Source organism: Callorhinchus milii, unplaced genomic scaffold (genome assembly GCF_018977255.1).
Source record: "Callorhinchus milii isolate IMCB2004 unplaced genomic scaffold, IMCB_Cmil_1.0 Scaffold2, whole genome shotgun sequence".
NCBI classification, from domain to species: domain Eukaryota; kingdom Metazoa; phylum Chordata; class Chondrichthyes; order Chimaeriformes; family Callorhinchidae; genus Callorhinchus; species Callorhinchus milii.
Genome location: NW_024704743.1, coordinates 52,711,446 through 52,831,832, shown reverse-complemented (window position 1 = coordinate 52,831,832; position 120,387 = coordinate 52,711,446). Strand labels below are relative to the sequence as shown.

Here is a 120,387-nt window from a genome sequence, read left to right as displayed (position 1 = left end):
TAGCAGTGTAAAGTTATGACTATCTNAAAAAAACACATTATGGAAAACTGGTTATTACAATTCAGGTTTGCGATTCACTCACCTACAGTATATGTTTCATTATGCAAACTCAATGTGAAGAAAACTGTGACATTTCTAATTGAACACTGTACACCACCACTTGAGAATTGGGATTCCAACCAATGTATTGCTCAAAGGGAGAAAGGCCACTTTCAGGAATGCTACAGAGTGGAGTGAAGCGATGCAAGTGTGGAAGCTAGAATAGCCTTACTTTCTTTTAATAGAGAGTGAGAAGAGGAGAGGAAATAATGCCAAATCCCAAGGCTGTAATATAAATACCACTACTCTACACAAAACAATGTGAGTCTGAAATGTCATTTAATTTGCAGGGAGACTCTACCTTGTTCATGTACTCTAAAAATAATAGGCTGTTATTCTGGTTATGTGAAGCTTGAGACACATATAATTAGCACCATCTGCACAACTAGAACTGCAACTTCTGCAGTCCCTAGAAATTGTACTTGGAAATATAGCCATTGGTATTCCAGTGATTAATCTCGGAGTAAACAGAAATGCATAATGCACTCTGGTTTTACAAAGCAGTATTTGAGGCACCAAAGATAAAGATACTTTCATAAGTTACAGAAATCTGAGCACAGTATTACAATTGTTGTAAGCACGGATTTTTTGTTTTTTTATGGATCTGCAGAAATAGAAACAACAAATGGACACCTTGGAGAATGGAGATGCCATTAGGGTAGCAACTTGTAGAGGCGGAGACTGAACTCCAACATCAGACATTTGACAGCAGAGAGAAGGGTGACTGAATCACCATGCAATATAGAAATACTTAGTGTGATTCTACACATACAAGATATCCTTTGTTTTGCTTGGATATTGCAAACATTACAGGTAACCTGAATAAAATATTTGTGTGGATCAACAGATGTTAATAAGTGGAAACCCTGACATGGGCATGATTATCAAGAATCTGATGAATGCCACAACTGGGATTCAATTGGATATGTTCCTCACACATTTCACTTTTTTATATTTTCATTCCATCCTTTTTTCTGTTGCCTTCCGTACATCTGTCCATCCAACTGTCCATCTATCCACTGACTTAATTCCTACCTGCCTACTTTCATTTTCATCTTTTCACAATGATGTGACACTGGTACTAAGGGGCTACAAGGGGGGAGAAAACTACTGCATTTCCTACATAAAAAATAAATGTCCCATAAACACAACTGAGGCACGATGCTTGTGAGAAGACCAAACCAAAAATAAAATGCTAACAAAGCTCATTGTTCTATTTACAGATACAGCATCATCTAAAAGCGTTTCTGGATTCATTGCAATCAAGCAATGGTACTATACACACATGTCGCTAGTTTTTTTTAAAAAAAACTGCATGCATTTATTTACCTACTTGAAGTAGTAGAAACTTCGGTTGAATACAAATGTCTATAAAACAGTTTTGATTGAAACTGATCCCCTTTGATTTGTTTTTTTTATATACAATATTTTTTATTCAGTTGAGTGATTGGTGTTTACTTGCTCTGAGGTGAGCTCAACTCGTTAACTCATAGCTCCGTTCTAATACACTTTTAAATGGACACGTTCGTGATCAGCATTTTATTCAATTGCTTTTCACCTGTCACTATAATCCCTAGGACAACATTTCTAAATGTCTCTTGCAACATTATTTCGATTTATCATGCTTGTTAAACTAACTTTCTTTACCTGTAATAAATCATCTATTTTAATGCACTTCTTTTTTTAAACCACTTTCTAGTTTTGTAAACTGCAACGTTTCAATATATGACCAGTCCCATAAATTCCCTTACACCTTTTTGATTTCCATTCATTGAAACCTTAGGGTAGTCTGTCTTTAGCATAGATACAAATATTAGTTACAGTACTATGTCTGAGCAATAATTTCTTAAATCTACTCGGTAACACTCATACCCAAATTTCTATCCAAAATACAAGCACTTTATGAATACAATCTGTGTAATATGATTTGAGTCATCTGAAGCAAATGATTACCATTCATAGTACATAAGCTACAGTACTATTTTCAAGGAAGATACCAATGTGTTTTGGATTACGTCATTTTATCAGGTCCATATCACATCACTACGGTTCAGCTGTAAAGGGGGTGTTTATCTGATCATTTTCAACCCTACTGTTTGAGTGGCATGACTGATTAATAATACATAAATGAAGAGTTTTGCAAGTGCATGGTTGTATGGGTCTAAGTGCTGGATATGAGGAGCATTTAAGGGAGATTTACGAAGCATTAATCGGTGCTATGGACCGAACAATAATGTGATCCATATAGTACCTTCCCAACATAGCATTTCAAAATATTGATCTGCATTAACTTTGACAATAATTCAAAAGATATATTTTCCAAATTTTCTAAAGCCCTGCTTTCTGCTCTGTCGCAGCATATATAAAAATACCATCTAAAACAACAAGCAACAACTTCTATAAAAGCAAAGAAACATGCCCGACTTTCTTTTCTTCAATGATTTTTTTTTCGTAGGCACATTTTACAGCTGTTCTTTAAATCCTGATTTTTTTTCTGACAGAAAAAAAAACATATTTTGATTTTAGTTGCGTGAAAGCACTCAAGCCATTTTTTTCCGAAAAGTCAAACTGGTTTGTTCCGTGACATCTCAATGGGTTGTTTGTAAGTGAAAAGCTCATAGTTCCCATGGGGCGTGTCTGAAGTAAAAAGGTTGCACTTTTTCAGACGTATTATATGAAGAACACTTGATAACTTTTTGTCAGTTAGGAGATTCAGTACATTTTATTTTCCTTTTCAATATATTTGTTTTGCAATCCTGGCTTTAGCAGCTGTACAGAGAAAACTCTGGCAAGTTTGGCAGTGACTGTGGGTTTTTGTGTTCCAAATTCTTCACATTTGCAGCATTCCACATTCAGGTAACAAGATTTGCAGCATTGGTGAACAGACAGCAGCTAATCCAGTCCAGAGTTTTCCCAGGGAAAAAAAAAAGCTGCAGCAGTTTTTTTTTTGCATTGTTTCAATAAACAGTAAACCTCCGTTGGGGTATCACGCCAAAAAAAAAATGGAACATCTGTTTCAAAAGCAGCAAATGGATGGTATTGCAAATTGTAAAAATGTTACTCCATCTGTCAAGTAATCCTTTTACCAGCGTAAAGTTTGACCAATCATTCAACGGTAGAGACACAAAACCTTGTGAGAAAGAAACGTCCAACAGATCGCACAGGCTTGTCCATTCCTTGCAAATACTAAGCTGTGTTCTCTTCGGTAGAAGAGTGGTTCGGAGATAGACATGAGTTCTGATTCTCTGTATGTTTCTCATGGTCCATAAAATATGCATGGGACAGGGCACTAAATGCAGATATTCTTTTTTCTGGGTTGAATGTCAGAAATTTCTGTTGGAAAATTATTACCAATTGGTTAGTTTGGTACCATACAAGTCACAACTATCTAAAGATCTTTCAATGATCCCCTACCTCCCACACCAATCTCTCCTGATCATATTGCTGCAAAAAGTAATACAAATATTGATTGGCACCAAATACAGTGATGTTAAAGGCATAAATATTCATTCATGTTTAGAATTAAGCCAACCTGGTAATTATAGGACCATTCTACCCATCATGGGTTTGGCTTGTAAGGTGTTGAGAACATTACAAAACAAATCTGAGCTGGATGCTATTTTATAACTGATATAGACTGAATATGAATATACTGTAGCAACAATATCATACCAGCAGCAGATCTTTTCCTAGTTCATTTATCTCTGGTACGATTTCTTGTATGGGTTGTGCAGATCTTAACGAAAATGCATCCCTTGGAAGGGCCACGTCGCAAGGCCAGTCATCCTCACTTGGAAGACCAAGGACACTGCGTAAGAGAAGAACCAATGAATTTAAAAATAAAACTTTGAATGTAAACATGTATATAAAGAAAACATATTCAATAGCAATACACATGTACTATTAGAGCATAGTAATAATAATCCTTCCATTTGAAATAGAACCTTATCTCATCTTACAGACGTCTCAAAGCGCTTCACAGAATATAGTGTAAAGTGAACTGACTGTACTTTTGTGGGCGAAACAGTAGGAGGCTGTTTGTCTCATTGAGCCATATCTAGTGCCATCTTCCCCACTGAAACCAACTACTCTAAGTTCATTTCCCTGTTCTTTTCTCATATAATTTTGCAAGGTTCTTTTCCAAACATTTATCCAATTCCCTTATAAATGTTGCTATTGCCTTAGTGGAATGGCCATATATGCTAACAAATTCCACATTTTGTTGAATTTGTTAGCATAAATAACATTTGTTAGCATAATTTTAGAAGCTTGGGTCATCCTCCCAACGTGAAAGGCGCTATATAAATGCAGTTTGTTGTTGTTATCTATTCCCACCCTGGCTTTGGATGTTACACTTTTCCTGCAGTGTCAAGGGATCATTTTTTTCTGGGGTCCATCAATACCGCTTTACAGCCAGTTGCTTGGGTGATACATTAAAGTAACTCGTACTAACTTCCAGCTGTGTTTCTGCCCACCCCCACATCTCTCAACCTCACTGTGGGAAATACTCAGCCTTTGCTTGATCATCCCCCTCATGTCATGCCCAAGATCAGCAGCTGGGGAGGTGCAGATGTGAATGTGCCATGCTGTCACGTATCTAATAATAATAGTAAAAATAATAACTAATCCTTGCAGTTGATCCAGCGCCTTTCAATTTGGGAGGATATACCAAAGCTCTTCACAGGATTTACTATAGCAATGCGGCAACAATGAATGCACTAGAGTGCAGCAAGACGTAGCGTAGTAATTGAGGAGAAAAAGCCTGACCAATGGGTGAGATTATTATTCAAATCAATATTTGTTTAAATTAATTGTTTTGATATTTTCCTCTCTCGGGTGTGTGAGCACACTTAGTGAATGTTCTCAGAATAGTGAACCAAGGGAGGAACTATAAATGGATCTCTTGCTGGCATCTATACACACACACACCACACTGATTGCTAAATAGCTGTATCAGCGCAGATCAGGGATTGAACCTCACTCATATCTTCTGGCACTGCATTTCTCGGATCTAAACTGAGAACATTCAATTTACAAGTCAAAAATAAGGAAGGGAGCTCACAAGACTACTCAAGAATTTTATTTGCCTACAAATTATTGATCAGTCACTTACTTGATCAATAATTACTGTAGGGTGCTTTGAGATACTTAAGACATATAAGAGGTTATAGGAATACAGGTTCATTCTTACTCAAATGACCAACCTCGTAGAATCTTGTTTAATTTGGCAATATTTTAAAACACCACTAGAGGGCAATACTTTTCTCTGTGGAATTGTAGGAAAATTACTCAGTGAGCAGTCAAGCAGATTGTCTTAAAGTAACTGGAATGGAAAAACAACTTCTTCTAATTTCCTACATCGAAAATCATACATAAGAACTAAAACATTTAACAATTTGGGATGAAACATTTTATTGCCGCATGAACAGCTGCACAGCAAAAATGAGATGGCTGTGTGTGAGCGTATACCTGTATATACGTGTGTGTGCGTGTGTATCTATATATATATGTGTGTGCGTGCGATTTCAAGATCCTCACTCTTGTCTTCAAATCCCTCCGCTCCTCTGCACCCCCCTACCTTTCTGACCTCCTCTCTCCTCACCAGTGCCCGTTGGCCCGTTGGAGGTCTGGCCTCCTCCTTGTCCCCTGAATCCTCCGCTCCACCCTCGGCGGTTGTGCCTTCAGCCACTATGCCCTGAGGCTCTGGAATTCCCTTCCTCACTCCCTTCGCCTCGCCCCCTCTCTTCCTATTTTCAGGTGTTGGCTAAATACCTTTCTTTTCGACTGCACCTTTGGTCACCTTCCTCCCCCTTCCCCTGGCTCAGCCCCGGGATCCGTTATTGTGAAGCGCTCTGAGACACCGTCCGCTATATAAATCCAAGTTGTATATATGTGTGTGTGTGTGTATATGCCTATATATATATGTGTGTGTGTTTGTGTATACCTATATATATATATATGAGTGTGTGGGTGTATACCTGTATGTATGTGTGTGTGGGGGTGTGCAGTTGTACTGAGGATGACCTAGTCATTAGTCAGTGTGATGATAAAATATATGAGTCATTTTGGTAACCTATGATGAATATGGCTTTTATGAAGCAAATTTTAAAAAATGCTGAAATGTTAATGCTATGATTAATCAGAGAATCATGTGTCCATAGGGCACCTGCTGGTAATGTACTGATATCACTTTTGTGACAGAGAGAGCAGCCAGTGTGAAATTGCATTCACAGAGGAAGGGGAAAGCGATTTGCAGGGCTCTGCATGTACATCTTCAAACCTTCACATGCAGCGTAGCAGTTTTCTGCACTGCTTCGAGAGTTTTGATATGACTAGGAAGAGCTATCAGGACAGCCTGCTTTTCTCTCTCTGTGGTAGACAGAATGGGTGTACACTATTTGCCCCAAATCGTAAATAAATAAAAACTGATTGTATCTCCAGCACAAACTCAAAAGTTGCTGTAAGTGTCTCAGAAGCCATGTATAAAATTGTCTTCCAGTGAGCAAGGCACCAAGAAATCATAGTTTGTGCTTAAATGTAGAATCATCACCCAACTATCTCCTATATGTAAATACATGCCACCAGTCAAAATGACTTATCACGCTTAAGAGGCCTGCAGGCTGCTGAAATATTTCCATATTTCTCCTGTTGCTAGGCCACACCATCTAGTGAAATGACATGAGAGGCTTTATCAACTTATTCTCCTGGGAATAGTGTCAGCCTGGCTCAGTTGGTAGCACTCTCGCCTCTCTGTCAGAAGTTTGCGATTTCAAGCCCCATTTTGGTACTTTGAGCTCATTGCCTCGACTGCCACTCCAATGCCTGATAGGGGTGTGTGCATGATGGCATGATACATGATGCATCATCCTGGTTCACCAGGGGTAAGTCTGCTTCTGGAATTTGTGGGTACCACTAAAAAGGCCAAGGGAGAATATATCTTAAAAGGGGCGCAGAGCACACTCACGAATAAACTCATGAACTAGGGAGCATTGTAGATGTATAAATATCTGGCACAGTGCAATGATAAAACCAAGCGCTATATGAAGCAACAACAACAATAACAACTTGCACTTAAACAGCGCCCTCTACGCAGGGTAGCATGTCAGAGCTCTTAATAGAGGCAGAGCCTGATTCCGAGCCGGGGAGGGGAGAGGTGGCTGCAATCACTGTTGAACAGGAAAGTCTTCAGGCGGGACTTGAAAGAGGAGAGAGGGGGGGCAAGGCAGATTGAAGGAGATTGTTCCAGAGTTTTGGGGCGTAGTGGCTGAAAGCATGACTTCTGATAGTGGGGCGGAGGGTGCGAGGGACAAGCAGGAGGCCAGTGCCAGTCGAGCGGAGGTGTCGGATGGTGGATTGGGGAGTGAGGAGGTCGGAGAGGGAGGGAGGTGCCAGAGAGTGAATGAATTTGAACACGGGTGTGAGGATCTTGAGGTCGATCCATTCGGTGATGGGAAGCCATTGGAGCCTGGCCAGAACTGGTGAGATGTGGGTACGGAGTTTTGAATGAGCTGGATCTTGTGAATGGTGGAGCTGAGGACACCGGCGAGAAGTGCGTTGGAGTAATCCAAGTGGGAGGTGACAAACGCATGCACGAGGGTTTCGGCTGGATTTGGGGTAAGGTATGATCGGAAGTGGGCAATGTGACAGAAGAGGAAAAAGGTGGTCCTGGTCAGTGACCGGATGTGGGGGAGGAAGGACAGCTGAGGTTTGAACCGGATGCCTAGGTTGCGCACTGGTTCGGTGAGTCTGAAGGAGAGTCCAGGGAGATCGAGGAGTTTAGATTTGCAGGAATGAAGACATTGACGTGAGCCAAGGCTTCCGTCTTGTCTATGTTCAGCCTCAGGAAGTTTACACTCATGCCAGAAAAGCTGATGGAACATCGGCGCACCTAAGGAGCGTTCGGTGGGATGTTTATAGCCACAATTCACCACACTGTCAGTTGCAATCATTGCTGCCTGCTACAGGCTTTATTTGATGCATGTACTAGTGCTAATGTTAATGTGCCACACAATGTAGCTGCAGTCTGTGGTAGCAATAGCTTCCCAGACACAGAGCAATTACCTGGTGGAAGTTGAGTAATGCACTAACTGTTACTGCTTTTCGAAATAGCCCCAGGTTTTGCCATATTCAATCATTCCCAGTGTCTGACTAGAGGATAATATTATTTATTTGGTTATTTATTGAAAGGATCCATCCAACCTGAGCAAAACATTTAAATAAACTGTATTGTGATAGTATTTTTTTAAACAAAGGGCAGAAACTATTATTGGCTTGTGATCGCCACACAAACAAAAACTTACTCAAAGATTTTTCCTAATTGATCAACATCTGAATTACCACGGAAAAGGGCCCTAGGAAGAGAAGAAAATAAATTATTAGTTAAAAATCTATTAAAATCAGTTTTCCACATATTGGTACACATGAAGCAAGTGGGAGAGGGAGGTATTGTAAATAATGAATTTAACTCTGTCCTTTAAAAAGGAATAGAGTGTGTTAAGGAATATTGCAATTTTAACCCTATTAATTATTGTGATAGTTCAAACATGCACATCTTTCCCCTAAACATGTACGCAATTATTGCACAGAGATTCTGAAATCTAAAATCAGAAACAACAGTAACTCAATATTGCATGAGGGTAGGTCAGACAGCTGAATCATCAGTAAAACCTGAGACATCTGTTAATTCTGCTTTTGTATAAGAATGAATAACCAACCTCGCATTAATGAAAGCTGAGATTTGCTTTCTGTGCTCAGGGCCAGGCTTACTTTAATTGCCGTTCAACTGTAAAAATAAAGTTTCACGATTAATCCACCCAAGGTCATATTCCCACAGGAATATATATAAAAAAAAGTTCCCTTTCTAGTACGTCTTGTACCTTTGCCACTATTCATATGAAGAAATCAATCATAGGGGTGCAGAATGAAGATAATCATGTTAGATACAGACTGTACATGGGAACTGAAGTGCATCAGGCGGAAACCCAAACATCCTAATAGAGTGTAATGTGATCTGCATAATCTTTCACTTCATCTCCGGGTTCCAAGCTTAATCTTCTGTGAAAGTCAATATGAAGATCAGACAAATTGAAAATCAATTATTTGGAGATCTCTGCCTACCATCTCTTCTTCACTCCCCCAACCCCACTTCTTGTTCTGGGTCCCTCAATTTTCCTGATTCCCAGCATCACATATCACATCAGCTGAGGCCAGGGTTATGACCAGCTACCAAACCCATGCCAATCCACTCTGTGGCAAGCCAATAGGACCTGTGTGACAGCATTTCACATTGGACTGGTCCAATTTTCCCTCACTTTGTGCAGTTAAGTGCCTCCCTCTCTCTCTCTCTCTCTTCGGGAAATCAGCCAAGATCAGGAATTCAGGACAGCGGCAATCCTGACCATTTTGATTTGTGCTAATGCCCCAAGGCACATTCTAACATGCTCAGATCTAATCTGCGAGAATCAGAAATGGATTTGTAACTAGCAAATCTTGCAAATATGGGCGCTGGAATTCTGCTCGGATGTGATCCACTTCTGTAAAACTGGATAGCAGCCAAAAATGTCTCCTGTTGTCCGGCAGGAAACAGTGGAGCTGTGACAAACCTGGACAGCTACATGATTGGCTACTTATAAACCACTTGCGGTTTTCACAAATTAGAAATCAATATGTCCCCAGGCCACTGTACCTTTACTCTTTCCTCGTAAAGAATCATGTGACAGCCTGGCCTAGTCGCTAGCATTCTTGCCTCTGTCTCAGATAGAGCAGCAGATATGAGCCTCACGTCAAGACCATCTATCTGTTCAGGTGGATGTTACAGATCCTGCGGCCCTATTTAAAAAAAGAATGGAGCTTCTCCCAGTGTCCTGGCCAAGAATCCCAAAGATACAACTGATCATTCACTTCATGGCTGTTTGTGGGACGTTGCTTTGTGAAAATCGGCTGCTCTGTTCGAATAGAAATCACACTGTGACTACACTTTACAGGATATCGTTTGAAGCACTTTGAGACATTCTCCTGATGTGAAAGGACCTTTAGCAAATGTAAGGATTATTATTATTGTTATTGTTATTATGATCTATATTTTCTCCACATATTTGGTGTGATATATCTGTCATGGTAGCTGCATTGCAAATGGTGAGGGAGGCAGCAAATCTGTTTCTGTGCCAAAGTGTAATTATTTCTCCCTGGACTTCAAGCAGGGTATTCTGACCGTTTTGCTAATTTTTTTAACAGGAATTTAGCAGACAATAAATCACTATTCAAGCAATAAAAATTGTAAGCACCCTGCTGTGCCCTGTGTGAAGTTCTGCCTCTGGGTACACAACTGTAAATGTTTTCCCTTATTAAATAAATAATTCCAGTCAGGCAGATAGTGACCAGCTTCCAGTTGATCATTTCCCACCAGGTTATCCAGCCAACACTGAGATGTACATTGCTCCTTCTGGTGCTACATACTCTAGGCAGTATCGGTCAGCTATTTCTTCTGAGCTCCTGCTGCAGCTTCTTGTTATTTGGGGAAGGTGGAGGGAGAGGTAACTATATGAGTGAGGGTGGCAGCATTTTCCCATTACTCTTGGTGGAATGCAGCTCAAATAATAATAATAATAATCCTTGCATTTGATATAGTTCCTTATCACGTCTTCAAGATGTTTCAAAGCGCTTCACAAAATATACTGTAAAGTGAATTGACTGTATGTTATTTGGGAGAAACGCGGCAACCAGTTGTGCACAGCAATGTCCCTCAAACAGTCGTAGATTGAGTGATCAAATTGTTATTAATATCATTTTTTTAAGGGATTATATCCCGGAAAAGCAATCCACCAATCAACTAACACCCAGATTCCTACTTACTGCTAGGTAAACAGGAAGTGTAAAACCTTCCTGTTTGATACAAGTGCCCATTAGTAGACCTGACCACTTGCATCAAAATAGTTCATTTGTGAAGGATCTGAGCAGAATCTGAGAATAAAGAAAACACTCCTTACCATCAGATCACATACATTCAGGTGAGGGACCTGAGTTCAAATCCAGGCAGGGCGAAACCTTGGGCAAGTTTCCTTACTCCACACGCCTAATAATAATCCCTCCAAAACCCAAAACAATAATAAATTGGTCATTTTCAATCTACGACTGTTTGTGGGACACTGCTGTGCGCAATTGGCTGCCGCGTTCGCCCACAAATATACAGTCAATTCACTTTACAGTGTGTTCTGTGAAGCGCTTTGGGACATCCTCCTGACGTGAAAAGCGCTATATCAAAATGCAAGGATTATTAATATTATTATTATTCCATTAACTGTGTGATCCATTCCCTTTTTTTTCCAGAAATGAGAGTTTCTGGCAGGTCTTGCAGGTTTCAAATACAACATGGAAATAAACAACAACAAGTTGCATTTATATAGCGCCCTTCAAGTGGGGTAGCATCCCGGAGCGCTTTAAATGCCCTGCCCTGGAATAATTGCAAGGAATGATTTGGGACAATTTTTTCCCTCTCACTTTACTAACTTTTCACATCACTTGATGGACAGTTGACTTGAAGGAACAAGAAGATGGGAATAAAACACAAAGAAGTGACAAATAAGTAAGATCTGCTAAACAGCTGGAACATTAGAAAACAGTGACCATAGATGGAAAGTGACAATTTAAGGGGACGCCATCTATTGTACTGCAAAAAAGGTCTAATATCTGAAGGACAAACTAGTTCTATTCTAAATCACCTTAAGTAGTGTCATGACGAAATAAGTATTTGCCTTGAAATCCCTGAGGAATTTCCCGACCAATGCTACGCAGTCCTTAATTAGTAGCTTGTCGGAGTTTACATTCTTTTAGACCAAAAGTAAACTGTGATTATCTACTGTACTCAAATTCTGACAAAACAGAGTATCAAATGTGATTGAGACATTCAAATAATTTAACCCTTGTAAGATCAGACCCACTTTGCCGTTGCTGAAGTAGCTGAGGTCTATGCCTGGTGTTTGAATGTCTTACAATTTCAGCCCGTGTGGATGCTTAAGCTGGGGTACAATAATCCGAAGTATTTTGACTAGCATTGGGAGTGTGTAAAAATACATTACATGCCCTTTCTCACTCTGTGAGGAGACAAACTGCGATGCCTCAAATCATTTGAGCCAGGTTGACATTATTAATTTGTTTGCTGCCTTTTTAGGATATTGCAGCTCACACAGACTGGCACCAATGCACACTTATAATAAGTATGCTCACATTTCCTTAAGCATATTCTTCTGACTTCACATGTACAATGGAGAGAGCATGTAGCCAAATGTGTTCAAAAGACTGCATTTAGTTCCATTCACCTGGTATAAAATATTGCATTCCCTCTCTTTAGGAACACAATAGAAAGGTTCTGAGACCCAAAATGTTAATGCTGTTGCTCTTTGAACATTTCAAACATACCCTATTTGATCATGGACGACAAGACTTGGTTTTTTGCCTGCCCTCAGAGTGCACTGGAGCTGAAAGTTACGGTGGAAACTAGTGCTTTATAATCAATGGGAAAAAAAAATCTACAGATGGATACAAAGAGTATTATTTTCCCTTGCTGGTAAATTTACTGAATTTTGGCGATGCACACTTATAAAATGGGATTATGATCACACACTTTGAAATGCCAGTAAATTTATCGATATTTTACAGTTTATGTGTATGTCCGCCACTTGCCAGGGAAAAAGGGAGTTTTGTCATGGTGTTCTGGCCAACAATTCCCCAGAGAAAATTGGTCATTCACTTCATACCTGTCTGTGGGACATTGATGTGTGCAAATTGGTTGGCGCACTCAAAATATAGAGTGGAAAGCACTATATTACAGTCAATGATTATTATTGTTACTATTATCATGAATTTAGTCACAAGGGGAGAATAACTCCCAAAGTGTTCCTAACTACGGGTAACCCTGTTGTAACGTGATGGTCCTGGTACAGATGCTCAGACCCCCAAGTTAAAACAAAGCGAAAAAAAAAGCTGCATTTGGGTTGTCAGGAGGCAGTGAGGTTGCTTCTTGTATGTTGATATCAGTTCCTTCACAATATACACAGTACGCAGGAAGTGATCAGTGGTTACCTGACCATCTGGAAGTCGGCTAGTTTTTAGCACAGTCTGCACTGGAAACGGGAAGTTTCCTGCATGTCAAGTAACTGCAGGTGCACAAGGCACCCTGTTAAATGTAAACTTCTGAGGTGCTTCATAACAGGGTCCCTCTATAGAACTGTCTTTTACTCAACTATTACTGAGAAATAAATTTGATCCTGACAGAAGCCAAGTCTGATTGAGTGGCTGGGATTTAACCGAGTAATATCAGCATTGTCATTTGTCTTGTAACACAGTTTAAGAATATGTGTTACATGCCCAGCAATAAGAACATCTGTAGCTTCTCTGGCTTCATGTAAGTAGAAAATTATTATGGGATCTGAGCAGAGTTCCAGAGCGTCAACCTTAGACAAATTCAGGTGGGAAGCTTTGTGGTTTTAGCTGGTTAAACACCAGCTTTGAAACATTCCTCCCAATGTGAAGGGTGATATGCAATTGTTGTTGCTGTTGTTGTCAGGAACCTGGCTGACCAGAAATAAAATTCAGATCCCTGCAGGAAATCCTGTATTACAAATTAGACCTCAATGTCTACGTAGTCTAAAATAGCGCAATCTTAGCATGACCACATTGTGAGAAAGTATATGTACTGTGCATGGAGTACTGAAATATTGTAGACATTACAATATTCTTTAGTATTTTCCTGCAGTCTCTTGGTTCTTTTCTTATATCTCTCCGTGTGTTTGATACCTCAAGGGAATAAATATTGAAAATGAGGCCCCTTAAAGGTATAGTGTTATAAGAGTAATGTGTCTTGTCAAAGTACTGTATACGATATTTGTGAAATAGACCCAAAGCCTCTCCTCTATTTAAAGAGCTTAAGCCATGAGTTTGATGGCATAACCAGCAATCGCCTAGATGGGGACAGCCATAACAATATTCACGAAGATGGTCACCATCCATGAGTGAGCAGATTACTAATTGGAACTAATGTCAACACTCATTCTCCCACTGTAACTAAAGTGTTTATTGTGTACAGAATACCACCACCCAGGCTTTGATGGTACCTCCCAGCCCTGCAACCTCCACTATTCAGAACAGGCGTCTCCAACCAGTCAATTGTGATCGAATAGTCGACCGCGATCGACTTCTTGGAGTGTCAAGAAGTGCATGCCAAGCTCTCGCACCAGTCCAGGCAAGTCCACACGGAAGTTCTAGGAGATACCCATGGTGCGGCCATCAATCAAGAAAAATTCAATAAAAAAAATGTATATGTTGGTGGATCATTACAGTTAGCGACCACTGATCCACACAAGAGCAGCGTCATGAAAACAATCACCACCTCCAAGCTTCCCTTCAAGCCACACACATCATCACTGGATCCAACTTCTGGGACTCCATACCCAAAACCAAAGTACGAGCACCCTCACCACTCGGATTGCAGCAGTTTAAAGAGAAGGCCCCTTTTTTTTGGAAAGCAGTGATTGGGTAATAAACCCCGGGCCTGCCAGGGTTACCCACATCTCAAAGATGAGGAAAAGACAATGAAGAATGATATGATTCAACAGGTTCATTGTGGTGTGGGACGATGACCTTAAAATGTAGCATATTGGGGTTGGATGAAGACCTCCTGATATATGTTTTTTTTAAACTTTCTTGTTATTTAATATAGAATAAATGTATGTATTTGCTATTTATAGTTTATGGGCTACACTCCATTTCCCTGAACAGATCAGATGGTTAGTATTTAACAAACGTTTATATTGACACAATATTGAAGCCATGTGAAACTAAAGGATAATCATCCTCATGGAGAAGAGTAAAGGTCATTCAAACCATTTATTATCTGTTTAAATGAATTGAGCTGTGTGTTAACCCCAAATGATAACAACATGTGCATCACATGATTGTGCTTTATTCTTTCACCATGTCAGTGATACAGAAGAGAAAGCCACAGTGGTCCTAGTTAGGTGAGGCTGAAAATGTTGGTTTATTTGCTGATCTGGTGGATTTGTGTTGTGATTCAATCCGGCTGGGAAGAGAACCACACTTCTGTGGAGATTGCAAGCCTACAAGAGAGATTTGGAATGAAGGCCCTTCAACCCATTTGATCACATTCTACGATCTGAACTGTGGGGCTAGAAGAGAAAACTGCAACTTCTAGACGTCTCAAAGCGTGTCACAGAATATACGGTAAAGTGAATTGACTGCATATTTATGGGCGAAATGCGGCAGCCAATTGCACACAGCAGTGTCCCACAAACAGTCATGGACTGAAAATGACCAATTTATTATTGTTTTGTTTTGGAGGGTTTATTATTAGGTGTGTGGAGTAAGGAAACTTGCCCAAGGTTTCGCCCTCTGCCTGGAATTGAACCCAGGTGTCTCGCTTGCAAGGCGAGTGCTCTGATCACTGAGCTACAGGACTCCCGACGTGAAAGGCGCACTATAAATGTAATTTTGTTGTTGTTGTAGTTGTTGTTGACGACACTGGTAAGTTTTAAGATCCACGCAATATAACATACCTACTTTGTAATTTCCCTGTCATTTAATCAACGTGTTCTCTTACAGAAAAATGTGCCAGGTGACTAACCAGATGACTGCACTTTTCAACAGGGAGCCAAACATTTGAAGCAGGCTTTCGAGGTAGATGCCAAAGTCATGGCTCTGAGAACAAATATCAACACCTGTTGAGCACAAAGGCACTGAAGTAGATTCAGATTCATTATTAAATTGGATTAATCTCTTGATTCAAAGCTTTTAGATAGGAAGTTTGAACTGAAATTTGACAATGGCCTTTCAGAAACACATTGAGCTTGATTTTTTGAGTGGGCGGTAATTTGATGCTCCTATTTTCCTTACTTTCTCCTGGCAGTGACAGTAAACACCAGGTGAAACCTGTTTCCCAGCACCGCGCACGCAGGAGGTATTAACACTAGGGTGAGTGACATAGATTAAACAGCTCCGAGTTGGTAGAATTCATAGAATCATAGAATATTACTGCACAGACCATTTAGTACATCAAGTCTGCGCTGATCGTTATATACATCAACCACCTAGCCTGATAATAACAATAATTCCTACATCTGATATAGTGCCTTTCACATCAGAGGGTTGGCTCCAATCATTTTACAGGATTTACTGTAATGTGTAGTGAGTGATTTGATTGTATATTTTGATTGCGGTGCTAGTTTCCACCTAGCAATGTCCCACAAGCAGACATGAAGTAATAGACTCATTTTATTGAAGGGGGGTGGGGCATGGTTATTGGCCAAGACACTGGAAACTCCCTTAATCCTGCCCTCTTGCTTGTTCCCCATAACTTTAGTCTTTCCTCTTCTTCAAGCATTTAATTCCCTTAGAATTTAAGAATTCTGCTTCAACGGTTTGTGGCAGAGAATTTCACATTCCAAACAGTTCTGTGAAGAACATTTTCTAACTTCCCCTTTAATTTTTTTTGTGGTTATCTTAAATTTGCACTCTCTTGCTACTGGCTCAAACAGCAGGGGAAATAATCTATCGCTATTTACCCTTTATTATCTTGAAGACCTCTCTTGGGTCCCTTTTAACGTTCCCACCTCTAGTGAAAATAGACCTAACTTTTCAAAATTCTTCATAACTGGACTTTCTCATGCCTCGTTATTAGCAGACTATTTGTGTTTATAAAAGAAGCCTCTATGTATAAACTAAAGCTTGAATTTCTTGCCTCCAGCTGAATGCTTACATCTTAAATATACATTTTTAGTTTAAATGTTTTGATGAATTCATGTGTTCATTAAGGTGAGGGATGTCAGTGCTTTGGGAATGGAATAATTTTCCATTTTTGTCAATGAACAAAGAATGCTCTGGGTCACAAGATCTGGATTTGAACCAAGAACCTCATTGGAACAGATTCAAAATCCTCCTCACTTGTAAGTGTCTTCATGCCCCACTCTATCTCTGCAATCTCCTGAGAAACCTCCTGCCAAATGGAAAGTTCCTGTCCCGAACTGTCTCTTGTCTTCAGTCAAAAAATGTTTAATCATGTTTTTAATCTTTTATTTTCTCTCGTTCTAGACCTTCACATGAGGAGAGGGGGATAGAAAGGTATATGGGAGGGAGTGAGGAATGGTGAAGACTCCCACCTCAACTATTCCAAAACCTTCCTCACTGGTCTCCCTAGCTTCACTATCCACAAAGTCCAATTTATTCCAAACCCCGCTGCCCATATACTCACATGCACTAAATTCTGTACCCCCATCACACCAGTTCTCCCCAGGCTCCACCTACTGCCTATCACAGAACGGATCGACTTAAAGATCCTCTCTCTAGTCTACAAATCCCTTCATGCCCTGACAACTCTCTACCAGCCTGCTTACTCCCCACTCCACCACCCACCGTCTCCGCTTGGTTGGCTCCGGCCTCTTCCTTTTCCCTTGTCCTCTCTACTCCACCAACGACGGCCATGCTTTACAGCCTTGAAACTCTGGAATTTTCTCCTTCAATCCCTCTGCCTTGCCTCCTCCTTCCCCGTTTTCAGTTCACACCTGAAGACCTTCCTCTTTGACTGCGCCTACATTTATACCTCCCCACTTCCCCGACTCAGCATGAGACCCTGCAACTGTTAAGCGCTCTGAGATGCTACCCTGAGTGAAGGGCGCTATATAAATTTGCAAGTTGTTATTATTGTTGAGTATAAACATGGACTGGTTGGGCCGAGAGGCCTGTCTCCATGCTGTACATTCTTTATAAATCTTTGTTTCCTCCAAGTGTTGGTATTTCTTATTTCACTTCATATTTTAATTACTCAGTCTATTCTTTCTTCACCTGTCAATTTGTTACTGGCTTACTTTTATTTTTGTTTGCCTTTTGTGACTTGCTTTCCCCCTCTTTAGGCCTCCAACAATATATCGTTCCTTAACTGAACGACAGGCAGGGTTCTACCACCATGAACTCACAGAGCTATCAATAACAGCGAGATGTTAGAATTGGCATTTATGATCAGAAAGAGTGACGCAGATTGTAAACTCACTTAAACACATGGAGCTGTGTTTATTTTTGAAGAAATATACTGCAAAAATAGGTCAGCTTTTTAAAGTGAGCTAAGGAGTGGGTATTTGCCAAATCTAAACTTCCTGATAGCAGGTTCCCAAAAATGGTGGCAGTGTATTTAATCTTATGATTTTCCTTCTTCCTTAGAAGGGCTGGAAATCGTCTGAGGACTTGCAAGAGTCAATCCATGTTACATGTATGATTCGGGCAGTGTGTCACTGGGAGCTCTCCTATTTCTATTTCATTTGCTTCATGGTTGATTGGGTGACCTTGTTAATAATAATCTTAAGCCTTGCATTTGATATAGTACCTTTTCATGTCATTGAGACGTCTCAAAGCGCTTCAGAGGATATATTGTAAAGTGGATTAACTGTGTATTTGGCGGGCGAAATGCAGCAGCCAGTTTCACATAGCAATATCCTACAAACAGCCATGGAGTGAGTGACCAATATAATTTGGGGATTGTTGGCCAAGGCACCGGGAGAAACTCCCTTCTCTTTTCAAATAATGTCATAGGATCTTTAATGTCCACCTAATTAAACTAAAAACAATAATTAAATTGGTCATTTTCAATCTACGACTGTTTGTGGGACATTGCTGTGCGCAATTGGCTGCCGCGTTCGCCCACAAATATACAGTCAATTCACTTTACAGTGTGTTCTGTGAAGCGCTTTGGGACGTCCTCCCGACGTGAAAAGCGCTATATCAAATGCAAGGATTATTATTATTATTAATTAGGCAGATGGGACTCGATTCAACTTGTCATGAGAAGGACGATTATAGGCATGGTGATGCATTGTGCTCTGTGAATTTGTTGGCACAAATGGTGGCTATACTTGCCTAAAAAAACATGTTGACCTGAACAACAATTACCCGTGAAATGCTTTGAGATGTTTGAAGTGATGTCAAATGCAAGCTCTTCCTTTGTGCTTCATTCTTGTCTTTGTCACCCTTTATGGTTCCTCTAACTTCATAAAACTAAAATTCCATTTTTTCCCCTGTTATTTTTCTAGTTTTTATCTTCACCATTTCTCTAGGATTGGCCTTCAAGGGGAAACTTGACAAATACTTTAAACAGTGTAAGTTACAGGGGGATGGGGAAAAGCAGGCAAGTAAGACTGAAAGGATTGCTCTTGAGGGAGCCAGCACAGACATGATGGAGCAAATGACCTTTTTATGCACCACACATGTCTATGTTTTTATTTCAGCCAAATTTCAACAAATTTATCCAATTGTCAAGTATTCAGATAGTTGACATTAGTAATACTTGGCTATATTTGACCTTGGCTTTAACATGTGTATTTTATGTCTAGTCATTTTACTACCTTCTTCCCCCACCTCCACACTTAGGACATTGCTAAGCTGGTCTCGGAGAGAGGCACAGACATATCAGGAATAAACATGAATAAACAGCATCTTACTATTGACAGAGCCACCAGTGTAGGAAAGATGCCTATGATCAATTATGTCAGACTGTCTCAGTTGGTAGCACTCTTGTCTCTGAGTCAGAAGATTGTGGATTCAAGCCCCAGTCGGGAATTTCAATTCATATAGTCATGGCTGACACTCCAGTTCAGTGCAGGATGAGAATATAAACCCATTGCCTATTCAGGTGGCTGTTAAGGGTCCTATTGCACTATTTGAAAAAAGAAGTGAGTTTCATCTGCTGCCCTGGCCAAAAAATCCCCAAATAGAATTGACTATTCACTTCATGGTTGTTTATGGAATAGTGCTGTGTGCAAATTGGCTGGTTGCATTTGCCAACAAAATTTAAGAGTCCCTGCACTTTACAGTGTATCCTGTGAAGCGCTTTGAAACATCCGCCCGACGTGGGAGGACGTGGACACTACATCAAAAGCAAGGATTATTATATCATAATAGATTAACTCCACAATTTTAATACCATTCCTGAAACAGAATGTTTCCTCACTATCTTTATGTTATGAATCAGGTCTGCAAGGGATTAAATTAGTCTCTGAGAAATTTGTAATTGAACTGTTGGTTACCCAGTTCGGGTTCCAGGGTGGGTCCCAATCATTCTAATTTTCTTTGCTTGCGATATGTTGGCTTTGTCTTGTCCCTCAGCATCTCAAAGTCTTGTGTCAACCCATTAACATTGCTGTTAATCAAGATCACAACAACTGTTAAAGAGTTCCCATTTCTCCAGTTACCACTTTACATTTTTCTAAAATTATAACTTCATAATGAATACCCCAAATCATTATTAAAATGTTATTTTGCTTGACCTACGAAGTGCTAACATTTAGTTTTTCTGTAATGTAATACTGTCCACAGGTCATTTCAAGTTAATACAAACAGCGATTACCAGAAAGGCAGGCTGGAGGAATGTTGTACTGTATCTGTCCTTTCATGCCACATTTGAAAATACAAATAAAAAGGAGTTGCCACGACCTCAAACATGACTCTGTGTTAACATTTGGTTCAATACAAACAAAATTCTCTCGCAAGAGACAAGAATTATCTCTCGGCACGTGCGTTATACCAATACAATGTTTGCATTGAGAGCTCATTCCCAGCTTGGCATCACCTCAAAGAGGTACTGTTGTCATGAAAAGTGTTTCGCAATTTTTATTTAATATTTGTTTACAAACACACGCAGCAATGATAATAAAGCACTCTCAACCCATCACTTGCACGTGGCGTCATAGAGGCAAAAATGACGCACGTTTCTTACCTCCACTTAAACAAACAATGGTTTGTCAAATATTATTGTCATTAGGACGGAGCCCGTCAGTCTGTCAGGGGTGTGTGTAAACCTTACTGTCCGATTGGACATTCAGATCTAAACTGTCCTGCCAAATAGGTTGGCAAAAAACATACAATTATGTTACTTCAAAGATCTCAATTTTCAGATCAATACAGTTATAATAATAATATTTGTATTCATTATAGCTTTATAATATTGAAACATGTCAGAGCACTTACAATACAATTTACATTTATATAGCGCCTTTCGTGTCAGCTTCTCATCTCAATACTGTTGACCTATGTTGGATGGGCACCCGAGCTGGGGGGTGGCAGCAAAGGGAAGCAGGAGGAGAAAGATGACTGAAAGCATGGTCACTTCATAGGTAATTGCTGTAACGTGTGGTGATCTTGAATTCAAAGGCATTTTGTGCAAGGTCCATTGAACAGCTGTGAAGTGAATTACTTATCTGGAGGATTCACACAATACTGGGAAATTATCCCACATCTTTTTGAATAGTATCATGGGTTCTTTTAGACTGGGCCTGAGTTTGATGTACCACAGCTTTTGAAAAGAAGATACATCAAATTGAAAATCCAGCCTTTATTATCAGAAGTCTGTGAACGTTGACAAGGGAAACAAAATCTGACAGTAAATTAATTCCCCAACTTCTGACTGAAAGATGTGTACTAGTAGGAGTTAGTCAGGAGTAGAGATGAGGCTTGAAGAGTGACGGAGGGAACTGTCTCAGGGAAAGGTAATCTATTCATAAATCTGTGTTGTGTGGTTTGAGTGGAAAGTTAATTCATTTTCTTCAGAATGGATGGTTGCCTTAAATCCACCAGGACAAGCCTGCTACTGGTCTCAGATTGTTCCAGCTACTTCCCCTGCGTCCTGTGCCACCGAGGGGAAGTCCCATTGACACAGTTTAGCAATCATTGGGCTTGGGGGAGGCTGGGCGGAACAGAGTGGTGGGAATACAGCTTTCATAATTTTCTCATTGGAATATGCATTGCAATGACAGATCAGTTAGTTGGCATGGAAAGGGAATCCGTTGACAATTTCAAAATATTCGTCATTCAGTTTAACTGACAGAAAGTAGTTGTTTGTGTTTACATGGTGTTGAAGTCTCATGGGAACTAGCTGCTAATCTAAATTATCGGATTGTGACAGACACTAGCTGTTAGCTTTCTTGGTTTCATGTGCACACACCAGATATCAAGAAATTCCAAACCAGTCATTATTTCTACAATTGTCGATGCAAAATGATTCAACAAAACTACATGCAACTATACTGAATGAAGGATTCATTTCATTTTACCAAATAGATTCAAGAAATACTTCTGAGTGCCTGTCTGAAACTTGACCTTATAAAATATAATTTCTGTATCCATAAATGGTACTATATAAATGTAAATTGTGTGTGGACAGGTTCGGGCTCTGCCATGTAGCCTCATAGTTAAAAACTTGACAATGCGACACTGATCCACCTCAACCAAGACTAAGAATAATAGCGGAACATGCCCTGCCCTGGCCTCTCACACCTTACCACAAGATCCTTCTGGAAGCAATAGGGGCATAATGCTTAATGATTCATTAATTAATTTGAAAGAAGGGAGGGAGGGATTTAGCAAAGGCAATCACACACTGGTGAATGTTTGCTGACAAATAGTTTAAATGTTTCCTTTGTATCTGCATAAATCAATATTACAACCAACTATACTGTCTTCTCCCTCTACCATTGCTATTTCCAGAAGGGAATAGTGATTTTCACACATAAAGTAACATAGATCTTTCCAGGATTGAAACTTGAAACAAGTCAGTGGAGATGAACAATGTTTTTATAAATTCATTTTTTCATTCAATACACAGAGCAAACAATGTTTTGTTCCAAAATAAAATCCAAAGGAACGCTGGCAATCTATCCATTGCAAAAAATGCTCAGAAGAGATAAGAACTGCACCCTGTTAAGTTTGCTCTCAATATTGTCAGGATGACTTTGATGTTTCGGCTGTGCAACAGCAGACTGTCTGGAGATAACTTACAGGGAACGCAGAGAGCTATAAATCATTCAAAACCTACCACTTACATTGTCGTTAGAGGCTAACCACAGAAACAAGCTAACGGCTATAACTACCTTAATTTCAGTAACAAGTGGCTTCATGTCATTTTGCCCCAAACTATGTGATTTCAGTTTAATGTGGCGACAAATTTTTCCAGTTACTCAATTTTACAGCCTCATTTCACATCTCATCATTAACTTTGTGGAGGGCTTCAGAGATTCGGCTAAGATAACTAGTCATATCTGTTGTGAGTAGTTTCAACTTCACAGTTTAGTATTAATTCTTATGAATCTCTCATTCTTTATATGACTGGTGTCCTGGTAGACAAAAATGGCACCTTGCTGATTGCCCGTACATTAACAGAAAAAAATTAGCACCTTTTTATATGTAAGTAAACATAGTCTTCCCTACCAAGCTGAAAAGGGATAGTCAATACTCAAGGTTGCTAAGTATAATGGCAATGTTGAGGACCCAGGGCACTTGAGGAGTAAAGTGGCAAGTCACAAGTCCATTGTCGGTCTGTGCACTTGGCTTGACGGATCTACTTCAACAGTTCTCACTTGGGGTTTCTTGTGAAGAAAACGGAGTGGAAGAGAACTGCTCTGTTGGGGATGTGAATAAGATCATGGAGGGAGAGAGAGAGGGGGTGGAGGTTGAAGGGAATGAAGATAGAGAAAACATTATTCATATTTTTTTATTTTCCCAGCTGGTGAGGACATTTGGTGGCAAACAACTTCCTCATAGAGAAAACAAATGTTTAAGAATAGAATAAAAAAAGCATCATTTCATTAATTGCTTTGTTTAAGCTCTGTCTGTATTGACTGTAATCCCTGATGCGGTTCACATCTATAATATTTCATTGTTGTTAAAGAACTGTCTATTTATTTTGAAGTGCAGTGGGACATCTCCTGAAAAGCGCTGTATAAATATAAATTTGCATTGTATTCTATTATTTAGCATGCTATTTAGCATGCAATGGTGCCTATTTACCAATGTCAGCAACTTTACCAACCCAAGGAGAATCCAATCTGCTTACTCACCAATGTAGGCAAATTTGCTAGCTAACAATGTCTCTCGTTTCACTGGCACAGCACCTCTTTCAAAACTGCCATCATCGCACCCTCCTCAAGAAGCCCTTTCATGCTCTCCAGCTACTGACCCATCTCCAACCTACCTATCTTTCCTCTCCCTGTGCCAGAATAATGGATCACAACCCAGCTTCACTTCTTTCTCTCCCACCACTCCATCCTCGAGCCCCTCCAGTCCAATTTAAGCCATGCCCATAAGTATCAAGTCTGCCCTAGTGAAAGTCACCAATGACATTCTCTCCATCCTCAACCATTCTACTGCCTTTTCATTCTCTGTTGATTTTGACTTGTTGACTTGTAGAACTGATCATTCTAACTTCTTCAACATCTCTTCTTCCTGCTCCACCTCCATGCTTCTGGGTCTTCCTGGGTTCCTATTATCCCATATTCACTTCATCTTTTGAATGGCTTCTCCTCCTGCCCCAACCCTGTCACTTGCTGCATTCCTCAAGGCATCTGTCCTTGGTCCTCTCCTATTCATCATCTCTCACTTGGTGACCATAGCGATGGAGTCTCTTTCCACTCATTTGGGCTTTCTCTGTCTTGGTAGAAATGTCGCTGGTAGTATTGGTGCTGGCAACCGTCTTGCCTCTTCCCTACCTCTTTTAACCCATCTTCCTCTTACCCGCCCTTATTTTACAGGGCTCGGGCTTCTACTCCTTCTGTACAGGTCTTTGAAAGGCACTGTATAAGTGTAAGTTGTTGTTGTGCTCTATGCTGCCAAACTCAGTGGCAGTGGTTTCAATGGACCTGGATTTAAATTACTGAGCTTGCTGTTATCCAGCATGTTGTGCATGGAATTAGTTTCCATTTTTCCCTTTCTTTATTATTTAAGCAATGGCAAGAAGAGTAATTCAAAAAGAAGGTCCTATTGAAGCTTGGCCTGGACAGACGTGGGAAGGTGCGAGGTAGATAGCAGCCTGGGTTGATTTGTCCATAGGTGAAATACATAGCCCGTTCAGCACCAAAACAGGCCATTCAGACCAACTTGTCCTTGCCATTGTTTGTACTCCGCTGAAACCTCCATCCTCCACATATAAATGTATATGTGGACCATGTGGATTACTGTGACTAAAATTTAAATTAGCAGCCTCAAAATATTGTATGCATTGTTGACCTTTAGAATAAAGTCATTCAAATAAATATTGACTTGAACTCATTTCAGAATTTACAATAAGGTTGAACAGTTGATAAAAGCTTCTCATTCCAGGTTTCACACATGCAGTTGACTGGAAACTGTAGATAATAAAACATCCTGATATGTGCATGTAACTGGCCTGTGAGAAAAGAGTCAACCAGAGTTCCCTGTAATCTCATGGTGTGGCATCACAGTGAAGATATCCACAACAACTAGAGTTGTGTTGTTAGAAAACTCAATGAGAAGGTTACTGGATAGTATCAGGGACTGATTACATTACTGGCTAACTCTTAAAAACCAATTTGCATTAATTTATAGTATTTTCATTTCTCATACAGCCACTATGCCAATTGGAAGAGCATACCAAATCAGAACAATAACAATAATGAAGCAAGTTAAAATCCAAATAAGTATCACTAAAAAAAATCTAAATTATAATAATAATAATCCTTGCATTTGATATAGTGCTTTTCACGTCTTCTAGACATCTCAAAGCGCTTCACCAAATAGACTGTAAAGTGAATTGACTGCATACTTGTGGGCAAAATGCGGCAGGCAATTGCGCAGCAGTCCCACAAACAGTCGTGGATTGAAATGACCAATTTATTATTGCTTTTTTTGAGGGTATTATCAGGTGTGGAGTAAGGAAACTTCCCCGGGAATCGAACCCAGGTCTCTCGCTCTCAAAGCGAATGTTCTAACTACTGAGCTACAGGACTCCACATATTCAAATACACACAAACATACACCAAACATCTTTACGAATGATCGAGCAGAAGACACGCTTAAAACGGGTCCATATTCTCTAAAACAACACTTTAGTTTTCTCCTAAAATAAGGATTAATATGTGTCCCTGAGCAATGATGCAAAGGTTCATTCTTATAGAAGAAATAGAAACTGTACCTTCGACGGAACATTTCTGCAAATATGCATCCAACGCTCCAAAGGTCAACAGGCGTTGCATAGCTAGACTGCAGTAGAACTTCTGGGGCCCGGTACCACAAAGTGACAACCTGCAAATTCAAGGTATCAGGTTAAGAGCACATCAAGGGCTAGAAATTCCGGGAGCAAATCGGTTGAAGAGGAAATGGAAAAGTATAATTTATTTTGTCCCGGTTCGGTAATGCAGGGAAATTCCATAAGGTGCGGCCAGTATTGATAGCACTATCCAACAAATGGAAAGAGTAGCAGCTAATTACAGCCTGACATGCAAGATGGTTAGGGAGCTCAACAAGATGGCCTGTGAAGGGCAGAATGAAAGTGTCTTGGAAAGTCCTTAAATAGTCAGCATGGGAAGGAAAATTTATGGATATGATAAAAAGAAATTCTATTGTTAAAGGTCCTTCTAAGCTTTGTGAATGCTTGCACCAAATCTGCCAGCCATGAAGGAAAGATGGTCTTAACGCAGGTCAAATTTACAGAATAAAGTACTTGGTACACAATTAAGAAGTTACTGGGATTTAATTGAAGTTTTGGCAGTGTTACAAAATATTTTCCAAAAAAGACTCCTGAACTTCTTCCTGTATCAAAAAGGAACACTCTATTTAATTGTACAAATTGCATCATAAATTCCTCTGATAAATTCCAGTTGGAATTTTTACCCCAAAAGAATAGATATATTCATAAGACCACATGTAAACTCAATGTATCTTATTATGTAAGAGGCAATAGCTCCAATGCCTTTGCTGGCAGTTTCAGTGGCATTTAAACTTACGAATCAAACCATCATACCATATATCAATTGATTTGTTCTTATTTATCTTTTTCAAACTTGAATGGGTTTGAGAAATGCGGGGAGTCCCGTACTGAAGGCAATCCATTCATACTGGTAGTGAAGCTTGAATATGCTCATGTCCAGCGAACGCTGAGGCTATGGAAGTCGATGTAAACTGCTTTTGCACAATGAGGATAGGGAAGCTGCCATTTTGCCTTCCAGTTCTTTTTGCAACACTTTACTCTGAACACTAAATTTCCCTCTTAGTGGACAATATCTGGACTGTCAGTGCCTGGAACTGGAGCCCATTAACCTGTACTGGACTGGAAACTTTCCTCTCTAGCTTGTATTCTACAATCAAAAGGGCTTGACTCTGACTGTTTCTTGGCTAAGATATTCTATTGACTGTGCGTATTCTGACAGGCATTAGTTAAGAAAAACAAAAACCTTTTCTTCAGAATATTGTCACGTACAACTGACATAGAGATAATATAATAATAATCCTTGCATTTGATATAGCACTTTTCATATCAGGAGGATGTTTCAAAGCGCTTCACTGGATTTATTGTAAAGTCTGTATTTTGAAGGAGATGGCTTTCAATACAGTTTCCATCCAAATGTGTGTTTGCAAACAAACAGAAAAGGTTTGCCAGGCAGTTTTCTATGAAGCTAGAGCTAATTTGATAGCTACAAAGTAGAATCCAAGTAAAGATGTTCTTTGTCAAATACAATACATTCAAGGCACACATGACGAATCTTAATAAAAATGAAAGAAACAACCATTCTTAGAATCTTAGAAGTGTTACAGAACAGAAACAGGACATTCATCCCACCAAGTCTGTGTTCAGACTGGATTAATGATAAGTGTTGTATCAGGCAACTGTTTCAGCAGAAATATCTATTATTCGCGTTAAGTATTCAGAGCCATGCAGTAATTGTGAGTTTTTGTGATAAGCATGTTTCACAACATAATCAAATCAAAAAAAAGAAACAACGTCGGATTGCAAGATCTACCTGAAACACTAGGCTGTTTGCAGGCAGAGCTATTTTCAAATGTAACACATCTGGATTGAAGAAAGCACTGTTCAAGGAAGTGTTCCTGGCAACTTACCACTAGAATAAGCATCTCTCGGCGAAACAAGCATCTCCAGCAGGGAATATTGTGTACGTCCCGCTGACTCGCAAGGCTTCGGCTTCGGCTCCACCTCTGGGTCTTGTGAGTCAGCATGACGTACCTGGGTTTCCGTGCTGGAGATCCAGTTTACTCCATGAAGCCCTTATTCTAGTGCCAGTAACTCTATTGCTTTCAGTGAAGGACATTTTTTCAAACCCCATTAACCCACATCATAGAACATTCTGAAGAGGATGTAAACACACGATGCTGGTTAATTCAGTTTTTGTCAGTTTCAAATTATGCAATAAATATATCTCATCCTTCTAAAGTTTTAATGAAATAAAAGGATTTCACAGGTTGTCTAAACTGATAAGCATCAATTGAAGCTGTAATACACTGCAAAAACATTTTACACTCTTAGCATGCTGGATAACTGGAACTGTAAAGGAAGCTCTGTTAATTGAGGAAGCCACGGTTATTATTGGCTTACCATTTTCTCAGTGCTGTTGCGGTTAGTGTATGGAAGAATTTCTATGAATTGAAAAAGACGCCTCCATTTGGAGTCTGAGCCTCCTCACACGCAGTTAGAAATCTAACCCAGTTTTAATGCAGCAGATACTGTATTTTATTGCAGATTTGCTGTATTAACCATTCAAAGACTGAATGCCCTTTTCAACTTTGAAAAGCCATTTGAGTTTTCTGCAAGAAAGAAATTAAGGAAGAAACAATTTGTCGCAGCTCAAGAGGGATACGTTTTAAGAATTAAAATTGCCAGAAATTACTGGAATAAAATCTATGGTAGTTGTAATCCAATTATTAATTTAATTAGCACAATGAATTGGTTAATGCATACCCAAAATTATACCACATACAACAATATTGGTTATTTGCTAGCTGCTGAAATACACAAGTTAACATCAACTCAGAAAGCCTGTGGAGAACTGTGACAAGGATAAGCTCTAATTCCCTGATTGAATAGGGTCAAACATTCTGAAACTTTGCTCCTGTTTCCTCTCCGTTGCAATGGTCACTGCTGAATATTATGACAAAGAATTAGAGAAACTTGACTAACTTTAGGGTAGTCTTTAGGGTAGAAATATAGAAATGCAAGCTGTCATCGTTGAAGTTGTTTTCTGAAGCAACTTGAAACTCTGCAAATGATTTAGCTGCTGAATCGTGACAGCAGAGTTCTTACTCTTCTCACAGCCTCGGATTGTTTTCAGTCACAAGCAATCGTTTGACCATATAACCATTTCCCAATTGCTATGCTGCAAGTGTTAGTGATGTAACATAAGTAACATGTGCTGCGTTCTTCAATACAAACTGCTCTTTAAAAGATGAACCTTACTTGGGATGGGGAAAGACCTGGAATAGCTACAAAGCAATTTCTTCAGAATTAGATTTAATGATGAAATAATGTGTTCATACACATTGTGAGTTTGATAACAATAACAACTTGCACTTATATAGCGCCCTCCACGCAGGGTAGTGTCTCAGAGTGCTTGATGCATGAACAATGATTGCTAATGGACTTTTTCATGAAAGCTGTGCTCTGGTAATATTCCTATAGCTGGCAAAGTTTAACAGCTCGCACCTGCGATTATGAAACCATTTTGCTTCCCACCTCATCTCATAACTCCACACTTGAGATTGATTCTCATGTTGCTGACAGCCTTCCAGCATCTTGTTTAAGTGGTCCAATTGTAGTGCCTCAACCACTGCACTGGCTGAGACCAGCTAACCCAGCGCAGAATGGGATCTCAACCCAAACAAACCTGCTCTGTATTGCCTGGCACTGAAACCGATGCAGTTGAACGCAGGATGAAAAAAGGAAAAGCAGTGAAATGCAAGCCTAACTTTAGACTGACCTCAATCCTTCAAGTTGTAAACAAGCGAATGGAGTGGGCCAGTGAAAAGAGACACCTGGCTAGCACACTGATTCTGATCTCGACAGCAGAACATGCGAATACAAGGTGACTTCAGTATTATAGTAGGGACTGGCGATGAGTGAAAAATGAAAATACTTTACGGTAAACATAATGTGCAAAAGCAAAATCATTCTAGAAGATTAGTATATTAAATGAAATGCTGTTGTGTAAACTTTATAGCTGCACTTCTGCCAGAAAGATAAGCTACATGTACTTGCATTAATGATGCAATCTTTCCTTTAGCCAGCCGTGGTCCTTTGCTCGGTATCTCCTGCTATCTTCATTTCTAGGTAGAACCACAGCTTCTAACTAAGTCATATGTGCTGTGTTTCTAGGTACATCCGTTACTTAGATATAAATACCACTGGGAGCTACCACAGACACAGAAGCAGAGGTGTGCTTGTTTCATATAACCTGTGATTCAAAGTTGCGTCACTTCACAGTTTGGAAAGTAAAAGCAAAGGAAGTGACTGACTATGTTTGATTATAATCTGCAATTGCTCCCTCCACATCACTAGTAATGCTTTCAGCAACAGGTTTAACACACAGCAACAAGAAATTGGCTTTTGTCATTCATAGGATGAGTCTTAGAGGGAAGCATCTCTACGTATATAGTTGGACCTGTTATACCGTACTGCAGCATATACAAATTATATACTGGTTTATAGCGCGGCTACATTGTGGATCTGTAGTATGTCGGTGTTCCTCTTCACTTCCAGCTTCTGACACAGATGCACGAAGAAAACATAGGGAGCAGACAAACAAGACAAATACTAAAAACATTCACAAAAAGCAGTTTTTGCACCCATGTGCCCAGCGGGGTTTGGTTACATCATTGGCAATGTTATCTGTTACCTGTCAGCCCAAAGTGCTGACTGCCAGCCATTTTTATAGTTATTAACAATGGGACTAAATTTATAGACCCAAAGCACTGCCTTCCAACGGACTGTTCTAAGATGTGGAAGCATTAGAGAAGTTTGTTTTTCCAAAGAATAGTAAGTTATTGTGAAAATATATTGTTCGTCAGAGAATAATGCACGGCACTGATATTGTTTCAGGTCATATCAATGGCAATTTGCATTTCCAACTTGTATTAGGGGCTGTGTTGGCTCCAAGGTGACTTGCCTGGCGATGGAACATCAAAAATTAGTCAATTGTCTGTGGCAGTAGACTGGGTAGTCCAGATCTTGCCACTCTTATGTCTAAACTGTGTGGAATTAAGGAAACAGGGTGTTCTCTCAGGGATGAGAGTGTGCACTCCATTTTACACAATCAGAAATGTATGTGGAACTACCAATTGTTCGTATCAGATTCTCTTATGCTTACTGATGGGTTTTTGCATGTGTCAGGTACCCAGCAGACAAACAAAATAAGATGATGACCTTATAGCTCCTATTTCACATTGTCTCTTGTCAGTTCCGTTAGGAGAAAATATGTTCATCCCCAAGACTGGTCTGGACGCTGCTCCAGACAAAATAAGACTTGTTTTAAAATTCCCCACAAGGGTATAACATGCAGAGTTTCCTCTTTCATTCCTAGATCACTTCAGTGATGAACTTATAGCTGCTATTTCACATTTTCTGCTGTCAGTTCTGTTAGGAGAAGATATGTTCATCCCCAAGACTGGTCTGGATGCTGCTCCAGAGATGCCTGAGCTCAGGAGAGCACGGCGCAGTTTGGGTGTTCCAGCATGTTTGCCATCTTGCATATTCCAGGGTTAACTGATCCCAACATGATGTAAAGTGCCTGGTTCCATTAAAATGAACACCTTCCTATTTACTTTCCAGATGTTCCAAGCAGGCCTCTGTCACTAAACACTGGATCGATTAGACGTCAGGGGTAGTTGATATGGTTTGGTAGATGCAACGAATATCAAATTCATCATAATTCATAAATCTTTCTGTCAATTAAACCTTGACATATGAGTGTTGAACATACAGCAGTATCTAATAACACAAATAAATAAAACTGGAAACCAATATACAATGTAGTATAGGATTCCATGGAAAGTGCAGCCTGTTGACAATGGGCAGTTTGTGTTCCCATAGGGATTCTATGTATAACTGTGTATTTGCAACGTGGAGCATTGCACAAGTACAATATCATGGCTGGCACAATAAATGTAGCCAGTATAGAAAGGAAAAAAAAAGATAAGGGCCACAAGCCACACAGCCAACAGCTGCAGTATGTGATGTGTTGCAGAAGTGACCACATGGCTATATAAGCGACAAGTGATAGACAAATTGGCTTGGTTCATGACTCGATCAATAGTGGATACTCAATGGGACATTCTTATTTTTACGCAGAATTCCATTTTGATCCAGTAAAGGCTCCACAACTGAGAAACAGATAAAGACCTGAGTGAGTTATAAACATTTTGCTCTTGAAAAGGGCAAGAATAGTTTTCTGAAACCAACTCACTGTATTCTATTTGTAGCAAGAGACAAAAAAACAGAAGTTCTTTAGGATATGTTTACTGTATCCTAAAGTGGATTAAGTGAGGTAAAATTGATCTATTTATACCCAGAACATTTGAACTTGCATCAGCTTGGTTCATTTGGTAGCATTCTTACACTTGGGTCAGAAAGTTGTCGGTTCAAGCCTAAAGCCTGGATATGACACTTTAGTCGAGGCTGGGGTAGAACTACATTATCTGAGGTGACATCCTTTGGATCAGACATTAAACTGAAATCCCGCTTGCCTGATGGGAATGAAATGTCTAAGAACCATTAAAATCTTATTTTTCAATTCAAATTTCATCAATATTTTGAAATTCGTCAAAATTATTTTCTCCCAAATTTGATTAAAAAACAATTTTTCAATGCACACACAACTGTTTTTGGGAATGCACATATACCAGATTGTGAATCCAGTTGTGCTCATGCACAGGGTTGCTAGTGTCCATAGAAACCTTGTGCTCATTCACACAAATCTCTTTTTCTCTGCTTAGTATCTTATTTTAACTTTTATACAATACAGAACTAGAGCTAAGCTAGAAAAAGTCATAGAGGTAGAAAAATAGAGACTCAGAAAGAGAAAGCGAGTGAGAAAAAGGGAGGCTCAAAGTGAGAGAGTCAAAGTGACCGAGAAAAGAGTAGAAAGAAGTATAGAGAGAGGCAAGCAGAGAGAGGAAGATAAGCAAATAGAAAGAGAGAGGGACAAAGAGAAAGAAGCAGAGATAGTGACAGATAGAAACAGAAAGGCAGAGAGAAAGTGAGAGACAGATAGAGAGAGAGAGAAAGAGAAAGAGAGAATGCCTGGCTAAGTGTAGCAATATAATGTCTGATGGAACATTTTTTAAAATTTGAGCTGCTGACAATTTGTATTTACATGACAACAATAACAAGATTACATTTGTATAATGCTTTTCACATCAGGAGGATGTCCCAAGGCACTGGACAATCAATGTTTCGGAACCGAGCTGGGGGTTGGGATTGGGACAGGGAGGGCAGGGGGGGGAAGGAGTGCGACCAAAGGCAAGGTCAAAGAAGAGGGTCTTGAGATGGACGTGAAGGAGGTCGGAGCCCACTGACCTCCGGAGGGAGTGGGCAGGTTGGGAGGGGGTTAGGAGGTCACAGAGATCCATGGGGAGCAAGGCCATGGAGGGCTTTGAAGGTGAGGACCAGGATCTTGAACTGTATCCTCTGTGTGATGGGAAGCCAGTGGAGTTGGGCGAGGATGGGGGTGATAGAATCACGGAGCCTGGTGCGGAAGAGGATACAGGCTGCAGTGTTCTGGATGAACTGCAGCCTGTGGAGGGAGGAGTTGGGGAGGCCGACAAGTAGGGATTTTGCGTGTCAAGCCTCGATGTAATGAAGGTGTGTATGAGGGTTTTGGCAGCCTGCAGTGTGAGACAGTGGTGGAGCCGGGCAATGTTGCGGAGGTGGGGGAAGGCTGAGCGGGACACGGCGCAGATGTGAGGTAGAAAGGATAGTTGAGGGTAAAACAAGACCCCATGGTTCCGGACTGGCTCAGTGAGGTGGAGTGTGTAACCATGGATGGTTACAGTGTGTAATGCTGTCAGTGCCTGAGGTTCGGCAGCGTTGACGGGAGCCAATCAGGAGAGCCTCGGTCTTGTTGACATTCAACTGAAGAAAGTTATCTCTCATCCAGGACTTGATATCTGACAGACATTCTGTCAGCACAGCTGTGGTCCTGGAGTCGAGGGTGGAGGCAGAGAGATACAATTAGGTGTCATCTGCATACATGTGTATTCTTTGTGGAGTCCTGTAGCTCAGTGGTTAGAGCACTCGCTTTGCAAGTGAGAGACCTGAGTTCAATTCCAGGCAGAGGGCGAAACCTTGGGCAAGTTTCCTTACTCCACACAGAGCCTAATAATAATCCCTCCAAAACAATAATAAATTGGTCATTTTCAATCTACGACTGTTTGTGGGACATTGCTGTGCGCAATTGGCTGCCGCGTTCGCCCACAAATATACAGTCAATTCACTTTACAGTGTGTTCTGTGAAGCGCTTTGGGACGTCCTCCCGACGTGAAAAGCGCTATATCAAATGCAAGGATTATTATTATTATGTGGAAGTTGACCACATGTCTGCGGATGATGTCACCAAGAGGGAGCATATAGATGTTGAAGAGGAGAGGACGGAGCCCTGAGGAACTCCACACAGGACTATGTGGGAGCTGGAGGAGAAGCCATTTGTGGAGATGAAGGACAGATTCAAGATCAGAACCATGAAGGCTGAGATGAGAGGAAAGGCAGTGGATGGGATAGAGTGGTCAACGGTATCAAAGGCAGCAGAGAGGACGAGAAGGCAGAGGGAGCCCTGGTCTCAGATGGACAGAATATTGTTTGTCACTTTGACCAAAGCTGTTTCTGTGCTGTAAGCGGCACGGAAACTCGATTGGAGGGGTTCATGAAGGGAGTGGCGATAGAGGAAGGAGTGAAGCTAGGTTAGCAACGACTCATTCTAGGACCTTGGAAAGGAAAGGGAGGTTGGAGATGGGGCGGTAGTTTGAGGGATGGGTCCAGGGAGGGTTTTTTAAGGATAGGAGTATTGATGGCCATTTTTAAAAGGGTTGGGAACGGTGCCAGTGGACAGGGAGAGGTTTGTGATGTCTGTTAGTAGAGGGGCATCTAATTGCTTATCCACAGTGGCGCTAGTCACAATTTATGTGGTTAATCAACTTTCGACTGTATGAATAATTGTGTTCATCAATAAAGTAACTGTTTTGTAAGTATCTTGTTTCTGATTTACATTGAATTTACCTGGCTTTTTGATGTCAAATCCTCTCTCTTCACCACCCCACTCCCCATCAATTTTAATAATAATCCTTGCATTTTAAATAGTGTCTTATCACATCTTCGAGATGCCTCAAAATGCTTCACACAGAATACACTGTAATTTTCAACTGCCATTTAACACAAAAAAGACCCTGAAATAAAACAGCAAACACCCGATTTTATTTTGTGAATTAAAAAAAACCTAGCAATTCTTATAAATATCCCTTGGCATTATTGAAAAAGAGAAGGGAAATTCTCCTGGTTTCTTGGCCAACAATTCTCCAAGTAAAATTAATGATTCACCTCATGACTGTGGGAAGTTGCTGTGTGTGAACTGGCTGCTGCATTTACCTACAAATCAGTCACTACACTTGATCATGAATACAATAGAAATTTACATTTATATAGCACCCTTCACATTGGGAGGACATCCAAAGGTGCTTGAGTTGATTCAATGTGATAACAACAACAACAAAATTACGTTTGTATAGCGCTTTTCACGTCAGGAGAATGTCCCAAGGCACTGGACAGTCAGTGTTTATAATAAGGTGCTATAAGAATGCAAATTATTTCTGATGTTCCCCATCACTATATCCCTTGCCTATTTAACAAAATTAACTTAAAAAGTAACTCATTGCTGGGACTCTTTGAGACGCTGCGACAAATAAGGTCGGGAGAAATTCCACCTGGGTTGTAGATTTACTGTATTTATGCAGCATTTCAGAGGGAGCAGAACTTGGCAACAAATCATTGAATTCAGTCTTAGCTTTGAAGTTGTTTTTCAGTAGTTCTTAAGATAATTTACAGAAATAAGGCTTCAAAATTAAGACTGAATTCAACAATTGCTTGTCAAATTCTGAATGCTCCAAAACTGCATAAATAGAATAAATCTAGATCCAGGTGAAATTTCTCCCCATGAATCACATGCAAATATTGGAGTGAAAATTGTGTCCTGTGATGTTTTAGAACTGCTTCCAAGTTAAGGTTGAATTCAAGAATTTTTCACAATTCTGTGCCATGTTACAGCTTAAGATAAAATCGTCTTACAGGCCAAGCCTCGGTAAAATTGAGGGCCTCAGACCTCATTGGGCATCTGCTACTTGTGCCTTTTACAGCAAGTATCAATCACGAACAATTTCAATGGAAGTAATGTCATGCTGCTCCCTGTGAAGTCCTTCACAATGCTACTACTTCCAAAACCAAGTTTACAATTGCTGTCACGATTCAGGTTGTTCTTTGGCTGCTCTGTGAACAACCTGGACTTTCTGGTTTCTTTGTTTGTCAAAGAAACAAGAAGGAATTCCTTCTTTACAAGTGAAAGGTAACAGCAGATATAGTGCCTTTATCATCTCACAGGCATATACCTGGAAGTTTTGCTCACAAAATCCACAGTCACTGCACTTCATAGTATATCCTGTGAAGCGCTTTGAGACATCTCAACAACATGAAAAGTGCTATATCAAAGGCAAGGATTATTAGTAGTCGTAGTTTTTCTTTTCATAGCTGGTAATCAACAGGTTGCCAAAAAGGTGGTTGGGCCTAAACACTGCAATGATTTTTAAACCAGCTTGATACAGTGATGGCGGAGGAATGGTAGAGTGTTCTGGAGATGTGAGATCGGATGAGCCAAAGGACCTTCTTCATCCAGACTAATCATGTGATCTAGATAATAATAATAATAATAATCCTTACATTTGATATAGCACCTTCGAGAATTCTCAAAGCGCTTCACAGAATATTGGCTATATTTTGTAGGCGAAACGTGGCAGCCAATTGTGCACAGCAGTGTCCCACAAACAGTCGTGGATTAAGTGACAAATTTGTTTAAAAAAAATTAAGGAATTATTTCCCTTCGAAAAGTGATTGACAAACAACCGGATTCCTATTTACCACTAGGTAAACAGAGACATTTTGAGTAATGAAAGTTGCCCAACGTTTTGCTCTGCTGGGAATTGAACCCAGGTCTCTTGCTTGCAAGGGAAGTGCTCTAACCAATGAGCTACAGGACTCCATAGAGACATGGAGAGAATGCAGACTTTCATACATCTTCCAGCTTGCATTTAAATCCATTTTTATTTGTATTAAAAGGTATGGAAATAGGGGAATTAAAAGATGTGCCAACATCTGGTAAACTGGTGCAACAGGTTTGATGGGCTGAATGGCCTCATTCTGTACTGGTTCCCTAAATTCCCACAACCCAGTATCAAAGAATCTGGGGCTGAAATTACTGTTGGCATTAAGAGTAACTATTGACCAAGTTGGCTCCTGGTGGAATTTGATTTGCCCATTATAATCACACATTGTCAAAGTCCATGACATATTAACTGCATATAACACAGACAGGAATTTCAGGCCCCAGAAGTACTCGGATGTCAAGATTGGTAAATTTACTGAAAATCAGAGAATTGCACCATTAAGTTCCTTAAGTTCTTAAGTCGCATTATCAGTGTAATTTAACATTTTGGTACTGATAACTTGCCAGATGAACACATTTCAGGAAATTAAGTTTGGCCTAAGACATAAGTTGTTTGCCAGAATTAGTAACTTTGTACAGAACTTTTCTAAAGGTCTTGAACACCGATACCTGAAACCCTGAGAAAATGCTTTCAGCAACCAAGACTATTGTACAACTGTTGAAATAACTGACTCAAGCATTACATGTGATCTTTTTGCTGCCAAAGCTATGGAGTCACCTGGGAATATCCCAGAGAGGATGAAGATATTCAGATTTAAGTGCTACATTTATATCCTTTATTAACACATCCTGAATAGTGGCTCTTGTGTGACCTCTTTTTATGCAAATTGTATTTTCTCAACCTTTAGGAATCTTGGGGTTGATTTTTCTGGCTGGGGCATACTAATGACCTGCACAGATTTACTTGCTTGGGAAAGTCTTTAATTCTTGCCCACGTGAGAACGTGACATATTCTTCATTTGCTGCCGATCGTAAATCTTCGCATCGAATTTAACACTCAAATGCAAGAAGCACAGTTTAAACATTTACAAGGTCTAACACAGCCTCTTGCCCCTTATGGACTACCAGGTAGTCAGTAATCCAGATGGCTGATTGGAATATTTCCAGCTCATAACACAGGAAAGGAGAAAGCTGTGCTTAGCTAAATTGGGGGTGGCCCGTATTGTCAGTGAGTTATTGTGGAGAGAAGCAGTGATCTTTGGCGGAAAGTGAATCCTTCCAATTCACACAGCAGGAAGCAGGAAAGGGAGGAAATAACAATATGGTTGAATACAGTACTAGCTTGATGAAGAGAAAAACTTGGCAGGAGGTACAAAAAAGGATGTCAAGAAGACAAGATAGGATTCAACAGACAAGCTAGGAGGACCACTTGGTGGTGTGAACTAACAATATCACATTTTATTTCACTGCCTGGGGTAAAATTTGAAGCGTTTCATAATGTGCTTGATCTGATAAGCATCACAATGGAAATTTCATCCACTTGTCTTACAGCACTTTGGGATGTCCTCCTGATGTAAAAGGTACTATGCAAGTGTAATTCGTTGTTGTTATTACAGTTGCTGTCTGTGTTATACACTGTATTGCTCATCTTAGAACTAGGGTACTTTCAGAGAGCCAGGGTGGGGGTGTTGGAGTCATGTACCAACCCTTTGTCCTAACCCACAGAAACATTTTCATGACTCATTTACCTGAATGCTTTGTTATTGGTGAGGAAAAAGAATGATAGCAGTAGTGAAGCATTATTTCACACAGAATTAGCTTGTGGTCAGAATCTTTATGAAGAAAGCAAAATGACTCAGTACCTTTTTGCTGAAGAAAAGAAAATTGAAGGGAGGCGTGACTCAGGTGGTTAGAACAATGAAAAGGTTGAGCGAGGAATGCAGGTTGCTTAATATGAACTGTGAGGCTAGGATTGGAGTACTTCATTCACAAGCTCCCAAACAGGATAGAGATTTGCAATTTCTCCCACCCCCCAAAAACAATAAAAACCCACAATAATATATATATAAAGATTGAGATTGAGAAAAAAATGTTAATTCTTGGAAAGTTGACATATGTAAAGGGGATTGAATGAACAGAAAAGAGAGTGAGGGACACCTAAGAGGTTATGTCTGAAAAGTGAAGGACACTTAAGCGCTCTGGGACGCTACCCTATGTGAGGGGACTATATAAATGTAAGTTGTTGTTATGTAGTTATTGGGAAAGGAACAGCTCTTTTTGATTACCATGAGGCAAGGAAGGAAATATACAATTGTTGAGGTTAGAGGATCAAAAAGGGGAAATAAATGATAGAATAGTCATGTCTGGACTGTGGAAGGAGTGAGTTAGATAGGATGAACAGCCTTTATTTGTAGGTTTCCTTATGTCTTTAACTCTTTTCCATTAGTAGATTTGATCATGATACATTGCTATGTAGTCACTTCCTTTATATCCTTTTAATACGTATCATATCTTATGGGCTAGTTTTATCATTGCCTCAGAATAGGGCTTGGATGGCCTTTCTATGCTACAACTTTACAAGAAATACTATTACTGCATGAAATTTAGTAAGAAAGCAATCCAACATATATTAGTGTTCAAGAGAGTGGATCAAAAACAATCAGGGTGAAAGTGAACCTGGAGTTTAAGTTGATGGACAATGTCATGTAGACACTTTTGTGTAGATGTTTAATACTGCTGTTGAGAAAGTACGAGGCAGCATATATTAGGGAAGTGTTTCACCAGGGGGAAAGGTGAAAATGTTATTTGAATTGGGGGACATAATGTTTATGGCTTGTGAAGCACATAAATGGTCTTCTGCTGATTTTGGAACTTGGCCCAGGCACTAGCAAGATAGCACTGTAGCTCTGTGTGAGAGGGGCAGGGTGCAGCTAAGGTTGGAGCAGGGCAGGAATCGTTTATAAGTGTCACTAGATCATTTCCTTACCACAAATTGTCCAATGTCCAAATAATTTGAGCATTTAAGAACAATGAGATGTATAGCAGTCTACACTCAAAATTGGATCAAATAATAAGGGGGAAGGAAATTCAGTTACAATTTACAAGTATTGACAAAATAAATAAGATGTGTAGAAGGAATATAATTTTGCATAGGGTCCCAAAATACTAGCTTTTTACCTATGCACAGAAATGGAAATGGCCTTTCATGATGAGATAATATTGCTCACACAAGGTCCAACGTTCTCAGTGTTTTTAAGAAACGTGGAAAACCTGCTTCCAATTAAGACTGAATTTTACGATTTTTAAAAAAAAATTCTGCAGAACCTTAAATTTGAAGACAATGGTCTCAAGTTTGAGATCAAGAGACATTTTGGCCCTCAGATTCTTTACATGTCCGTTTCACTCCCCGCTGCACACAAAGAAGCATACCAGCAAATTTCGAGGCACAATATTTAGTGTATTAGTATGAACTAGGAAACCCGGGCTTACTGTTTTATTTCCATTGAGAACATTTCTAAATTGTAGTTTAGATGCAGATGTGCTACTGCAGGAAGAAAGTAGAAAGACAAAAGCTAAGTAGCTTGGCACAACTTGCCAACTTGTTTTAATAGAGGGCATTCTGGTGACCTCATTTTAGAACTTTGTCCAGATGGCTTCAGTGATACACTACACACCCATTTGGTCCAACACTAACAGCATATTCTACAGCAACTCCCCTTTCAGGCTGCTTCTGTCATTCTCCACAAAGCTCTCCTCCAGCTCATTTTAAGTGAGACCAGGTTGAACAATGCAATACTAACATTTAATGTTGCTTTGCAATAACAGGGCTCTTTCATTTAGTCAGTTCCCATGTCTGAGGGCAGTGAAGCAGGCTGAAGGACGGGCAGATAAGAACAATAATGCTAGTTAGTAATAAACGGCAGATAAAAGAGCTTGAGTTGGTTATGATTAAATGACAACATTCTGCACATTCTTTTCTGGTGAGAAAGTTGTCCCACTTAGCTGGAGACAGGCAGCTACAGTATAGAGGCATGCAGCTCCACTGAGGAAGCCTATCCTTACATGTTAAATTACTCACAGAACAGACTTTTATAAATATGAGGTGTTCCCCTCCTCTCTCCTATAAAAAGAAATAAATGTTTTATACTCTGTTTTTTAATTGAAAGCAGGAAAGTGGTGTTGAATGCACATAAAGGTTCTCCAGGACTCTTTTGGCAGTATGCCAATGTTTACATTCCCCCTGGGTGGGAAATGCAGGGTGAAAGGCCTTTGATGGCAGGCCTTTGAGTTCTCAACTGTAGCCGCCTGTGACCCCTTTGCTCTCATACTTTCAGAGGAATTCTCCATTTAACCCCTCAAATACCGTGCTTTGTTGTTTTAAGGAAAAACACCCCCTAAAACAAATAATGCCCCTTTTCAAGTGCTTGTTTTGAAACGGATGCATTTTCTTTCCCTGCACAAGCAAGGTAGAAATCCAATATTAATCAAAAAGTTTAGTGCATGCTGCAAACCCAAATTTTGCTATAACAAAAAGATGGAAAAAAAAACTAACTAAATAGGTGTGGGTTGCTAGCAATGCACAGGGAAAGCACTGTTAATAATTAAAGCAAAGTAGAAAATATGGCCTGCTAAGAAATCTGCAGAACTTCTGCAGTATACAGTAAGCACAGCTTAAGAGGAATGTTATTGGGGGCCCCAGTTTGTGAACAAAGAGAGCTCAGTTTGGCTCTTTTCCCCCCTCAGTGCTACCACATCCGCACATCGTTAGTGGAAAATTCCTGAGATATGCTGTAATTTTTGCTTTTTTCCAGTACAGTCAGGGCTTTAATGTCCAGATGACATTTTTCCAATCTGTCCCTATTAAACTGGCCTACTGCCCATCTCGGTGAATAATTAATGCACCAAAAAAACAAAATCCAGTGCACTCCCTGACAAATAGCAGAGTCTGGCAGGAAATACCAATAAAAACCTTATTATGCATTGTTTAACCATTTTGTTTGCCTGTAGGCCACCCTGCTGTAAGTGTAATTTATATAGACATGTTCCATTTGTATGACACTGAACACAGGCTTGTCATACCCAGAATATATCACAAATAGGCATTTGTCTCCCATTCTGCCTGTGAAAAGGGAAAGTGGCAAGGCTCCAAATCCTTGGTACAGTGTACAGTAGATCAGTGATGACAAGTACAGTATGTTATTTTAGATAAGGCCATTCAAAAATTTAAAGAAAGGAAATTTATGGATCAACTGATATAATTAGCTTCAAAAGCACTTTCGGTTTATATCATCAAAATCTGCTCCCTGTGCAGTAGACCAGTGTGCAAGCTTAATTCAAGGTCACCATTCTTTCAAAACAATTGTGCCTTTAAATGCATGAGATGAGTTGCAGTACTGTATGAGATCTTGTCAACTCAGTGTTGCACCACATCAAGATTGTTCTTAAAAGGGAAACTAAAGACGATAGCTGTGTGTGGGCTGAAAGGTCACTTACTATTAGCTTCAGATTTTGTTTATGTCCAGCTGAGTAATGCTGCTGGCATCAAACTACAATGTAGCCCACCAAGGTTTCTTAAACTGGGCTCTCACCATTATGTTTCATAGTATTTTATGTAATTCTTTAGAGAACGATACACAGTAATGGAGGACAGGATGTTCCTGTTGCAAACACATTGAACACCTGGGACAAACACCCCAAAATGATAGAATTTTCATCTAAAATCACAACTTGTCTTCCCTGGTTAGCTTTATTGACCGATGTACCCATAACTGCACATAACAACAATCCTTATATGTGATATGCCGTTATCAAGATTTCTCAAAGTGCTTCACAGGATTTACAATAAAGTGTAAACTCCCTTCTCTGGACAATTGCTCATATATATATATATATATATATATATATATGCAAGTTGTTGTTGTTATTTGAATTGTGCCCGCGGAATTTTTTTCTACTTGTGACCTCAGTTTAACTTCTCATCCAAAAGGACGTTGCTTCAATCAATGAAGCACACCCCCAGTAATCCTTTGGAATATCAGACTAGACTATGAGTTCATCCAACCCTATACAAGGGGCCCTAACTTTCCAACTCTTCTGCTCCAAAACACATATTACATTAAAAGTTCCCCCAATGTGGACAGGCAGTCAGTCAATTAATTTAAAAGCTGTCACAGAACCAGCACAAACTGAAAGCAAGGAGTTTCCTCAATGCTTCATTTCTAAAGGTTAACGTAAATCTATTTCTCAAAGTAAAAGAAAAGTTACTCTGCCTGGAGAGTTACAAATTATTCCAATGTTATCCTAAGTTAAATTATCCTATACTTAAAAAGTGTTAACGTTTATGTCAGGAAGTCATAATGCAGGACTCAAAACATCTGCAAGCTACAGTTGGAGTACTTATACTCCACAGAGTTAGGATTTTGCCTGGTGGAAAATATAAGGAATAAATGACGTATAGGAACAGAGAAAACGTAGGAAAAATTGGGTCTGTTTTCGGTGGAACAAAGCAGGTTAAGAGAGATCTAATAATGGTCTTCAAAATTCTGAAAGGTTTTCGATAAACATTTGAAAAGGAAGAACATTAAAGGGCACACAGAAAGAGAAGGGGATTGGAGTTAGAATTGTTAACTCCAGTAAATCAGCTGGCATTAGTTTGTCCAACAAACAAGCTAACAGAACATCAGTGGACTTGGAGTCGCAGCTGGAGGAGGAAAACTGCTGGGGGAGTGTTGAATTGTCGGAGGTGCCGTCCTTCAGCTGAGACCTTAAATAGAGATCCTGTTCAGGTGAATGTTAAAAATCCATAGCAATATTTGAAAACAGAAGGAGTTTCTCCCGGTGCTTTGGCCAACAATTACACAAATACAAATGGTCACTCACTCAAGGTCCGCTGATGTGCTGTCAGCTTGTTTGTTAGACATCAAGACCTGGATGAATGCAAACTTCCTGCAGCTGAACATCAATAAGACAGAAGCCATGCTCTTTGCTCCAATCAATGGCTACACTCCTGTAGCTCTGACCTCCTCAACCTCCATAACCTAGGCATCAGGTTTGATCCACAGCTGTCCTTCCTATCCCACATCCGGTCCCTAACCATGACCAAATTCCTCTACCTCGGTCACATTGCCCGCATCTGATTGTATTTCAAACCCCATGCAACTGAAACTCTCGTCCAAGCTTCCATTACCTCCCGCCTCGACTATTCCAATGCCCTCATTGAGAGTCTCCCCAGCTTCACTATCCACACAATCTAAATAAGCCAGAACTCTGTGACCTTATACTCACCCATTCTAAACTCCTTACCCCCATCATACCAGTCTTTGCCAGGCTCCACTGGCCCCTATCACAGAACGGATTGACTTCAAGATCTTCATACTCGACTACAAATCCTTTTACGCGCTGACACCTTCCTATCTCTCTGACCTACTTAATCCACACTCCACCATGTGCCGCCTCAGCTCAGCTAGCTGTGACCTCCTACTTGTCCCTCCTCCCATCCCCTCTTCCAGCAGCAGCTGTGCTTTCAGCCACTATGCCCCAAAACTTTGGAACTCTCTCCCTCAATCCCTCCACTTTGCCCTCTCTTTCCCTTTTACTGAGGCAGATGTGTCCCAAAGAATGAAACAAAACCAAAATTGTCCAACCCTAACTCCTGGTTTGTCCTAGAACGTCATGGAGGACGTAGAGAGGTATGAGAGAAGGAAGAATAGAAATTGGTTATGAACAATTACAGTATGATCAGAAACCATATATGAACATCTCTAGTTAAATGAGGAATCGCCCTGCACGATAACACTTCTTAACTTCATTACAGTTAACTTAGTACTGTGATCTGTCATTCTTACAGATAGATACTGACTGTTTGGTATTAAAACAGACAGACACAACTGTAACATCTACAACTTTTTGAATGAAGGTTTCCACCTAGTTATGTTTTAATCAACGCTCTAATTAATATGTTTTATACAATAAGTACATTAAACACAAGTTCCCAAGAAAGGCTTTGGCACAAACTGGTTTATCAGGAGCAGAACTCATCTCTGTTGAGGGCAGAATGTGTCCTGTTTACTGGGATCAGATTGTTTATCCTTGCTCAGATCTTTTCTCACTCTACAAAGGTGCTATCAAATGCTGCATTCCAGCAATGGTGCCAGAGCAATGAGCCAACGGTGCATATTTCTCTGAAGAATCCACAGGCCATTTGATACCACACCCTGTTACTGTACAGTTTTTATTAAAGACAAATTAATCTTTGAGATAATGTTGATAAGATTCTTTAAGGTTCCCACTGTTAAAAATAGTAGCCACTGATGAGGTTATAAATATCCTTGCATTTGATATAGTGCCTACCAAGACAAAACATCATTGAGTGTATATTGGACCCATATTACACGGTTCTAAAAACAGTACTGATGAAAAAACTTTAAAGTCTCATAATCATAGTATTGGAATGAGTTTTAGAATTAAAATTGTTTTTAGATAAAACAATCAGGTTGCATTTTTTAAAGCTCTCGCCTCATCAAATGTGGATCAATGTATTTCACTCTCACCAACTTGAGAAAGCGAATTCCTGACTATCCAGCGCTTTGAAATGTTCCCCCGAGGTGAAAGGAGCTATACAAATAAAATTTTGTATTGTATTGAAAAGGTTTTTCTCCCATTTCCATGTTGGGCAGATGCAGATTTGCTGCAACTACAAATCCAAGATTCAGAAGAATTTTTTCCTTGAGAAAACACTACACAAGCCAGAATGGGAGAACCACACGCTGGTACATTTTACCTGAGCAATAAGATTTTGCTGCAAACAAACTTAACCATACAGGAAAAGACAAAAATAGTGTGTTTCTCCACTCTCCACTTGAGTACTTCCTACTCTGCCCACCTCCTGTTTGTCCTGAAATATTGAAAAAATTCAGTATTTTTGGGTGCAATTATGCACAAGACTTAATATTGTCATTGAAATGAGTGCCTGAGAGAACAGTTTAATACTGATGTACAGTATACATAAGACTGATCCCCACTGTTTGAGGGATGAGTTTAATGCACAAGTAGATAAGATACTGTGGAGTATCTTCTGTTTTGAAAGTAGATAAGTTGACCTCATAGAAGTGTATAAAATGCTTAATAGGACAGAGAAAACAAACCCAGAGCAATGCTTTTAGATATGCCATAGCTACAGGACAAAAAGGTTTGCAGGTGTAGGTTCTGAAAAACAAACTTAGGGTAGAAACTATTTATTTACACAGAGTGTTCAGGAAGATTGTTGGAAACCAGCACACAAGACTCATTACAAAAAAGTTTGCTGCTGTAATGGGAAGTTGGTAGAGTTAGAATTCTGGATGGATAAGATCAAGTGAAATATTTTTCTTAAATCCAAACCTCTCTTGCAATCTTGTGACTTGGATATTCAGAAGTCATTTGATAAGATTATGTGCGTGAGACTTGTGAAAAAGGCTTACATATTTTATAACAAATTATCTAGCGAGACTCAAAACTGCCTGAATTTTAAGAAGCAGAAGTCAATGACATATACGGTAGACAGATGCTCTGTCATGTTATATTGACCAGTGGAGATCTGAAGAGATAGTTTTACACCCTTTGTTATGTGCAATAGTCATGACAGATATGAAGGTGGGTATTTTATGTAAAATTATACAATTTGATGATGATGCAAGCCAAATGGCCAACTGTTAAGTAAAGATAGCTAACAATAAATGAGATGTGAACCAATTAAGTAGATGGACTAAGGAAGGAAAATGAATTTTACTATAGATAAACATAAATGATTCTAAACTGGAAAGTTTGGTCCACCCCACCTGCAGTCCTGTGTGCAATTGTGGTCATCATATTACAATAAGGATATTTTGGCATTGGAGACAGTACAGAAAACAACAAGTACATTGAAAACTGGTTTAGAGGAAAGGTTTAGAAACTCAAGCAGAGAAAGCTCAGGGAGTTCCGATTCTAAAACCTACAGAGAGACTGAACCTTAATAATAGATTCTGTGCAGGGCATTCAAATGTGATATTTGCACAAATGCATTTGTTGAAACTTCTAGCTTGCGAATATTGGATTGTGAAGTTCACAAGTGGTAAATCACGAATTCCAAGCCTACAACGTCAGGAAAAGGTTGGTGAGAAAAATACCCTTTGTTCCTTTTTCTGGACTTTGGAATTCACAATTTGCTGCCTGTGAATTTCACAATTCAAAATTCGCCAACCGGAAGTTGCATTTATTGCAACTAAATTACGAATATTGTATTTTAATCTCTGTAGTCCACAATTTTTTAAATACAAGGGGCTACAGACTCAACAACAACAGCAATTTACATTTATGTAGAACCTTTCACATTTGGAAGATGTCTCAGAGAGCTTTAAACAGCTGACTGGGAACACGAGGGTGGGAATTTGACAAAGTGTGGTCAAAACCATAGGTCTTCAAGTGGGCTTCAAAGGTGGAGAGAGAACAGACACCAGGATGGAGTTCCAGAGAGCGGGGGCAGAAGGACTGAATGCTTGCCCAACGATGTTGGGGCGGATTGGATGGGGATTATGAAGTTGGCCAGTCTTCCCTCAGCGGAAGGAGCAGCCGGGATGATAGAGTTGTAGGAAGTCACAGAAGTAAGATGGGATGAGACCATGGAAAGACTTGCATAAGAGTTAAGAATTTTGAATCATTTGCTTGGGGTTGGGAGCCAGTGGAGCTGAATGAGGATGGGGGAGATAGGCTTGTAAAGCCTGGTGCAGGAGAGGACATGGGCGACAGAGGGGGAGGTAACAGTGGAGGCGAGTAAGGTTGCAGAGAGGAGGAAAGCTGAGCGAGTGAAAGCTCCGATGTATGGGTCAAACAAGACAAGTTCTGCACCGCCTCCATGAAGTGGAGTGAGCATCCGTACCATCCAGGTTGATACAGTCAGTACATCAGCTCAGATAGAGGAAGATAAACGAACAGCTTTGAATGAACTATTTTGCAAAGATCAATTGTGTGCAATAGACTGACCAGAAAGGCAATGAAGGCAAATTCAGGATGGAATTCAATAGCATTTGGTTAAGAAATCGAAGAAAATGAGTGGGTAGTATTATTTTTTTCTTAATTTAGGACCAGTTAGATGAAATGCAAATGGTCCTTTCCTGTCTTGTACATTCCTACATCTCTAAGGTTGTGTGCAGCAAATTTCTGAAATATGTGTCATGAAAAGGAGTATTCTTTTGGAAAGGTTAAAATAATTTGGATTTGTCAATGATTATTCACTGTTTCATAGAATGTATTCAGTCATTGGGTAGCTGTTCATCAACAACTAATTATGTACTGGGATGTAACTCAAGGACATACAGCTGTAAGTCAAAACAAGTTATTCTACTATCTTGTGTGGATTACTGGTGAGACGACAAATGTAAACTGCAAGCAAATTTGGGCAACCAGTCCTTCGAAAAAAGCAGCATGTGTTGGGATAGCATTCAGAGAAGTACGGCAAGGATAAATCCTGGTATTAGGACTTTGAGTTATGTGGAGTGATCTGAACGTGTTTACATGAAAGACAATTGAAAGGAGTCTAGTAAGAGGAAGAGATACTGTGGAATGAAAGCATTTAGGTTATTTTACTTTGATTTTGAGCGCAAATCTGCAGGGCATGAGTATAAGATTGACAAGCTTCAAAGAAGTTTGGAGATTTGAAAAATAATCTTGCTTATTGAGTTGCAGCTTCAGAGAATAAATCTGCAGATAAAGTAGTATTGATAAAGCAAGTGTTGAGAATGTATGAGCTATTAGTGATATGATAAATAGGTTTTTAGAAGTTCTGCGTAAGTTACAGTTAGAGGGAGAGGCTGGGAGAGACTTTCACAGAACATTTCCTCAGGCGATTCAATAGGCAGAGTGCCATTAATGACAGTCAAATTATCGGTAAGCTTTAGAAGGAACTTGCTTGTTGAGTTGAATGGCTTGTTTTTCTCATGCTTTCTTACATAGCTTAACTTGTTCTGTTCTTAAATATCAACTCCTCTGTTATACGGTGAATCTAACAGGAGTTGATAGCGCTCCCTCTGCCTCCTTGACCTCTCTGCTGCTTTCGACACCGTCGACCACTCTATCCTTATCCACCTCCTCTCCTCTCACCTCAACCTTCACAGCTTTGTCCTTGACTGGCTCAGATTGTACCTCTCACACCGCCTGCACTTCATCTCCACAAACTCCACATCTCCACGAGACGGTGTGGGGGCTTCTCCTCTAGGTCTGATGCGGTGTTCCTCAGGGCTCTGACCTTGGTCCCCTCCTCTTCAATATCTATATGCTCCCGCTCAGTGACATCATCCGCAGACATGGGGTCGACTTTCACATGTATGCGGATGACACACAACTCTATTTCTCTGCCTCCACCCTCGACTCCAGGACCACTGCTGTCCTGACTGAATGACTGTCGGACATCAAGTCCTGGATGAGAGCTAACTTTCTTCAGATGAACGTCAACAAGACCGAGGCTTTCCTGATTGGCTCCCGTTAGTGCCTCCTAACCTCAGGCATCACCATCCATGGTTACACACTTCACCTTACTAAGCCAGTCCAGAACTTTGGGGTCTTGTTTGACCCTCAACTATCCTTTCTACCCTACATCTGCGCCATGATTCGCTCTGACTTCCCCCACCTCCACAACGTCACCCAGCTCTGCCACTGCCTCACACCACAGGCTGCCGAAACCCTCATATACGCCTTCATTACATCGAGACTTGACTATGCAAACTCACTGCTTGTCGGCCTCCCCAACTCCTCCCTCCACAGGCTGCAGATCATCCAGAACACTGCAGCCTGTGTCCTCTCCCGCACCAGTCTCCGTGACCCTATCACCCCCATTCTTGCCAGACTCCACTGGCTTCCCATCACACAGTGGATACAGTTCAAGATCCTGTTCCTCACCTTCAAAACTCTCCACCGTCTTGCTCCCCCCTACCTCTGCGATATCCTAACCCCCAACCATCCTGCTCGTTCCTTCCGCTCAGTGGCTCCGGCCTGCTTCACATCCCCTGCCTTGCTCGCCCCACTATTGGCAGGCAGGCCTTCTGCCACTCTGCTCCCACCCTCTGGAACTCCATCTCGCAGTCCCTCTGCCTTTCCCCCTCTCTTGGCACTTTCAAGACCCATCTCAAGACTCTCCTCTTCAAACATGCTTTCGATCTCCCTGCTTCCACCCTGCCCTCCACCCTCCCCGACCCCAACCTCCAGCTCAGGTCCGGAACTCTGTCTGTCCAATGTCTTGGGACATCCTCCCAACAGGGAAAGGCGCTATACAAATGTCACTTTATTGTTGTTGAATCTAAAACGTAACCAGGTTACAACAATTCACAATGAGGAATATGAAACTTATAACCTGTTTATAGTCTAGTCGAGTGCAGTCTCCTGTACTAGACTAGGCTTTATAGTCCAGTGTAGTACAGGGGGCATGCTGTAATGGCGGAGGTACAGTTATTTGGATGAGATGTTAAACCAAAATCCAGTCTGTCTGTTCAGGTGGACAATATGCATACAGCAATATCACACAAACAGCCAAGGAATGAGTGACCAAATTTATTTAGGGAGTGTTGGCTAGGACACAGGGTAATCTCACTTCTCTTTTCGAATACTTTGGGATTAAAAATGTACAGGTTTGAATGGACTACACTCAACCTTACTGTAACTCAGTTATAAACTTTCTGCCAGTATTGTGGGAATAAACATTAGGCTTAAACCTGATCTTTTACATACGTTAGTTGGTGCTGATTGTGCTCAGTTTCCGATCAACTCCTTTTTCCCTGCAGCTACGAAAGTCATAACTCCATCAACAGAACTTTTCAATTTTAATTTAACAAAAATCCTTTTTGGTTAAATTAATCATCTGAAATCAAATAAAAAATAAAAATGAAACAGCACTGTTGAAAATCTAGGCTGACACCAGACTCACTCATTGATAGGATTTGGAGGGGAAGCCTAAAGGATTCTTCACGCCTTGCTCCTATTAACCCAGCAAGCCAAAGCCCTAGCAATAGGCTGAGCCCAGCTGGACAAGAAGCAAAGCTTGCTGGACAGTGCTCTAAATAGAAAGCGACGGGGTTTTACTTGTTTAAACTCCAGCAGTACGCACCCTGGGGTCCCCAAGCATTGGCTTTCGGTAACCTATGCCTAATGCTTTCTGGAACTCGGTAAGCAGGGACAGAGTGTGCATTCCATTCCAGAAACAAGAAAATTATCACGTGTAGGTGGCATGCATATGTAAACTCTCTGTCTGGCTTGGATATTATTACACATGGTGATTGGTTTCTGCATGTGTCAGATACCCGCTGACCAAAAAAAGTACAATACGTTTTGAGGATAGTGACATTACCAATAACATTGCTAAGAGGTATCTTCTCTGCACCTGTTCTGTAGCCTTTTGTCCCACTGTTTAAAAAGGACTGAGGTCCCCATTACTGGCACCAACCTACACTGCTGAATTGTTAAAATGTGCTTATACTGTATTTGATAGTGGTTCCTCTGGGGTTACAGTAGTTTAGTTTTGTATTTCTTTTTTTGTTTTTTGCCAGTGCTTCTAGAGATAGTGATACCAACAGTAATATTACATGCTAAACACCTTCTGTGGCTGGTGGAAGACTGAATGTCTTTGTGCGCCCATACGGGCGAGTGGAGCTGTTATTTGACTTGTGGCTTATATTTCCCTTCCTTACCCACTGGAGAAGCCACAAATAAAGATGATAATCTCACCATAAAACATTTTGTTCAAACTGCAACGTAACTTGGAAATTTTCTACCACAACTAGGACCTTCATGCAATATTACAAACCACTTTTGAAAGCAATTCTGTAGATTATAGGTAACATAAAAAGGCTTTGTTTTTCTAGGGTGAAATACTGTCATATTTCTTGCACCTCCTGCCTTCATCCCCTCAACTCTATACCAAATATGCATTCATTGTCTCCACCCTTGGTAATCCCCTCAGACTCTAATAAGTCCCTTTTAAGACATCCTTTTAATTTATTTCCTTTTTTTTCTAACATATTTATTTAGTTCTCTTTTAAGGGGTGTGACTTTAAATCAGTTCTTCAATAATATTTTTGTAATTTAATAAACTTCCGCTCTGTGATTTTGATTCTCAAAAGAGCAATGGTAATAGTTGCTCATTTGTTCTGTTTCGATTAGCCCTGAATAGAAGATTTGACTTGTGACGATTCTGAACCTGGCTGAAAATTTGTTGAATCAGCAAATTGGTATTTGGTTGGAGTATCAGTTCTTAAGGAGAGGGAAAGGCTTAAAACTTGAGATATTTGTGGAGTACTGTGTGCACTAATGCAACCTGTTGCCTATCTAGAGAGGAGAGGCTGAGCATGATTCTGAGTGTACTGTGATCTATAGGGTCAATGTCCTTAATTGTTTAGAAAGCACAAGGCAAAGAGTCAGCAGGATGATGAGTGCACAGTATGAGCAAGCTGACAAAGCGTTTCGAAACACCACATTTTTCACATGCTTTGTCAGCAGGGCTACTGGAGAATACTGCAAAACAACAAACATGATTCAGCACCCTTTTAGAAATAGGTTGGGAGCATGCAAGGGAAACCGCTAGCTTCCGCTGGTAATCTTTCATTTGGCATAGGGCAAAAACATTACAAATATAAGGTATTTAAGAAAAAAGACGATACATACTTTTCAAAATAAAGAAGCTATCCGTTTAATTTCCTTCATCTGAAAATCCTGTCAGTATTAATATGGCCCCAATAAGGTTAGTTTGGATTGTATTTCCAATAGGAATGCGCCAAATTGGCAGTCTCTGTGATCTTTTATTATTGATTCAGTTTTCCCACTGTTTTGATTGCCAATATGCTGAATTTTATGAGTACATTTCTAAAAATACACGTTTTATGTGCAGTGTTGTGGTTCCTGTAATGACTTACACTGCATCATAATACCCTGTGAAATCCTAGGATATGCAACACTAATTTGGAATGTCAAAGAAAATGACCATCATCCACATTTTTATAACTTCTCTGGTAACTCAATGAGTAAATGCATCTTGGTGTGCTATGATGCCACACAGTGCAGAAATATTCTCGGAACATATCTTTGTGCTGAGGTGCTGATTTCAGCTTGGGCTAGTAGTGGAAGGGTCAATATTGGCCTCAGTGGCCTAAAGTAAGTTAACAACAACTTGTATATATATTGTTCCCCTCACGCAGGGTAGCATCCCAGAATGCTTGACAGTTGCGGAGCACGACGCCAAGCCAGGGAGAGGTAACTGAATGGACAACATTATATGAGTAATTTACTGCTTCACTGAGTGATACTTTTGCTCTGCAGTAAATTCTGTGGATCACTTTGAGATGTCTCGATATTGCGATAAATCGCTATATCAAGTGCAAGGATTATAAGGTCTGTATCCATTATTTTATAGTGCAGTACATTGGCTGATATTAGTTTGGCATTAAATGCTTTTATAATGAATTTGATGAGTGAAGAAAAAATGATTAGGGACCCGAGGTATGTAATTCATGGAGGCAAACAAAGTGTATCAAGGGATTGGGAGTTAACCATCACAGGCCAGGAATAGAAGCTAGAAGGGGAGAACAGTCAACAGAAAGAATAGCTAGGAATTGGGCAGCACATGGAAATCAAGCAGAACCAGTGACAGGGAGGATATATGGTTCTGGAAAACAAAATCACATTAAGATCAGAAGATGAGAGAATACCAGACTGGAAAGGAAGTGTGTCCAAGAATGCCATTTGATAGGAACAAGGCCAACAAGGGAGTTTAATCAGAAGAAAACTGAGCGAGAAAGGGAGCTTGAACAGAACCAGGATTTATAAGGAAACTGAGCTGAAGTGAAGGGAATACAAAATATTTTATAAATGAATGTTACAGAAGTAGGTGGCAGAACACATAGTTTCCGTGCCTCGTTTGATCATTGGTCTTGTTGCAGCAGAGAACTGGCAAAGCTACAACACTACATGACACACCAGAGTGAACCGGATCAAAGGACATTTTCCGAGGGGTACATTGTTCTTGTGAATATTATACTTGGAAACATGTGATCTGTTTATATTTGGTCTTTGCTGTGTTTTTGGTCAGGCGGATGTCTAATACATGGGGAAAAACATCATTTTGCTTAAAAGCATCCAAACCAAGCTGAGATTTCAACGCATCCCACTTCTACATAGATAATAAATAATCCTTGAATTTGATATAGTGCCTCATCACGTCTTCAAGACGTCTCAAAGAGTTTCTTAGAATATACTGTAAAGTGAATTGACTGTATATTTTGTGGGCAAAATCTCAGAGATAAATTGTTGGAATGGAATGCGCACTCTATTCTTGTGTGGACGCATCCAGCTTACCTAATTCTGGAAAATATTAGGTACAGGTTGGAAAGAGCCAAGGCTTGAGGACCCCAGAGTGTGTGTTGGGGAACTGCTGGAGTCTAACCAGCTAAAACTGCATAGCTTGCCATTGATAGCGCTGAACGACAAGCTTTCCCGCTGCTTGTTCTGCTAGGACCACCCTACCCGTTAAGTGGTTACCTATTCAGATGGATGTTAAAGATCACATGGCATCATTTGAAAAGAGAAGTAAGTTTCTCTGTGTGTCTTGGTGTCTCTTGTCAACAATCCCCCAAATAAAATCAGTCATTCACTTTGTGGCTCTTCATGGAACATTGCTGTGTGTAAATTGGCTGCTGCATTTGTTTTACAAATACAGTCACTACACTTACAGTAAATCCTGTGAAGTACTTTGAAATGTCCTGATGTGAAAGGAATAATATGAAATGCAAGGATTAATATTACGATTGTTCTATGTGAAATGTTAAATCCTTTCCAAACGCCAAGATACATATAAAACCCACTAACTTCTTCCGCCAACTGTTCTATATTTGAAAAATTCCAATGATTTTTCAGACACATAGCTTTCAAAGCAACCTTATTACATTTTTCACAGGGAATGTTCCTAAAACACTTTTTATGGATTTCAATATTACTGATGAGTTAACTGACCTACAACACCGAGAGTTATGCCTGTAGCTTTGCTTTGGATTTTCTTTTAAGTTTCTTTCCATTTCTCTGGAAGGCACAGTTGCATGTGTGTGGATTTCCTTCTACCATATAGCCTGAGCTGTCTTTCTTCACATGTGAACTCAAACAGGGAATATTGGCAGGCTGCGGAGGACATCACATCTGTGCCCGATCGTCTCCTGGCCGGACATGCACTTCCCATCAAGGATCACTGGCAAATGCTGAGGAATAAGCTGGACTTTCCAGTCTCTAGCCCTGAGGTGCTGCAACCAATTTTGAGCACTCAATGCTAGACTGGCTGAGATCAGATACCTCACAACAGACCAGAGACTGAAGCTGGGACTTCCCATAGTGTACGTTTTGAAACTTTCAAAACTGTAATCATGTGTCCATAGAGCTGTGCCAGATACCTGCCAGAATCCCCTCGCTCCACCCTTCATACTCTTGGATCCATTCCATTTGGATCTGATGTTTTATGATCTGTAGAGACTTGTATTTTTAAGCAACATCGTCTGAAAATCTGCTGAGGGTAAGTTACTTTGCCACATTTAGAAAACTACTGGATTCAAGCTTAAACTAGAAACAAGGACATTAAGAATTTTTTTGTTCTAAACAGTGTTGGTGATGGTGTGGGAGTGTGTGGGGGTAACGTCTAACACAGCAGTGTTCACTAATGCGATTGAACTTCTCATTCTGTGCTTATTATGGGTTTCCCTTAGCATTGGTGAATAAGGCTGGACAACTCAAATGCCCTTGCCTGCCAGACTCCCCAGCTCCAGACTATCCACAGCTCTGCAGCCCATGTTCTCTCCCGCTCCAGGCTTCACTAGCCTGTCACCCCCATCTTCACTCGGCTCTACTGGTATCTCAACCCCCAGCAAATTGAATTCAAGATTCTCATCCTGACTTTCAAATGGCTCAATGGCCTCACCCCACCTCTTTGACGTTCTGCCAGTTATTTATTACCCTCTGGATAAAGGTAAACTTCCTGGTGTCTGACCTGGAAATGACATTTGCAACCCTAAACCTGCATCCATTTCAGTGACAACCCTGAGCTTATGCTCCTTTATTCAGATTCACAAAATCTCAGGTTTAATATTTATATAATTAAATGCAAGTTGTTGTTATATCTTCTCAAAACTTTTTGGGATATTGAAGTCTTCTATTAGGACTTTTTATAAAAGTGAATGTCTCCAGTTACTTTTTCTAACTCCCCCCCTACCTGTTCGTATGTTCCTATGACTTCCTCTTGCTGGGATCTGGTTCCACGTGCGCTGTTGGTCTCTAGTACCCTGCCCAAGGGACCTATTGTTTGTGTGTGAGCCTTGGCAGTAAATGTTGGCAGGCCATTCCACTGTGGAAGGTATCACACCACTGAGCCTGAATTTTCCCCATCCGACTGCCACATATCTGCATAACCAGTAGAGGGTGCTGTAGAGGGATCAGGAGCAGGAACCCAAACTATCAACACATCCCTAACGCCAGGAAGGCTGGGGCCAATTTACCCAACTCATTTCAGCCCTGGGTGACACCAGCAAACTCGAACACAGACCAGGATTCAAACCAGGGAGCTCCTAATTACACGATTGGTGCTGTCCCCTTTGAAGACCTATTAACCTCTGTTAAGGGCTCTATCTGCCTCCTTGTCCTCCTCGACCGGTCTGCTGCCTTCGACAGTGTCGACCACTTTATTCTCCTCCATGCCTCTCCTCTCAGCTCAACCTTCAGGGACCTGCCGTCGCCTGGTTCAAATCCTACCTCTCCCATCATCTCCATCACTAGCGGCTTTTCTTCCAGCCCCTGCACAATCATATGTGTCATCCCTCCTGGGCTCTGTCTTTGGTCCTCTCCTTTACACGCTCCCGCTTGATGACAACATCCGTAGACATGGGGTCAACTTCCACATGTATGCGGATGACACCCAAGTCTATCTCTCTACCTCCACCCTCGACTCCAGGACCACTGCTGACCACACAGACTGCCTGTCTACTCAAGTTCTGTCTGAGAGCTAACTTCCTCCAGTTGAATGTCATCAAGACTGGGGCTCTTCTGCTTGGCTCCTGTCAGCGCTTCCATACCTCGGGCGCTGATAGCATCACACTTCATGGATGCTCTCTACATCTTATCAGCCAATACAGAACCTCGGCATCCTGTCCGACTCTCAACTGTCCTTCATACCCCATGTACGTACCTTTCCCCCACCTCGCAACATCACCCGACTCCACCACTGTATTTCACCACAGGACACTGAGACCCTCATCCACGCATTCATCACATCCAGGGTTCACTACACAAACTTCCTGCTTGTCGGCCTCCCCGAACTCCTCCCTCCACAGAATGCGGATCATCCAGAACCTCTCCTGCACCGGGCTCAGCGACCTTATTACCCCCATCCTCGTCCGGCTTCAATGGCTCCTCATCAATCAGAGGATACAGTTCGAGATCTGGTCCTCACCTTCAAAGCTCTCCACGGCCTTGCTCCCCCCTACCTCTGTGACCTCCTAAACCACTACCAAACTGTCCGCTCCCTCCGCTCAGCGCCTCTGGCCTGCTTCATGTCCCCCGCCTTGTCCACCCCACCATTGGCGGGCGGGCCTTCAGGCCCTCTGCCCCCACCTTCCGGAATTCCATCCTACAATCCCTCTGCCTCGCCCCCTTCCTAGCCTCCTTCAAGACCCTCCTCTTTGACTGTGCCTTCGGTCACCCTCCTATCTCTACCCACCCCGCCCGCTACCCCTACCGATCCCAACCACCAGCTCGGGTGCGCATCCCTGACTATCCAGCACTTTGGGACATTCTCCTGACGTGAACGGCGCTGTACAAATGTAACTTTTTGTTGTTGTTAAATACAGTCCCAATTTTACAAGCATATCCTCAGATCTGAAACCCCTCATCCCCGGAATCATTTGTGTGAATCTAAACTGCGTCACCTCCATGGCTCTGATGTCCTTTCTATGATGGGGTATTCATCATCAACAACAACCTGCATTTATATAGCACCCTTCATGCCGAACTGCGGCTCGGAGCACTTAGAATTACATGCAATACTTCAAACCATTCAATTCTTCTTCAATTCCTAATCAATGTTGTACAAATTTAACATCGCTTTAACACATTTATGTTTAACATCGCTAAAACCTGGAATCCCATTTGACTTCTTAATGGAATCTTGCTACTTGCACTCTCACATGTAAAGATCCAGTGGGAGTTACTCCCATGTGCCGGTCAACAATCCCCCAAATAAAATTGATTATTCACCTCATGACTGTTTGCGGGACATTGTGGTGCACAAATTGGCCTATGAAATACACAGTCACTGCACTTTGTGAAATCCTCCCAATGAAAAAGGCGCTATATTAAATAATAATAATGCTTAAATTTGATATTGTGCCTTTCCCAATAAGAGGAAGTTTCAAAGCACTTTACTGAATTTACATATATTGTAGGTCAATGTAAAAATTGTCTATCTGTATATCTATAGTGTATGTACAGATTTCACATCCCTAGATTTCTCTGTTCCTCAATGTCATCACAAATGTAATCATTTAGAATTTACTTCCTTTCTTTGTTTCTCTTCCCAAAATGTGCTGCTTTACATTTCTCAACATTAAACTGTATCATCTGACTGCTAAATGGTCCATGTCACACTGCAGGTTCCAGCAGGAACAAGTGAAAGCAGAAGTCTAGGGTGTGCAGGTCAGCTCAAAACATACAAAGCCTTCAAAAGCCCCCTTTGCAAATGCCATAATTTACCAGGGGCAATTTGGCTTTGTATTACTTTGAACAACCCTTGAGTACATGTTTGGTGCAAGTATAAACTGAAGGTCAACCTTCAAATCAATAACTCCAGCCAGCCTTCCTTCCTTTTATGACCTAATAAAATGCATTATGACAGGGTACAGGGAAAGAACAGGGATCGGGATTTGGGTATGTAACTCCAATGAGTAAATAACACCAGCATAGTTTTAAATTGGGGAATGAATCCTTCTGTACTGTAATTTCTGATATTTTATAATCTTCAGACCTCGCACAATGGCATGAATGGCCATTGCCGTTCATTGGGAAATTTACTATGCACGCATTGAGTTATTTCACTCTATGAAATGTATAGTAACATGGGCATAGAAACTGAGATGACAGAGGGAGACCAGACAGGCTTGCTATTGCTACGTAAGAGTATGTTTTAGTGGCAAAATATTTTCAAAAATTGCAAGCCAATCTTCATCCCTTTTTCATTCACTCAAAAAATATATCTTTGATATTCGCACAGTTGGCCTCTAACAGGCTGTAAACACAGCATTCTCATTAACATTATTGATTCAGAGCAGAAACACACGGAATCCTCTTTTTTCTTCACTCCTTCATGGTATTGCCTCCAAAGTATATTGTGAGAATAAGATACAGCTCACACAACTGATCAAAACAACTTCAATTACATTGTTCATGCTTGTTAATTACACCATTCTTCAGCCATGTGCTCCAGTTCACTCTATTCACTCAATCACATCCCTTAAACTGCAAGAAGACCACTTTTCGCCCTCCACCTCTGCCTCAAGAAGGTGCTTAATATTTAGGACTTATTTTATCAAATTCAAAAGGGTGAAGATCCTAAAACGGATCCGATTTCCTTTTCACAAATAATGGAAGTTGTATAAATATAGGCTAAGTAAAGGAGCTTTTTAACTGCATTTACAGAAAAATGTAGTGTGTAGTTGTTCAAGAGTAAGTAAAACAATGCTGTGCACATACCATTACACGAATATTGCTCTATTTTTGGGGCCACTGCAGGAAATACAGTGTTTTCATATCTCTCCAACCACTGGTATTAGGGAGATACGGTCAAAGCTCAGGCAGGCAATGGGTCAGGTCAGTTAGCCTGGGCTGGGAGTTGCAGTATTATCACTAGCAGGACACTGAGAGAGATAAAGCCAAATAGAAGTTGGCATTGATCTTTCCAGCCATTGTAAACTGTTCCCTGAGTGATTCTATTACTTACCATTAAATAGCTACACTATATCCATTTGGACTAATTTTACCCTAAGTAACATTGCTTTCATTTATTGGATCTATCTTACAATCACTGCTAACAATAGTAATTTTGCACTATATGTATATCTTTATACAGGCCGACCCTATTATAACATGGAACAGTATAATCTGGATCTATTTACAGATTGCACTGTTCTCAGATATCTCAATTTTACATTGAGTCTAAAGATTTGTTTCCACAAAGAAAACTATTAGCATTCAAATTACACTTAAAAAGCATCGGGGTGCCAATTTGACGTATGATATGTTCATTTAAAATCAACTTTGCTAATTAAAACATCGCTGATAGAAGTAAACAGTTGATGTGTGAATTGTTTACTACTCCACAAGAGAGCCAGAGATGTCCCTGTCCCAACACTGTTCGTAATGGTAACCAGCCAAAACAGGGCCTGGATTTCTGGCTCGCAGAATGTGACATTGGTTTGTCATTAGTAAGATAGTGACCAAACTTAAATTTATGTTTAGTTAAGACAGAACTGTCTAACCAGCAGTCCAATGCTGGTCCAGGAACCTGAAGTCCAATGCAGCTGAAAGAGGAGATGGCTCCAACTCTCGCAGACCTGTCAACCCTTCAATGATTAACACACTTGAAATGGTCACTTTTTCCAATATTGCATTAATTTGCACAGCCAGTATTAATAACACATGATGTAGCACACTTTCCACCCTATTATTTAATAAAGATAATCAAATTATGTTCGGAAATTGTTATGACTAATTGAAAACCGACAAGGTAAAATGTCAAGACATTTGCTATTCTAGTTTCTGTCTCTTATCCTCAAGATGCAAAAATGACTACAATTAACAGGAACCATGTCTGACTGACTCATTATGGAGTATCTAACATTCAGTAAAAAATATTGCTTCTATATATTAACGATCACATGCAGCTGTGAGTGGTATTGTTTTTTTTACTCTGTAATCCAACATTATTCAACAATGAAATTCTGCAGGGTGTATGTACCTGTTCATAATACTACTACTAATAATCATAAGTGTTCTAACCACTGAGCTACAGGACTCCACTGCATCTGAGTATCTGAGAGATACTGGCACATTCTTGTCAGCGTTGTAATCCTGATCTAGTGTTGTTAAATGAAAAGGTAATTGCTATTTTTCTGTATGATTTTACAAGAGGAAGCTGTGTCCAACAACTCATGTTTATCTAAAATAATCCAATTGTGTAATTCAACAACAATTTACACTTACGTAGCATAGCGCTTTGCATGTAAGAGGTCTCAAAGCAGGGTGAGAGATGGGAAGATTGGAGGAGGTGGCCAAAGGCAGTCAGAGAGTTAGGTTTTTAGATGTGTTTTGAAATCTGAGAGGGAGCAAGCGGGCTGAGAGATTCGGGAAGAGTTCCCGAGGGTAAAGGCAATGTAGCTGAAAGTTTGTCCACTGATGGTGGGACAGTGTGGCAGGGGACTTGAAGCAGGAAAGAATTGGCAGAGGCCACGGGAGCAGACTGCTGAAGATCTTAGAGGTAGGGAAGGGGAAAGACTGCGGAGACATTTGAAAGTAAGGACTAAGGTACGGATGTGGAATGGGTATTCTAGCTAATGAGCTGGGCCAATAGAAAAGCGGGGAAATATTTGCCCCAATATGGGGGGAGATTTGAAGATTTTGCAGGAAATTGCGGGGAGATTTTTGACAGTTTTTGTACAAAATGATTGGTGCTATTGAGGTACATTTTACTACCAACCTGTATTTTTCACTTTATGGATAACAACTAAACATGAGGAAATAACACATATTAGATTGTTGAAAAAAATATTAATTGTTTTTTAACAAAAATTGTGTGGCTTTTTTGGGGGCGGGGGGAAGGGGAGCGGTTCCAGGAGCTCTCAGGGCCCAGCAATGCACACTGACCCAGAGAGAGACACACACACTCAGAGACATAGAGAGACACGCACACTGAGACACAGAGAGATACACACACTCAGACACAAAGACACACACACTCACAGACAGAGAGAGACACACACTCAGACACAAAGAGATACACAGACACCGAGAGTCACACTCACTCACACACACTCTCTCTCTCACTTTCACACTCACACACTCACTTTCTCACACACTCACTCAATCACACTCACACACTCACTCACACTTACTCTCTCACACACTCGCTCACTCACTCACTCAATCACACTCTCACATACTCATTCACACTCACTCTATCTCACTCATACTCTCTCTCTCTCTCTCTCACTCTCACACTCTCACTCACTCACTCTTTCTCACTCATACTCTCTCTCTCACTCTCACTCACTCACTTTCACACTCTCACTCACTCACACTCTCTCTCACGCTCTCACTCACACTCACTCTCTCTCACTCATACTCTCTCTCTCTCTCTCTCTCACTCACTCTCTCACACTCTCTCACACTCTCTCTCTTTTTCACACTCTCATTCTCTCTCTCTCTCTCTCACTCACACTCTCTCTCACGCTCACACTCTCACTCACTCTCTCTCACACTCTTACTCACTGAAACCCACTCTCTCTCTCACGCTCTCACTCACTCTCTGTCTCTCACTCACACTCACTCTCTCTCACACTCACTCTCTCTCACTCACATTCTCACTCTCTCTCACTCGCTCTCTCTCTCACACTCTCTCGCACTCACTCTCTCTCACACTCTCTCTCTTTCACACTCTCATTCTCTCTCTCACTCTCTCTCACACTCACTCTCTCTCACTCTCTCTCTCTCACTCTCCTCGCTCTCTCTCTCACTCACACTCTCTCTCTCACTCTCTCTCACTCACACTTTCTCTCACTCTCACTCTCTCTCACTCACACTCTCTCTCTCTCACTCACACGCTCTCTCTCTCACTCACTCACAGAGATACACAGACAATCACAGCAGTGGAGCCCCCGAGTGAAGCCCATTTGCCGCTTGCGCTGCACTGCGCATCCGGAGCCGCTCCACCCACCGTGATGTCAGGCAACCAGCCGGGAAGCCCGTGGGCCACAAACTACATTTAAGGCGGGTTTATAGAGGTGGAGGGTGTTTCGTAGAATCATAGAATTATACAGCACGGAAGGAGACGATTCAGCCCATCGTGTCTGTGCTGGCTGCTTGAAAAGAGCTATCCAATTCAATCCCACTCCCACTGCTCTCCCCATAGCCCTGCAGTTTGTAGCGGATTCTGCGGGAAATGTGCGCCTGTACCTTTTCTATCGTCCCAGATAATGAGCAAGAATACACAATGCAGAAGCTGTTAAATGGTGAGGTCTGATGAGCTAATCTGAAAGAATTAGCAAACCCAAAACAGAGGTAGGCAGCACTCAGCAAAATCCACATTCAAAGAAATATTGAAGATTGCGGGAATCATTTAGACTACCATAGGCAATCTGTTCAGACGTGCACGGATGTCACTTTATAAAGGTCCAATAAAAAAAAGTGTCAGTAAAATAAACGCTGCAGCTGTTGGTTTTGCCACACATTATGTTCTTGAAAACTTGTCTTTTACATTTAAATATTACATACATTATTGCACTACAGCTAAGTGTTAGGTTAATTCTGGTATAGTTAATTCATTTGATGTTTTGAATATTAAATTAGTAAGTAACCAAGCAAATAAATAGAAAGTTTCTTCTTAAGTAATTGTTGGGGGAGGTATGATTTTTCTATGCTTATTAAAGTAAAGGATGTCAGTAATGGGGCAAGGAACACTTTCCCACATTTGCAACCCAATGTCTACATCAGGAGCTCCCAGGTCAGGCAAGATACAGGGTAAAGCTGCCTTTACCCATCTTCAATTATGTACCTTGAATCCAATCTTTGAGGAGCACCCTTCTACATGTAAATCTCTTCATTTTTCGAAGTAGGCCTCCCTGTAGCTCTATGAATAAGAAAGCAATTTTATTGCCACATTACAAGCAATTCTGTTATGTGAGCATTACTAACTCCAAACTAGGTAGGACTGCCTAAACTTATTTACGTAAGATCCTTATACTCAGCAGAGTGAGCTTTTGTCGCATGAGTCTGGGCTGGATTCAAATCCAGATCCCGAAGGTTAAAGACCAGTGTTCTAACCCATTCCCCCTTGCCAACTTTTAAAATTAATGATAAGAGGATGTCACATAAATTTGGTTACAACCTAATGAAGTCTTTAACTTATTGAGATCAAACGTGATTGTTCATTTTAAGCAGGATATTGGAAATGCAGGAGTTTTCTGACATGTTTTGGGTCAGATTTGAGTTATACTATTTTAAGCTCAAAGAAGCTCAAACTGTCTAGAACAAACACGTTAATGACAACAATTAATTTTAACATCCTTCTATTTTTTCCTGTTTAGATTTTTTTTAATGCTTTTGTTGAAATAACGTATTCTATATCGAATGACTTATTGCAAAGGTGCTGAAGCTTAAGATTGAGACAGTCCTTAAATCAAAAGGTGCATTAACCAGTGTGCCATTATCAACTACACATCCATCAAGTCTCACGTTCTGTGAACCTCAGTCATTCTACCTCTTCCCACCCGCCCACCCCAACACACACACGCATGTATGCATGCATCCACAGACACACACACACATATAATGTATCAAATATTCAAATGAAAAGATCAATAGAAATATTGCCTAAAATGTTTTAACCTGTTTGTATATTTGTTTAGGATTTGTGAATTTTAAAAGTGGTGCTGATGTTGGAAAGCGCTCTTTAAAATAAAGGGAGGGGAGGAAAAGTCCTGTTTAATGGAAGAGGTTTTCTTTAGAAGTCTTTATGTTTTAACTGTTGGCAACAAATACTGTTTTTTTGGAAGGGGATACCAGCACATGGATCCTTTGAAGTCAAATCACTTTTTTCCATTAGTTATGTAATTAAAAAGTAAGCAGTTCTGTGTACAATTCATTGGCGATTGTTATCTTACTCATACTTAAAGTTGATCTCTCATTAATAGAGGCTATATTGGAGGCCCACTATGGGACATAGAAATTTTTACATAGTGTGGTAGAGAATTAGACTTAAGGAACCTTACTGGAGGAGGTTTCAGGCATCTTTGCTCTGCATTTTACATTGGATATAATGGGAGGACGTCTCAAAGAGGTTTCCAGAATTTACTGTAAAGTGCAGCAATTATGTGTTTTGTGGGTGAACGCCTACTCTAGTGTGATCTGGGAGTGCCTGATACTGAGACCCACATGACAAAACTGATATGCCTTCAGCGAAATAAGCACAAAAATAATCATCAGCCACACTCAAAACAATGTGTCAAGAACAACTGAAGCTTTCTATTTGATCGTTTGGTTGCTAACTTAATATGCTAAATATTACAATGAATTGCCATCATGCCAAAAAATTACGCAACACTTAACAGTGATGTAAAAATGTATATTTCAAAAGTTCGATAGACATAAACATGATGTGTGGCAAAACCAACACCCAAAATATGCAGACAAATAAGTAGTTGCAGCATTCACCGCACAATATAAAAATAATCGTGACAATTAGAACATCATTTCACTTCCGAGCTTTTTAAAGGGAGATATGAAGATCAGTGAAAGAACAGCAACTCCCATTTGAAATAAATACTGAAAATAGGATCAGCTTCCTATAAAAGATTCCTTATTATAATAAAAAAAGTTTCAAAGTCAGTCCTTTTTATTATGTTCAACATAAACATTAAGAGGCCACTTTGACTTTTACATTTCACTTTGACAAAGATTGACCTCCACTGTACTTCGTTTCACAAGCCATGTGACAGTAATCAAACACAGCCGCCACTTAAAACCTGAGCCTTGTTCTGCAAACCTCTGGCAGGCAATAAAGGGCACTCGTTGTGAGCTGCTTTTTTTGTTGTTTGTTCAATTCTCAAAATAAAGTAGAATTTCATGCATCATAAAAGCTAAGAAACCTTGTAGTATTGCAAACTCTGGGAATCAGGGCAAAAGGAGTACAATACTGCCACATTTGGCCTTGGAGACAACATATATGACATGGATGAAAAAAACGTACTCTTCCGTAGCCTTTTATTGAAATAGTGCAGTTTTGTGCAGTGCTACTTTGTTAGTACTCCAGAGTATATATAAGCATACATAATAGCAACACCAAGGGGCATTAGATTAATTTAAAAAAATGCATTTTCACAGTGTCTGATTAATAATAATAATATTCATCCTTGCTTTTGACACATCTTTGAGACGTCTCACAGCGCTTCACAAAATATACTGTATACTGAATTGACTGTATATTTTGTGGGCAAATGTGTGTCAAAATATCTCAAGGTGTTTTACAGTGATTCTCGATTTTGTCGAATCAGTTACTACACTTTACTGTTATTGATTTTGCCTCAATTTAAATAGTGTTATAACAACACATAAATAGGTAGACGGGATCTCTGTTTAATTTCTCAGCCACAGAACAGCATCTCTGACATTACAGTATTCCCCCAGTGTTGCACTGCATTGTCAGCCTAGGCGAAGAGATCAAGTTACACACACTTATGTACGAGCAAGCCATTTTTATTTCCCTCATCCTGTGTTATGCCAGACCTGAAAGACTGGGCAATCCAGTCGCATTGTCTTCTAATGTTGCTTCTTAACTGGTTCAGTTGGACATGAGAGCATCCGACACTGCTCACGATCCAATTTTTTATCTTGGGAAGCACCTCAGCAAGTCGTGTGCAAATAGGAGCTCGCAATGTAGGCGTACACTAATAAACTGACACTTAGCATTACTGCTCCAGCTGTATTAAGATGTCTGATTGATCCAAGTATATAAATGTGTGGCAAAAAAGTTACAAAAAGTTCAGCCACACTTGATGCTCAACTGCTTTGTGTACAGATTGTACACAAGTTGTGCGAAAGATAATATGCTTTCCAGCAGAGTCCAATCTTCCAAGATTCTGACAGAAATGTGAATATTGTAAGAGGCAGTTGAACCTAATTTGCAGGTTGTGCTAACCATTTATAAACCCGGGTATGCAAAGGGGATCACAAGCTCTTACGTAACAACTGTAAGTAACAACTAATGATAATCATTATAAATTTATAGGTTGTTAATGTCATAATTAAGTGAACTTGCATTTGTCCAGACACAGGCTTTTACATATGGGTTATCACAACCTGCAAATTAGACACCAAAGTTGGTCTAACTTTGACTTTTTTTAAAAAGTAATTATATTGGTCAAAATGAATTATAAATAATCAATACAGGGTAACTGTAAGGGAAGGGTGGATTCGATTTCAATTAATGTACTGGGTATGGCATGTATGTGTACCATAAAGTAATTGACTTTTGAAAGACAACTGAGTCAGACACTGTCAGACACTGAAATCCCACAGAATTTGTTCCGGAGAAATTCTAGTAATCGTTTTACCTTTGAGAGCTACAAACTGCACTGAGACAAAAATCATCAGCAGATTGTACATAACGTATGAGAAAGATAATATGTCCAGCAACAGGACTGTGTGATTCCTGTCCTTAGATGAAAGCAGTTCGATCTCAAAATCAGAATACTCAAAAAGGTCAAAATGAGAAAGAATGATGTCCTATATAAAGTCATTTAGCATTTGTTTTATAATGATAGTAATAGTGAATGAAGCGTTATCATGCATTCATGTATTGCTGCTCAACCACGCACTTTTTCTCTATCAGCACAAAGCTTATTCATATCTAGACTCCGGCAGAGTAAAGCATCTGCAAAATAACCCACGTCTGGTTTAATTTGAAAGGAAGCACCGTTTCTGGTCAATGAAAAGGACTGGACTCAGATCTGCTATCTATGTAGGAAAAGGACAGCTCCCCAGCTATTACTGCAGCTGCTGTGGTCGTTCTCACTTTACAGATGCACCATTAGCTTGCATCCTCAGCTGAATATCATGGGAGGCTTTTGGCCCATCCCGAGAGACTAGCTCTTTCACTGCAGCAACCTGCCGCGGTTGTGACCTGCCAGCAGGAATTCTTTGGCATTCAGGACTTTTCAGAAATCGTTTTCCGCCAGAAAGCTTTCGCTTTGATAATCCAGATTTGCAACATCCAGTGGGTGAGATCGGATTTTCAGTGGCAGGCCCTCTGGCAAGGCTCATTGTCCCAAATGAACAGTCTCTTTGTCAGCAGAGAATATGGGTGCAGTAGTTTGTGAATGAATGAAGAGAGCAAGGGGATTCTTTCAAAGGATCCAGTGGCAGCCATACATTTTATGTTATTTTATTTTGGACAGGGGTGACCGGCATCTGCCTTTTCCATTAATGATGTAATGAGCTGTCACTTCAACTTCTGGCTTACTTTGTTTTTGAACAGTATCTAGATTTAGCCTTTTGATTATCAAGAATGAATGTTTCTTTAAAAAAAATTCCCGTTTATAAGTACGACAATGTTCACAGTTATTTCAAGTGTTTAAGCCTCCAAATAATTTGAAAAAAATATAGGTTTTAAATTCTCTCTGCTCCTACTTTTGTTTCCTTCTCTTCTGACTTATGCTGTAGTAATAAAAACATAAATCCTTGCATTTGATATGGCTTTTTTCACATTGGGACATGTCATAAAGCGCTTCACAGGATTTGTAAAGAGTACATTTTCGGACAGTGACCTCCCTCTGTTTTCTCACAGTTTTTCATTTGTGAACCTAGACAGTGAATGTCAGAAACTAATCAACTGTGGGTTGCAATACAGTCCAGCCCATTTGTGTTCTCACCCGACATCTGCAGATATGCATTTTATAGCAGTTGTGAATCGCGGGTGGGATATGGCAATATTGGCTGATTTTTTTCCCCCACGTTGCTAGTTCAAGTGTTGAGACCAATTGAAGTGCACTCACGCAACTAACTCAGCACCAACTACTAATCGAGCATGGGACTGTCCCAATCTGTACAATTCAGTTGGAGAACAGACAGTGAATTTACCAATTGAGTCATTGTGGGAAACACAAATTAATATTCAGTTTGTCATAACCATGACTGACTTAGCACCTTTAATTTGCACTTCTTACAGTTTGTGCTATTTTCCACCGCAAGTGAGAATGTGATAATGCTATTGTTAAGCATTCTACAAAAAGTACCCAAATCATGACTAATTATATTGAATAGGGGGAAAAAAATTTAAAAACTCCTCAACTGACATACAGTATTGTTATTGCAAATGTGTGTGAAAATAATGGCCAGAATGTTCAAAGAGTTGAAGTCAATCAGCATGAGAAATTTTAGATAGAACTGGGAACTCTCCTGATTTTTATGAAGGTATGTAATATTCTTCTGATATAAATTTGAACCAAAGGAATCTTTTCCTCTTGAATATCGATTTATCAAATGTGCTTTAGGTCACTGGGAGTCATGCAATTCAAAGAAAGCCATAAAACCGTAAAATCTTATAAGTCACACCTTCCTGCATGTTTTGCTGACTAGGAAAGTACCTTAACTGAATGGGATTTTATTATGGGTGGGTTTAAAATTATAGGTATGGTTTAAACATCAGAGATTATAATGTATGGATCTTAAACACTAATTTGATTGACTGTCAAAAAGATCACTTGTGATCAGGAAACATATTTTTTTCGAAGCAAACCATTTATAAAATTAAAATGATAACCTGCAAAAGATCATTTTGTGCTGAAAAAGGGCTTCATTTGTCAAACATTTGCTATATAAGACAGAAATTCTTTCAATTATTGAGTCCAAATGGGAAGAGAAGTGGAATGTACTGCAATGGCGACAAATATTTTGGGACGAATATAATTTTTAATCATAATAAGTGTGTATTAAAACCATTTAATATTCATGGTAGAATAACGTTTACCATTTTCCATACCCCTGAATTGGCCTCTGTTTACTTGCTAGGATTCTGGCTTGCAAACCAAGAATTCCAGAAGAAACCATCCCTTTAAAGGAGCAGTTCTGTTGCAGTTTAAAGCTCACGTACGTACTGTTTCAAAGGGAGCGAACTCCAAAAATGAGTCCCTACTTCCAAAAAATTCCTTTACCATATAGCTATCTTCTTCTATGCATTCACAGCTCTCTTTACACATGTTCAACTAACTTCTTAAGCTAAGGACTTAGACTGAGAAACAGAATTGGAGAGCCTAATAAGTGTGATACTATATAAATCACATTGCAGGAACTAAATGTCTTGCCAACCTGAACAGAGGAGATCCTACCAAAGCATGGCAAACAGAAGTGGCTGTCCTCACACTTTTCAAGAGCTGCTTTTTAAATATGGAAACCACAACAATACCTTGAACTTGTCAAATTACTGTGGGTTTAATTCTTGAAAATATAAATGTAACCCTCAGACTGTGCTTTCGGTCATCTTTTTCCTTCCCACCAACAGCCAACCCAACAGTGTCAAGTACTTTGAGTCATCCTCACAACATAAAAGGTGCTATACAATCGTAAATTGTATTGTAGTGTATAATCACTACAAATGCAGTTATAATAAAAAGGAAATATTGTAGCATTTTTCAATGTGATTGTAGTATTATTGTGCATCTGAGTGTAAGATATATTTATTCAACTGTATTGCAGTCAATTAAAGATTCCATACGAGCAAAAGCTAATCTTCATGTTCAGCCATAAAAATCCAGAATATTTTTATTTATCCAGTTTCCAGTTTAAATTGGCTGAAATCCCTTAATTTAAAGGACTTTTCAGTACTGTACACAGTTTTGGCTGAAGTTATATCTTCTAATATTAAACATGATAATGGTTTTCCTTGGATAGGACATGTTTTATTATTCTTTGCAGCAAGATCACCAGATGTTCCATTCCGTGCACTTTGTTAATGAACAATAGGTGGCTACCACAGAGTTGGAGCACAGCACAGATTATTTTTTCACAATGCTGTTTCTAATCCTAAACAGTCTGCAATAACAACAGGTAAAACCTAGCGATTCGCTCGCTTCACAACTCTTCCCTCCACAAGCTGCAGACGGAAGCTTGTGTCCTCTCCTGCACCATCCTTGCTCAACTCCACTGCCTCCCCATCCCCCAGAGAACTGAGTTCAAGATACTCGTCCTCACTTTTAAAGCCCACCACAATCTTGCCACACCCTATCTCTGTGACCTTCAGAAACCTTACCAATCCGCGTTCTCCCTCTGCTTGGGAGACACAAGCTTGCTTCACGTCCCCCCACCTTGCTCGCCTCTCCATAGCGGTTGGACCTTCAGCCTCTCTGCCCCTACGCTCTGGAACTCAATCCCAGAATCCCTTCTCCTCGCCTGCTTCAAGGTCCGATAAAGACATTCCTCTTTGACCTCGTCTTCGGTCATCTTCCCAGCCCCACTCCCCTTTGGTCCCCACACCTCAAGAATTGACCTAGCTTGGGTGCAAACCCTTGACTGTCCTGTGCCTTGGGACCCCTCCTTATGTGAAAGGTATATGAATGCAATTTGTTGTCGTTGTACAAATGAAATTTTTTAGGTCAACTGGGTCACTAACACATGCGGAAACCTATCACTGTGCTTACGAGTATCCAAACCAGACTGAGAGTTCCATGTATCCCACCTACCACATGGAAATTCCTATGTTTGGAATGGGCATTCTCTCCCCAGATGCTCCCTGTTTACCTAATTCCGGAGAGTATCATAATAATAATCCTTACATTTGATATAGTTCCTTACCTCAGCGTTGAGAGATTTCAAAGTGCTTCAGAGTATATATTGTAAAGTGATTTGACTGTGTATTTTGTGGGCAAATTGTTTTATTAGGCACAAATGGGCAAGAACTAAGGCTTCGGGACCCAGGATGTGCGTTGGGGCATTGCTGGAGTTTAACCAGCAAAAATTGCATAGCTTGCAATGGAAAGCACTGTCTGGTAAGCTTCCAGCTACTTCGCCAGCTTAGGACCACTCTACTTGTCTTTATGGTCCTGAGTAAAGGGGTCTGAATAGTTGTCTCGTACAGTATAACGTTTTCTGCCAAAATGTCAACACATGAAAACTGGGCTTCTTCAGTGTTAGTTTTTGGTAGAGTCAAAATCCAGCAGAGAGCCAATTAGAAGCTGCATTCAGAACACATAGTTCTGATCCCAGTGCCACCACAACAAGATGCTAATTGTTGTCCTGATATGGCAGCTGTATGTAAACGCTGGTTTCAATAGGAAATGGATGTGCAAACTTCAGCAGGAGGGTGAGAAGAGGCAGGAGGAGAAGGCTGAGCTCTCAGGGATTACTGTCCCTGCTGACATCAGTGAAATGTTTTTGATGGAGTATTCTTTCACTGATAACATTGTGGGCAGAGGTGGAATATGAGTTGGAGGTAAGGCACTGAATCACTGTTGCACCTGCATCCTGCTTGTCCATCTTGGAGATCAGGATGGCGTTCAATAAGCTCACAGTCAACCCAGTGAAGGTGAGATCAACAGAATGGGATGATGTTTAGTGCATTGTGAAGTTGACTCACTTTCCTTTCTCCATAGATGCTGCCTGACCTGCTGAGTTTTCCCAGCTCTCTCTGTTTTTGTTTCAGATTCTAGCATCTGCAGTATTTTGTGTTTTGCACACAGTGTTAGTTTCAGCAGCCAATTGCTGTACAACATATAGAAAGTAAGATTATGAAACACAAGTAATAATAATAATAATAATCATAATAAGTACTCTGTGGATGAGATAGAACTTGCCAAGGGGGAGCCTGAATGAAATCTAGGGGTGTTGGGGAAATCTAGTGACTTATCGCTCACCGTGTGAAGCAGCAATAAACAAGACAAACAGGATTCTGGGCTACATTGCCAAATCAGTGAGTTCAGATCCCTAGAAGACATTCACAAGCCACAGTGTTCATTACCTCACATCTAGAGTACTGTATACAGTTCTAGTCACCCTAGAGGCAGTGCAGAAAAGAGCAACAAGCATGATCCCCAGTGTTAGAGGAATGAAATATAAGCAACGATTATACATGCAGGGACTCTTCAGTCTTAAAATGACACTTTGCCAAGGGGACCTTACAAAGGTATGTAATATTTTAAATGGGATTGAGAAAGGAAGCCCAGAACAATATTTTCAGGTGTACCAAAAAAGTAGAACAAGAAGATATAGTTTTAGAGTTGTAAAGGGCAATTTCAGGACAGATACCAGGAAATATTTTTTTCTGAACAGTTAATGTTATATTCATGGTTATTGTTTAATTCCCCTTTAACAAGTGTTGCAATGCAACCTGTGTCATACAGTAGAAGCGAGGTAGACTCTTTGTAACTGAAACTTTCCTGTAACGCAAATGTTAATGTCCTTTCATTGGCTTTTGGTGCTTGTTAGGCATTCCCTTATATATAAAAAAATTCATAAACTTACCACTGAAGTAAGTGCCATCTGAAAACTGTAAATGCGAGCCAGACCAAAATCAGCCAGCTTGATTTGGCCACTGCTGGTTACAAGTATATTCTGGGGTTTCAAGTCTCGATGAACCACACGGTGGGAATGAAGAAAGTCTAGTCCACAAAGCAGCTGGAACATCATATCCTGCACAAAGGAATGAAAGACAAAGTTTATATAAAAAAATATTCATACCATTCTGGTTTTAAACATTTTTGAACTAACTACTTGAGTTGCAATGGCTGGGAAAGGGATTCTTCCCACCAGCCTCCTGTTAACCCTGGACCCAAACGTCCTTAGAGACAGAGTGGTCCAACTTGAACATTCCTATTTCTGAGCATTTTCTGATGACCCTGCTGGAAATGCCCATGAGTGGACACCAACTTAGCTGCAATGCCCCTGTGGTTAACTATCTAGGCTCAGATACAAAGAATAAACATGTGGATGAGTTATTGAATGGTTGCTGGTGCTCAAGGAACCATATCCCAAATTTGGTCAACATCTTCAGTAAAGGAAGAGAGAAAACTAGAGAACAACAGAATTGCTGTTATCTGCAGGCCAAAGCTAGTTCCACTGGTAATGTAATGTAGAATAAATGAAGATTTGGCATACATTTCAATTATCATTTCATGTTGCAATCTCAGCATATTACAGAAGGCGAGACATAAATGAATAGCAGAGAAAGCATTTTGTGTTTTTAATGCAGATTTCAACAACCATTGTAAATCCAAAATCATGGCATCTGTTAAAATTCACTCATTTGTTCAGTGCAAGAACTAAAGTATTTGGAAGCCTTTTGACAACATTCNTTTTTTAATTGGGAAAGCCAAGTGAAAAGCCAAGAACCACAGAATAAGACATCAAAAAGACATGGCTAGGCAATGCCAAAAATAGCTTTAAAAAGCTATGCTAGGTTGCATAAGGGAGAGAAGACTGAAGGAGACAAGATTTTAAAAGAGGAGATAACAGCTTCCACATTGAGATCTTGAGAAAGAATGAGATAAGAGTAGAAGACAGTACAATGAGTGTTAATTTCAACACACTGAGGATACAGGGAGGGTCAAGTGTGTTGAAAACAGCATATTTGGTACTTGAACAGAACAAGAGAGGAAAGTTCAAAAGAGCAATGACCAAAACGTGGGAATTAAAAATAAATCTTCTGGATCAGGATATTTGACACAGTGTCAAATAGAATTGGAGAACGTAGGTTTAAAATTAACAAACCTCAAATGAAACAAGAGACGAGAGTGATTTTTTCCCACCGACTAGTGGATGTGTGTAGATCAGATTTCCAAAATAGAAGTTGTTTAACTCTTTCAAATTGATGTTATCCAGTTAAGAATAATCACTGGAATTATAACGATAAAGGCATACAGCACAGAAAGAAGCCATTTGGCCCGTTGTGTCTGTGCTGGCTCTCTGAAATAGCAATCTGTTTAGCCTTTTCCCCATTTAATAAAAAACACCCATTCAATGGGAACCAATAATTTCTGTGTAATTTGAGGCAGGGGGAGCTAATGATAGCAGTCAGGAATTTAACAGAAGACATTAGTGAATGGGCAAATATTCTGCAGGTTTAGCTTCATTAATTTGGGGGATCATGGAATACCTATGAAGAACTTTAGAACTTTTTCTCAGCAGGTCGGCAGATTCAAGGAATAGAGCGGAGTTCATGGTGGAGAAGGTTTTATGTGTGATCTCCGGACGAAACGGGCTTGTTATGCTGAAAGCTTTCTTCTCACTTACAGGCAATGCTTCGGCCCTTCACTGTGCAGTCCTTCAGGACAATGTCCAGGCTCAAGTTGGTGTCGACCACAACAGCAAGATACCGATATGAATCAACAATTGGGACTGATTCCCTTGTATCTTCCAATCAATTCCCTCAATGTCTTGGGCCGTGCAGAATCATGATTCCCCACTGGGACGCCTACCACCATGTCCGAGTGTTCAAGATGGCAGGTGCAGTGCAGAAGATCCCTAGTTGAGTCCGCCAGCAGCACAATATCATCTGCAAACAGAAGCGCCGCAATCCAGCCGATACAATACATAATTGGGTTTCCCCTTATGACATTCTGCGATCTCATACAGAGACAGAATCCTGTCCCACACATTCCTCATGAGAATGGAAGTCAGCCTGCTCCTTCCTGATCAAACCACGATCATCCAATGCATGCAGTACACGTGCGGTGATGACCCGAAGCAGCACTTTAAGAGCCACGAAAATCAGCGAGATCCCTCTGCAGTTATCGGTTTCACTAGGGTCACCCTTCTTGAGGATAGACACCAGAACTGCACTCTGGAACACTGGCAGGGTGCAGGTGTCAGAGAGAATCCTGTTGACTAGTGCTAGGAGGGCAGCTCCAAGGTGAGTCGGAGGTTCCTGGCTTGGACCCGTAAGATCCTCACCGTTCTCCATCTCCTCCTTCAGAGCAGCTTTTAGGAACTCAGTATTGATGCCATCTGTACCAGGTGCCTTGCCATTGGCCAAGCAAATTTGCGGTCTGCACCTCATGTAAAACAATTCAAACAATTTTTTGAAGGCTCTTCTTGGGAAAACAAAACTTGCCTATCAGCCAGTTTTTATCTCCTGATTTTGAATATAATTAATGCACAATTAATCACTGTGAACTCTGTGACCCTACACTAAACAAACAAAATCTGTCCTTGCAAACTCCAGCTACAGAAAAGGTTTTCTATTTTTTCATTGTTCCTTGCTGAACCTCCTCAGGATTTCAGTGATACATTTCACTACATTTATGGTACAGTACTTTTCTGAGCAGCAGAAAAAAAACGCTGCTGTCTGCTCACAAGAGCCTTCATTCTTTGTTTTATACCTGCTGATTTTCCGTACATACATACATACATACCTGCACACACACACGCAGACGTACAAGAGGCGGAATGGGGGGGCACGGATTAGGAGGCTCATGCGGAGTACAATCACCAGCATGAACTAGTTGGGTTGAATGGACAGTTATAGTGTTGCAGAGCTTCTGTAATTCTATGCAATACTGCAGCTTGTGCCACTGGAATCAATGATTAGCTAAATTTATTGATTATTAAAACAATTAACCAGTTATATTAACATCACTGAAATACATTAAAATGAAGAATAACTACAATAAACTCCAAAACGTGATATACCATATTGATATAAACAGAAGTTTTGAAGTTATATTTTCACTCGTTTACTTTAGGATGGTTTCTTCGCTTTTATTTTTATTTTCTCCTCATTGCATTTTATGTGCTAAGAGTTTGTAACTGCACTTTCAATATAAGGGCCTTCCCTTGATCTCAAATTGAAAAGGATTGAGTCTTCGTTTAGGGCCCACTGTCCTCTGCGGACTGCCTGATGCCCTTAAATTCATTTATTTTTGTATTTAATTAATTTCATTCTTTCTTGCTGTGTATTTTTCCTTTTTTGCTTCTCTTTGTTTTTGTTAATTTGCTTTCTCCAATTCAAACTTGTGTGAAAGAACCATTTTGCTCCCATTCCCGTTTTTCTTTCCCATTCTCTTCCCTTTCTGTCTTTCTGTGGTTGTAGGCAGAGGAAGAAGGGTAGAGTATGGAGGCAGAGAGAAGAAGAAGGCATGTGTATCTGACAAAAGTGCGTGGTTGAAATTGGATGCACAAGTTTAATGGTCAACTGAAGCTGTAAACACAGCACATTGCCGGTATAAGTCACTCCTTATCTGGCCCAATATCAATGATTTGCTTCTGAGTAAACCAACAAAACCATCATGTATCCTGTGTATTTCTTTAGTAATTAAAACTAAAATAGCTGAACAAAATAGCATCAGTTTAAATTCAGATAGACCTAAAGTATCAAATAGGAATTTCACACCTTCTCTGACACCATTCACAATATTCACAACTCCAGTGTCTGTGAAGGCAGGTCTCAAATGCGCTTTGTGGATCGTGACTTTTCACTGCTCTATCAGCAGGACAGAGTCTATATACTGAATAAGATACTCACAGGAAGCCCCATATTAGACTCTAACATGAAAATAAAGTGAAAATCCCTTGTGACATAAAGTTTCTCTACCGCTAACAATGCTTGCTGCATAATATGTTAAAGTTTCACCTTGGCTTCTTGGGAAGAGTACAAATTGCACCAGTGTAAAAGGAATTTTAGACACCAACTGGGGCCCCAGAGTGCCTCGATAACCTCGAGTGATACAGGAGTACTCCTGACCTTCGCACGTTGCACCATGTGACTAGGTTTCACACAGCTGCTAATTCTCTCCTCTAAAGTTCATTTGTGGTTGAAAAAAGTGCAATGAAACCATAAAATGCAACCATCTCAACTCAGGATTCCTTTAATAAAGTTAAACATCCACAAATCCATCAAACGATCCATGGGAATATCCAAAAAAAATCTTCATGTGCCCACTACATCAGCACCACATGTCTTTCATGTGAGATTTAAGTCCTCACATGATGTTGGGGCTGAGCGCTTGCAGAATAAGTGAATGAACTTCATCAAAGTATTAGGCTGTAGCACTGAGCTGCTCCAAGCATGTGCCTGACACCTCCAAACCTCCCACTGCTAGTAAACACTGTTTACACTTGTATTATTCTTTCACTCTTCCTCATACAATGATAGCATATACAGTACCTATGGTAGCTTTCAAATAATATTTCTTGTTAAAAGAACTTTCGCAACTCCTATTAGTTTACCATTGCATTAAAAAACACACCGCACAGGTCATTTCTCCAACTATGGCACTAACTGCTCATCTAAACAATATATGCTCAGGGCACTTGCTGTTTACATGTCATGGTTCGTTGTCTTCTTGAAGATATCGAAGAAGTCGGGTGGTCGATGAAAGGTCAAATTGTATATTTTTCAACAAATGAATGATTTGATGGCCTGAGTAACCGTTTCTCACTTCATTCTTTCTTTGTTTTCTCCACAATGATTTTTCAATTCTACTGGAAGACCAACGTATGGCCATCCACACGCATTCCTTTTCTTCTGCTTTGCGGACAGTACCGGCAGTTGTTCAAGAGGAAACATGGTCAGCCTGGCTCAGTTGGTAGCACTCTTGCCTCTGAATCAGAAGGTTGTGGCTTCAAATCCCATATCAGGACTTGGAACTCATATAGTCTAGGATAACACTCCAGTACAAGTGCTGCATTACTGGAGGTGTAGTCCTTCAGATGAGATGTTAAACGGAGGCGCTATTTGCCTCCTCACGTGGATGTTAAAGATCCTATGGCACCATTCAATAAGTAAAAGTGTCCTGGCCAACAATTGCCCAAATAAAATTTCATAGTTGTTTGTGGGACATTGCTGATGCATTCACTTAGAAAATAAACAGCCATTCCACTTCACAGCAGTGGCAGAGCCAGGTTTACCACAAAGGGGGCGATGGGCTGTTATTGGGGCTACCTTCCATCGCTCTCTGCATTGCCTCTCACAAGGTTGTAAAAGCACAAGGCAGCAGGAAGTAAAGGTGCCGTACATACATCTAAATCTGCCGGCGGGAGGGGGCAGTCATCCCTCTATTATCTCCGCCGCTGCTCTACAGTAAATCCTGTGAAAAATTCTGAGATGTCATCCTATTGTTCAATTTGCAAGAATTACTGTTATATTTTGTTTTGAAGCTTAATGTGGATCCAGTGCAAGTGGCAGGTGGGTGAGCAAGCTGTGTTGTGAAATCAGTACCTGACATAAAGGACTATGGGTGAATGAGAACTTCTTTTGGGATAGGGAGAGCAGTCTGTTTTCTACATACCTTTTCTTCTATCTTTTAACAGCATTTTAAAAATGGTGTTTATAGTTTATTTTAGGTATTTATTTCACCACAACAAATTCTTTTGGCATGTGCTCACCCTCCTGACGTTTGCAGTGCCCCAACATTAAGCTTTCCTCCTGAACTACTGATGGCACAGCACCAAACAGAACTGGAGGTCTGCCTGTGCTTACTTTAAGATGGACTTGCTGTATGGTAATATCTCAATATTTTTTCGCGCAGAGCAATGATGGAAACTTAGAAAAGGCCAGAGCAAAAATGTTTTGTGAGCAGTGCTAAAGTGTATTCCTTTTCTTTTATTTTGCATGTTTACACAGGTTTACAGGAGGCTTAGTTATTGCACTTTGGCATGAATGGTCTATAATATGATCTCACACCTGTCCCTGCAGCACTACCAGGTAGATAGTATAACAACATTGAAGGGAGGAGGAATTCTCAAAAGTTCTTAGTGTCTTGCAGATAGGAAATCTAAAGTACAATGGCAACTTACAGGTAGGCATATGTAAGGACTTAAAGGATGAATGGACTGGATGGATTACTCTGTCAGAGTCAACACAAACATGACGGGTTGAATGGCCTTCTTCTGTGCTGTCAATCTTTGTGGTTTTCTGGGCCAGTGTTGTTTCACTGCATAGAGATTCATAGAAAGTGCAGCTCAGAAACAGGGCATTTGCCCAATCCTGTTACCCAGTGTTTATACTCCACACAAATGCCCGGCCTAGATTTTATCCCTAGCGTCATATTCCAACCTTTTCCCCCATATCCTTCAACGTTATTCTCCCTCAACCATGTTTCCGTTTTTTTTTGAATGTGTACATTTCGATTTGAAGGTGGCATATATATGTGGAATTCTCAGTACAGTTTGGAATACTCTTAAGCACGATGATGGGTTTCCGCATGTGTCAGACACTCAGCTGACCAAAAAAAAAGGCTGTCAGTAGCAATGTGGGAAAGGAGGGTAGACGAAACCTCTCAAAATAGACTTTCACAAAGCAGGGTGGCCTGGCAGATGCAGAATGCAGCTGCTGTAAAGGTGGAGGGCTTTCCCAATAAAATGCCAAGAAAACAGAAAAAGACACATTATGTGATTGTCCCTTGTGAAACATATGAGCTGAGGGTGGACCTTACATTCGCAATGCAAAATGCAGATGTTTCGATGTTAATTCACTTCTCTGTCATATCCAGAGAACTCTGAAGAGATACTCAACTATGTAAGTGTTGCTAAAAATGGTGGATTATTAATGGTTCAGTATACCATAAGCATTGTATCAAATCAGTACTGTACTTGCAAACTGGTGGCTACTGTTTGTTGCCGCTATGCATCATGCTCTCCTTAAACAAGGTGAATAGTTGTGCATTTTCAGATCTCTATTCAGACCACTGGTTATGCAGTGTGTGCAAGCTAATTTTAATCCAAGGGGTCAGCATCAATATGAATGTTTTGCCTCAGCTAATGTGGTTCTAGAGTCATACTGGGAAGCAAAAGTGTTGTAACACTGTCTTCTCGAGGAATGCCTCCCACTGCTTCTTTTAAACCAAATTGCACATCTAAATTCCAGTCAAGTTTCAGAGGCTGTTCCATTGTGACAAGAAATGAAATTGATGTAAACCACATGGTATGATTGAACCTGTAAAACCACCGTTCCAATATTCACTACCATAATGAGACAAATGGAAACCAGACTATACTATGTACCAATGCACACATTAGACAGTCAGTTGCTTACGATGGCTCACTGGATACCTGAAATGATATTTGTGTCAGATTCGGGGTTTCTTTTGGTGATCAAACTGCCAATTGTTAACGGGCCTTTTTTTTATATTAAAATATATTGATATAGGATACCACAATTAATCTGAAAAACATGTTACTGATGGGTTTCTGCCCAAGGCTGGCTTACACATAAGACACAACACAAAACAGGAGACAACATAGGTACAAGACTATCAGGAAAATATGTCCTGTGACATTTCCAATTGCTTTCCCAAGCAATTTCTAATCTTATCTGAAATGAGTGAGCTTGTCTGTACTCTGTAGCATCTCCAAACCTTGGTGAGAACAGCTTGGAAACTGAGAGGGCAACACTTCAGCACCTGGCTGAGGAGATGCAGCTTAAAATTCTCAAACATTCTGCTACAATCCACAGAGCTGGCTGTATTAAAGGGCACATACTTCATGGGAAAAGCATTTGGCAAACATCTTCTTTGTTTTGAAATTGCATTCGACGATGACGTAGATAGGGTTCGCCAAACATTTTTTTCTTGAAGATAGGAGTACCATTTTTAAGAGGAAGGTGATAACAGGCTTGGAAACTGGAGCATAATGTGTGACTGTGAAGGGATATAAAAACTTGCATCTTTTCATATTTTAATTAAATTATAGAGTGAGGCTAGGATTTACTCTGATTGTCCTACTTGTGAGCACTATCTGCAACTATGATAGAAATTTATGATACAGGAGAAGGCCAGTCAGTCCATCATGCAGGTGACTCTTTTTAAGGTGTTTGTCCAGTTCCATCTTGAAGCTCAATATGGATTCTACTTCAACCTCTGCTTGCAGCAAGGTATTGCATATCAACAACAACAACAACTTGCACTTATATAGTGCCCTCCACGCAGGGTAGCATCTCAGCGCTTAAGAAATACTCCTAACTACTCTGTGTATAAAAATATTTTCCTCACCTCCCGACTTGCTTGTTTGCTAACTATCTTAAATTAATGCCATCCAGTTCCTGACTCACCGACCAGTGGAAATAATTTGTCCCTATTGGCTCTATCAAAAACGCTCAGAAGCTTAAAGACTTCAAGTCACCTCTCAGCCTTCTTTGTTCTAGCATAAAAAGTCCCAGTTCCTCCAGTCTCTAATCATAGGCCAAACCACTCATCCCCGGTATTTGAAGGTATACAGAGAACATGATACAGAGAAATTGGATTTTAAACAAATAAAATGATTCCAAAAGTAAATTGAAAGGCAGCAATCCAGTCAAACAGGTTAGGAATTGGACTGAACTGACAGAATGAATTCCAAGATTGGATAACATTTGCTTAAATTCACCTGTTATCAATTATAATACACACCAGATACGGTGATATTTGCACTTTTTCCTGAACACATTCCATTACTTAATTGAGGAATGTCTAAAGATAAGTGGCAATGTTGGCAGGTGCAACTACACAGGTTTAGCTGACCTGTTCCTTAATGTGTTTTCGTCACTTCTATTGCAGTTTTGGAACTCAAATTGCAGATTTTCAAAATCATTTCACAGGATAAAAAGACTTAACTAAATTAATATGCTGTAAAGTGGCACCTAAAGGCTGCTCCTGCTCAGCAAACAGAGGCCCCAAAAGGCAGTAATCCAAGATGACGATTGTAAGCATTTTCAGCTGTAGCTGTAGCTCAGTGGTTAAAGCACTCGTCTCGCAAGCGAGAGGACCTGGGTTCGATTCCTGGACAGGGCAAAACATTAGGCGAGTTTCCTTACTCCACATGCCTCTGTTTACCAAGCAATATGTAGAAATCTGGTTGTTTTGATTGGCGGATCACTTTTCCTGGGATAATAATCCCTTCAAAACAAAAATAAATTTAAAAAATGATAATAATTTGGTCATTCAATCCACAGCTGTATGCGGGACACTCCTATGCACAATTGGCTGCCACATTTCTCCCACAAAATATACACTTTGCATTATATTTTGTGAAGCGCTTTGAGACATCTCGATGACATGATAAGGTGCTATATCAAATGCAAGTATTCTTATTATTATTATCATCATCATTCAGAGGTGGAGAATTAGGATATTTATAAGCAAATGTAAATGGTGTTCAATTAAAGAATGAATTTATTCTCTTCCTCACTTTTAAAGCCCTCCATAGTCTTACTCCTCCCTGTGACCTTTTAACACCATACCAACCTGTTCGCTCCCTCCATTCAGCGGGCTCTGGCCTGTTCTATGTCCCCCGCTCTGCCTGCCCCACCATTGGCAGTTGGGCCTTCAATTTTTCTGCCCCCACCCTCTGGAACTCCATCCCGGAATCCTTCCCCTGAATCCCTCGCCCCTCCCATAGCTCCTACAAGGCTTGTCTCAAGACCTCCCTCTTTGACCATGTCTTTGGTCATCTTCCCATCCCTGCGCTCCACTCCTCTTGATTCCAGCCCCTATCTCTGGTGCAATTGTTTAACTGTCCAGCGCCTTGGGGCATCCTTCCAATGTTAAGGCGCTATATAAATGTAACTTGTTGTGGTTGTTGAATTTGTTAGAGCTGAATTGCCTCCAAGGTGATATGCCTTGTAATAGAATGTCGGAATCGAGTCAGCCGTCTGTGGCGGTCTCGATAGTCTGGTTCCTGAGTCAGGCAGGTCCGCAGTATTGCAGGGCACTGCTGGTGACAGCACAGCCAGCCTAAAGACACTTGGTCTTTTTTCGTCTAGCATTTCGTATGTTTTTATGTAAACTGGCTCATTGGCAATACCTGGAAGGGCAGGCCAGTAACTGGGGGAAGAGAGTCATCCCACTCAGCTCCTGTTAACCTTGCAAGCCAAAGCCCTAATGGGTAGCTGGACAAGTCGTGGGAAAGCTTGCCTGCAATATCAATGGCAAACTATGTGATTGTTAGCTAGTGAGCTCCAGCAATACCTCCATTGCACACTCTGGGATCCGCACCTTGGCTCTTGCCTACTTTCCGGAATTAGATAAGCAGGATGCATCTCTCCAGGGAGAGAGTGCTCATTCCATTCCAACAATCTATCTCTGGAATTTTCATGTCTATGTGGGATGCATGGAAACATCAGCTTGGTTTGTATGCTCTTAAGCATGGTAATGGGTTCCTGCATATGTCAGACACCTAGCTGATGAAAAAAATCTTTCTGTCTTCCTATCTATAACCCTACACTGCACTTGTAAAAGAATTGTTCAATGAATCACATATTTATATCACTGTAGGAGAATCAACAGGAAAGGATGTATTTATAAAAAAATGTTCAACATTTTCCTCAATTAAAGGGTGGAATGTTTTTAGGAATACTGAAAATGTGGCTCCCTACCTGGTGATGTGGAGGAGGAGAGAAAGAGAGAGAAAGAGAAATTATGTTATCTTTATAATAATGCAATGTGTTGTGTCTGGCTACCTTAGGTAAGCATACAACCCTATCTTTTTTTTGCCAGCCTTGCACTTCTGCATTCAAGTCCATGCTGATAAAGCAACATGTGGTAGTCAGTGTTGACCTTATGTGTGGTTGAAGAGGTATATTTTTATGCAGGATTTTAAGACAGATAGAGAGGGGAACGCTGGCTGAATTTTTCCCTCCCTATCTCAGAGAGTACAGTGGCCAAATGTAATGTCCATACTGCTGCCCTAGCTGAGATAGCTAAGAGGAACAGACTTTCTTTTTGGTCAATCAGGTAAATGATACATGCGCAAATCCATTACCATGCTTGACTATTTAGACGAGACTGAAAGTTCCATATATGTACTTCACCTACACATGAAATTTCCCTATATCTGGAATGGAATGTGCACTCTCTTCCTGGAAGGACACACCTCACTTACCTAATCCTCCGCCTCCCCCTGGCTTGCCCCCGGGATCCGTTACTGTGAAGCACTTTGAGACGCCGTCCGGCAAGGAGGGCGCTATATAAATCTGTTGTTGTTGTTCTTGTTGTTGTAATTCCAGACAGACATTAGGCACAGAATAGTGAGAGCCAAGGTTTGGGTATGTCCATTGGGGTGTAGCTGGAGTTTAACCAGTTAAAACTGCATACCTTCCCATTGAGAGCACAGTCTGGCAGGCTTTCCTGTTGTTTGTCCAGCAAGGACCACCCTACCTGTTACAGCTTTGGCTTACAGGCTTGACAGCGGTCCAGTGAGAAGAATCACAGTCACTGTTTTGCACCTCCTAGTCCTGCTGGTAGCCAGGCTAATGATTTGTCATCAGCATAATGCTGGAGTACTGTGGACATGCGTGACTCAGGAACCGGACTATTGAGATTATTACGGGGCGTTGACTCGATTAAATCTTCTCATTTTCATTTTTATTCCTATTCCTATTGTGGACGGGAGAGAAGCAGATTCATTCAACACACTGCAATGACTTAATGTGTTAAAAAAACACACTGACTGCCAACATTAAACTTGTCAAAACCTTCCAAACATAGATCCAAAGCCAAAATAATAAACCCAGAAAACTTTCACTGCAAACTGAAATATTATTTTATTATAATGGATAGAAGAAGGTAATTTCAGGTTACCCTGTGTTCTAAGCCCATGCAGTATACTACTCTAACTTTGCTCTTACAGTTTAGATATAATTCCTAGGTAATACCACTTTAGAAGTTTGTGACTAATTCAGCAGAGATTTGGACTGAACTAAGAATTTTCCTGGACTGCATTGTTCAGTATCACATCAGGCAATGCATTTACCCACTAAATCATCAGGAAGCCCCACAAAATGCTAAGTGAGAATCCTGGCTGTCCTTTCCCTCCCTAGTTTGAGAAGTGTGTGCTCCTTTGAAAACTTTATTTATTGTACTCCAGCATTCCCTTTGCTGGGATCAGATAACTATTGAATACCTCCACCTTCACAAGTCCATTGCTACAGTAGCACACGCACAAATGAAGAAGGTAACAGAAGAGATTAATTTTCAGAATATTTTTCATTTGATAAAGATGGCTTATTCGGTGAAAAATACAAGATGCCACTGGTATCTAAAAATATAGGATTCCTCCTGGCTGTCATAACATTAATAATAATTCTTGCATTTGATGTAATGCCTCATCACGTCAGAAGGACATCTCAAAGCGCCTCACAGGATTTACTGTGAAATGGAATGACTACGTATTTGTAAGCAAACATGGCAGCACAATTGCACACAGAAATGTTCCACAAACAGCCATGAAACACATGTCAAAATTATTTGGAGGATTGTTGAGAAACTCCCTTTTTTATTCGAAAAGTGCCATAGGATCTTTAACGTCCACCTGAACAGATGGGACCTCGGTTTAATGTCTCATCCGAAGTATGGCACCTCCAATCCAAACAATGTGAGTTCAGGACCCAACGTGTGTTTTGAACCCACAACCTGCTGACTCAGAGACGAGAGTGCTACCACTGAGCCAGACTGACAAACCTGTATATTGACTTTGGGTGGCACTGTCTGTGTTGAAGGCCATTGCAGCCTAATGTGACTCGGATAATAATAAATAATAATCCTTGGATTTGATAGCCTGTTCCTTTACAATTCTACTTCCCAGTTGTGGAGCAGGCAGTCTGAACACCTTAGTCCACGTAAAGTGGAGCTAATACCCCGAAATATCTGGACAAAATGGATGCACAATGCATATAACGGAAAAGGATGTTGTGCTACACCCTGTATTGCAGACACAATTGAGGTTACCATCCTGCTCACAATAAAGGAGGTGAAAGGGGTGCAAATGTTGCGAAAAAAATTCTTACAGCTATCACCCACCATTCTACCGGCGCCGTTATTCAGTCTTCCTCACCATCCAACATCTGCCACAAAAGCTGACAACAAATGGCTCCAATGATTTATCATTTGGTATCATGCCACTGCTAAGCAGGCAAACCTAGTGATAGTGCATTCCCTGCAATGTATAATGTTGCTATAAACTCTCCAGTTCCCAAGAATAATGTGTGCGGCTCATGCTAATTTCCAGTATAAATTTTCGGGTGATCTCATTAAATGGTGATCTTAACCCACTATCTGTAAAATGAGAGCGGGCCACAGTTTTGCCAGTAAATTGCTCAGTAAATTCAAGGCAGAAGCACTCAGTCACATCACTGAGAAGGCTTGTATGCATTTCCAAACAAAAAAGGCTGAGAGTCTTCAGATAACTGAAACCAGAACCAACTGAAGAAAAATATTGTCAAAATGTTGACAGTAAAGAGCAGTGGTCGTTTATTAATATATGACCCAGCCCTTCAAATTGAATTGTTCACTCGCTTTCTACTGAATTATACAGCGTTTTATGACCAATTAAAGAACTCCATCCTTTTATTATTGCATTATATGGCCCACTCTGTGTTTTAATGTCCAAAATGTTGATTTGTTGTCAGGAACAGCTAATAAAATTGATTTCAGGATTATATGGCGTTTGTAATGTGCTTAAAATATTATCAAACATTTCAGACGTACTATGGCCCCACAATACACTCCTGCCCTTCATTCCTTCTTTGTGGAACTGCTTATAGAACAACAGACAGTCTCAAAAATAGGAAGCGATTGATGGAGAAGAGTTCTAGTTAACCATTTGGGCAGCAATGCTTCTGTCAGGAATTACAGGAGAAAAATGTTAAATAAAGTACAACTGTGAGCCCTCCATTTGGCCTGTCCCTTTTCAAAACCACATTTTAAACAGGAAGTAATTATTATTAGTATTATTTTATTGTGTTTAAAAAAAACTAGAGTCTCTGGTACTGTACAGTACTACGATGTTTTGAACCTCCAAGCAATTACTTTGGAGATAAAAGGAATAAAGACTTGGTGACATTTAGTTAAATGGTATAGCTCAAAGTGAACGTTAATACTCTGACTGTTTCATATAGATAATAGCCAGTTTTCCCATTGACAGATCTCAGGTCAAGGCATCCATGTTCTGGTTCTAAAAATCTGCCTGATCCAATGAAGACTGCCATAATTTTGAATCCGAAACAGTTTATGTTTATCAGTTGGAGCAAAACATTCCATGTTGAAATTCAGCAAAAGCAATCCCTCCCTTCACCTGGAATTTAAATATTGGATGGTGGTGAGATTTAGTTGTAAAATTATAAAAATCTATTCCCCATTTACCTCACAAGGACTTTGGCAGCAATGCTGATACCTCTGCAGGTGACCATCTTAAAAAGGTGGCTTTCCAGAGCTTCGAAAGATCTCAACACCAGTCAGCAAAACTAACACTTGCTGCCAGAACTGCCATTTCTCTGTCCACTATACTGATCTCTAACTCTAATAACTGAAGCATTTTAGTTGCAGACATTTTCTGCACAAAGGGGGACAATTTGGTCCATTATGCCTGTGCCACGACTGTCTAATTTCCAAACTGTCCTTTTTTTTATTAACCCACTTTCCAGCTCTCTCCTGCATCCCTTAATATTTTTTACTGCTCAAGTGCTTATCCAGTTCACTTTTGAATCATAATAAATAATAGTCCTTGAATATGATATAGAGCCTTATCACTTCTTTGAGACGTCTGAAAGCGCTTCACAGAATATACTGTAAAATGAATTGACTGTATACTTTGTGGGCAAACAAAGTATTGAACAAAGGACGGAACAATTCTGTTGAGCAAGCCTCAATAAACACTTGTGGGAATAAATTCCAAAAGCTAACAATCATTTGAGAAAAGAAATTCACATATCTAATTCCTGTTCAAAATTCATTTGCATTTTAAAATCATGAACAGGCAAATGATGTCCTTTGTCACGTACATAGAAATAATATGATGTTTAGACTGAATTTGCAAATTCAATGGATTTAAAAATGAGCCTAGAAAATGGCCCTTTCACCTCTATGAACTGCCTTTGAATCTAATTCATACAAATGAGACAAAATTCTTTTTCTGACAGCTGCTAAGGGTCCTTACTAACAAGTTTGGGCAGTTTCATTCCACTACTCTGTGGATGTGAGCCCATGGGAGAAAACAGCCGTCATTCAGCACTAATTGGGTAAAGTCACTCAGAGGCCACCAGGATATGGTGTGCCAGTGGAACTATCACACTGGTGCAAGAGGGGAGGGCTATGGCTCACTGGAATGAAATATATAACCTTTCATAACACAGGCAATGTGGCTACATCACCTGTATTGTAAAATGCTGCATATTTCACTCTATTGTGTCAGAATACCTTCCTGGCATTACTGATATTTATGGCTAGCAATAATGTTATATTAAACGAGCATTTTAGATACATAATAATAATAATCCTTGTATTTAATATAGTGCTTATGATGCCAAAATGTCTCAAAGAGCTGCAATGGGAATTACTGTTGTCTGTGTCTATTATCCTCTGTATACATGTGTTTATGCATGGTTTAGTAACTTAGGAAATACATTCCACTGATAGTGCAGAGTGATGGCACCATGTTGGGATCAAGTAACAAGATAGGTTTGGGGTAAAGTAAGAATATAGTGTTGGGGTACAGTAATAGTAGATTGCTGGACTAGAGTAACAAAATATAGTTCTGGGATACCCCAAGGTTTGAGGGGGGCCCTGAGGTCTGAGGAGCCTTGGATATGTTTTAAGGCCTTTACCCATCGGCTGCACCTCTCTTCCGTTGCTCTCCACGCTGCCTCATATCTGCTTCATATGAGGCAGTGAGGAGAGCGATGGGAAGAGAGGCACAGCAGGAAGTCAGAGACAGCGTGGAAAGTTGAAGCCATATCTAGCAGCCGTGGAGCTCATCTTAGTGGCGCTGATTTTTTTTATTGCAGACGGTGTTGATGAATTTGTGCACTTTCTGGATTTCATATCAAATATTGAGTGTGAGAAAACTCCCTGAGAAATGCTGAAGTATATGAACCAGAATCATATGGTCAAATCAACATTTCCAAAAGTAGCAGTTGCTCTTCGTATATTCTTAACGCGACCTATTCAGTCTGTGAGGGTAAATGCTCATTCTCAAAGATGAGTCTCATCAAAAACTCACTCATCTGATCCAGGATAGGTTGATTGTACCTACATCATGTCAACCGAGCATGATTTGCCACACACTAAATTTTCATCATGTAGTTGACATATTTGCAACTATGATGTCATGCAAGAAAGTATTTTAAAAAAGGTATTGTTGTATATTTTGTGTGCATAATTCAAAGGTCCCTCAAATATAATCTGGTTATCTGGTTTGGCCTCCCCCATCCCTCCCTGATTCCTTAATCTGGCCCAGGGGAAAGTATTTCATTCCTCAGCAACAAGATTTTTCACCTTAAAAGGATTAAAGAATCCCTCCAAAATATCATGAATTTTACAATCTCCTTTCAAAGCAAATCTTAGGTTTAGCACAGTGCCATTTCCAATGTATTGCGTCTCTGAAGAGCAAAGAGGATGAGTGGTGGGAATCAATTTAACTTGTGGTTAAACGTCTTTAAATACCCGGCCTGACCATGATACAAAGTAAAAAGTACAATACATAAACATTGGATCATACTTAATTGTTTTACAGTGTCCAGGTCTTTCTCCACTCTTATTCTGGAAATATAAGCTCAAAAATTTAGAATGTATTGTTTGGATGATTCCCCATGTTATTTTAATATCATAAAATATACAACATACTAAATAAATACATAGTTTATTTATATGTTTATTTCTCTGACCTGCCAGAGTGCAATACAGTATAACTGTATGGTTCTAAAGATTATGCTGCATCCAACAGGTGTATCTCTCCTTTCTGTTTCCATTTATTTTATTGGAATTAATGTCACCAAAAATATATTTCACAGATCAGCAGTGACAGTAGAATTGTCAAAGGCGGTGCTTCTCCCACTGTCCAAAGCAAGACCCAGCAAATTAATAATGCTCAGTTAATAAAAAAAACTTGCATTTGAATTAGTGCCCCGTCATGTAGAAATGCTTCAAAGAACAATTAATTAATTTGATGTGTAGTTATTGTTGCTTTGTAGGTAAATGCACCAGTTAATCTGCACCAACAATATTCCACAAACAACGACAAGATGAATGATCAAGCCAAACACTGATTTAATATTAATAGACAGACAGGCATGCCAATCCCAGTAGTGTGAAGTGCTTTAAGGCATCCTCCTGATGTGAAAGGCACTATATAAATATAAATTGTGCTGTATTTTATAAATAAATTGTCACATCCCAAACTTTGATGTCTTTGGCTTAATCTTTCTCAAGGATTTTGCAAAGAAATTCAATATAATTTTAATTCAAATAATTTAATTGTCTGGCACTTTACAAGCACTTTACAGCATTGAAAATTATATCTCTCATTGCCACATCCACCCTTTCTTCATACCAGTCTCCTAACATGGAAAGAGAGGTCAAACCTATATTAATTGTCTTGGGCAGGTGAATCTCTGCACTTTTTGAATAGTGCCATGGGATCCTTATCATTAATCTGAACAGGCAAACAAGACCCCAGTTTAAAGCCTCATCCGAAGGATGCTAGCTCCAATCCAAACAATTCAATTTCCCCAATGACGAGTTACATTTATATAGAGTCTTTCATATCGGAGTAGATCTCAAAGTGTGTCACACAGTTGGATTGCTGAGTCAACCTGAATGAATTTAAAGCCCCGACGTGGGGACTGAACCTACAACCTTCTGATCAGAGGCAGTAGTGCTACTATCTGAGCCAGACTGACATCTATTTCACTTCATAATATCGGTAGAGGAAAAAAAACAGCCTGCTGTGAATACAGAAATTGATGTGAACTGATCAGCAGTCGAAAGAGGAAAACCGGTTAAAGTTTGGAGTCATCTCAAGACTGCTCTGATCAGTTCTGGTGCAGAGCCCAAGCCGAAACATTACCCTCATGTTCTCTTTCTGATGCCGATTGACCTGCTGGGTCTTTATTTCAGGTTTGGTCCTCTTTAATTCGCAGAAGGTGCTCAGCTAATTCTACAGCTTTTGAGGATGGGGGGCGCGTGGTGGGTGGGTGGGGGGGGGAAACTACACTTTTCATCAGCACATCACCAAATAATGGATTTTTTTTGGTTTGGCTGAGGAAAAACACGGAGAAACTGCATTATCTTATCTGGTCTACTTCATCAGCATGTGAAGCTCAGAGATAGTAGGACTGTAGAAAAGAACACTTGTGGAATATTTGGGCGGGCAGAGCCTGAGAAACAAAAACATTTTCCCTTGGCCTCAACATTGGAACAATGGAAAAGTTCATATCCTAAACTGTTGCTCGCTAGCCAGATGCAGTTATACTTCAGCTCTTTAGCCTTGTACTGAGAGGCCCCAGCAACAGGCCCTTTTATCCTGCAGCTGTTTGTGGATAGCGGCTAATTGTATCCACTTGTTTAACCTAAGGGAGAACTTCGGGGGGGGGGGGGAGGTCTAAGTGCTGTAGCCATACATTTTAACGGTCATTTCCTCTGGTGTAACTTGCATGACAGCATGCGACGTGCAGAAATTAATGGGGACGCTGTTCTGCCAATTCTTCTTAAATGGCTTTGACAATGGTTGGAGCTGGCCTGTTCAGATGTGCCGCCCAGACTCCACTCTGAAGATTGGCCCATTATTTTGTTCATTAAGATAGTTGCAAGTTGTCTGGGAGGTTCAAATGATGGCCCGAACAATAATCCAGTTATTGCTCACTATTCAGTAAAAGCAAAGGCGGTTACAACATGCAACCACCCCGCTTACATTTAAACGCTTAGCAAAGCAGGCAATAGTGCTAAGCAATTAAAATTGCTGTGTTGAAAATGTCACCTGTATTTCTCTACCGTAATTAGCAAAAGAAGTAACATTATTTCTTTTGGTCAGGCACAATCCAGAGCAGATGTGTATTCGTTTTGTATAATTTGGTAGTCGCTCCCTATGCTTTATTGAACCATTATTATGACCAATAGCAAGGAAATCTGTCTGTTCAGAAAGCAGCAGGTTCTCACACAACCCCCCCCCCCCCCCCAAGCAAGACAAGGGTCTGTGGCTGACTTCAGAGACGTCGTCACCCATTAGCCTCCAGTCAGCGGGCTCAGGTTAATTTTCTCCTTGAATACAATATTATAGTAGGTCTCTGGTACTATCAGAGAGGTCTCACATATTCCTAAAATGGACTATCCAGCCAGTGTAGAAAACAATAATTGGAAACCACAAACTGGATTCTTCATAACGTGAAGCAAGTGTAAAGTCAAACTTTCATATGTTATTACACACTTAAATCTTTCTAGAGGGTCTACTTGCAAGCAGCTGTGGCACGAGGGCTGACAGTTAATTACAAGGTAATTTTGATTTTTTTATGTGTATGTGGAGTACCACAAACAATGGTAAACTTTTCATAATCAACTAGTTCCTTCAACTACAGTAAGCTAAATGTAATTCTGCACTTCTTTCAATTTCTATGTTAATTGCATTTCACAATATTTAAGTTACAGTAATTTTAACCGCAATTTTATGACTATTACATGAATTTATATAATCAACAGATGTTAAAATCTTTTTAAAAATTCAGATGGAGGCTCAAAAAGTTAAATTTCTTATTTCATGGTATCTTTAATGTAACTTGCTGACTGTGTGTGCAATGTACAGCAGACAGAATGATAGAGCTGTGGGTTTTTCTGGGCCTTACATCCTATTACAATATCAACATAAGGATTCCTTTCAGCACAATTTAAGCACCATGATAAATTTTGTTAATTATTGAGGAGTTATACTGAAAGATGATGGTTCAAATAATCAGAAGATATCGGAGCAATGACCATAAGACCATAAGACATAGGAGCAGGAATAGGCCATTCGGCACCTCGAGCTTGCCCCGCCATTTAATAAGATCATGGTTGATCTTCTAATCTAATTCCATTTACCTGCTCTATCCCCATATCCCTTAGTCCCTCTATCCTTTAGAAATCTATCAACCTCAGTCTTGAATATGTTCAAGGACTGAGCATCCACAGCCTTCTGGGGTAGAGAATTCCACAAATTTTTCAACTCAGTTCGAAAAGGCTGACCCTTAATCTTGAGACTATGATCCCTAGTTTTAGATTCTCCAACCAGGGGAAACAGTCTCACGACATCTACCCCGTCAAGACCCTTAAGAATCTTATAGGTTTCCATAAGATCACCTCTAATTCTTCTATATTCTGGAGATTATGGGCCTAGTTTACTCAACCTCTCCTCATAGGTCAACCCCCTCATGCCAGGAACCAACCTAGTAAATCTACACTGCACCCCCTCTAAGGCGAGTATGTCCTTTCTTAAATAAGGAGACCAAAACTTCCCACAATATTCTAGGTGCAGTCTCACCAAGGCCTTATACAACTGCAGCAAGACTTCCCTACTCTTGTACTCTAACCCATTTGCAACGAACGCCAACATGGCATTAGCCTTCCTCGTACCTGGATATTAACTTTTTGTGACTGGTGAACAAGGACACCCAAATCCTTCGGAACACTAACACTATCTAGTCCCTCTAGAAACTAATCCGCTTTTCTATTTTTACTACGAAGGTGAATAACTTCACATTTTCCCACATTGTACTCTATCTGCCACCTTCTTGCCTACTCACCTAGCCTGCCTATTTCCCTTTGCATTCTTTGTGTGTCATCCTCATAAGCTTACTCTCCTACCTATCTTTGTATCGTCCGCAAAGTTAGATATGTTAAGTTCTATTTCCTCATCTAAATCATTGATATAGACTGTAAATAATTGAGGCCCAAGCACTGATCCTTGTGGCACTCCAATGGTCACATCTTGCTAATCTGAGAAGGACCTGTTTATCCCTACTCTCTGTTTTCTTCCTGTTAGCCATTCTCCAATCCATGCTAATATATTACCTTTAATTCCATAGGCTCTAATCTTATGCAACAGCCTTTTATGTGGCACCTTGTCGAAAGCCTTCTGGAAGTCCAAATACACCACATCTACTGATTCCCTCTATCTAACCCGCTAGTTACATCCTCAAAAAACTCTATAAGATTTGTTAAACATGATTTCCCTTTCGTAAAGCCATGTTGACTCTGCCTGATCATGTCATGATTTTCTAAGTATCCCACGACGACGTCTCTAATTAAGGATTCTAGAATTTTCCCGACCACAGATGTCAGACTAACTGGTCTATAGTTCCCCATTTTTTGTCTCCCATCCTTCTTAAATATTGGCGTTACGTTTGCGATCTTCCAATCAATGGGAACCATTCCAGAATCCAGGAAATTTTGGAAGATCAAAAACATAGCATCCACTCTCACTGTAGCACCTCTTTTAAAACCCTAGGATGCAGGCCATTAGGTCCAGGGGATATATCGGTTTTTAATCCTATCAATTTCTCTAGTCCTATTGCTTTACTGATGTTCATTTCTTTAAGTTTTTCATTAACATTAGCCTCCAGGTTCCCCTCTATTTTCGGTAAGTTTTCAGTGTCCTCTAACATAAGACAGAAGCAAAATATTTGGTTAATGAGTCTGCCATTTCTTTAATCCCCATTATAATTTCTCCTGTCTCTGCTTGCAATGGACCCACATTCACTTTTGATAGTCTCTTCCTCTTTATTGTAAACTCTTACCATCTGTCTTTATGTTCCTAGCTCGTTTACCCTCATATTCCATTTTCTCCCTCTTAATCAGTTTCTTGGTTTTCCTTTGCTTTTCTCTAAAGCCCTCCCAATCCTAGGTTTACTGCACTTTTTGGCAGTATTATAGGTCTCTTCTTTTAATTTTATACTTTCCCTAACTTCCCTAGTTAGCCAAGGTTGAACCACTTTTCCCATGTTATTTTTTATTTTTTCAAGGGAATGAAAAACTGATTTAAACAATAATTTGCCTGTTCCCTTAGAGAATTCTAAAGCAGCCTTTGTTTCTAGGTCCTCCACAAAGTCTCTCATTTCTGCAATATTCACATTCATAATGGTGGAGACTTCAGCCACTGTTCTCCTCTATTCTGGAATGACCCCAAATTCCTCTGCCTTGCCCCACTCTATTCGGGAGAAATTCCGCCTATGTCTAGATTTTCTCTATGTATAATAATAATAAAAATCCTTGCATTTGATAAATAAGAACAACAACAAATTGCATTTATATAGTGGGGTATCAAGTAAGAATTAATATCAGCACAATTTAAGGACCATGTGGGTGCGATTTGAAGACTGGCTTCAAACTGAAGATATAGCTTGTCACGTTGTTGAAATGTCTCAAAGCGCTTCACAAGATTTACCTTAAAGTATATTTTGTAGGCGCCCAGCAATGTCCCACAAATATTTATTCTAGTTATATTATATTTTAGAGCATTCAGAATTTGGCAAATTGTTGAATTCAGGCTTAGCTTTGAAGTCAGATTTTTGTACTTCTTAAAAGGAACTATACAGAAAAATACGGCTTCAAAATTAAAGCTATGTTTAAGAAACTGCCAAATTCTGGACACAGAAATGTACACAAACAGAGTAAAGCTAGACCCAGATAGAATTGTGATGATTATTGAAGATAAAATGCTAGCATTCTTGATGTGTTAGTTAATGCAGTCCCATCTGTCTGTCTCCATGTAATCTTGGAATCTGTGACAGTGACTGCAACTGCTATGAGTCTACTGTGTTTGCTTCTGTACAAAAACAATTGTCTGTGAAACTGACTATAGCTTCAGTTTCCAATGTCGATCCTGGAGGCAATACCCGTAATGTGATTTCTCCAATACTTCTGTCATATCTTCAATCTTTAACCATAAGAATTGCCATAAGATCAAGCATTTTTAAAATACATTAAACATAAAAAGCTTTAAGCATATAAATACATATTTGCTTGCACCAGCAAGTTACTATTCAATTTTTTTTTAAAAAAGTTTAGTTACTATTACTTTCCATATACCTGACCGACAATAAATTTTATTCAATGAAACAAACTATTTAAACATTGGCTTTCGATTCCTAAGGTTGCATTGCTGGGGAGTTTTCCATCTTTACATTTCACCCACAATATACACAGTCACACCACTTTTCAGTATATCCTGTCAAGCGCTTTGAGAAATCAACCCATTGTGAAAGGCGTTATAACAAACGTAAAGATTATTATTATTTGTTTATTCTTAACAATAACCCTTACATTTGGTATAGCATCTTTCACATTAGGAAGATCTCTCAAAGCACTTGACAGGATATACTGTAAAGTGGAGTGACTGTGTTTTGTGGCGAATGCAGCGGTCAATTTATGTACTGCAATGTCTTACAAACAGCCACAAAGCGAATGACCAATTTTATTTTTGTAATTCAAACCTAACTACGAGGTACTTATTATCAATAAAATGCAAAAAAAAAATCAAGCCTAACTAGGCAACGATCACTGGAGAAGAAATATTCATGCAGTTATTGGTTGAGAAAGTCTCATGGACGGATAAACCCTAAACTAAATGCTATAAATAATCCAGGTCTTTTTCACATGTTGTGTCAAGACACAGTGATTGATTTCCTCTGAGTTATTTTTTGTATATCCACCCCTCCCTTCTGCTTATCCCTGGTCTGACCACTTTACAGCTAGGAAATTTAATCTCTATCATTATCACATTAAGATTTAACTTTACACTCTTACTTGCCTAAACAGGTCTCTACTTACTTAATTGGGAAGAAAGTAGCTTGAGTATTCTGGAAGGATTAGATTAAATGGTCTGAACCAATTTTGTGATCTGTCTACACTTAAATCACGCATTAATATGGAAAATTGGTGAATAATTTTCTCACTGTATATTTCATTGGAGTGGTGCCTTATTTAATAATACACTTCCTGAACATGTGAACGTGTACATTGAGGACATAATTCTACTGTCTGAACTGGTACCAGGCTGGGCATCCTACATATGAATGATATAACGTTATGAGGTTCCACAAGTGAAATAGTGCCAAAATCAGATTGAACTTTGCAGACAGCAAGGTGAAGAGCTATCAGTCTTAAGTATCACATTTATATACAGAGTGGCTATGTCCTGGAGTAACTGGTGCAGATCTCTGCATATGCTTTAGTGACGGTGAACATTTTGACCAAACAGCACATCTACTCCACAAACTGTGCTCAGCTATGTATTACTCTACACAGCCTAGCTATACAGTAGTGCAGTATGTAGGTGAACCATGCCAGAATGCACACAGGCATGAACATATATAGCTGATGTTGTGGGCATGCCCCATCCACTGCAAATGATCTGAAATGTTAGGGTGTTGTAAGAAACATGGAATCCGCCTCCAGTAGTTGATGTGTCTCCTTGTCTGTCAGTACTCTTCAATATCTCTGATACCTTTGGTCAGGATCTGTGGAGCAACCAATGATGGGTCTTCTCAACACTTAGACACAGTTTGTGACCTCCCCTGTCTAGGTAGATATTTTTGCTATGAGTCCGCTCACTGGGTTGTTGGTCCCCTGTTGTGCCACAGCTCTCTTCAAAGCGATTACGATTCATGAAATGGTTGCAACTGGAAGACGATGGATCATCTGAGGAGATACATAAGAGACAATACTCAGGCTTATTTATTCATATATACTTGTGAAACTAGAGACAGAGAGTTTTTGTTTACAACAAAATTTTCAGTACCACCATAGACTAATGTAACTCTGCATGATATATATAAATTATTGGGTTTAAAGTTTTGGCACTCTGCTTTTATTAGATTTATGCACAGATCTTGACTAACAATTGTACTGGTGGAAAGATAGTATGTGATATAAACTTACCAGACATCTGGGAAATCTGTGGCAGGAGTTTCCATTTCAGATACAATCTTGAAGAATTTCTTGATCGCTGACTTTTAGACCGTTCTTTGGCAGCATGAGTCCTCTAGCTTTTGGAGTATTGTACTTTATTTTTGTTTTCTAAAAGGCACTTTAGTTCATCAATTCTTCTGCGCTGTTTTTTAAATTTGGATCTTCTGTTCACTTCGACTTATTATCTATATGTCCGCCTTTCCTTCTACTATTGGTATGATGTGGTTGTTCTAGGAAAGTCTCTTGATGATTGCCAAAATGTGTGACTGGAATAAAAGGCTTGAAATGACAAATGGAAATTCTCCATTGTACCTCCCACTCACTAGCCGTGCTGCATCCTTGGTGGTTTGAGAATTCAGTGCTGATCAATGCTGACGGGAGGGAAAACCATCTTTCACTTGGATATTTTGTAAACTTGTCAAAGCACATTGGGTCATCGTATGGCAGGAGATCAAGTCCAAGTATTCAAGCACTACTCAACCCACTGCACCGTGACTTGTATTTTCCTGTGCTGGTCTCATTAAACTCTGGAATGGGACATTTGATTATCCTCCTGTTCTTTGAGATGCACCGTTGTTTTCCAATTTCTTGACACAGGCAAAGATGCCATCTTTCTTGACATGGAAAGAGTGATTATGGGTGGCCCTCAATCAGAGAGAAGTATTACCTTCATCTCTCTCAAGCTGAAACTATTTGTAGTGTTGTGCATTGAAGAGGTTGCATTAGCATCATTGCTTTCAATTGTGTTTTTTTTGTCTCTCTTGTTTATGCTAGGGCTTTGGACAGGGGGTCAGTCCACATATCCATAATTCGTTTTGTAGGGTCAATATCCACAAGGATGTTCAGGAAAGAGGTATCTTCCCAGTGTATTCAAACGGTTGGCACTGATGAGGGAGAGAGAACGGGCTGTCATTGGTGAAGGAGGGAAAGGGTTATCACTGGTGAGGGAGAGAAAGGGTTGTCACGAGTGAGGGAGAGAGAAAGGGCTGGAGGACAGGGTAAGGTCTGCAAAGCACTTTGACATATTACAGGTGCTATAACAAATGGTGTATTGGTTATTATTATTAAATATATTTAACGGCAAAACCACTGAAAACGGAAGTGCAGAGAGGATTGTAACCCCATTTGAAAGCCACATGCTTTAATCATGCACGTCCCCTACCCTACCTGCCCTACCATCAGTGGTCGAGCTTTCAGGCTTTCTGCCCCCATCCTTTGGAACTCCATCACGGAGTCCCTTCGACTCAACCCTTTTCTCGCCTCCTTCAAGGACCACCTCAAGACCTTCCGCTTTGACCATACTTTCAACCATCTCCGCCCCTCCCTCCACAGCCCCTACCCTCCAGCTAAGGGTACAAGCCTTAGACTGCATAGACTGTCCAGAGTCCTTGAACATCCTCCCGACGTGAAAAGCGCTATATCAATGTAAATTTGCATTACATTGTTCTGAGACTTTATTTATGAGGCGAGACTAGAGACGAGAGTAGGAGCCAAATCAATTTGCATCATTTGGATTTACACTGCACCAGTACAAATCAATGTTCTGGTGAAATCATCTTCTTGTGGCATTCATAGCAGTGAGCTCCAATACTAATTGACATCTCACATCCAATATATTTTGTTTTATTTGGTGATTTGGTACTAGATACATGATGAATCAGTGTACATGATATGAAGAGGTTATCAGTTTTTAAAAAACAAGCTTGGAATCTCCTCACAACTTCTTTCTGCGATAACTTGTTTATTTACTTTCCACACTTTTCAACCTCGGTGTGGACCTTGGCCCTTCATTTAGGTTTTCCAATGAAAGAAAAAAAGGTGCAATCCAAGATGTGCAATCTAAAATCCAAACTAGCTTGTGGTTAAACTTGAGACAAAGTCTGACAAAACTACAGCAAAATCAAACTAGTATGCTGGTTTCATTTACAGATTTTAGGAATTATTCTGGTGTCTATGATTTGACTCATTATCTGACTCTCAGAATTGGATTTTGAATACATTTTGGAGATGTTGCACTTCCAAAAGTGTATTACAACTGGGTTGTTAGACATCAGAATAACTCTTAAAATCCACCGCTCAGTAAAGTTCCAGTGAACAACAAACAATAATAACTTGCATTTAGATTTATTATTGTGAAACCAGGTTACAAATAATACTGCTGGACATAACCATAATAATTGTTCAAAAGTGCTGTAATTTTTTTATTTTTAGCAATCATCACAAGTTAACCCTGAATGTTGCATTGAACTTTCTTACAAAGACAAAGTCTGGATTCAGAACTGTATGATAATAATAATAATAATCCTTGCATTTGATATAGCGCTTTTCACGTCGGGAGGACGTCTCAAAGCGCTTCACCGAACACACTGTAAAGTGAATTGACTGTATATTTGTGGGCGAACGCGGCAGCCAATTGCGCACAGCAATGTCCCAGTCGTAGATTGAAAATGAACAATTTATTATTGTTTTTGGCTTTTGGAGGGATTATTATTAGCGTGTGGAGTAAGAAAACTTGCCCAAGGTTTCGCCCTGCCTGGAATTGAACTCAGGTCACCCACTTGCAAAGCGAGTGCTCTAACCACTGAGCTACAGGACTCCACAGCTACAGGACTCCTCATCATATACTTTGTTTTCTAGGAAGATTGAATCAATAGTATGTGGAGAGTCTTATCACACAGAAGAAAAAAATCTTGAACTAATGAGCCAATTCTACACCCAGAAGATCCTCAATGACATATCAATTAATGGAAAACTTAACTTATGTTAGTGAATGAAGAAGGCGTCACACATCGTACACCTTGGTGTACAGTGCTGGTGACCCAGGATCATTTCAACTGTGCCAGTGAGAGCAAGCACATTGCTTAATGTGCCTCACTTGTATTAGTACATTAATATAGAAAAGGCTTGCACCTGGAGTGGCTCCATTGCCATCAGATTGTAGAAGAGGAAGTGATGGAAACCCAACCATGGTCTTTTTTTTCAAACCAATTTTATGGAATTGTGAATCATCAAATCTTTTTATTTTGGTGAAATATAGAAAATGGTGAAAGTGGTACTGTTTATTTTCAGTTGACACCATTACAATATGTTACTACAGTACTCACATCTCAGTTTGAAGAGGCCCTTGTAAGTTAGAAGATCAATGATATGCATGAGGGTAAGTGAACAAATAAGCTCCTATTTCCTGACTACGCAAAAAGAGTACAACATGTCATTATCACTATTTTGTACAATTTATTTTGCTGAACATTTTAAAAAGGGAATTTTTCTATAGGTTTTACTGCAATGGTAAAGACATATTGTAATCTTACACTGTTGACAGTATTAAATCAAGTAATTTAACCCCAGTTAAATTCAGTTCTATCAAAACATTTGTGCAGTGGTTACCAAGAGACACAAGATCTTGGTGGTACTAATTTTCAAATCAATACTTTCAATGTTATAGTACATGACGAATGGATTACGCGATTTTAGTAAGTTAAAATCATAATTTTACGATCTGCCAAGTGACTGAACAGAAAATGCCTCAGATGAAAAATCTATATTTAAATATCCATGTACTTAAAGCTTATAATGATATGATTAATGTGGAAGAACTTTCAAGTAATCCTATGTTCATACAATATAGTACAATTATCAAAATCATTCCCAGAATATGGAGGAAGGAGACGTCTGCCTTTATTCTAAAATGTTTCTATTCTCAGGCTCTTTTAAACAGTATAAATCGGTACAGGGAACGAGCAGAGATTTGGGATGAAAATGTATAACTTGTTTTACTCCAATCTTTTTATCTCACTGTCATATATATATATATATATATAAAAAACTATGAGTATTTCAGTACTACTATTTCAGTAGCAAAAGCTTGATGGGCCAAATGGCCCTCTTCTATGCTGACATTTCTACGATTCTGTGAATGAATATGAATGTGTCATAAATGAAACATTACTTCATTAAAAGCTGCTTTGGTTGTACCTTAATTGTTTCTGGAGGTACTCCTGGCTCTGGGGCTTTTTCCAGATAGGTAGTCAAATCTTGATCGACATGTTCAAAAACAAGGGTCAGTTTTGTCTCTCGGTCTGTTCGAGACACGATGCAAACATCAAATAACCTAAGAAACAAAATGAAGGAATGAAAAAGATGAGTAACATGACAGCCAGTAGGAGGTAACCATTCAGACCAAAACCAATCTTCATGTAAAGTCTCTGGTAAACATCCACATTTCAGAGAAGCTTCAGCATAATACATGCTTTTGCTTCATACTTAGACATCCAACTTCACTCACAATCAAACATTGAAACTTTCCACTTTGAAAATAAATGTACCTTTACTGTCTTTTTATCTTACTGTCATGTGTCACCTTCAGTATGCTTGAAAGCCAAATGATAGATCCTTTGATGAATCTATTGGTATGGTCACTGCCTATTGTGAAGCTGAGCCACACAGACCCCAAAAGTCCCAAGTTTTTCTCTGCTCTGCACTGAATTAGTTGATCTCAGCAAGAGTGGCAGTAGAGAAGAGCAAAATTTCGCCTCAGTACACATTGACTTGTGACGAGAAAGATTTGCTATGATTCTGATCTTGATCCCTGGCAAATTGTGTGTTTGGAATGTTGGGTGAGCTCACTGTCAGGGTCGACAGTGAAGCCCTCAGGGTTGAATGGCCGCTGATGCTCTTGAAAGTGAAGCAAAACCCTTTTGTGAAGCATGCCATTTAAAGTGGTTACTTGGCTTTAGATTTGGTGCTTTTGTTCAGAAGTAATAAATTAAGGTTTTAGTGTCATATGAAATGGAGACAGATGGTTTACTATTGCTTTAATAACATCTTCATTTGTCCATTTTTCCACTGTCTCTGTACCCACAGAATCTCCCTTTCCATTCATTCTGTAACAATTGTAAACGTGGTGTGAAAATTTTGTTACAGATGTGCCCATCCCTTATTGCCCTGATGCTGTTGCTACCATTGAGTCATCCACTAGATCTGGTAGTAGACAAGTATCGTGTCGCTTGAGGAGCTGGTAAAATATCTCAGAATCCATCACCTGCTGATGTGCCTCTTACTGGGCGCAAAACCTTTTGAGTCCCCCACATCGGGACTTGAACTCACATAATATAAGATGCCACTCCAATGCAGTTCTAAGTGTGTGCTACATTATTGAAGGTGCCATCCTTCAGATAAAGTGCTAAACCGAAGTTCTGTCCGCCCGTTCAGGGGGATGTTAAAGATCCCATGGCACTACTTAAAAATAGAAGGGAGTCTTCCCCCAGTGTCCTGGCCAAGAATCCCCCAAATAAAATTGGTCATTCACTCCATGACTGTTTGTGGGACATTGCTGTACGCATTGGGCTGTTGTGTTCATCTGCAAATACACAAGTCACTCCATTCACTTCACAATAAATTCTGTGAAGCACTTTGAGACATCCTCCTGACATGAAAGGCGCGATACCAAATTCAAGGATTATTATTAATATTATTTTTTTTAAATCTCCTACTCTTATGCATGAGACCTTGGCTATAAAATTTAAGATTGTGTAGAGTTTTTGAAAACAGTCTTCAATTCAGATTTAATTTGGAATCTGATTTTCTGCAATTCTTTTTGTGTGGAAAATTGGTTTTCAACTAAATCTCAAATTAAGACTGCTTTTCAAAATTTCACACTGTCTTAGATTTTACGTCAATGGACCTAAGGCTAAGACCTTGTGAATTTTGGCCTACTGATTACTAGATAACACTCAGGTAAGAAAGCATAACTGATGTGGAATCGCTTATACTGCCACACACTGGGCAAACCAACACACACCTGACTGAAACCAAGTAGCTCGATGCCTCTCCTTCTGCACATTATAAGTACAGTATAATAACAATAATACTTGCATTTGATATAGCACCTTATCACAAAGTTGAGACTTTGAAAGTTGAAACCAGCGTTTCATAAGATATTCCCCATCATAATAAGGAGCACTTTATGAAATGCTACAGATTTCACTCTCTGGTCACAAATCCAGTGCAACACTGTATCAGTTAATTTAAATCACTAATGCTGCTGGTGATGTTGCTGATCACATATATTCATCTAATCATCATCAAATATGTTAGAACAAAGGAAATCACAAAGTTTTCATAAAGTTTTGCAATGATCTCAAACATATGCATATTAGACATGGTTTAGCAAACTGATTACAATATATTACTTGGCTGATCTGAATGTTGGTTTGGTTAGCCAGACTATAATGATTGAAATCATGTAAAAGGTAACTACTAAGAATTAAAAATACTTAAAACTCAAAATAAAAGTATCTGACATCAATGTCAATGACATTCTGGGTAGCACCCTATTTGAGAGTGTTTTTTGTCAGCCAAAATGCTTTCATTTGCAATATCGTGCTGCCATCTTTCATCATGAACTGCATGCTGTAACATTTGGCTGAGATTTGAATTTTAGCCTTCCAACACAAACAAGAATAATCTTCTTGCCATCAGTTGTCTCGGAATAGAACTGCACATGGATCACTTTAGATATACTTGGCTGGAGGAAGAATCCAAAATTATGTTTCTGAATATAAAAATCAAAAGAAATTGACCTAAAAGACTACAACCGTTTTTCTTTTTGGTCAGCTTGTTGTCTGAAACATGCCAAAACCATTACCGTTCTTAAGAGTATCCACATCAGACTGAGAGTTTCACATAAGTATAACACCTGCAATTGGAAATTCTACTGTATCTGCAATGGAATGCACACTTTCACCCTGAAGGGAAGCATCCTACTTACCTAATTCCTGAGGTAATTAGGCTCAGGTTGACAAGAGCCAATGCTTGGGGACTCCAGGGTGTGTTGAGGTCCTGCTGGAGTTCAACCAGTTAAAACTGCAAACCTTGCTATTGAGGGTCCTGTCTGGCAAGCTTTCTGGCATTTATTCAACTAGAACCATCTTACCCATGCAGGGTTAACAAGAGCTCAGTGAGACGAAACCCTTGTCCCAGTGACCAACCTCCCTTTCTAAGTCCTGCCATTGAGGTAGGATGGCTGGTCTATCAGCAATGCATTGCTTTTTGGTATAAGTAGCAAAATTAAATAATTTCCCACATGATTTCTTCTCTACTAATAGATGCTATTTCTATGCAATGCATTTAGTGTCAATGAACCATTATTTATTAACAGGATCAGTGATCAACCACAGTGCATTCATTGCGTCCCAGCCTATAATGTAACTGAAACCAAAGCAACTCAATACGCGTGGCGGTATAACCTAACCAAAACAATCAATGTACAATGGAGAGTATAAACCTGATCAAAACACTCAAAGTATATGCCTAGTATTAAACTAACCAAAGCATTCATGGTTAGTACAACCTAACCAAAACTAAACCGCTCAAATCTACTTCTATGAAAACTACTGAGCTCAACATGAATAGTGACATTTAACATGATCCTAATAGTTTATTTTCTAAACATAGGGAAGCCTTGCCCATAAAATTGCTTCCAACCAAATTAAACATATGACATTGGGGTTGTCACAAAATAATCAGTCTCCAAATTCAAGCAGGTGAGTCAACCCATAACCGGTTTAGTTTCGTTTCTGCAAGTTGCCTGATTTGGTTACTTGAATTGGTTTGGAAAATTATACAATTTTACTGATTTATAGAATTCAGTAATCCACTGAAATTATATAATAATACTCCTTGCAATTGATATTATCACTTTCTCACATTGGTGATGCCTCAAAGCACTTCACAGGATTTACACTGATGTGCAGCAACTGTATTTTTGTAGACAAATGTGGCAGCCAATTTGCACACATCAATGTCCCTCAAACAGCCATGAAGCAAATGACCAATTTTATTTGATGGATTGTTGGCCAGAACACCAAGAATAATTCCCTTCTCTTTTCAAATAGTGCCACAAGATCTTTAACATCCACCTGATGGGAATTTGCTTTAATATCTCATTCGAAGGATGACACCTTGAACAAATGTAGTGCTTTCTCAGCAATGGACTGGAATGTCAATCTAAACTGTGAACTCAAAATCCCAGCATTGCATCTGAAAAATCCACCAGTTTGGTAACACTCTTACCAATTGAGCAAGGCTGACGCATATTCTCCAACTAAAGGATACGTTACTTGCTTACAACATCACCAGGTACAAATCAATTAGGGAATTCCATGGGTGGAAATTAGTTAAACATGCATATGTTTAAGAGACTTTTGGCTTCTGCCTCCTCCAGTGGGTAAATTCACCTTCCAGTATTGTAATGAATCATACAGATTAAAAATCTCAGATCTAATCACTTGTGTTAATTTTGGTCAGCTGGGTGTTTTACATATGCAGAAACTCATCACCATGTTAAAGAGTATCCAAATCAAACTGAGAGTTTCATGCATCCCATCTACACTTGGAAATTCCTAAGTTTGGAATGAAATGCACACTCTCTCCCAGGAGGGACACATCCTGCTTATCTAACTCCAGAGAGTATTTAGCATAGATTGGCAAGAGGAGACACAAGAGTGTGCATTGAGATAATAATAATAATAATAATCCTTGCATTTGATATAGCGCTTTTCACGTCGGGAGGACGTCCCAAAGCGCTTCACAGAACACACTGTAAAGTGAATTGACTGTATATTTGTGGGCGAACGCGGCAGCCAATTGCGCACAGCAATGTCCCACAAACAGACGTAGATTGAAAATGACCAATTTCTTATTGTTTTTGGTTTTGGAGGGATTATTATTAGGCGGGTGGAGTAAGGAAACTTGCCCAAGGTTTCGCCCTGCCTGGAATTGAACTCAGGTCTCTCGCTTGCAAAGCGAGTGCTCTAACCACTGAGCTACAGGACTCCGATAATAATAATAATAATAATCCTTGCATTTGATATAGCGCTTTTCACGTCGGGAGGACGTCCCAAAGCGCTTCACAGAACACACTGTAAAGTGAATTGACTGTATATTTGTGGGCGAACGCGGCAGCCAATTGCGCACAGCAATGTCCCACAAACAGACGTAGATTGAAAATGACCAATTTCTTATTGGTTGAGTTTAACCAATGCTTGAGTTTAACCAGCAAAAAACGTATAGCCATTGACAGCACTATATGACAAGGTTTTTGCTGTTTTTCCAGCAAGGACTACTCTACCTATTCGTGATTTGACTTGCAGGATTAACAGGAGATGAGTGTCTAGCCCCAGTAGATGACTTGTCCGCCCCTCCAAGTTTAACCGATGAGTCAGTCTGGTTGATCTATCATCAGCAGTGCCCTGGAATACTGCGGACCTGCCTGATTCAGGTTTAACGAAACCACCCTGAGGGTTGACTTAATTCTGACATCCCCTTGCCAAGTATGCCAACTTGGGACCAATTTCAAGGAGAACCTACTTACGTTTCCCTTTCCTAATGGTCGTTCACATGGTCTGAGTTATTCTCAGACAGCCAGAGCAACAGTAAGGTCATTATAGATTTGTGTCATGGGCTAAGAAAGGTAGTTTTCATTTCTGATGGCTGTCCAGAACCACCTCAGCAGCAGACTGGATGTTACTGTTTTGAAACATAAGATTTTGCAGAATTTGGGAAATTTTAATTAGGAAGTCATTTTTCTACAGCAGTTAGTTTCAACGGTGAACAAAATCTCTTCCAAATTAGGACTGAATTCAAGAATTTTCCAGAATGTACAAAGTTAAATTGTTAAGACATAGGTCATAAGACAAAGACCAGAAGCCTTATGAGGGTCTTAGCGGGTTCAAGAGTCTGTTAATGTTGATTGTTCTGCCTGTGTTAATATTGATTGTCCTGACTCATGCATGAAGAATGGTAACTTGGACAATGTAATGGAGGGCTACTGTGGCTCACCATGCACCAGCATTGGTCACTGTCTTCAGGAGATAAAGGAACAAACATATTTCTACTATTGATCAAGTAATGCTGTGTGATCTGAAGAAATCCTAAACAAAGATCACTCCTTTCCAAATTCTTTCTTCATAAAATATAGAAATAAAAAACTTATTAAACAACAAATTGCATGTATATAGGGTCGAGAGTGCACTGCCACAAACAACCAAATTATATTTAAGCAAATTTGTAAAATGTAAATCCTAAATATACCACAGTACATAGATGCAGCATAATACAGAAAAATATTTATTCTGGACTAAACTCCAGGATCTTAAAAATAAACCTTCAGTACATAGACTGAAATGCAGTTGGAATCTTGGAACCAAGTCCACTTTTTCCCCATTCACAAAACTGCTGCAATTTCAACCTGCTTTGGTAATACGAAAAAAGTAACCAAACAGATCATAAAGGGGGTTATTTGTGGTACAGAAAAGGAAGAGATAACTGTCCCCAGTAATTTCCCATGTTTGATTGCCAAATATGCATGTAGTATTTGGAAGGTGATGCGTAAGAAAAAAACTAGCACAATTTGACTTGCGCTCTTTAAAGCACATCTTCCATCAACTAATTGTTGATTGATGCTGACAGTAATTGTGGAGCACATGTTGTGATCAGCCAGCTGGAGCAACAGTGATTTCATTGTGAAATTTACAGGACAAAACACACTTTTTTTAAAAATCGATGTTCCAGTATTCAGCCCTGAGTAGTACCCACCAGTCAAGTATAAGAGACTACACCATGAAATCTGAATTTCTGGTAACATTTGTAAATACTGTTAACAAACAAGAAGCAGCATTAATGATAATGCCCAGGCTTACAAATGTTTGGGGAAGTGTGTCAAAAGGCTTCCTTAAATCAGGAAAAAAAGAATCAACTGCTGCAATTGACCTTTATCCCAAGCTGAATAAGTTATGCTAATGCATTCAAAAGGAACAGTTACATGCAATGGACTGGATGAAAACCAGTCTGATGGCAACAGATGAGGCCACAGAAAATGTTACGTTGGTCTGCGACTTAGGTCACACACTATCAATAAACTACAGTTTGATAACTTCTTCAGATTGACTATTCTGAGGAAAATTACATACTAAATATTCACAAGCCATCAACCAAAGATATAATCTATCAGGAGCATTAATTTTGGTCAACGGTTGACTAATGATAAGAATAATAATCATCATAATCCTTGCATTTGATATAGCGCCTTATCACGTCTTTGAGACATCTCAAAGCGCTTCACAGAATATACTGTAAAATGAATTATTTTGTGGGCAAAACACAGCAGCCAATTGCACACAGCAGAGTCCCACAAACATAGTCATGTGACCAACATATTTATTTTTAAGGCATTATTAACACCAGAAAAAGTGATCCACCAATCAACTAACAACTGGGATCCTATTTACTGCTAGGTAAACAGAGATGTGTGCAGTAAGTAAAGTTGCCCAATGTTTTGGCCTGCCCAGGAATCGAACCCAGATCTCTCACTTGTTCTAACCACTAAGCTACAGGACTCCAAATATGCGGTAACCTATCTCCGTGCTTATGTGTGTCCAAATCTGATTTAGAATTCCACATATGCATTCCACCTACGCACAAAAATGTACCTGTGTCTGGAATGGAATGCACACTCTCTCCCTGGAGGGACACATCCTGATAATCTAATTCCAGTATTAGGTGCAGGTTTGCCAAAGCTTGGGGACAACTGAATGTATGTTGGGCTGCAGCTGGAGGTTGACCAGAAAAAACTGCTTAGCTTACTAAGCACTGTCTGACATGTTTCCTGCTATTTGTCCAGCTAGGATCACCCTACCCAATCTGGCTTTATTTAACTGGACTACGGTGGGAAGGATCCCAGCCCCCAGTGTGCCCTCCAAGTCCTGCCAATGAACTAGATTGGCTGGTCTGTCATCAGCAACGCTCTGGAGTACTGTGGACCTGCCTGACTTGGGAAGCTGACTACCGAACATGAATTCCATTGCCAAGCGTGACTCCTTGGGGCCAACAATGTACTAAAGAGAGCCTGCTTATCTCCTCCCCTCCCTGAAGATAGTTAAGACTTTATAATTGTCTTTTCCATAAAATAAACACTTTCATAATTGATGACCGATAGTATCATATTTTATTAACCATATGAATATACTTTGAAATAGGTTTCATAATAAAAGCCACTATTTGATATTCAAAGTCAGTTAGACATTTTTATCTTCACCACAGATAGCTTCAAACATTGCTGCAACACCATAAATAATAACAAAATACATTCAATTCACTTTAAATTATATCCTGTGAAGTGCTTTGAGACGTCTCAACGACGTTATAAGGTGCTATATCAAGTGCAAGGATTATTATTGTAGGTACTTTTTACTTTAATTTTTTTTGTTCAATTCTCTACTCACATCAGCTATAAATCTTTTGTTTGAAATACCAAAGGGACTTTCAGGACAAGAAATTTCAGTTGCTTCTAATTATAGCAACATTGGCAATTAGGTCGAATCTACAATATTTGGAAACTAGATTTACTGTGTTAATTGAGAATTCCAGTTGGTCGATTGCAAAATTTGTGCCGAGATTTGTGAATAGCATATTGCAAATTCCAAGATGAAAAAGGTCAGCAAGCAAATTGGCAGGTGTTTTACTTGCTCGCCTTTTTCATGATTCCCTGTTTGGGAATATAATTGCATATCTCGCTTTATGATGTTTGAAAAATAGAAGCTGCAATTAGCTCAAAGGTTTGCAAATATTGCATTTTTGAACTTAATGCAAGCTTGTAATACAAGCTCCATTTATAAGCCAATATTTAGGTCTAAAAGAATAAAACTAATACATTTGGTATAACACTTTTCACATCGGGAGGATGTCCCAAAGCACTTCACAGGATATACAGTAAAATGTGTTCGGGGGGGCAAATGTAGCAGCCAATTTGGCACTGTAATGCCTCATAAACAACCATGGACAGAGTGACCAATTTTATTTGGAGGAATGTTTGCCAGGACACCAGGAGAAACGAGTGGTAACCAGAAGTGAGTCACATGAACTCTGTTTTAGAATTAATTCATACTTCCACTTACTGCCATGAGTAGTTTTTGGGATTCCTGTTACAAATATGTTGTCGACCTCGATATCAAATTTGTAACACTCAGCGGCAAGGAAAAATATCACCTCTTAATATTTTATTTGAATAACAACAACTTTACCTTTATAAAGCCTAGGGCCCCAGGCTGGGGGTGAAGAGAGCTGAAGGAGGAGGGCGTCAATGGTGACCAAAGGTTTGGTCAAAAATAGTCTTAAGAAATGTTTTAAAGTTGGTGAGAGAGGGAATAAGGCAGTGGGGCTCTGGGATGGAGTTCTAGAGAGAAGGAGCAGAATGGCTGAAAGCTCGGCCGCAGATGTTGGAATGGGTTCGGAACATGAAGCAAACTGGTATTTTTTGACCAGAGAGAGAGGCAGGGTCACCAGAAGTCGGACAGATAGGGTAGGGCAAGGCTGTGGATGGAATTATAATTTCTTTTGTAGATGTACAGTATATCAAGCTCAGATGTGATTTCCTGCAAGGGTTCAAATACTGAGAAAATAGCAAATCCTGCAGTTACGTCTTCCTCAATTGACTCTTCTTTTAATTGACTAATTAAAACAAATACTGACTATTATTTCTTGGTAACAACAACCGTAACTACTTGCGTTTTGTAGCGCCCTTCATCAAGGTAGTGTCTCAGAGCACTTAACTTTCAGCGCCTTGGGACGTCCTCCCGACGTGAAAGGCGCTCAATAAATGGAATCTTGTTGTTGTTGTTAATAGCAGCATGGCTTGATGCAGAGCTGGAAAATGAGGGGAGGTGATGGAAGAGAAAAGTCTTCAGTTGTGATCTGAAGTTGAGCAAAGAGGAGCAAGATAGAGGAATTGAGGCAAGGGGTTCCATAGATTCGGGGCATAGCGGCTGATGGCACAGCCACTAATTGTGTCGTGAAAGGATGAGGTACGTGCAGAAGGCAGCGGGTGGGGGAATGGGTTGTGGCTGATTGGAGAGGTAGGAAGGTATCAGGGCATGGAGAGATTTCAAAGTGAGAGTGAGGATCTTGAAATTGAATGCAGATAAATAAACTCAAATAAACTTACAGTGATTAGGTCACAGCCATTACTCCTTAAGTGAGGATAATCATGCAGAAGCTATCCATAGCGAGAAAAGATGATACAGTGTAAGTTACTCCAACCAACTTGTATGTACAGTATATTGCACATTAGAGAAGGAACATTCTCCATTATCATGGTCCAAAATCCACCAAATTCACTTCATTGCTTTTTGTTGGACATTACCGTGTGCAAATTGCCTGTTGTGTTTGCCTACAAACACACAAGCAGTACACTTCACCATAAAATCTTGTGAAGTGCTTTCAGACATCTTGACGATCTACATCTATACCAAATGCAAGGATTAGTTTATTATTGTATTATAAAACTTAATGGATACACAAGAGTGGTTTTAATGCTGTAATCCCACCTCACAGTTCAGGTGATGGCTATATTCCATTAAACCTCAATTTTCCTTTTTTGTAACCTGAGATGAAGCACTCAGATACAATGCTCATAATTATCCCAAGCTGTTATTTTTGAATGACAGTATTTCAAATTAGAGAAAAGTAAATCCTTAACATCATATAACAAGACAAATACAATTCAAAAATATTCCCCATTAGAAGTTTCAACAAAGTGGCTCATTAAACAAATCCCAGCCAGGATTGTTTCTAAAGACAGCTACATCAATATTCTGATGTGGTCAAATAAAGTACCTGGGTATTTTTACAGCAACATCCCCTATTTTTTTCCAAACTATCAACGATAACCACAACTTGCATTTATACGGCACCGTTCATGCAGGGCAATATTTCGGAGCACTTAAACTGTCAGTTTCAAAACACCTTTGTTTTCATTGCATTTATTTACTTCTGGTTTTTGGTTGGTAAACTCCCTTTTTTAACCATAGTCTACACTCCAATTACAATGCAGAAAGTTGCCAGGAGTCAGCCTTAAAACAAAATAATGATTGCATGAGTATAAACTCGATTTTGCTATTTCTCCCCCTACTCCACATGATGGTTGCTTGGCCTTCACGTATACCTCCTTAACATGATGGAAATTGAGATTGGGAACTCAGCAGCCTGGCACTTCATATTAATCGGCCTATGCAGCACCCATTTGGTTTTCGTTAAAAATTAAAAATAAATGAAGGGCAAAGCTTGTACAATATAACTTCAGAGATGAATTATCATTATTTTAATTGTTCCATTTTACCAAACTTCCATGTCTGTTCTGCATGGCAAGCACTATAAGATTAAAGTAGCTTTGCCTGATTAATCAGTGATTAGATGGGCGGTCTATTCTGGACCGTACAGATCAGGAAACATCCAGGTCAGTCTCTTGGGTGATCAAAATCAGGGTCTGTGGACGAACACTCAACTTCTAGGTCCTACATTTACTATGAAGAATCGCCACTTGGGTAAGGAATTTTACTCCAAAATCACCAAGTACCTTTGTAAGATAACTGGACAAAATAGTAACTAAAGGATCGAATGCACAGTATTTTGTGAATGCAACCTTTATTCAACAAAACAAATTGCATTTATATAGCGCCTCTCACGTTTGGAGGACATCTTAGTATTCTGTTAAAAACACTAACGTGTTGATGACATGAATGAATCGAGCGATTTATAATAATAATAATCTTTGCATTTGATATAGCGCCTTATCAAGTCTTCGAGACGTCCCAAAGCACTTCACAGAATATACTGTAACGTGAATTCACTGTATTTTTGTGAGCAAAACGCGGCAGCCAATTGCACACAGCAGCGTTCCACAGACGGTCATGGATTGAGTGACCAAATTATTATTGTTTTTTAAGGGATTAATACCCCTGGAAAAGCGATCCCACCAATTGACTAACAACTGGGGCCCTACGTACTGCTAGGTAAACAGAGTGTGAAGTAAGGAAACTTGCCTAGCATTTCCCCCTGCCCGGAAATTGAACCCAGGTCCTCTTCCTTGCGAAGTGAGTGCTCTAACCACTAAGCTACAGGACTCCACAACTCATAACATCCTGCTAAATCTAACTATAAGTACCACTGCCAACAGCAGTACTACCTTTGGCGGCACAGAGCCAGCGTAAATGTGAAGGTGTTTGCCTCCTCAAAACACAGATGCTCACTCTGCCACCAGCAGCACTAACTAGCATTTCCTTCTGACTTTGTGATGGTTTTCCTGTACTGACCACCAATACAATTATCATACTGCTGATCTATATTCACCTTTAGACAGCTCTAAAACTCCAAAAGCCAATGTAGTGATCCGGACTTTTCCAAACAACTGCACGAGCATGTTTGCACTTGCAGTGATTTCTTTGTTACCACTGCTTGAGTTAAATTTGCCCCGCAGTGAGTGCACAGTGCACAGGGTACATTTGACAGAACCAGCAGGACAGGATGTTGCAGAGCTGCTTTCATTCAAGTGGCTCAGCAACACCCTACAAATGTAAATGGGGCATATGTTTTACTTTTTAATCCAGAAAAGGCCATTTGTAATTGTTATACAGTAAATTATAATTTTGTTTTAAAGGGCATGTATTTTTCGCTGTCCAATGATGGGCAATTTTTGTTGAAAACTAATAAAGAACTGTTTTTTTTAGTAATACCATCAGGTAACAACAGGTATAGGATAATGCACACTGATGTGTGTTACAAGGCAATAAAACAGCAAGTGGTTCAGATGTAATATACTGCTGGAACACTTTATCAGCATCAACTGTACCCAACGTTTATTAAGTCCTTGAAATATGCTCCAATTTGTGGCATTCTTAATAATATATATATATACAAAGACTGAGTTTGTGCAGATTTCATTCTGTATTGGTTTTATTTTGCAGTAATAGGTTTTATTTATGGGAATAGAGCATATTCTATACATTATTGTTTACTATTGCACTATATACATTTTTTCACAAGAATAAATGCACCCCTATATGACACCATCCACATCTAAGTGTGATTTAGTATACTTTGTTTTTTATATACGTTCAACACCAAAATGCACATTTTAGCCTCACATATACGATCAGATAATTTACCTGCAGTGTAAAATACTGAATAGCCTGAACGCACTGTGAAATAATAAGCATCTCAACTTCTCTTTCTGTGATAATAATAATCCTTGCATTTGATTCAGCACCTTATCAGGTCAAGATGTCTCAAAGCGCTTCACACAATTTTACTATGAAGTGTAGTGACTGTGTATTTGCAAGTGACGTACTGTCGTTCCATCTGAGTAATAGAAATAACAAGAGATCGTGGTCGTAATGGAAGAATCTAGTTAAATAGTAAATGTTGCTTATATTATTTTGTGAAAATAATATTAACTGGTTCAATGTGCCATGGCTGTAACACAATCTTTGGGCTCGAATGAAGCAGTGTTTATAGCTTTAAAAGCTTGTTTGCTCATCTGAAGATCAAAAGTTAGTCTAATAAAAGGTCCCACTGTTTTACCCTTTAGCTGTACTACAGGTAATTTTTCAGCTCCATGCGCTTGTTATTTTAATAACTCAGCCAGCATCAAAAGGAAATGTAAGACTGCAGATTTCCATTTCGCCCAAATGTAAACTGAGTGTGCAATGATTTATGTTTAATGTAAACAACACTGCTGTCTGTGTTGCAAAATATGGATATGCTAAACTAAACTAGCCCTAGAAGTGGCAAATACCTGAACAAATTCTCTTTACTTCAAATACTAAACAGAGTGCCTTATTGAATTACTGAGCACTGCTGCAGTAAAATCTGGGTTGTGGGTTACTCAGAACTCTTTTTTAAAATTCTGTGATATGAAACAATATTGCATAGTAGCTTAAATTGAATATGAATATACCTTCCCTTTTTGATACTGATAAAAGATCCTATATAAGCTATTCAACAAATCTGCAATAACTTTGCGTTGCAGATTATGGAGCAGGAACTGTATGGGAGAACCGGAAGCAGGAGAGAGAAAGCAAGCAGGTAAGGAAAAAAAATGTTTGTGGGGAGGGGGTAAAGAGAGAGGGAGGGAGATCAGGAGAAGACTGAAGAATAGAAATACAGGCTGGAGAAAGATGACAATCTGTAATTGATGGACTTGGAGATGGAGAACAGAAAGCTAGGCAAAATAGCAGAAAGAAAATAGAAAAACAGATGGGGCAAAGAGGAAAGAAAGAGAGAAAAAAAAGATAATTGTCAGGTAGGTTCTATTGTAAATGATGGGAGGCAGGGGAATTAGTTCCAGTACTAGCCCTAAAAACTCATAAACTAGTCATAAACCTCAATTGAAAATACCACCTGTGGACATGAAGAAAAGGAGCACTGGACCATTTTGATAATTCAAAGAACTCAACAGCTTTGATTAATTAAATAAAAAATGTGTGGATGGGCATGTTTGTGGGTGAGGTGGATGCGTTAGTTTTGTGTGATTTTTACAGAAGCGTAATCAATATTTTTTCAATGAGTTATTCACTGCAAACACTGAAGGAGCATTGGACCTCAAAATTTACTTTTAGAAAATATTATGCGTCTTAACTAATAATTCTTTGAGTGCAAAAGGAGAAAAGCAAATTTGATATAAAGATTGGGAATGAGCTACATGGTCAGCATTATCATCATTCAGATGAGACATTAAACTGAGGTTCCATTTGCCTGTATTTCAGGTGAATGTTAAAGATACCATCATATTATTCAAAACATAACGGAAGTTTCTTCCAGTGTCCTGGCCAGCATCTTGGGAGATTAATTGGTCATTCACCTCATAGCTGTTTGTGGGTCTCTGCCAGCATAAATAGCTGTTGCATTTGCCCCATATAAACAGTCACCATAATTGACAATAATTACTTATTAAGTGCTTTGAGATGTTTTGATGTGATAAAAATGCAAGTTCTTTAAAAGTTGCTCTATTTTTAAAGGGGGAACTGTCATCATGAAACGTTATAATAAACTTTAGTTTGTTTGTGGAAGAAGAAGAGTTCTGTAAATTCTATCACAATAACTTCATGCAAATAATGATACACTTTCAATACACTTTATATTGTCATGTCAAGCAATCTTAAAGTTTGCCAAGACTCTTTCAATGCAAATTTACAGAACATAATTTCTGCTCAGTTCATTGAGGACTGCAGCTGCTCAGTATTCAAGTGTTAAATAATGTGTTTTCAGTAAAAAGAAAGACGTAATAGACTGAGAAAGCAAATGAAGTTGTAGTTTTGAGACAAAATAGACTACTCAACAGAAGGATGACACTTCCAATGAACTGATACATTACAAAAAAAATGTAATAAGGCAAGAAAAATGTTTTCTCCCTGCTTCAAAATGATTCTAGAGCCAAGAAGTTCCAAACTCCTACTGCCAAGTGAAAATGAAAACTTCTATTCTAGAAATGACTTAAGGTGGTTTCTACAATCAAATTTAACACCCAAATATGCATTCAAAGGTAACAGAGTACTCTGCAGCTGTATGCAAATTATATGAACGGAGAAAAACACCCACAAATGAAGCCTTACTGTAAGAAATTTAAAAGGGAGAGAGAAACAAGCAAATGTTAACAGTCATCCAAGTACATACACCAAATGTCTCCATGATAAAAAGGCCTGAGGGGAAGCACACTGACAAGAGGAGAAACAGTACTTTTGGACTTTTAGGGAAATTCCCAAAATAGTGTTAATCTTATCTTCTAAAACTCACTTGTGGGTTTTATGTTAAATATGCAAGTTTTAAACCGATTAACCTCAGGGGCATTTTGTTTTTTTGAAAATATATTTTAAAAAACTATTGACAGAGGAGAGACATGCTGACATAGGCAGACAAGAGCAGGCAGAGGAGCGGACGGTAAAGGGCCAACTGCGGAGACAGCCAGAGAGGGAGGAAACCAGCGGGCAGAGAGGAGGGGAGTGGACCGGGTAGAGACAATCAGCGGATCGGTTTGAGACAGGCAGCGGGTAGAGGAGGGGAAGAGGGAAGGGGAAACGAAAGGATGCGCGGACTGGTTAAAGACTAGAACCTAAGGCTGACGTGAAAGGTAGAATCCCCTTTCTTTTTGTGTTTCCAGCGAGAGCCGGACCAGCCCCCGGGCACCAGCCAACACACCTCCCCCCCCAGCTACAGTCAGCACTGGGACTGAGCCATCAGCCTGGAGTAGAGGTGTCAGCCTGGGGATGGGGGGGGGCGCCTAGGGGTGGGGGGGGGGCGCCTAGGGATGGGAGGGGAGGGCAGCCTGGGGGTGGGAGGGGAGGGCAGCCTGGGGTGGTGGTGGGGGGGGGTCAGCCTGGGGTGGTGGTGGGGGGGGGGGGGGGGGGGCGGTCAGCCTGGGGTGGTGGTGGGGGGGGGCGGTCAGCCTGGGGTGGTGGTGGGGGGGGGGGGTCAGCCTGGGGTGGTGGTGGGGGGGGGTCAGCCTGGGGTGGTGGTGGTGGGGGGGGTCAGCTTGGGGTGGTGGTGGTGGGGGGTCAGCCTGGGGGGGTGGGTCAGCCTGGGGGTGTGGGGGGGGTCAGCCTGGGGGTCAGCCTGGGGTGATGGGGGGGGGGGATGGGGACAGCCTGGGGTGGTGGGGGCAACCTGGGGCAGTGTGGAGAGGGTGGGCTTTTTTTTTGGGGGGGGTGGGGGGTGCAAAATATTAAGTTTGCCCAATTATTTGTCAACCGTGACATTGGGAGATATTTTGCAGCAAACAATAAACTAAAACAGTTACAAAGGTGCCATTCTTTCTTTTTTACTTAATTTGCCCCAAATGTCTCTCGTGTCACATCAACACCGAAACTGTCCACAACCACATGTGTTTACGCGTGTGTGGGTGTGTGTGAGTGATGGAGTGGGGGGGGTGTGTGAGTGATGGAGTGGGGGGTGTGTGTGTGAGTGATGGAGTGGGGGGTGTGTGTGAGTGATGGAGTGGGGGGTGTGTGTGTGAGTGATGGAGTGGGGGGTGTGTGTGTGAGTGATGGAGTGGGGGGTGTGTGAACTCACTCACTCACCACTCACTCCACCACCCACTCACTCACTCACTCACTCACCACCACACTCACTCATCACCACCCACCACCCACTCCACCACCACTCACCACACTCCACCCACTCACCCACTCACTCCACTCACCCACTCACTCACCCACCACTCACTCACTCACTCACTCCACCACCCACCTCACCCACCCACTCACTCACTCATACCACCACCTCACTACACTCACCCACCCACCCACCACCCACCCACTCACTCACTCACCTCACCACCCACCACACCCACCCACTCACACTCACTCACCCACTCACCACTCACTCACTCACCTCCCACCCACCCACTCACTCACTCACTCACCCACCCACCCACTCACCCACTCACTCACTCACCCACCACCCACCCACTCACTCACTCACTCATCCACCCACTCACTCACTCACTCACTCACTCACTCCCACCCTCCACCCACACACTCACTCACCCACTCACCCACTCACTCACTCACCCACCCACCACCCACCACTCACTCACTCACTCACCCACCCACCCACCCACTCACTCACTCACTCACCCACCACCCACCCACCCACCCACCACCACTCACTCACCCACCCACCCACCCCACTCACTCACTCACTCACTCACTCACTCACTCACTCACCCACCCACCCACTCACCCACCCACCCACTCACTCACTCACTCACCCACCCACCCACTCACCCACTCACTCACTCACCCACCCACCCACCCACTCACTCACTCACTCACCCACCCACCCACTCACTCACCCACTCACTCACTCACTCACTCACCCACCCACTCACTCACTCACTCACTCACTCACTCACTCACTCACTCACTCACTCACTCACTCACCCATCCACCCACTCACTCACTCACTCACTCACCACATCCACACTCACTCACCTCACCCACCCACCCATCACTCACTCACTCACT

General features: G+C 40.2%; 1 protein-coding gene across 1 annotated transcript; it reads right to left on the bottom strand.

The window, feature by feature from the left end:
• Positions 1-2,802: 2,802 nt before the first annotated feature.
• cdk6 (cyclin-dependent kinase 6) lies at positions 2,803-103,574 on the bottom strand. The gene is made up of 7 exons (XM_007903682.1): positions 103,480-103,574; positions 102,512-102,647; positions 73,383-73,550; positions 26,072-26,181; positions 8,400-8,450; positions 3,772-3,907; positions 2,803-3,432 (listed from the first exon to the last, which is right to left on the bottom strand). Exons 1-7 carry the CDS (start codon positions 103,572-103,574, stop codon positions 3,286-3,288), a joined length of 843 nt encoding a protein of 280 aa, XP_007901873.1. The 3' UTR covers positions 2,803-3,285.
• Between the last annotated feature and the right edge of the window lie 16,813 nt (positions 103,575-120,387).

Coding starts and splice junctions, on each gene's coding strand:
- cdk6 (XM_007903682.1), bottom strand. CDS start 103,574: ATGGATTCTGAGATATTTTACCAGCTCCTCAAGCGACACGATACTTGT. Junction 8,451..26,071: donor GCAGAAATGTTCCGTCGAAG/GTACAGTTTCTA, acceptor TTCTCTTCCTAG/GGCCCTTTTCCGTGGTAATT. Junction 3,433..3,771: donor TAGGAAAAGATCTGCTGCTG/GTATGATATTGT, acceptor ATTTTCCAACAG/AAATTTCTGACATTCAACCC.